Here is a 114861-nt window from a genome sequence, read left to right on the forward strand (position 1 = left end):
CACTTCTTTTGCCTTTGGACTTCCCTCAAGTTCTAGTTCTGAGGACTGACTGTCACAGTTCATGGCACCAGACTGCTGTTCACAGCCTATGAAGATGCTTCTGCTAGCACTGATGACAGCAGACTGTACGTCATCATGGTCACAACACCAGAAGGCATCCTTTTTTTGGGTAGTTCACAGGGATCAGATTACAGATGTTTTAGCCAAGCCTGGCCAGAGTCCCTTGGATAGTTACACTTGTGTGCAGTCCATTAAGTTAGTCTCTATACTTACGGAAATGCTAGGTGTGATGGCACAAGCCATGAGTTCAAGGCCAGCCTGAGCTATAGAAAGAGAGTCTCAGATCAAAACAAATCCCTTGGATGTTTGAGCACTGTTGGCAGAGACAGGACTGGGCTTGAAGAGGTTCAGCTGGCAGAGTGTGTATGTAAAATGGATGAGATTCTCAGTGCCCAGAAACCCAGAAAGATGACAGAATGGCACCATGATGATGTATGCGCCTGGGAGGATCACAAATTCACGATGATTTTATCTACCTACTTATTTATTTGGCTTTTTGAGACAGGGTTTCTCTGAGTAACAGCCCTGGCTGTCCTGGAACTTGCTTTGTAGACCAGGCTGGCCTCAAATTCACAGAGATATGCTTGTCTCTGCCTCTTGAGTGCTGGGATTCAAGGTATGCCTGGCTTAATCTTTTGTTACAAACCAGTTCCACAGATTGTGAGAGAGAGGTTAGGGGAGGGGAGGGGAGGGGAGGTTAGGGGAGGGGAGAGATAGTGAGATTGTACATAAAAAGGTCATTTTGAGAACACAGTGAAGAAGCCTCTGCAACATAAAGGCAGGCTTCCAGAGAACCCAACGCTGCCAAGCCGTGGACACGCAGCTTCCAGGACTGGAAGAAACCATTCCTTTAAACTCCACAATCACAGTTAAGAAGAGCAGTCTACCATGAGCATGAACAGGGAAGAGCAGAGAATATTTCTGTTTGCACTTACTTGTCTAATGTCCAAGGATTCCTGAACATTGCTTTATCCTTAGAATAATCGCCATTGCTTTAAGCAAAGTTAACTCCCAAAATGCTCAAAGTTAACCCCTAAAATGTAAAGACTTTAGTTTTTGAAAATTTTATTTTTCCTTTATGCATATAGATAATGTGCTTGCATGTCTATCTGTCTACTGGTTGGGTGCCCAGTACTGACACAGGCCAGGGGTTATCAGACACCCTGGAATTGGAGTCACAGATAGTTGTTGAGCATCCTGTAGGTGCTGAGACTTGAATCTGGGGTCGTCTGGAAGAAAAGCCAATGCTCTTAACAACTGAGCTACCTCTCCATCCCCTGAGAGTGCAAACACTTTAAAATCACTTCCGATGGGGACCTAGGGCACATTTAACTCCATTTCTGCCCTGAAGTTTCTCATCCCACATAGAGATCTATCTGTATTATGTACAGTTGGAGTTGTTAGAAAGTCTGGAGCCTCTCTTTACTACTGGTAAAGTATTCTCAACATTCTAGCACTTATTCCCTATAGTGAAATTATTTGCTGTTTAAAATACAAATCCCACAATCACTGACCTTGAGAAATTCGATTCCCAAATAGTAGCTCTGAGTGACAGGACACCTCTCAGGAGGATTCCTGATCTGTAGAAAGAATGCTTCTCTCTACGCTCATCTTTATTTTCTAGGTAACACTAGCTTTCTGGACTGGCAGTCATGGCAGGGAAGGGGGCTGATGGCAGCCCTAACTTTGGTTGTTATTCATGGTACTGAAGTTCAAACCTAGGGCCTGACAGTGAGTTACAACCCCAACCCCGAAACTGGGCTCCTTGGCTTGTGGTTCCAGGAGTTATTTCCTGTTTCCTTCTCCTCCTCCACACATCTTATCCTTCTTTGTTCTTTCCACAGGACATGGGTCACATCCGACAAGAACTCTACGACTTGGTTTTTAGAGACAATGTCTTCTGTGCATGGCGGCACACACCCTCAGTCCCAGCACTTGGGAGACAGAGGGAGGCAGATCTCTAAGAGTTTTAGGTCTTCATACTGAGTTCAGAGGTCCACAGAATAAGTACATACTGCCAAGGCTAGCCCTCCAATTTGTGATTCTACTTCAGTAGTGAGTTCTGGGATTACACTCATGTACTACCGTATCTAGCAGAGAATATTTTTTAATAAAGCATGAAGATGACCCTGGATGATACTAACTGACCCACTGAAAGGTTTCCCAACCAAATAAAACAAATCATGCCAAATCCAAATTACAACACTTTATTGCAGCATCGGCAAAGGTCAGATTTCTGAAGCTGGTGAAGATTGGGCAGCATTTCCATGTGAAATGTTACAACTTTACAAGTTTTGTTTCTTATTGAAATCTACATGCAGAAACTGAAATATGGTAAAAGAAAGATGCAAAATAGAAAAAAGATGTGATCAAGTTGTAGCATACAGATGTGTCCTTTAACTAAATTACTATGCCTACTGGAAAGCAAATGAAAGACACCTATCCTAATAAATTAACAGACTAAGAACCCTCATTTCTATTGGGGAAAGGGGAACAAAACGAAACGAAAACAAAAGCAAAGTAAAAGCTCTACTTGTTTCCATATCTTGTTTAGACACAGAGGCTGTAAACCCATGAAGGTCAACAAAATACTCTGATCCGCTTCTTGTTGTCCTTCGTTGTTCTGTGACATGCTCACTGGCACCGCTTGTTTTCAATGATACTTACAATGGGCTCTACTATATCCCCGTTCTTAGGCTGGTATCAGACCTTCTAAACCATCTGCATTAATGCTTTGCATATGAACAGTCTTCACAGTTTCTTTCACTCTAATAGGCAACTTTACATCACTGACTCTGATGGTTAACACAGGTTTTTCTCCCTCATCCCTTGCTCCTCTTGAAACAAACTCCTTAACAACACCTTTCCTGGTGGCTTATCTGGCATTTGGATCTCTTTCATCATTTTGTTGTCCTGCATGTACGTTTTACTACAAGATTTTACTGCTTGCTCTATACTTTTCTACTGTAGTCCTGGAGCCCCCAAGTGTATCTTCTTCCAACATGGGATGTTCAATTCAGAGACACTGTAACTTAAATCAAGTTTAAAACTCAAGTTCATTTCCCCCATACCATTCCCATCTCAACTGTTTCTTCTCCGGCTCAGTCACCTCATGGACGCTGTTCTTGGTGTAACTGCTCAGTAGTCAAGTGAACCTTCTCATTTCTTGACTGCCATTCTCAAGAGAAGATTAACCCTCACGTGATTTCCATTACAAAAGGCCTTTCTGCCTTGTCTGGAAGCGTCGGCTTGTTCCGGTGTTGGCAGAGGCTGGTGTTTCTGCCTCATGGCCCCAGCCTGTCCCAGGTTTAGATTCGCAACTCTCTAGACCGACATGCTGAGATGTGTCCGCTGCTCTCATTCAATTGCTGGAGGACTCCACTATCCACAACATCAGATACAGGACCTAATGAAATGACACGTGCTGCTGGATCAACGTCTCCTAAAGGGACAAACGGGATGGCATTAGGAACTTTACCGCACAGGCAGGAAAGTGTCAGTCATCAGCAGCCACCATGCAGAGTTAGTGCTTCTTGAAGATTCTATACGCTCTCCAGTGGAAGTATGGCTCCTACACCTTGGCTTCAGCCAATCTTCTCCCCCACACTTTTGATATGGTCAGACACAGCCCAACCTGGCTTTGTACTTACTACGTAGGTAGCTGAGGAGGATAATCATGAACTCCTGGTTCTCCTGTCTTCTGCTCCCATGTCATTGGGCTATAATAGGCATGTGCCCTCTACAGCTAATTTCTAAAATGCTAAGAAATCATGGTTTGTGAGTTATTGACTTGTGTATCACCAAAATGTGTATCACCAATATGGTGAAGTCCAACATGTTTTAGAACATCAGGTTAAAATCTTATTTGGAAACAGCTGTTGGCAGATGTAATCAATTAAGATACACCCATGCTGGGATAGGCTGAGCTCCCAACTTGAGATTGTTCTTACAGAAAAAAGTATGTCCTCAGACATGTACACAGGAAGAACACTATGTGAAGACAAAGACACAGCCTAGGATGATGTATCTAAAAGCTATGGGACGGCCAGCAGACTCCTGGAAGCTGGGATGCCTGAACATGCTCTCCATAGCCCACAAGCAACCAGCCCTGCCTGAGACAAACACAATTCTGCTGTTGAAGCCACTCAGGGCAGGGGAATGAACTGTTACACTACGGTTTAACTAACAGCAGGCTAGAGTAGCAAGAAACTCTTAAGGAATAAAATCCAAAACTAGACAAGTGTATCCTGAGCTATGGCTACAAAATCTCTTCAAGGAGGAGGTGAGGCCCGGATACTGACACAATCATTCTCGGAAAGGAAGAAATCAACGACACAAACGTCTTTCCTGAAGTAAATGCAAGCAGCTGTCTGAAACAGCAGTGCAGTGGATGAGGAGATCAGAGGTCTAGTAAAGTGCCACGTGACCATCTTATAGGCAAACAATTACCCTGAGTGATTCTAAGAACTGAAAAAAGTATTTCTAATACATACTTGAGCTAATGCTATTCTGGGAAATATATAATGATTAACCTTAAAATACTGACGTAGAGAAGTTCCCATGGGTGCTGTGGACAGAGTCTAGACTTACAAGAGCTGAAGGCCCACCAGAGCTACACATAGTAGGGGTCTGTGTCAAAGAAAGCCATGGGCTGGGGGTTCAGCTCCGTCAAGAGCACAGCCCTGGCTGGGTTATTTACCCATCAATGTGGGCAGGGAATATAATAAAGTTGTGAGCCAGTTCTCCTAGCTGCTCGACAAGATGAGATGGGAGAACTAAGCCAGGGACCGCTTAAGTCAAGCTGGACAGTACAGCAAATACCCTATCTCAAAACAAGGGAGGGCAAGATGCATTTCAGTAAATAACCAATACATATCTGCAAAGTTTAGAAAGCACTGCGGTCATCCACATGGAACCGAAGCACCCAGGTGTCAGTATCAGCACTTGCTGAAGATGCCAGTGTCACCTTTTCAAGGCAAACTGAACTGAGAGCAACTCACTCTACACTACTGAAAAGTACAGGAAAAAACCTAGAAAATAGTTTTACTTAAAGCATATTACCTCATTCAAGGTAAACACCTATAATTTTCTAAAGGACTTAAGTTTTAATTTACATTCTTATCAACTCTTGATTAAGCCTATCAAATCCCTAGGCAAAGATATTACAACTACTTCAGTAACCAGCCAGCAAGTAAATTTTACTTTAACTGCCATATCATGTCATGAGTGTTAATAACTGGCTTTAAATAGAATCCATCATCTCAAGAATCAATTTGGAAGCAGTTTCTCATAGGCACAAGCTTCCCTCCCTCACACAGAAAACCCCTTACACAGTCAAGACACCTGATGATACTCCAATGCTATCTTGAAGTGAAAAGCAAAGAAAATAAATAGAACCTAAACTACCAGAAGATTTCATTCTTTCATTTCTTTTTTTCAAATAACTATATTTCTTCACCTAGAATTTAAAATTTAAAACCAGAGACCACTTGCTACTCCAATTGGCTTAACACCTCTTTACACGTTTGTCTTCTCTTTTACAATGTTCATTCACACATTACATTTTTAAAGGGTTTATTAGACTTTACAAAGGGCCTTTAAAAAGACTTATGTGAATTTCTGCCTGCATGTATGTATGTATATATATATATATGTACCATGTACATGACTGATCTCCAGGAGGAAGGTGTCAGAGCCCCTGGAAATGGAGTTAAATACGGTCGTGACTCTCCATGTGGGTGCTAGGAATCAAATGTTAGTCCTCAGAAAGAGCAGTAAGTGCTCGTAACCACTGAGCCATCTTTCCAGCCACATGCCATCTCTGCTCTACCCCTTTTGAGGTGGTTTAGAATTTGCTATAATCAAAGCCAGGCTCGAACTCATGGAAATAAACACCTGCTTCTGTCTAGCTAAGACCTAGGATAAGTGTGTGCCACCATGCTAGGCTCAGAGAGAGGGTCATTCTTAAAGATGATGGATGCTGGCTAGTCTTATGTCACTTGACACAAATTAGAGTTATGAAAGGAGGGAACCTCAATTGAGAAAATGCCTCCATAAGATCCAGCTGTAGAGCAGTTTCCTGATTAGTGGTTGATAGGGGAGGGCCTAACCCACTGTGGGTGATGCCATCCCTGGGCTGACAGTCCTGGGTTCTATAAGAAGGAAAGCTGAGTAAGCCATGAGGAGCAAGCCAGTAAGCAGCACCACTCCATAGCCTCTGCATCAGCTCCTGCTTCCAGGTTCCTGTCCTGACTTTATTGATGAGCCAATATGCACATGTAAGCCAAACCCTGTTCTCTCCAACTTGCTTTTTGGTTATAACCCTAAAATAAGTTGGTATTGCTGTGATAGACCTGACCATGTTTTTGGAGGATCGTGGAAAGACTGGAATTCTGGGCTAGAAAAGCCACTGAGTGTTGAGAGTTTAGTGGGATGCACTGTGGGAGCTTGTAAGATAACAATGTTGTGAGAGTACAAACCATGAGCCTGGCTTGTGACATTTCGGATGGAAGCTTAAAGATTCCATCGGGGCCGTTTGCTCTTTTAAGATCTTGTGGTTCTGGTTAGCTGGGGCTGAACAATCAGCTGTGATTAACGAGATACCAGAACTATTCAAGTGGAGTTTTGCTGGGATACTCAGTGCTGGTCAGCTCGTGCTGAGAGTTTAGTGGTTAAGAGAGCAGCATCACTGAGGTGGAACCTTCTAGAAGTGTTTCCTGAGAGCACAGCGAAGCGTTGCTCCAGAGGCAGCCATGGTTGTACACAGTTGTAGTTTTGGTCTCTGATGATGATAAAAGGGGACGGATATTATCAGGAACAGTACTGCATATACTTTAAGCTATTTTTAAGAAATCAAATAGGCAGGAAACTAATGCTTCCCATTGCCTCTTCCGCTACTTTGCATTTTTAGTAGCAATGTAACAGGCTTCAATAAAATTCAGCTCTATCATTGAATCTAGTCGTAAGTCCTCAATTGGCTCACAGAAGCATCACCAACAGAAACGTGTTAGAAGCAGCAAGTCTTCGAAGGCTGCTTACCTCCCACCAGTCTTAAAGATTAGATCTGCATTAGGTGCTCCCTTTGGATGCTGGTAACGAGGCCGCCGCTCACGATTAGTGTTTGCTGGAGCTGGGCGCTGGGCAAGAGACTGCAACATTTCTGTGATTAGGAGCAAAGAGGAAAATGCTGTTAGCTCTTGGGAGCATAAACCTCCACAAACCTACAAACACCAGGGAGATAGAGCTCATTAGTCCTTATATGTAGGTAGCTGACTCTTTCAGAGAAGAACAGTATAGTATATAGGTTAATGAAAATCAAGTACTAAAACCATGGAAAAGCAAAGGAAGTAACAACTGGAATAGCTACATTTAAAACACTCTATGACAGCCTAGGGACGCTGTTCCTCCCCAGGCACTGTCCCCTGGTTTTCTCCAACAGCAATTCTCACTGGGACTTGGGCCTTGCCTAGTATTGGCCTTGGTAGGCCAGCAAGCCCCAGGGATCTGCCTCTCAACACTGGGGTTACACACTGAGTGCTGGGAAATCCAACTCAAGTCCTTTACAATCTGAACCCAATTTCCCATATTATTATTTTTATTCAAGTTAATAAGATTTATTTTTATATCTGGTTGCTATGGTGCATTTAGGAGGCAGAAACAGGTGGATCCCTAAGTTGAAAGCCAGTCTGGTCTACAGAGCAAGTTCCAACATAGCGCTACACAGAGAAACCCTGTCTTGAAAAAAAAAGGAAAAAAATGATTAATTTTAATTCTGTACATGCATGGATCATGTGCATGTGCGTGCAGACAAAGCCAGAGGAGTTGGTTACAGGCAACTTGTGAGCCACCTGAAGAAGTTGAAGGAAATTAAACTCAGGTCCTCTGGAAGAGCAATATGTGCTCTCAACTGCTGAGCCATCTCTCCAGCCCCTCTATACATTGTTACTAAGTGATCTTGCTTTCTTTTATTAAGATCGAGTCCTACTGTACCCCAAGCTGTCCTCAGCCTGCAGAGTGAGGACATGTAGGGCAATGGCTTATGCTACCATTGCTAGCCTGTAATTCTCTCATACCTTGATAATCTTCTTGCTCTTGTCGTTCATTGATGTCTAAGGTGAGCTTTTTCATCCTCATCCTCTCCTCTTGTTCTGCTTGTTGCTGGTTCCAATGATTTGCAGCAAGTTGGGATGACATGGGCACATTGAGAATCTTAAACTGGAGGAAAAACAACACTGGAATCAAAAGTAGCCTGATAAAATAGCAAGGATGATTAAATAAATGAGTTTACAAAACAATACTATATATCCTTCACTGTAAATCAGATTTGTCAAACCTATATTATTCAAAGAAGAAACAAGGCCTATCTACTGGTGGATGGGAACGGGAAGGCTACTTAGCTACTTAGATGTGAACACAGGGAGATGGGACACGAGGAGGGAGGGTGACATAACTGATGCAGAGATCCGGTCCTTTCTCAGAATGTCCGTGTTCAGAACGATGTTTCTAGCTTAGGAATGCACATGGCAAACAAAGCTAGATAAAAATCTGTAAAATACAGCCCATAGCCCATGGCTCCCTGCGAACTTTTAGGTAACCTCTGATAATCAGCTAAGCAAATTGTACAAATTGTTTAAAGTGTTTCTTCTTTTTTTTTTTTTTGGTTTTTCAAGACAGGGTTTCTCTGTGTAGCCAGCCTTAGCTGTCCTGGAACTCACTTTGTAGATCAGGCTGACCTCGAACTCAGAAATCTGCCTGCCTCTGCCTTTTGAGTGCTGGGATTAAAGGTGTGCCACCATGCCCGGCGAAAACAAAGTGTTTCACAACCTAAACTCTGTGGCACAACAGTGTGCATACTTTACCTTGCGTCATGTAAAGCCTTTGTGCATAGTATATGCTTTAAAATATTAGAATTAAATGACCTTTCCAGACTTTCTTCTTTGTGCCAAGAGAAGCCGTTGGTATGGGTAAAGAGTGTGAACGAAGAGCAGAGAGAATAAAGGAGACCTAAAATATGATGACTAAGATTTTTAAAAAGCCTAACTCAAAGAAACAAGCAAGCCTAGGGGAAAATGTTAAAACTGGGATTTGAGAATCCTGGTTACGGTAGCAAATTACCAACTCCAGGTAGCCAAAAAGCAGTTTTGGCAAAGATCTGGGCACAATCCCCAATTCAAGTCTTCCAGCTCTCACTTTCCTCCTTAGAGACTGAGTGAACACAGAGAGCACAGCCCGGGTCTATAGACAGTAAGGGGTGGGACTTGTTGTAAAGCCTTGTGTGTGTGTGTGTGTGTGTGCGCACGTGTGCATGGACACGCACACACAGGCATGCCTATACAGAGAAGGGTGGGGAGTGATGCAGGATTTTACTTTACCATGTTAACTTTAATGTTAGTCATAACTATAGTCTTTGCTAGCCCTATACTTCTACTAGTACTGAGGCTATTTTACACACTAGCTAGCAAATAAAGGTATAAAGCAGGACTTCTATGATCACTTATTTAAACAGGAAATTATGGACAGGAACTGAGTTACTCAACTAGAAATTAAAAAACAAACAAAAACCATACAGAGGGGAGTTGTATGAAGTCATGTAATGCGAACTCAGAAAGGGAAGGGCGGGCAAGCCCAGGGCAAGGTCCTGCTGTGGCCCTCAGCCTTGGGTTAGGGTGCGGGTGCTGCTGATTATCTTAATCTCGCCTTGTTTTCTTACTGAAAAGGAAAGAGGGGTTTCTGGTCTTAACTTAGTGGGGGCTGTCTTTATCAAGGGGCAGGCCCTCAGCCCTCACACCCTGCCTAGTAGCTGGACGCCAAGAATAGAGCGTCCAGCCACACTCTTGGAGGTCAAGAGTCAGGGCTGCTCTTTCTTACTGTGTAGGGAGTTAAATGACTCATCTTACTTATTCCAAGGGTTGAACACTGGGACCCACTCCCGTTCCTTGCTAAGATGCAGAGGGTGGTGGCTACTGCAGAGTTTTAGGTTCTGGTACTCGTATTTAACATGTAGGTGGCAACCCACTTTGAGCCACAGGTTCAAGAAGGGGCTAGTTCTAGAGTCAGGTCTCAGCAAGCGTATAAAGTATAAAAGGAGTCAAAATCTTTATGTGGCTCCCATCTGCTGGCACTGGTGACTAAGGATGGTGCTGCAGAGCTGTTCTTTGTCCTCTAGACAGAGAGGCAGACATCCAAGACCAATGTGGTGTTCACCAGGAGCTAGCCCTGCTGATCTTTCAGGGGTTCCTGCTTACTGTTCTTTATCCTCTTCAGAGGGTCTGTCAGCCCTCATCTCCAGTGTGTGTGTGTGTGTTGAACACACACTGTCCCTGCACCCACTGAGCCATCTCTCTATGCTGGTCTCAGTACCGTGGCTACAGATTCCTCAGGCACAGACAGTACTCACTAACTTCCTGATTGTGTCTGCAGGCACAACCTCCCTTCCTGCTTGTCCCTATGCTCGTTGTCTCCTTTCACTTGCTTTATGTCTCTCATATTCCCAAACTGACACTGTGAATTCCTTTACTAAACCAGAATGACAGCTCAAAGAGAAAAGAATTTGTTTAACTTATGCTCTACACGAAAGGTCCAGCATGAACACAAATAAGCCAAATGGTCATGTGAATAACATGTAAACCACCTAATTAGACCTGACTACCTTATTTCCTAAAAGCTGGTATTTCTTTCATTCTAATATATATCATTAAAACAAAAATGTTAATTATAACATGAATTAATCAATTTAGAAATAAGCCTGATATCAGAAATGATAAAGCATAAAAACAGAACTGATCCATGAGCATGCAGAAGATGTTTCTAACAGCTGGCCTTTATCCTTGTATACCAAGTCTTATTATCTCACAGGAGATAAGACAGGCAGGTATTCCATCATTTCTGCCACCTATATATAGTCCTAGGACATAGACACATACATATGCATATAGTGCATAGCTGCTGCTCAGTAAACATCTGCTAAATGAACACATGAGTTCCTAACGTAATGGCTTAGTAGCCAAGGAAATGATTTTTGAGGGATCATATGTTAACACACAGCAAAGAAAGGAAGAGCACAGTCAGAGAAGGTGTGGGGCCTGGTAACAGACTTCAACAGAAGGACTGACCCTTGGCACTCAGTGTTTCTTGGTATATGTTAGTCCACATCCTCCTCTCCCTTATCCTACCCCCATACTGAGCTTCCTTATATAGTTTCTACTTAAAGTCAAGGTATTTATATGTTCTTACAAGTATATACACACTTAGAACTTTCCATTAACACACATCCAGTCTAAAAGTCAGTCAATTCATCTATCAATCAATCATCATGAATAATATCTCTACTACTGAATACTCTAAATGTTTACCATGTCCTTTTGTAGGAAAATGGTAACTTGGAATTTACTAAACAAAGTAAATTCTAACACCCAATAGCCAACAATTATCTGTAACTACACAAGGAACATATCTTACCTGCTGTTTATTGCCTTTTCTTGTTAGCATGACAAATGGCATCGTGTCTGCAGACTCTGTCTCTCCTTCCCCCCCACCAAGTGGGGGCCCTTTCCTCAGCTGGCTTTTGAGATGCAAAGGGATAGCCACATCAAGCTGGTGCACTTTAACAGACTCACCACTTCGCTGCTTCAAGACAGAAATTTAAAAAGTATATAAATATTCTGAAACACACAGAGAAATAATAAAAAACCTGCAAACAATTCATTCAACATAGTATTTCTTAAAACAAAATCTTAAGATCCAGAGACTGGCAAACTCAAAACAAAGAAATGTCTCTTCTCACTGCCTAAAAAGCCTTTGAGTCTGACTATAAGGAACGCTGTGATTTGGCTTCTGTTTACTGCACCAGCCTCCATGGCACACAACACTGTGGGCCCCACAGGCTGAGTTCTTCAAAAGCATCCTGTCCTTTCCCCTCTCTCTCATGGCACATAGCTGCCTTTGTATTACCAGAGACTCTCTGGGTCTGTGAAGTCTGACTCTTCCATGGCTTATCCCCCTCTACCCAGCACTCATAAGCAGCACTGTACAAACAACAGGTGCTCATCAAACACCCAAGAACTAAAGAAATCTTAGTATCAACTGATTTTAGCATTTATAATACATTTTCCAAAAAATTAATTGCATGAATCTTGACTGATGACTTACTTTGCATTGTTTCGAGGTAGATTAAAAGATTTAAGATTAAAAGGAGTTAGTCCTGAGGTTTGGGAGATGGCTTAGTAGGTAAAGTGCAGGCTACACCTGCATGGGGACCTGAGTCTGGAAGGTTAGCACCCATATAAAAGGCCAGGTATAGTAAATAGTATTTGTAGTCCTAGCCCCAGGAGGCAGACACAGGAAGATTCCAGGCAGGGGCTCGCTAACAAGGCTGTGTAAGCAAATCTCCAGGTTCAGAAAAATGCTGTGTAGATAGATGAAGACATACAATGTCAATTTTGGTGTGTACACAAGCACACACATGCACACAGAGGTGGTGGTGGGATTGATTTATTTAGTGTACCTGGAGAAAGCTCATGAACTTTTTTGAGTTTGCAACCACTGTTAATAATGGGTTGTTTTTCCAGTTTCCCTTACGCTAACATATACATATATAATCAAATAACTATTTCCAAGCAAACTGTCCTATACTAAACATATATCGTTAATTTGCAGTGCCAGAGATTGAGTCCAGAGCTTTGGACTTGTCCAGGTAACATCCTACCACAGACCTGAGTCCCCAATCCTATTATTATCATCATTATTTTTACTTTTTTGAGACAGGATTAAACTCACTAAGTTGCCTATGGTAGCCTTGAATTCATGTAGGCCGTAACTTTGTGATCCACCTGCTTCAGTTTTCTGAGTATGGCACATAGTTTTCTTTCCAGTTCTATTCTTGGGGGCATCTTTCTATTTAAACATATACACATGGGGTGGGCAGCAGATATAAATGCATGCATATCTCCTTATTTGAGTCTTCATTGATAGATAACTAACATTTATCATTGATAGACAACCCAAAGCTTACTTTACACTTATTTTGTATGGTTTTCCCCCCAGGGAAGTAAGAGGGATGTGGGACATCTGCTCCAGTGTGTGCACAGGTCAGAGGACACCTTGCAACAGCTGGTTTACTCCTTCAACCATGTGGGTCCTGGGAAGGAATTCAGTTCATCAGGCTTGGCAGCAGTGCTTTTCCTGCTATGCCACCTCACCAGCCCTACAAGTGTACTTGAGAGACTACTGATTCATGAGGATATTCATCTACTAGTGGAGTCATAATCTGATGGCATCACTGAGAAGTAATACAAAATTAGGAAATGAAACCTTGCTAAGGCTTTAGTATGACATCCTTTATAGATTCACATTAAAAGGAGTCCACAGGCTGGGTATGGGTGCATGCCTTTAATCCCAACACTAAAGAGGCAAGCAAAGACAGGCAGATCCTTGTGAGTTCAAAGCCAGTTTGGTCTATAAAAGCAAGTTCCAGGCACTATTGGATTACACAGTGATACTCTTTCTTAAAAAAAAAAAAAAAAATCCCAACAAAACAAAACAAGTTCAGTCCCCGGCTGTAGTGCTACTTTGGGAAGTGTTTGAAATTTTAGGAGGCAGGAACTTGTTGGAAGAGAAAGTGCATTCTGGAGAAAGACTTCCTGGCCCCTTCTTGTCTCTCTCCTTCCCAGCGTCTATGAGATATGCAGTCTTTATCATACACTCCTGTCATCATGCTTCGAGCATAAAGCAATAATGGACTGAAGTTGGGGGCCAAAGGACATCTTTCTTCCCCAGAAGAGTGTCACAGTGACAGAAGGTCTAACTGTATAAATCTGGCTGCAGGAGCAGGTTACTGGGAGCACGCTTGTTCTCAGGAATGTGTCCTGTCCCTGGCCCCCTTCTGTCTTCATGGGGAGATGGCCTCCTACACTACACACTTCACTGATGCTTCTGTACTGCTATGTAACAGACAGAAACCAAACATAAAATAAGGACTTCTTCCATGAAACACTTTCTGTCAGGCATCTGTCACAGCGATAAAAGATCAAATTCTCAATCTAGGTAAGTACCTAGTGAAGCCAGTTCATTCCACCCACTGAAAAGCTCTCACGTGTTTCCCGTTACTGTGCTAGACAGATCACCACCATTTGTACCTGCCGATTAGCAAGATAGCCGTCTCCCCAGGTTTCAGTCCTACCCCTATCAGAACTAATTTCATCTAGGACTTGCTCTTCCAAGGGTTCCCATTACAGTTCTGTTCTTGTCACCATTTGCTTGTAGATTATGTTCACTGATGCTAAGCCTCTATTTAGTTTTCACAGGCAGGCTATTTTCTGTCTTAAGACCTTTGAAATTTTCTTCACTTTTCCCTAATTAAAATTTTTATGTGTGTAGATATTTGCTTGCATGTATGTATCTCTCTGCATCATTGTGTGTCTGGATCCTGCAGAGCCATCAGACCCCTTGAATCTGGTGTTACAGATGGTTAATGACCACCACGTGGGTGGTGAGAATTGAACCCATGTCCAGTGCTCTGAAAGCATCCAGTGCTCTTGACTGGCCAGCCCATTTCTAAATTTAAACAGCTCCATCTGACCAGCTCTATTTAAAACTGTGCTATTAGAAATGTCTTTTCCACCATCCCATCTAATGACGACTCTTCCCTTTCTAGAGACCCAAACATTCCATCTTCACCAATGATCACGACTTAGAGCACATACCTGGTAGTCTTTAAATACCTGTCCTCTCTGAGAAGAAGAACGCCTGTCTCTCTTATCTACTACCTATGCCTTGCCTTGTGTACTGTTAGTCACTCACATTCAGCTTCTCAGTAGCTATCAAATGGTCACTGACTCCATACGCTGCTTTATGAAAACTGTTTTATTCTCTTCTAGAAAATTACAATTGCTAATTATACTTTATCTGACATGCCTCTAAAGTGACCTGAGACTGACTTAATAAATTAAGGGCTTTTAGGCTAGTTATGGGAGCATACACATGTCATTTAAACACATGGGAGGTTGAGGCAGGAAGATTGTAAATTTGAGGCCAGTCTGGGCTAATTATCAAGGCCAGCCCCAGCTATCTAATGGGATCTTGACTCAAAAATAAAACAAAATATCAAGCAGAGAGACACTGAATGCTTCTGTGACAATCTGCCCTCCCCCAAAAAGAACCAGTCCAGACAAGGAAGCTATTAAACAGTCCTTAAAAACTGTGATAAAGACGCTGAACTGCTCCTCCAGTTGAAGGGATTGGGGGTGGGGGAAGTTCAGTTTTCTTTATGGGACAGGCAGGCCACTGGGAGTTTGACCATGCTCCAAAAAGCATAAGGGCAACACAAATGGGCCTTGGTAGTTTATTTATTTATTTTTTGTGGGGAGGTGGGTACACAAGGGTGGGAAGGGGGACCTGGAATGAATGAATGTGTTCAGGGTAAATTGTATAAAATTACCAAATAATAAAAATATTATGTTGGACAAAAACAAAAAACTGACCAGCCAATCAAATAAACACACACACACACACACACATATTACAATATCTGGATATATAAAGACATACTTAATATCTGAAAGAAGCAGGAAATTGGTCTAATATGTGTATAATAATATTCTAAACAATAATAACAATAGGAAAGATGGTTAATACTTTGGGGAGGGATGAAGGAGGAGGTATGTTGTGTCCTTCAATAACCTTGTCAATAGTAAAATCTAGTATTTCTTCTCTAAAGAACCAGTCTGCGAGCACAAAATGACTTAATATCTTAAACAAGCCCCAAACAAGCTATCACCTTGCTCTATGGCCTACCTAGCTATCCCCTAGTTCTCTTCCCTTTCCAGTGAACACTGATCAATAATTAGCTATACTGAACATTTTCACTCCTTCCCTTAAACATAATTTACCTCAATGGTTGCTCCTCAACAACTCTATGTTCGGACAAAAGCATGCTAAGTTAACAAAGGGGTTATCAGTAATTTAATAAGCAGAAGTAAATAACCCAAAGGAGTTTCTCTCCTATTACAGAAAAATGTAATCATTCCAAATGACTGTGATGTTTTAATAAATGCCAAATGAATGACTAGGGATGCAGTTCAGTGCCCAGCTAGCCCATCTTGGGTTTGATCTCCAGTAGCACAGACCAAAACCAAACGTTACACAGAGTTTTGATAAAATCTTGTTTGTTCCCTGTCTCGAAAAAACCAAAAAAAAAAAAAAATCTTGTTTGTTAGCTGGATGTAGTGGCATATGTATTTAATCCCACCCCCAGTTTATTAATGCTGTGAACATAAAGATTTATTTTATTGTTAGTTATGTCTCTGCATGTGTTATGTGGGTTACATGCATACAAGTGCCCATATAAGCCAGGGTTTCAGATCCCCAGTCCTGGAATCACAAGTGCCTGTTAGCCATCTAACACTGGGGGTTGAAAACAAGTTGAGTAAGGGCAGTGCATGCTCTTAAAAATGATCGCTCCCATCTTACCATAACTACATTTATTCTCATTCTCGCTCAAGAACTGCTAATCAGGATTTGGAATACAGGACATGTTGGCAGTCATAATCTGTGTACATTAGGGAGATATGCTACAGGGGTGGCTGCTTAGAAAGAGATCCTTGTATTAATCAGAATCTTGTGTACTACAATGTTTTGTGTTCAAAAGAGTGATATTTTACCTGAAGGTTTTCTAGCATCATTTTGTCCAGAGCTTGAATGAAGTCCTCATCTTCTACACAAGGAACATGCTTCAGTCCACCTCCCTTAATCATCACCTCCTTATCAAACAAAGGAAAAAGTCATAACCCATTTCACTGTAATGTTTCATAAGTCAGAGCCTTTCTGTATGATGATGTGGGCAGCATAACCAAAGGTAAAGGTTAAAATAACTTGCCACCCAGGGGGAAACAAAAGTAAGTTCCCAAGAAAGCTATTTTTTATAACCACAAGCAACAAATTCAATGATTAAAATCAAATACTCAAAACCACTACAGAATTTGAAAATAAAACAAATATGGTTATACATACAGCATTTTCTTCATCAGTCTCGTTCTCCTTGTTGGAATCTGTGAGGTAATCTGTATTCTCCTCTTCCTCCTCCTCTCCCTCATCATCATCATCAGAACCCTCCTGAAATGAACATCAACAGACAATTCAAGCCCTCCGGTAGGGAACCTAACAGGCCTTACAAAGGTGTGTAGGTGTGTCATTTACTTACTCCTAGCCTCCTTTCATGGAATCTGTTTGAAATGAATGATAGGACAAGTCAGAGGGCCAACATTTCCTACACGCCAGGAGCTAAATACCAGTCACAGGTCAGACAGCACATAAAGCATTAACGTAAATTACACGAGGAAGCAGTTTCCTGAACCTTTAGTATTTCTCACTGTAGTTTTTTTTACTATTCATCTAATCCTACAAAGTTCACATTTAATCCCACCAGTTAAAAACCATGATAGAGCACTATGCAGGGATGTTCTCTTGTCCTTTATTATTGTTCCCACTTTTTACATTAAAAACAAAATAGAAATCCAATTTGCAGCTCAAAAATATTTCGGGGTCTATGGACCCACTGTTTCTAAAGAGTCATGTTACTTTTCTGTGAGACATGACGTTCATTCTTATTTTAGCTTCCATGAATGAGTGTACACCCGTACTGTTCTCTCTGTGCCCGGCTTATTCCACCTAACACAATGCCCTCCAGTTCCAACAGACAAGTGATACGACAACATGTGGGCATATCCATGTATGCCCAGCATTACATAGTGTAGACATACCACATTTTGATCTAAACCGTAGAAATCATCCATGTCTGAGAAGACAGAAGTGGTCACACTAATTCGATCACTACACAGAGCATCTAGGGATCACAAACCACACACTCCATAAATATGGTAAAGTGTCAATAAAAGTTTTAAGTCCACTTTGCTAAACTCAGCTGCTTAGCTGCTTTCCACTGTACCAAGGTAAGTGAAAAATACTCCCTAAAACAAATGACTTAAATTTGTACTATTGCTGGCTGTGTGTATGTGGAAAATAATTCCAAGTTCCCATAGCATACTCCTATACAAATATCTGTAAGGTTTTAGAGTTCTACATAGAAAGATTTCACAAGGAATACAATGGCCATCAAGTAATACTGTTTCCTGCCAAGCCTGCAGACCTGGGCTGGAATACACAGAGTGGACTGAGAGAAGCAACTCCCACAAGCAGTGCTGTGACCATCACATAAGTGCTGTGGTACACATGTATGCCCAGACCTACACACTCACCTCTAGTAAATAGTAAGAGCTAAAAACGATTAAAGCCTAAACTTTATTTTTTAAATGCAGTAATTATTTAAGGCAGTTTTCTACTTTAAAATTGAATTCACAAATGATGTTCTTAGCTATGCATGGTATATATGCTTCTAATAAACCCCAGTGCCTAAGGCAGGATGGTCAGGAGTTTGAGATTGTACTGGCAAGTTTCTGTTGAGCCAAGCTAGAGTGACTCAACTGAGTCACTGCCCCCTTCAGACTGACCTATGGGCATGTGGTCCTAGGTATGTAAGAAAGTAAATGGTCAAGCCAGGAAGCAGTGTTCCTTCACCATCTCGGCTTTCGTTTCTGCACCTAAGTTCCTCAGTTATGGCCTGCAACCTGTATCATCAACTACACCCTCCTCCTTCCCAATCTGCTTTTGATTATGGTGTTTATCACAGAAACAAAAATCAAAGTAGGACAAAGGTTATCTTCAGGAACATAGTAAATTCAAGAGCAGCCTAGGATACATGAGACCCTGTCTCAAAAACAAGCAAGCAGGCAAGCAAACACACAAAACAAGAAGCTAATCTTAAATCCCCCTGAAGAAAATGAATCGTGTGTGTATACATATTCTGGGGAGCAGGGGGCAGGATCTCTCACTGTCTCCGTCAGACTGGGTGGCCAGGGATCCTCAGGGATCCTCTCAACCTCTTCACAGATAGTATTACAGCCTTCTCTACGTGGGCGGTAGAGATAAAATTCAGGTGTTCGAATGCACTTTGCCAATAAGCCTTTTTCCCAGCACCTCCTCCCCATGAGTCAATTAATACACAAAGATGTTTTCTATTAAAACTAGATTAAACTAAGCTAAACGAATTAACAAAACCCCCTCCTTTTATTGCTCAGTTAATAAAGCTGTATGTCAGGAGTGGTTCAATGTAAGTGCTAAACAACACTCACAGTTAGGGTATGACTAAACAGGTCTACATATGCTTGGTATAAATGCATTACTCCCTTGAGTATTTTTTATATATGAATAGTTGAATACACAGATGAAGACAGCCAACTGAACAGAATGCATTCATTTTCACAAATAAAATATTGAACAGGAATACATTTGTCTTGATCTTCCTATATACTAATATAATAAGGTAAAATTAATTCATCACAAAACCCAAGCTGGCTAAGGCAAGCAGGAGAGGCAATGTAACACAACAAACCAAACACAAAAATGCCCACATCATATTTGGCTCTGGTACTACTCTCAGAGTGTGGGCAAATTATTTAACCTATTTGTAACTTAAGTTTCTAACTACCATCAACTGTGTTCATAGGAAACATATCGATAGAGTACCTATCAAAGTGAATAGAATCATAAATGTTCAGTAAGTATTATTGCTATTGAAACAATGAGTCTTATACTTTCTTTTGATAAATTACATGTTGCAAAAATTATGTTGTAATAGACTACTTAATCTTCAACAGTTATCTGAGTTTCACACTGATACTCAGAGAGAACATACCCTGGTTGGGAATTGCTAAGACATAGAAGTACCAAGATGGGGCTGGAGAGATGGCTCAGGGGTTAGGAGCACTTGCTGTTCTTGCAGAGATCCTAGAACCCACATGGTGGTCACAATGGTCTGCGTAGGTCCAGCTGCACAGGCCCCAGTGTCCTCCTCTTATGGCACTGCACACACATGGTGTGCATTCATATATAAGTAAAACACTCATACACATAAAAAAAAAATCTTTAAAAAACCAAAACAACAACAACAACAACCACAACCAAACGGAAAGAACAGTGGCTCTGTGGGGACAAGCATTAAAGAGCTGAGCCCAAGGCTATATTGTGTGCTTAATAGATTCTCTACCACTGAGCTAAACTGTTTGGTGCCCTACTGTTCCTAATGAGTTGAGTTCTTGCCTTTTCTTTCTCCACTGGAGTAAATAGTAGAATACTCCTTCCCATGTTTATTACTCCCTAACTCATCTTTCTTTTTCTTAAATAATTTCTGTTTCTGGATAGCTATGGGGAGCAGTGACCTTGGAGGTGAAGAGAAGCTAAGCACCCCTATCTTATTCTTGTCAAGGCCAACCCAGGTTCCCAGATAGCCACCCAACTCCTAACTCAATGTTCTGTCTGCTTTTCTCCCTAGTAGAGCTATGTCCTGTACAGTGTTTCCTTCTTTGCCTTGAAACACAAGTATAAAATAAGCCCTCCCAAATACAAAGTTCAATACTGAAAACAAAGAAATGCATTTAAAAAGAAAAATATACCTCAAACTCTTTACAAGAAAGTTATTTCATATTTACTGAGCATGTTAGATTCATTAGACTTTGTTCATCTAACAGCATGAACTTTGTTCATCTTAGTACCACAGAGAAAATTGTTAGTCTCAAAATTTAAAAGAAATCACTGCCTCATTTCCTTTTGTTATATAAAGTACTTAGCAAGCCCATTAAATTTATATTTCAGAATTTTTCTACAGCAATTTCATTTTGAAAATGAATCAACATAAAAGGCACCTATTATGCTGAAACCAGTTATGGAAGCATACTGCAGCTCTCCATTGTTACTTGTTTTATCTACTCTAAGAGAGCTGTAAGGCCCCAAGGAAAAGGTAGCAGCACACACCATTTAAAAGCACATTCCTGCTGCCTATAAATACACAGCCAGTTACGGAGGCCACAGAGTATGGACTCCTCTGCTCTTCCCAACCATCCATTTCTAACTAAATGACGTGGGTAAATCACATGAGATATCTGTTAGCAGCTAGAAAATCTTCAGGCTTAAAGAAAACATGGTCTTACAGATTTTCATTTTTACATGTAGAAAATCTTAATTACCTTAAATTGCTAGGTCCTTTCTTTTAATTCTATCTTATGACTCTATGAATAATTAATATTCTTTTAAACACCAAACTACACATTTTCTAAATGTCTAGGTTCCATATACTCAAACCATAACTTTAAAACTTAAGTTCCCCAAATACTTATTAATTATAAGCGTTTTTCAGTGTTTAGTGAATATCACACTTCTAAGCTATTTCACATCCTAATTGCTTTAAGCACTCAACACAACGTCATCTACACTAAACCATAGTGATTTATAATCTGGATATATACAAGAGCCAGGGAATAACTAATTTCTGCATTAAATTTTGTTCTCATTATTATTCTACCTTACATTTACCCTACTTATGACAAAATTGTCTTATTTTTAATTATTATAGATATAGATTTTATTTACTGATTGATTTTACTTTATGTATGACCATTTGTCTATATGTATGTGCACTATGTGTGTGCCTAGTGCCTAGGGACAGAGAGGGCACTGTATCCCTGGAACTGGCAGTTGTAATAATGTGGGTGCTGGCATAATCACTGAGCCATTTCTCCAGCTCCTATTTTTTATTTATTTATGTATGAGTGGTCTATCTTCCTGTGGGTCTGCCATGACAGAAGAGGGCATCACATACTCATTACAGATGATTGTGAGCCACCATGTGTTTGCTGGGAATTGAATTCGGGATCTCTGGAAGAGCAATCAATGCTCTTAACCACTGAGTCATCTCTCCAGCCGCCCGCTCCTACTTTATATTAAATTACACGTGTATACCTCTGTATACAGGTATATACATGTGACCACAGAGACCAGAAGGACACAGAGCTGGAATTATAGGTGAGTGTGAAGTGGCTGCTGAGAACTGAATTCCAGTCCTCTGCAGGAGCAGCATGTGTTCCTAACTACTAGACCCGAACCCACCATTGTGTATTTGAGACAGGGTCTCTCACTTGCCTGGGCCTCACCAAGTAGGTGGGGCTGGCTGGGCAATGATCCCCAGGGATCCAGTTGTCTCCTTTCTCTGGATCCATTAACTTCAAGTAATTAACATTTTGTCTGGTCTTTTGTTGTTTTAAGATAGGGTCTCTCTACATTGGCCTAGCTGTCCTGGGACTATTTAGACCAGGCTGGCCTTGAATTCACAGAGCTCTATCTGCCTCTGCCTCCCAAGTACAGGTATTAAAGGCATGTGCCACCATGCCTGGTTTGTTTATTTGTTTCTATTTAAATTTTGTGGGTTGAATGGAGGTCCTCCTGCTTGCACGCAAACATATCACAAAGTAAGCTAGCTCCCCGGGTCCCAAAAAAAATTTTCAGTGGACACTAAATGGCAGGGAAGCAATTTCATATAGTTTGGCCTAAGAGTATAACACCAAAAGGGCAAACCAATTATTATGTTCACAATGAGTCTCAAATTTCAGAACTACTATAGTTCGTAAAAATAAAGCAAAGTGTATGAATATTTACTTAGTAAAATTGTTTTTAAGATTGTAAAGCCCAAAGATTACCCATAACATTAATAATACAATAAGATTAATATAAATAGACGATCAAAATGGTATTTTTCTCAAACTGCCAATAAATAAAAATGCTATAATCAATCTAGTTCTGGTATCTATAAACAACCTTAGTTAAGGGGCGTTACAATAGAAATATGTTATTAGTCACATTCTTAGTAATAAAAAGAGAAGATTTTTTTTTAAAGCATCTGCCACCACTGCCTGGCCCTATATATTATTTCTTTTTTTTTTTTTTTTTTTTTTTTTTTGGTTTTTCGAGACAGGGTTTCTCTGTGTAGCCCTGGCTGTCCTGGAACTCCCTCTGTAGACCAGGCTGGCCTCGAACTCAGAAATCCGCCTGCCTCTGCCTCCCGAGTGCTGGGATTAAAGGCGTGCGCCACCACGCCCGGCTTTATTATTTCTAACATCTTCAGTTAACACCCTGGTCTTTTTTTTTTTTTTTTTTAAGATTTACTTATTTATTATATGTAAGTACAGTGTAGCTGTCTTCAGACACTCCAGAAGAGGGCATCAGATTTCGTTATGGATGGTTGTGAGCCACCATGTGTTTGCTGGGATTTGAACTTGGGACTCTTAACCACTCTTAACCACTGAGCCATCTCGCCAGCCCAGAGAAGATCTTTATTAATTAAAAAATCTTCACTCAGGCTAGAGAGAAGGCTCAGCATGGAAAAACACTACCAAACCTAATGATTTAAGTACAATTCCCAGGACCTGAAGAGAAAACTTACTCCTGAAAACTGATTCCTGAGCTCAGGGTGTGTGTGTGTGTACAGAAATAAATAAATGTAATAGGTTTTAAAAACATTTACTCGCCGGGTGGTGGTGATGCACGCCTTTAATCCCAGCACTTTGGAGGCAGAGGCAGGCAGATTTCTGAGTTCGAGGCCAGCCTGGTCTACAGAGTGAGTTCCAGGACAGCCAGGGCTACACAGAGAAACCCTGTCTCAAAAAACCAAAATAAATAAATGAATGAATGAATCAATCAAATTTACTCAGTCGCAGTCCTCCTCACACAGTGGACATGACAGTACTTACTTCTTCTTCTGGCTCGTTCACTTCACTTTCATTTCCAGACTGTTCCTCTGTTTCAGCTCCTCCTTCTTCTTCTTCTTCATCCTCTTCAAGATTTTCCCCTTCTGTCATAGACTCTTTGGACTCTTTGTCATTTACTAGGCCTTGAAAAGAGGACAAAAATGGAAATAAATAGCATTTATCTTTTACACTATGGTTTTTATATTACTTCACTTAAAAAGCGTGAAGTGACTTAACAGCCATTCCTGAGAGCAATAAATGATCATAATTGTGAGAAACACAGGAAAAATACAATTTCCTATCCACAAGACTATAAAAGAAAAATAAGATATATGCAAACATATGCCTTTTTCCTTTTTCTTCCATCTCCAAATACTAAAAAGATTATCTTGTTTAAACTCTATCTCAGATGAAGAAAGACAAAGACAGTCACATGTAAAGGTCAGCCTCAGAGCTCATGGCAGAGCTGTGCCATGCTTTACAAAATAAATATATAAAATCATATCACTTTGTAGAGAAATCACATTTGGCTGTCAATCTGAACGCACACCTTTGTTCTGCAGTTTACATTTTTCTTCAGTAGCAGCGTGTTCTTCCATGGGGAACTTGCTGCCCGAATCTTTCCCTTCCCACGTCATCTACATCTTACTGTGCAGCTCTTCTTCCCACGTCATCTACATCTTACTGTACAGCTCTTCTTCCCACGTCATCTACATCTTACTGTACAGCTCTTCTTCCCTCGTCATCTACATCTTACTGTACAGCTCTTCCTCCCACGTCATCTACATCTTACTGTACAGCTCTTCCTCCCACGTCATCTACATCTTACTGTACAGCTCTTCTTCACATTGGATTAATTTCAATTTACTTGCTCTAATTTGAAGAAACACATAACATAGTCTGACCTATTTCCCAACTCTTTCCTACAAATTACAGAGAGCTTGTCTTTAGATGTGGCTCATCCAATGTCCTCAGTGAGAGTGTCACTGAACATGTCTCTTCAAGTGTCACCTGACCTTCCTTCCTATCTGGTCCCTCCTTACAGCTGATGCCATCTTACTTCTTCTCTAATAAGTTCATAAATGTTGCAAGATCACTAAGGACAAAGAACTTAGGGTATATATTTCAAATTTAACAAAGGCTATAATTGACAAGTATACAGCAGGTTCAGTAAGTCAGTACTAGTTATTCACAGAATTTTCGTAAAATACAGGAAGAACTATTGATAATACGTATTAATCTTCTCATTTCATGAATGCTGAGTGTCAGAGCTTGAGGAACCAGACAAACCTCTAACAACAGAAATGTACTCTAGCGCTCTAAGCTGAGGCAGTGCTGAAATGACAGAAGTACTGAGCACTTAAAGTACTATTTTCACAGTTTGAGGGAAGAAAAAGCAGATGGAGGATGCTCAGAACTAGCTGTTCTAAAAGTGAAATTCATTAATCTAAGGATTTACTTATTGTTTAGTGGCTTTCATATATAAAAGGAGCCAATTTTATTTATGTCTATGTTTAGTTGGATTTTAAAATATTTGCTGGCTGGCATGTGTGTCTAAGTATGCTGAATGCGTATCATGCCATGGCGTGAGTGTGGAAGACCAATCTGCAGGAGTCAGTCCTTTACTACCGTGTGAGCTCCAAAACTCAAAGTCGGGCTTGGTGACAAGCATCCTTACCTGCTGAACTTTCTTGGAGACCTCTAACTGGATTTAAAAACAAAATATTTGACTAATAATTATCAAAGGCAAACAATACAAAGCCAGGAGTTTGCAACCTAAATGTTAGCATAACAACCCAATGATAAGTTATGTGATATGAAATATTATGACATCATTATACTCTCTACTTTCGATATGCATCACTGAGAACACTATGTAAGCAACTGTTCTGATAGCCATGCTTCCAAAGCATCATGAAAATAATCGGATTGCTAGCGTATTTCCATCTGGACCACAACAAAGCTTCAAACTCAGCTTGTACGCACTGCCTTTGCAATTTGCTTTACTCTGTAAGAATGATCTAACTATGAATGATACCTAGGAAACTGTCAATGTAAACAATGTACATGAGACATATAAAGGACATATGGGTAACAAAATATAAATATAGACAAAGCACAGAGTATTAACATGTTAGAAGTGCATATAGGAACAAAATAAAACCCATTTCTCCTTCAATGTAAACTGCTAGAGGACTCAGGCTCCTCTCATCAGAAGCGGCCAGAGCCTGTTTCCAGGGAGTCAGGAGAGCTGAACACATCTTCCACATACTTGGAAGTCATAAGAGCATGAGATTGTTTGTCCTTCTTAGACATTAGCTGCCCATTTAATTTGAACTTTGTTTGTCATGTGTAAATAACACCTCCATCATTCTGGCAAAAAAACCATACTCAATAACCTATCCTATGTTTTTGTTTTTTCGAGACAGGGTTTCTCAGTAGCCCTGGCTGTCCTGGAACTCACTCTGTAGTTCAGGCTGGCCTCGAACTCAGAAATCCCCCTGCCTCTGCCTCCCAAGTGCTGGGATTAAAGGCGTGCGCCACCACGCCCGGTTAACCTATCCTTATGGATAGCATTCTAATAGTTTGCCTGTGTACTTCATACAGAAGTAGTAATGACCTGGCAAGGAAATCATTTTTCTTTTAATCTCAATTTGTACAAAATGTGTATATTTTATGGGGATTTGTTTATTTTGTAGGTTTGTTGTTTTGTTTTTCTGAGACAAAGTCTCCCTGAATAATCACACTGGCCTTTGACTCTTTGCCTCTGCCTTCCAAGTGCTGAGATTACAGGTGTCTGCACTAGACCACATATGGGAAAATTTCAAACAATCAGATTTGTTATTTTTGGGTACATGCTTCTGCAAACTTAAAATTTGGAAACACAAGTACTAGATCATTTTTAGGCCTTTTAAAAATAAATATTCAACCCATTTGGTTCACCGGTATTCTTTATTTTTAAGAGTCTTTATTCATTATATGCTAAATTGCCTAGTATTTAATTAGAACTACTTTTGGACCTTTAATAGTTTTTGGCTTTGTTTATAATTTAAGAAATATACTCTTCTGCTTTAGGATATATTTACTCTGATTTCTGTTCTTCACAGTATTAGCTGGAACCTCCAAACAAAAACGGAGTCATTTTGGCTTTAAAAAAAGTCTTAACCCGTATATTCTGTATATTCTGTCTACCAAAAGGTATGAAAATCACTTTAAAAAGCAATAAAATGGTGTAAACCTGAAAAAAATTCTTAAGAGTCAAACAACAGATTTAAGTATGGTATATTCAAACAAAGGAATACAATCTGTTAAAACAAACAAACAAAAACTCCAAAGATTTTTAAAAAGTCCAGTTACAAAACTGCAAAAACATGAAAAGTTTAAAAAAAACCTATCATAAATCATATTAACAAACCAGTCTTTCTAACTGCATACAGGTGGTTTTCTTTATATTTCTCAGAATTACTGCCATAAACATCACCTATGTTAACACTGTAAATGGTTTAAGACATTAAAAATTAATTTTAGTACTTCCCACTAGCTTCACCTTGCATTGGATGCTATAAAATTAAAATGAAAAGTTCCCAGGTGCTCGCCGACAATGGCAAACAAAGCATGGTGCTGTGGTTCACCAACAGGAGGGTACTTAGAACACACACTATGCACACAGCCTCTTCCTGTTATTTAACTTCTAAAACCAGGAGGATGGAGACTGATTTTAAGTGCTACCATCTTTATAGTTTCAAGCCATAACGGTGACTCATTTTTCTTTCTTCATGTTCCTCATAAATAGTTCATTGTCTTTTAACCCTTTAATTTACAACAAGACCAAGCAATCTTGTTTCTTCTTCCTTATGCCCCTATATGCAGTTGTACCATTTATGAAAATTTCTGGGCCCTAGGGAACACCTTAACAACTTCAGAAGATACAAAGAACAAGATAATGCTTTGTGTGAAATGCTTTATTTAATTAGAAATCTAAAAAGAAAAAGAAACTGGGTAACCTGGGTCAAGGCTGAAAAGCCCTATTTCACCCTCGGTCTTTGTGAAGTGAGCAGGAGAACACATCCCTACGTGCACACTGAGTGTAGAGATTTGAACAATCAGGCAAACTCAGATTTACCCTGGAGGTGGCAAGCACATCATCAATATTCTGGACACCTGCGGTAGGGAGGGGACTGTCACTTATACCTTCACTTCAGACTGGTTCTTCCAGACAAGCAACGTAACAAAGCAATACTCTAAGGACAACTGACAGTAAGGATGCATATGAACACACCAAGTGCTAATGAGAAATGAAATAACTTTATCAACTCTGACAAGATAATGATTATGAAAATACTACAATAAAACAGACTGACTAGGTTGGTATGACTAGACTTTGTATTTGTTACCTGTTGACCAAACTAGTAAACTACTGTATTCCACAGGGGGCGACGTTCAAAGGTTAGGTCTTCTAGAAGCGCCTCAGAAAGCTAAGGAACATTGTACATATAGTCCCCTAGCAGCACATTTTCTCTAGACCCAGAAAAAGAGCCAACTCCACTAATGAATGAGATCTTAAAATTGGTAGTTGTTCCAAATTTCTAACAGGTACTCCCTTCTATACTTCAAAGTCTGTGTGTTCTCAGGAATAGTAACCAGCTGAAAACATGAGACATTTTCATCCAAACGTTTGCTCAGAAACCAGAGTCTAAAAGTAAGAGAGAGCAGTTGACAAGACTGCATTTTTCCTTCACTATCACTTGCTTTAAGTCCGGCTTGATCGTTTATTTCAATTAGAGATCACTTGGTGAACCCAACCAGGTCACATCTAACACTACTATGCAGTACTCAACATCAAAGATACAAAGTATGCAAACTGAAAACTCTGACTGGAAACGTTATGAAACAGATTCTACAGATAAGCTGACCAAATCCCCTCCATTTTCTCTCTGTAATAAATTGCTTACCTAGTTTTATTAAGAATTCTCGTTCCAAGTCTTGTACCTGCCTGATGGATTCTTCCAGAGAATTACAGAGTTTGATCTTTGGTCTTAGCAGCTCTAGTGTGTCACTGATCATGTAATCTATATCAATAGGAAATGGATGGTCTTTTGTCCAAACCTCCAAACTTTTCTTCCACCAAACATAACGCTGATAACAAATAAAAAAATAAATTTAGCTATAAGAAATTAATAGCAAAAATTTAAAATAGTATGTTGTACTGTGGTATTGCCTAGTTATAATAACTAAGTTAAAAGGTTGAACAAGAAACCTTTAATTTTTATTAATGGACAACAGCAATGATTCTAATTCAATTATTTTCTCCTATTTACATAATTTTTGAACCAGTTCTTGAGTTTAGTCTAAAGATTTTTTTATTCTGCTGTCATAGGTTAAAAAAAAGACATGAAAAAAGTATAAACAAAATGTCAAACACACTTTAGGGTTACCACAAACAGAGTTGACACATTTAACTTTATAAAAGTAGATTTGATGCCTTAGTTTTGATAAATTGTCATTATTTTCCTATGTTACCTGCTTCATTTCTTTTTTTTTTTTAAAGTTCTATTAAAGTATTTAAGGATGAACCCAATCCCTTCTTTTGGAGACAAGATATTTCTGTGTAGCCCTGGTTATCCTGGAACTCACAGAGATCTGTCTGCCTCTTCCTCCTGAGTGCTGAGACTAAAAGCATGCACCACCATGCCTGACGAGGATAAAACTTTTTGAAAAAAATATGTGCCACATATTTCTGTCAAATTAATTTGGAAAACACCTTTGTTGACTTCTGGTCCTAAGTATTTCGGAGAGACTCTTTTTCTCTGAGGCTGGAATAGCAGGCATCAAATGAAAAATTCTACTTTAGATATTAATATTGTTTGGAGCAAAACTCAGGTATTTAATATAGACATCTCCAGTTTAAGCAAGTCTTACATATAACAGGGACTTTGACCTTCAAACCTGCAAACTCCTTTCTTCATTTCTTGTTCATAAACTTGTAAGATAAGGCAGTATGTATAGAAGTATAAAAAAGTTAAAATGAAATTCCCCAACATTATATAGTCCTACTTCAATCCCAGCTACTATGCGAATGCATTTCTGATGCCTCAAGCTATATAATAACCAGACCATCCCTTTCTCAAGAGGTAACTGTAGTGACTGTGGCTGGGTAAAATCAGGCACTATTGATGTTTTACTTGGCAGCATCTTAAGCACTTGATGACAAGCTGCCCTTTCTAATCAGTACTTACTATGTTGTATTTTACAGGAAATAATGATTGAGGAACATGTAAGCAACCTAGAAACCTTACAGAAATTGTATGATTATCCCTGTATTTGTACTGAAGTTAATTTACCTCATACTTATTCTAAATCATAAATTATGGAATAAATAAAAATATGAAAAGCACAACCAAAGAGTTAACAAATAAATACATTTGCTTTCTATGTTAGAAATGTTTATGTAAACTATTATTTCTCTAAGGTAGGTAAGTAAACAGATGAATAGCTAGATAAATCAGATCTTTTAGAAACAAGCATTTTTGGATATAAACTAAAACAGGCACGAGAGAAGAATGTTATCAAATCATAAGTAGCTGTTTGTGGCAGGCAGGTTATGATCCCAGCACTTGGGAAGAAGGGACAGGAGGTCACGAATTCAAGGCCAGCCTGGGCTACATGGTGACAGACAAAACAAACCAACTAAACCAACCAAACAAAAAAATCCCCACAGGTTTTTACTTTAAAAAAAGAATTACTGTATCAAATACAAAAATCTATAAATTATTGTGCCAAATTAACAATCTATATACTCTTCAAAGTTAGCAACCTATCATTATCAATGATAAGCTGCAAAAAATTAGTGTTTGTTTATGTATGAATCTGTCACACAATTTAAGGTCTCTACAGTAAGTACAACTTAATTCTGTTTATAAACAATATATAATTTCTCTGCTAAATTTTCTGTTACATATGCATTCAGTGATATGAAATTGTATATTGTGCTTTCATACCTGAAAATATACAAGGAAGCAGTCAAGTTTTCGTTTACTGGAACCTCTGTCAAAGTACTGGCCACAGGTATCCAAAATAGTACATACTAGTCTAATTCTAAAGAGATGCTCAGGAGGGTCCAGGGAACTTGGAGACCCATCAGGGTTGACACCAAATGAAGTAAAAGAATAAAGAGTTCTGAAAATAACAGCTGATTCGACCATTCTGTAATTATAAAGTTCTCCTAAGAACTTGGCACTACTGATACGCCTCTGGTTAAATTTCGGTTGATTAACCTGAAAAACAAAACAAAAAACACCGCACAGGTTTTCAGTGAAGAGCAGCAATAAAACTGGAAGGGTTAATTCTAACGTAAGAGTGCCAACCAGTCAGAGGACACTTGTCAGAGAAACGATGATAGTTTCTTTACCCCTTTCTAAGAATTGGCTATTTCTAATTAGCCTGTCAGCTTCTAAGAAATGCTTATCTTTAAAATGCCTTAATAAAAAGAACATGTTAGATATTAAGTTAAATATTAAGCTATCATTAAGTGAGCTTTTTCTAAATAGTTACAATGTAAGTCTTCCTACCAGCCCACCTAAGCCATTTTCTTTGTAACCTATCAATCAAAAACCATTACATAGCTCGTTATATAACATTAAGAGGAAAGTACTTAAAGAACATTCCTATAATTATCAAATATTTATAATATAAATATAATATAATAAGCTCATAGCTTCCTATAAGTTGAGTCTCAATAATAAATTAAAAATAATAATAATTTAGTATAATCTAACAAAATAAACTTAAAACAACTTCTGAAAAAGAATAAAAAAAGTACTAATGATTGAAGTTGCAGCAGGAAATTTAATATACAAGTTTACTCATAAGTAACTCCCAAGAGACTGCAAGTGATTTAGGGCTGGAGAGATGGCTCAGCGGTTAAAAGCATCTACTGCTCTTCAGAAGGTCCTGAGTTCAAATCCCAGCAATCACATGGTGGCTCACAACCATCCGTAACAAGATCTGATGCCCTCTTCTGGTGTGTCTGAAGACAGCTACAGTGTACTTACATATAATAAATAAATAAATCTTGAAAAAAAAAAAACTTAAAACACCTCTGTCATACATATATGTGTATGTATGTATGTATGTATGTATGCACACATGTATGTAGATACACACATCCAACCTTCCTTCTGGACCTAGGAATGCATATTCATGCAAAAAAAATGCAAGTGATTTAATATAAGAAAGGAACAGGGTTTTTTGTTGTTGTTGTTGTTGTTGCTTTTTAACACAGTTTCTCTACAACCTTGCCTGTTCTAGAACTCCCTCTGTAGACCAGAATGGTCTCAAATTTACAGAGATCTGTTTGCCTCTGCCTCCTTACTGCTGGGATTAAAGGTGTGTACCACTACTGCCCAGCTCAATCGTAGGATTTAAAGACTTTTACGTTCTCCACAAGATCTAACTGGGCTTAACTATAAAGGAGATCTGTTACCTCCATTCCCAATCGAATATCTTCGAGTACTCCATCCACAACGTGGATCCCAACATCCTCCTGGTAGAGTACCAGCCCTGCTAGGAGGTTGGCTACACAGTGAATACTGTTGTATTTCACGTTCCAGATGTTTATCATACAACAAATGACATAGTCTTTTACTTCTTGGTCCTGCCAGGGCAACTTTCGCATCTGTCTCAAAACCTACATGAAGAAAGTGTTGTTTAAATTATTAAGCACATAAAATAATCCAGGAACTCTAGTCCTTATTGTGCAGACACAGAGATTTTAAATCTGAAATACTTTAGTAGGCTCAGTTTTCTTACTTTTCAAAGAGGTAAAATGAGATTTATTATTATTTCTACTCTCTAAACCTTTCCATAATGTCTACAATATTTCCCCAAAATGTCCTACAGTATTTGGGTCATAAAGTCAAATGAAAGCTGATGGATGAGATGATTCAGTAGGTAATTACAAGGCACATACACACAAAGAATATACAGAGTGTAATAAAAAATAAACGAACAGTACAGAGTCAAAGACTAAGCTCGATGAAAGAAAAAAAAGCCATGGTTTACCAAAATTAGTATATATCATTTGACATAAATAATCTTACTTAAAATCTATTTCTAGCAAATGTACCCACATTCAGACCAATGAAACAAAAAAGATGGCGAGAAACAACCTGCACAATCAGAGACACTGAACCTTTGACAAAAACAATCAGTGGAGAACAGAACCAAGCAAGACAGCCTCGTCAGCAAGTCGTACTGGGAAACTGGCTATCCACAAGGGAAGAAGGAAACTAGATCTATTCCTCGCCCTACTGAAAAATCAATTCAAATGCATCAGATCTTAATGAAAGACCTGAAACTCTGAAAGTGCCAAAGGACAACAGAAGAAACATGTCAAGCCCAGGAAAGACCTCTTCAAAGGACTTAAGAAATAATTCCAAAAATTAACAAAGGAGTTAATAAGAAATTAAAAAGCTTCTGCACAGAGAAAAAAAAAATCACCAGAGTGAAAAGATACAGAGAATAGGAATGAATTATTGCTATTTAGCTAAATACTGGCAATATCTTCTAATCAATAAACTAGAAAAATATAAATGGTAATAAATACGTAAAATAGAGTCCAAAATCCTAAGCCACAGAAGAAAGACAAGAGTCCATGTCATCATAATCATAATTGCTATCAACAAGAAAACAAATGCCAACCAATTCTGATAACAATGTGGGAAGAGTCAGTGGTGGTGGCACACCCCTTTAATCACAACACTCAGGAGGCAGACACAGGTGGATCTGTGGGTTCAAGGTCAGCTTGGCCTACAGGACAGTTTCAGGACAGTCAGGGCTATATACAGAGAGACCCTGTCTCCAAAAAAAGGAGGGCGGAGGGAGAGAAAGAACAGAAAGAGAGGAAAAGGAGGAGAAAGAAGAGAAACCGGCATCACAACTGGTAAGAATATTAACTAGTATAGCTACTATGAAAGTCAGTATGGATGTCCTTCAAGAAAGCTAATAATAGAACTGCCATACTATATGACAAACCATACCAGTTTGGGTATTCTAACTCACTGTACCATAGATACCGGAACATCCATGTTTACTGGTACATTTTTAAAAATAGTTCAGTTATGAGAATCAATAAAGATGCTCATCAACAGAGGATGAATAAAGAAAACATGGTGCACAATGGAATATTACTCAGCTATAAAGAAAAAATGAAATTATGAGACTTGTAGGGAAAAAGATAGAGCTACAGATCATTATGCTAAGCAAGGTAAGTCATGCTCAGATATGTATTACAAGTTCTCTCTCATGTGGGCTCTACATTTAAGTGTGTGTGTGTGTGTGTGTGTGTGCGTGCACGCGCATGTGTGTAAGTACAGAGAAAACTTGAGGACAAAGAGATACAATGAAGGGGAAAGGTGGACTAAAGAGGTAAAGGAATGTGTGCTATGAGCGCAGAGGGAGGGCAAGTAGAGGGCAGAGGGCAACAAGAGAAGGATATCAAAGGGTAGGGGTTGGGAAGGTGTAATGACACATTATGTACGAGAAAGCCATAGCAACATCCACTGTGAGATTGTCCTTTCATGTGTCCCCGCTTTCTAGAATCATCCTCCAAGCACCACGCCTGCTCTCCTTACCGCTCTGGAAACACCACTGCTCTACCACCACAGTCGCTTTCAGTGCTTTCCAAACTTTACCCCACTCTAAAGCTGCTTTAATCAACCCTGAAGACAGCGTCCCTTTTCACAGGTGCACTGTCATTCTTGTCACCTTCTACCACAGACAGAAAGGAGTTCTGATGGTTCTTAGCCTTTTCTGAAAAATCACCCTGTTGTTATCCTTTCCAGAAAAATAGAAATAGATATCCAAAATGATAAATTTCAGAGGAATCATGAACCTGTTCCCTGCCTAGCTTGCACAAGGTCCAGGTTCTCCCCAACTCCCCCACAAACACCAAAAACAAAAACACAAAAAAGAATAACAATAAAAAAGATTAAAATAAGTTTCAAAAACATATAACATTAAAATTAGAAGTGAAACATTATAATAATAAAAAGTTATAAAAATACAAAATACGTATCTCTAAGATTCCTTAGCATACATCCCATGAATGTCTTCTTAGGATGACTTGAGCAATATCATTCCTAATGAACGTAGATCTACCCGTACCTGTCCTGGAATGCATGAGGGCAGCACCATCACAAACCTCAAGGTGACTATTACTAGGTGATGTGATTCAGATTTTACCTTTTCCGTAGTGACCTTAGAGAGATCCTTGTACAAAAGTTTTCGGACATACTCCTGAAGAGGAGGACGTTTCTTTCTCACTGTCTTTTCAGCAGGCGGTGGGTTGCAGTAATAATATGCATTTTCTACCATTGTAACATACCGTGCATCAAGATGCATTGCTTGTTTCTTTCTCATCATTTGCTCCTAAAAGAAAATGTCTAGATTAACCAAAACATTTCAAAATGCATGCAGGAAAAACACTTACCTGCTCTGAAAAGCAACAGCATAGAAGCTGAGCAACGCTAAGTTCTAAGACCTTGGGAGCTACTAGTTTCCTTGTCTGAAGAGACATTCCTGATTAAATGGTGTAATACTGGATGGTATCAACTCTAAGAAGGAATTATTATCAGTTACACACAGAACAGCTCAAGTCCGAATTGGATCTTCATTTAATTCTTATTCCTTAATTCCACTTACACATTTGAGCCTTGTGCTCCTTAGGGATAATAGAGGTTGGAATAGTTATAAATCAAGTCACATTTGTAGCAGGCCTTTTTGAATATTTTATGGGGTACATTCTAAAACTTGTAGTAGCACAATGGTTTACATCCCGAGAAGTTGAATGGTCACCCGCTGCCCAGGCTTTCCTTTGTCTCGAATCTCACCACTGAAACAGAAGTTAAGCTAGAGAACTCTAGAATGAGTGCACTTTGGCTTCACTTGATGGGCATCACATGAATAATTTCTGCTAAGAAATCACACAAATCCATGCGTCTTCATTTCAAACCTCACCAGTAAGTTACTCAGCCTCAAAACTAGACTATAAAATAAGACAGATAAATGTCACAACCAAGACATGTATTGCTTGATTGCATAATCTACTTAACTAAGTACCTTAGTGTCTCACTGCAGTGAAGAGACACCATGACCAAGGCAACTTTTGTAAGGGACAATATAAATGGAACTGGCTTACATGTTCAGAGGTTCAAGTCCTCTATCATAAAGGTGGGAGCATGGCAGTGTCTAGGCTTGTTCTGAAGGCAATTAAGAGAAGACTGACGACCAGGCAGAGAGGAGGAGGGTCTTAAAGCCTCACTCACACAGTGACACACTTCCTCCAACAAAGCCATACCACCTAACAGTGCCTCTCTCTGGCCAAGTATGTTCAAACCACCAATCAGTACCCCTTGGTCCCCATAGGCTTATTCAAACACATGTGTCTACAGGAGCCACACCCAGCCATTGTGGAAAGAAAAATGCAGTTAGTCCAAATTCAAAAGTCCCCATGAGTCTAAAGCAGTCTCAACAATGTTAAGATTCAAAGTTCAAAGTCTCTTCTAGATTCATCCAGTCACTTAACTGTAATCCCCTATAAAATCAAAATCAAAGAACAGATCATGTATCTCCAATACCACAGGACATATAAAACATCATAGTGAGGAAATATTGGACCAAAGCAAGACCAAAACCTGGCAAACGCCAAACTGAATCCCTGTGTCTGCTGTAAAAGTTTTATCTTCAAATCTCCAAATCCTTTCATCTTTGTTGACAGCAACAACATTCTTTCTCTTGGGCTGGTTGTTAGCCGCTTTGCTCTGCAGGTATCCCACAGCCCTGACATTTCTAACATCTTAGGCTTTCAGTGCAACTTCAAGTTTACAGCTTCATGTTCACTGTCTGTGATCCACACATGATCTTCTGGGATCCTTCAAAGGGCTTGGGTCACTTCTCTAGCTCTGCCCTTGGTAGCACTCTAGGCTCTGGTTGACTCCACTGCTATTGCTGTTCTTGGTGAACATCCTGTGATACTGGAATCTCCAATTTGCTCGAGTCTTCCACTACAACTAAGCTTCAGCCATAGCCTCTCACAGGCTCTTCATGGTGCCAAGCCTCAACTCCTTTGCATTACCCTTTCAGTCCTGGGCCATCAACTGCAACTGAGGCTGCACCTTCACCAATGGCCTTCGATAGCCTCTCACAGTGCCAAACCTCAGCTGTTCTCCATCACTCCTTCATGCCTTCAAAACCAGTACCACCTGGGTGACCCTTACACATTACCAAGTCCAGCTGCAGCCTGAGGTACAAACTTGGCTATCTCTGGAACATGGATTCTCTGTGCTCTCAGAAAACAACTCCCAGAAGATTTTACCTCAGTGATGCTCGTCTGTTCTTAATCACCACTCTTTCTTAGCTCCAGCTAACCAGCATCAACTGTCCCAGCAGTCCCTTCTATTCTCTAAAGCCAGAGCCACATGGCCGAAGCTGCCTGAGCTCTGCTGCTTGCTGGAGCTGGAACATGACCTTGAATTTAGAGAGCTGCATGGCTGTCTCTTGAATGCTGGGATTAAAGACATGTACCACCACACCTGAACTTGCTCTGTTCCAGGCTGGCCTTGAACTCAGAGACTTGCGTGCCCCTTTTTCCTGGGATTAAAAGAATGTACTACCATGCTGGGACCTTAGCTTTTCATGGCCACTATTCCTCAAGGTCTGGATCAAAAGCCTGGGTCTTCCATTTCTGGATTGTAGTTCATTCCAGAATAAAAATTCATATGAAAACAATAGCCAGGTAATAACATCTATTATGACATAACCATTTTCTTATTCAACTGCAAAAGAATAAACAGTTAAGTTTAGCTGGGTGGGATCCTGCCCCCAACTCACCACTCCCTTAATCTGTGTCTCTCCTTGAACACAGGATTCAGCTCCATTTTACTCCCTGGTGCCCTTTTATTACTAGAATCATACATTTTGTATGATTATTCCTTTCTAAGTTTGTTCCCTTTCATCAAAACACTCTAAATGAGAGTGGATTTTAGTAACCACACAACAGAATTTATATGAAGCTGTTTTGAGATTTCCTTTGCTAATGCAATTAATCTAAATCTCTTCATTTTAGCCTCAGGCAGACTCTTCAGACAAAACCAAAAAGTAGCCACATTTGTCACATTATCACAAGAATGGGTATTAGGACACATATAACCCTTCTCCTCTGAAACGGCTAGAGCAGGCTTCCACAGTTCAAATCACCCTCAGCAACAATGTCTTCCATATTCCTAGTAGGCTGGTCCACTAAGCCCCACTTAAAGAATTCTACTGCTTTCCAAATCCAAAGTCCTCAAATCCATTCTTCCAAACAAAAGCATGGTCAGGCCAATCACAGCAATACCCAACTCCTGGCACCAACTTCTGCCTTAGGATTTCACTGCTGTAGAGAGACACTATGACTACAACTTTGGTAAGGGACAGCATTTAATTGGGGCTGGCTTACAAGTTAAGAGGTTCAGTCAATTATCATTAAGGTGGGAGCATGGCAGTGTCTAGGCAGGCATGACGCTGGAGGGATGGAGAGTTCTACATCTAGTTCCAAAGGCAGCTAGGAGGGTCTCAAAGCCCACCTCTATAACAACACACTTTCTCCAACAAGGCCACACCTCCTAATAGTGTCACTCCCCGAGCCAAGTATATTCAAACCACCACACGACATATTGGAGAAGGGGTTTTTGTAATAACAACACTGACACAATGATAGTTAGTGCCTAGAGGTTCCTAAAGCAGATCTGTCTCTCTAACTCATCAACTCCTTCTGTACATGCTCTCTCCTTACACCAAAGTCTGCAAGCAGGTACTTAGATAGCATCAATAATATAACAATGCTTAATAAACTTGATGGCATCCCAAAATCATAATCAGCTAAATATCTCTTCTAAATTAAAATTTTAATATTGTATTTTATGATTCTTCTGTAATCTTTAAAATCTATTTATTTTAAGATTATGTGTCTATGGGTTTGCACATAGGCACATATGTGTATGGCTATGGAGGTCGGAAGATGATGTCAGATCTCCTGCAGCTGGAGTTACATGAAGTTGTGAATCACCTAAAATATGTACCACTACACCATCTTTCCACTTTATAACTTTTCATTATGAAACTTAATTTTATAAGTTTTTAGATTATACTTTACACATTAAAAAATGGTAGGGACATAGCAAAAAGAAAGATGGTCCCTACCTAATAGTACTGAGTAACTATTCATTTGAATAATTTGTTTTTAGGGGGTCATTTCATTCTCTTTTAATAAAAAAAATGTACGTGCATGCACATGTACATGCAAAACGTGCATATGTGTGCATGTCACAGTACATGTGTGTGGGCCAGCGAACAAATTTATGGAGTTGGTTCTCTCTTTCCACCTTTGTGTGACTTCTGGGAATCAAGCTCAGGTCGTCAGGCTTGCAAAAGTGAACTATATTGCCAGCTCATTAGTTCTTCTTTGAATTAACTGGCAACAAGGTGAAAACCCCCTATGGCTCTCCAGTATGGCAGTTCATTTGTGCAGGATGTTCTAGGTTAGGCAGAGGAAGACAGCCAACACTGATTAAAACTTTTAATCCTTGAAGGAAATCAAGACCCTCATCTTTTTACCAGGGTCTGCAGGTCCTTACCAAAAGCACACTGGTCCTCAGGTGTGATTCTGGAGATCTGAAGAGAAATCTTCCGCAGGTCTCCAGTAGAGTACATGCCATTTCAATATGATGATGAGAAAAGTCTGATAGAAGCATCTGAAATAATAAGAATAATGAAAAACTACACAGACACATCATTTCTAAGAGAGAAAGAAAACAATATATGCATCTGTGGGTAACAACTTGTAAGATGAAACACAAAGTTGATTTTAAAAGTTTTACTGCTAAACGCCTTGCTCTCCATCAAATTTTTGCTTAAAAAATATATTTATAGTTTTTGCTTTCAGAAAAGGAAACTGATATCAAAGCCTTTTCTGTATTAATTAGATATAATGTATTTATTTTAACTATGTATGTGTGTGCATATATGTGAATGGCTTACTTTAAATGTAAATGGATTCAACTCATCAATACAAGAAAATATATATATAGACTAGCTTATTATGGTCCCTACCTAATAGCAACAACATCTAACTACTTGTCTGTGAAAAAACAAAAAACATCACACTAGCAAAGATACAGACTAAACTAAAGGACGGAAACAAATATATTAAAAGCAGGTTGGCCCAGCTATTCTTGCATGTCGCTGTAACTCCCTCTCTGTTGCTATGGTAAAGCCGTCTGACCACATCTGGGGGGGCAGAGAGTCGCTTTCCCTTTTCAGAGTACAGTCCACTCCTGAGGGAAGTCAGCGAAGGAGCTCAAGCAGGAGCTTGAGGCACAAGCCACGGAAGAAGGAAGGACACTGCTCGCTTGCTAGCTTGCTCATGGGCGCAACTTTAACTAGCTGGGTGTTTTTTTTGTTTTCTGTTTTTTTTGTTTTTTTTTTCGAGACAGGGTTTCTCTGTGTAGCCCTGGCTGTCCTGGAACTCACTCTGTAGATCAGGCTGGCCTCGAACTCAGAAATCCTCCTGCCTCTGCCTCCCAAGTGCTGGGATTAAAGGCTTGCGCCACCACTGCCCGGCTTAACTAGCTTTCTTACACAGTCCAGGACTGCTTGCCCAGGGTACAGTGTTGTCCAGTGGGCTAGGTCGTGCTGTATCAATTACCAGTCAAGACAAGCCCTTACAGACACGCCCACAGACCAACGTGATCTGGGCGATCCCTTGAGACTTTCTTCTCATGTGACTCTAGATTACTTCTAGATTTCAAACCAAAAGTCAAAAGGAGATAAAGTAGGCAAGTACATAATAACAAAGTAAACAATTCACAAAAAAAGACAGAACAGGTAGTGAGATAGGGAAGCAGATAGCTCAGCATATAAAGAACTTGCAATAAGATGCAGAGTTCAGTTCCCTGGCACCAATGTAAACGCTGAGAGGGCATGGTGCCTACCCGTATTCCAGTACTCAAGAGACTGAGAAAATCAATTCCCCAGGAAACCTGGTTAGCTAGACTAGCCAAATCAGTGAGTGCTAGTTTCAAGTGAGAGACCCTGTTTCAACTTACAAAGTAGAGATAAACAGAGGAAGACACCTGGTATCAACCTTGACCCTACACCACATACACACATGGACACACACGGACACGGACACACACAAATATACATGTAACAACAACAAAAACCAGAGCTAAAGAGATGGCTTAGCAGTTAAGAGCACTAGCTGTTCTTGCAGAGGACCGACCTGAGTTTGACTCCCAATATCCATATAGTGGCTCAAAGAAGATCTAATACCCTATTCTGACCTCTACAGGGACCAGGCACACACGTGGTTGAGACATATATACAGGCAAAGCATTCATGCAATAAAAATAAATAAATAAAGGCATGAAATAAAACAAAAAAGATTCAACAATAGTGGATAAATATATACTGAATGTTGGGAGTTCCCAATTTCATAACACAACACTAATGGGTAAAAAAGATGACATAGTTCCTAATACAATAATGGGTGATTTCAAACTCCGATCCTATCTTTAGGTAAGTCAGGCAAATATCAAAAAGGATATTTAAGAGTTAAGTTAGAAGTCAGGAAAAAAAAAGCCAACAAGTTAAACCATTTCTAAAACGGATGGCAATCTAAAGCCATAAAGTGTTCAAGAATATAAGTAATTTTTGTATCTTATCAGAACATAATGACATCAATTACACATACACTTTTTTTCCTTTTTTCTTTTTGGTTTTCTCGAGACAGGGTTTCTCTGTGTAGCCCTGGCTGTCCTGGAACTCACTCTGTAGACCAGGCTGGCCTCGAACTCAGAAATCCGCCTGCCTCTGCCTCGCTAGTGCTGGGATTAAAGGCGTGCGCCACCATGCCCGGCTTACACTTTTTTTTTTAATTTTAATTTTTTTGACACAGGGCTTCTCTATGTAGTCCCAACTGTTCTGGAGCTGGCAATGTAGAACAAGCTGCCTTGAATTCACAAAGATCCTCCTGTCTCTGTCTCTGCCTTCCAGGTACTGGGATGAATAACATGAACAGTCATGCCAGTCTTAAATGGTCAGCGGGTTACTGAAGAAACCAGGGAGGAAATGTCAATTCCTAAAATCAATTGAAAATGGAAGTCAAACTTATCAGAACTTTGGGGATACAGCTATGGCAGTTCTTAGAGGAAAGTTTACCAGTATGAGTGCTTACAAATAAAAAGTCAGAGATCTCAGAGCTAGAGATGACACAGTACCCCAAGCGTTCCTGATCCTACTGGGAAGTTGAGTTCAGTTCCCAGAACCCACACTGGGTGGCTCACAACAAGCTGTAACTTCACTTTCAAGGATTCTCATGCCCTCTTCTAATCTCTGCAGGCACCTACACACAGGTATCAAGCACATATGGAGCACACGTGTATGTATACACACACACACACACACACACTAACCATTTTTAAAAAGTCAGAGATTTCAAATAAATAATCTAATGATGCACTTCAAAGCATAGGAAAAATACAAACAAGACAAACCCCAAAAGTATAAATAGCAAGAAATAAAGATCAGGGAAGAAGTTAATGAAATGGATGCTAAAAGAACATTATGTAGACTCAATAAAACAGAGTTAGCTTTTTAAAAATTAAGATTGGTCAACAAATCAGAAGACATCTAAAGAAAAGAATGAGAAGGAAGACCCAAATTAATAATATTAAAACGGAAACAGGAAGGGCTAGAGTAACGGCTCGGGTTAAGAGTACTTGTTGGTCTTTCAGAGGATCTAGGTTGGGTTCCTAGCACCTACATGACACCCATCATCACAGCCATCTATAACTCCAGCCTCAGAAGATTTGACACTGACCCCTGTGGGCACCAGGTGATACACATACATACAGGCAAAGCTTTCGTATATGGAAAGTAAAATAAATAATTAAAATTAAAAAATAAATGAAAAGAGACTCTAGTAAAATCCAATATATCATTAAGGGATACTTTGAAATTCATACTCCAAAAGAACCCAGAAAATATACAAGAAACAAATTCCTAGATATGTATCACATGCCAGAATAAAAATCTAGGACACAAACAACTTAAACAGACCCTTAGCCAAGCAAGACAACAAAAAAGCCCAGGGGACAGGATGGTTTCATTGCTAAATTTTACCAAGTGTTTAAAGAAGAGCCAATATCAATGCTCATGGAACTACTTCATAAACAGAAGGTCACCACCACAACTCATTCTATAAAGCCAGTCTCATCTTGACACTAAAACTGGAAAAAGACATAACAAAAACCTGCATAGACCAATTTTCTTGATGAATATAGATATAAAAATTCTCAGTAAAACTGCAAATCAAACCAACAAGTTGGCTCTGTGTCTGGTAAATGCACTTGCTGAGAAGGAAAACCCACTCACAATAGCTTACAACAACAACAACAACACAACCTGGGGGCAGGAGGTAATCCCGTGAAGTGAACAACTTTTACAATTAAAATCTGAACCATCCAAGAAAGAACTGAAGACTACACTGGGAGACAGAAGAGCTCGAGTGCTCACGGAGGGGGCTTAACCATCACTGCGAAAGCTCTTGTGTTACGAGGAGCTGCATGATGGCTCAGCTGTTAAGAACACTTGGTTGTCATGTGGGCCTCCTAAGAGTGGGAGGAGCAGGGGCTGTCCCTGAAACTGATGCCGTCCTTTGGATCCTGTCTTAGTCAGGGTTTCTCTTCCTGCACAAACATCATGACCAAGAAGCAAGTTGGGAAGGAAAGGGTTTATTCAGCTTACACTTCCACATTGCTGTTCATCACCAAAGGAAGTCAGGACTGGAACTCGAGCAGGTCAGGAAGCAGGAGCTGATGCAGAGGCCATGGAGGGATGCTACTTACTGGCTTGCTCCCCCTGGCTTGCTCAGCCTGCTCTCTTATAGAACCAAGACTACCAGCCCAGAGATGGTCCCACCCACAATGGACTCTCCTCCCCTTGATCACTAATTGAGAAAATGCCTTCCAGCTGGCTCTCATGGAGGCATCTCCCCCACTGAAGCTCCCTTCCCTGTGATAGCTCCAGCTGTGTCAAGTTGACAGAAAACTCCAGATCCCTTTCCCCTAACTGGGCTGTCATGTCTAGCCTCAACAGGAGATGTGCTTAGTCCTATTGCAACTTGTTACGCCAAGGCAGGTTGACATCCCTGGGTAGCCTCCCTTTTTCAAAGGAGAAAGGGAGGAGGGGTGGATGCAGGGAGGGGTAGAAGGGAGAGTCTGGGAGAAGAGAGAGGAGAAGCTATGATCTGAATGTAAAGTGAGTAAGTAAAGAATACTGTTGCTCTTCCAGAAGACCCAGGTTCAGGTTCTAACACCCACACAGTGGTTCACAACTATTAGTAACTCCAGTTCCAGGGGATTTGATACCCTCTTCTGACCCCTAAGGAATCAGGTACACAAGCAGTACACAGACATACATGCATGCAAAATATTCATATATAAAATGAAAAAAGTAAAACTGATTATATAATTGAAAGCAACTTAAGAATAAAATGCAATTCCCAACAAAATCCCAATGATGTTCTTCATGGAATTATAAAAAATAATCTAAAAATCACATAGAAGCACAAAACACCTTAAATAAAGCAATTATAAGCAGAAAGAACACTAGGCACCACAATCTCTGACCTCAAACTATGCCACAGAAACACAGTAAGAAACACCATGGTACAACATAAAAAGAAACACATAGACCAATGGATTAGAACAGAGTACCTAAAAGTAACACCTCCTACCCCACATACACTCACCTAATCTTTGATTACAGAGTCAAGAACATAAGTGAGAAAAAGAAATACTCTTCATATGGTGCCAGAACAACTGCACAGACAATATAAATCATGAAACATGGGGTCTGTGGAAAAAGCTCAGGGGTCAAATACTTTACCTCTAGAACCTTCATTTCCTTCCTTACAGCTTGCTAGCTAGCCAATCTAGCCAAATGAATGAGTTCCAGGTTCACTGAAAAGATTATCACCAAAAAATGAGGCATGAGTCTGATAGAGGGAGACACCTAACATGAACCCTGGCCTTACACCACACACACACACACACACACACACACACACACATGATCCATCTTTCATCCTACACAAAATCAATTTAAAATAAATCAAAGACCTTAGTGTTAGAAGAAACATGGGCAAACACTTCAACATATAGGCACAGTAAATAACTGAAAGGAACTCACATTGCTTAGAAACCAGTCCTGAGAACTGACAACTGGGATCATACGATAGTAAAAGGCCTGAACAAAGGAAGCCAGCAGCAGAATGTACAGACAGCACACAGCATGAGACAGAACCTGACAAGGGAGCAGTATCTACCATCCGTAAAGAACCTCCAAAATTAAAAACGAAACAACCAGGCCGCAGCGACTGCTCTAAGCCAGTGGTTAAGGGCACTGGCTGTTCTTTCAGAGGACCCAGGTTCAGTTCCCAGCACTAACATTGTAGCTACCAACCATCTATAACTCTGGTTCCAAAGAACCAATGCCCCTTTTTGGCCTCTGATGGGACTACACACATGCAAACACAGACAAAGAAAACAAAAGACAACAAATGATGATTAGGAACTATGTAGAGAAGAACTTTTAGTTAGAGCTGATAAAAATACAAACTTGTGCAGCCACTACGGAAGTAAGTATGGAAATGATTCAAGACACGAAAAACAACAACTGCCAAATAACCAACTATACTACTTCTAAGCATATGGCCAAAGGGTATGCTACAGAGATACTTGAACATCCATGTTCATTGTTGAATTATTCACAACAGGCAAGATGTGGGAACACTATAGTAATGATACACAGCAAAACTTTATTTAGTTTTAAGAAAAATAAAATAATATTTATAGAAAAATGGAAAATTATGTTAAGTGAGAAAAGACAGACATGTTTTATATGATATGAAATCTACAATTAAATGAGTGTCTGTGTGTGTGTGCGTGCTCACACATGCAGTAAGAGGGCAATGAGGGAGAAGAATGAGGTCTAAAGAGGGTAAGAAGAGAGCACGTGGAAGCTGAGGGTAATTATCTGGAGAGAAGAAGGCGACTCTGGAAATAGGGAGGGTGGAGAAGACAGTGGGGAGGGTGAGAAGGAGCTAGTATAATAATTTGTGTGTATGAAAATGCCGCAATAGGGCTGCAGAGATGGCTCAGTGGTAAGAACACTGAGTGTTCTTCCAGAGGTCCTGAGTTCAACTCCCTGCAAATACATGGTGGCTCACAACCATCTATAATGAGATCTGATGCCCTCTTGTGGTATGTCTGAAGACAGCTACAGTGTACTCACACACATAAAAATTAATACATCTTTAAAAAAAAAAGAGCAAAAAGTCAGCCTTCAAATCTGAAGTATTTGTTGAAAATGGTAGAAAACATATATGCAAATACAAAAACCCAAAATGGTATGAAAGCTGGGCTTAGTGGCACATGCTCTGTTATCTTAGTACCTAAAGCAAGAATATAGTAGGCTTGAGAGAGACTTAAAAAAATGTTATGACAAAAATCTCTGCACATTAATCTATGTGTATAATGATGACCTTCTTAAAGCAAACGTTAGAAGCAGAATTCTATGCCAGGAACCATGTATATTTCCTCATAGATCTGTATAATTTAAAATGACACAGCAATTAGCTAATTAAAAACACCTGATGATTGATTTCCCCCACATGTATTGGTGGTGTTTTGCCTGCATGCATGCTGTGTGAGGGTGTCAGATTCCCTGGAACTGGAGTCGCAGACAGTTGTGAACTGCCATGTAGGTGCTGGAGATTGAACCTGGGTCCTCTGGAAGACCCAACTGAACTGTTGAGCCATCTTTGCAGCCTCCACATTAGTATATTTCAACAGTCTGTGACATGCTGCCTGAGGTTTGCCTGAGAGAGCCATCTGCTGCTGCTAGCGCTCTTCCAAGACGTCCTAGGGAAGCCTAGCAGGCTTAAGGCTTTCAACATTTACAGAGACTCTTAGTGTTTCAAGTATAAATGCAATTTCAATGGGGGAAAAAAGATTTTAGAAAAAGAATAATTATTTAAAACGCATGTTTTTATCAATTCTGCTCTAACTTTACCACGTAAAATTAATGTTGCTATTTGGTTTCTAACTTAGCTTCATTGTGGACAGAGAACACAATGCGCAGGATTTCAGTTACCAACCCACGAATGTCTCCAGAGATGATTTTGGTGTCAAACATAATGTTAATTATAGAAAGGTTTGGTAAACTGTTCATCAAACTCTAATAGTCCATCCTGCTGTTGCCTGTTCATTACTGTGATTATTTCCTCATGTCTTTTTAAGCTTGTCGGATACAGAATGCTTTCTTGTTAAGCCGGCCGGCCTGCCTTTCAGAAGGAGAGCGATTCCGCCAACATGCTTTCTGCCTCAGATTCTGAAACGGTTTGATGAAACCAGTTTTTGTAAATAGTATTTATACAAATGTATTTTCTCTGTCTTTTTATTTTAGCCTATTCTGTCTGTATCTCTAAGGACACAAAATTAATTAACCAAGTATTGTGCTTATATATGGCTTTTACTTGATATATTTTGTCCCTTTATTTAATTACTGATATTCCTGCAATTTATATCTACCATCCTAGCATTTTTTTTCTATTTTGGTAATGTATTTAATAATATTCCTTTTTACAAATTAACTTTGATTTAAATTAATCAAATATTAATCATTTCTGCAACTTATAAACAGAACTTAAAAGTTTCTCTATTAGGAACAATGTAGCAATTACCTTTAAACAATGCAGTGTATCATTTTTGGTGAACATCTTAAACTTGGTTAGCTCTCCAATAAAGCGGACAGTTTTGTTCTTTGTTTCAATGTTGATCTGGTCCTTTTTTCGAACCTATAAATTAAAAGACATTGCTTAGATAATTAACACATTGAAAACCTGTAATCAGAACTACTTTAATGTTTTAATTCACTTCAAATATTTCAAATAAATTGGGTAAGATTTCTTGACTTCAAACTACTTTGAGGAAAACTTTACCCATGCTGTCCACACTAGTTCTAGGAAGTGCTCTGCAAAGCTGCTCCGTGACCAAGTCATTTGGGGAATCAAAACATTTTTGTCAGGCTTGAATAAACTCTCAAAGTAACCTAATTTAAATCAAGATTTCTCAAATTTATTTAGTAATCTCCGCCTTTTTGACATAGTATTAACTACTATCAGTTAACAGAACATCGGATTAGTATTTTAAGAACACACTTTAGGAAATGCTGCTTTAAAAGATATAAATGCTAAAAGCTTATTTAAGTGAAAAATACTTTCAGGTATTGTTCTATATTATCAACTATATCACATATTTAGTAGAATTCACTACAATGAAACATGCAATATATTAATTGTTTTTAGTATCAGAAATAATCATGTGTCAAAGCTCAAATCTTTTGCAAGTTTAAGTTCTACTTAAAGATATATTTATATATATGTATATAAATACATTTAAATATGGTGTATATATTTAAGAAAAATCAAATATAGTAAAATTCCATTAAAAGCATAACAGTATGCTACAGACAGACTGAGGTAAGTGTAGTTATAGTTAACTGTAGGGTTATAGTTTCAGAAGAAATGCATATTACAGTCGAGAAGTCTATTATGTAAACAATGATCATGAGATGGTAACATCTCCAATTAATTCAGTGTTCTTCCCAGAACATTACCCACTTATTTTGCCCATATTATAACATTCAGAAAAAGAAATGACAGCTGTGACTCTTCTAGTGTAGTAGGGAGAAGGAGAAGAGAAGGGGAAGGGGGGCGGGGGGAGGGGCAAGATCCCAGCAGTGTCAACTGACTTGGCTATGGTGAATACCAAGATTCATATTTCCCAACTATGGAAATTTACTTCCATAATATGATGGCATCCCAAGTTAAACAAAAGAAGTCTAATCTCATGAGAAGACATATATGTACTTCATGATCATTATTTTACTGAACCAGACAGCTAAGCACTCAATGGAATCTGTTGACTTTCAGGCTTCTGTTTTATGCAGCAAACAGAGCAGGTATTTAGACTTTTCAGAATTTTAGTGATGTTTGTTTGTTTGATGATTAAGGAAGGGTTTTACAATGCAGCCTTGGCTGACCTGAAGCTTCCTTATAAACCAAGTAGCTTTAAACTTGTATCAATCCTTCTGTCTCTGCCTCACTGCATGGGAGGATTCCAGGTGTGTGACAGCACCCCAGACTCTTTAGTGATGACTTTAAAATAAAACATGCTTAGTAAGACCCCGGAGCAAATTAGGGGGTCATTATTACTAAATCTAAGTATCAACAAAAGTATACTAAGCAAAATCACAAACATAATAGAAAACTTTACTCATTATTTCCAGATAAACAATCTCTTTGTGATTGGAGACAAAGAGAACTTACAGCCAGAGCAGAACAAGTACATGGTCCATCTTTGTGCTCCCACCAGGCCCTACTAGCTGCTTTGAAATGTGTTTACCTGCTATAGTTAACTTACTGTACTGTGGGACATCAAGAGTTATTCTTTTCACCCAACTGCACTCCACATACCTTATAGATATTCTCTTTGCATTTCTCCCCACCTTCACCCTTCCCAGTCTGGTAATCACTTTTTAAAAAAAGATTTATTTTTATTTTATTTGCATGTACAAGTGCCTGCAAGCATATATGTGTGTCTGGTGCTTGTGAAGGCCAGAAAAGCACGGGGAATCCCTTGGAACTGGAGTTATAGATGGTTTTAAGACACCATGTGGGTGTTGGCAACCAAACTTTGGACCTTTGCAAGAGCCAGTACTCAACCACAGAGCCATCTCTCCAGCCCTAGTAATCACTATTTAACTCTCCATTTTTTTTTCTTTTTTTTTTTTTTTTTTTTTGGTTTTTCGAGACAGGGTTTCTCTGTGTAGCCCTGGCTGTCCTGGAACTCACTTTGTAGACCAGGCTGGCCTCGAACTCAGAAATCCGCCTGCCTCTGCCTCCCGAGTGCTGGGACTAAAGGCGTGCGCCACCACGCCCGGCTTAACTCTCCATTTTTATGAGATCTGTTTTTTCTACTTTTTCTTCCCTTCAAAACTCTGAGACTTCTAAACTGCAGACCTTTTATCTCCATTCCTGACGTTCCTAAGAGAGGCTGAGAACATTTAAAAGACTGTAGCTGGGGGAGAGGAGTCCACTTAGTTATACTAACTCCTCCCTCACGCGGTAGTTTTCACTATCGTTTCTTCAAAACTTGGAATCAAAGACATATCAAACAACTTAGGCAAAACTGCACTTGATCTTAGCCAACTGCTGAGAAGCGATATCTCTGCAAAACTAAATACACATCAACAAAATGCATTTTTTTAGTGATTACTATTGTTAAGATTTTACTTACATTACCAATTATTCTTAACAAAAACGCTGCTTCCAATCCAATATTTAAAGCTAGACAAAACTAAATTAATTACTTAGTGTGTATCACTACATGATCTCTTCATAAATAAAGAGATCCACACATAAATCTTTAAAATGATTTTTTTGTTGTTGTTGTTTGGTTTGGTTTTTCGAGCCAGGGTGATTTTTCTCTGTGTAGCCCTGGCTGTCCTGGAACTCACTCTGTAGACCAGGCTGGCCTCGAACTCAGAAATCTGCCTGCCTCTGCCTCCTGAGTGCTGGGATTAAGGGTGTGTGCCACCACGCCCAGCTCAACATTTTTCTACAAACCTATTTTATGTTAACCTTGTAATCTGTTCTGAGTCTATAAAGAATATGCTTTAATGTACGTATATATGTATTCCCTCATTTGGTAGAATAATGGTCTCAGAAGGTGTCCCATCCACCTCCTGGGGCAGGGAATGAGGGTGAAGACAAATCTGAAGCCTTTAGGCACATACTTTGCATAAAGTGCTATAATTGCAAATGTAGCTTAAAAATCACAGACACACAATAAAACACAGACATACTGAATAAACATATTTGTATTCCATTTATTTTGACCAATTGTTTTAGTTTGGCTTTGAATGTTTCTAGAAGCTTATGTGCTGAACATTGTGAACAACTTTGGGGAGCAGGCGCTAGGCAGGAGAGGTGGATCACTGGGTGTTTATATCTGGTCCCTGGTTTCGACTACCCATCCATTATGACATTAAAAAAAAAGCCTCTACATCTTCCAGCCAACATGATGCTCTCTCCAAACATGGAGGCAAGCAATCATTGATTGAACTCTCCAAAACAACAAACAAAATATATCCTTCATCTCTTAAGTTGTTTATGTGAGGTATTTTGGTCAATTATGAATAAAGAAACACCAATAAAGAATTTTAATTTAAAAAGTGTGGAAAGACCGTTTTTTAGAATCTCAGTAAAGATTATTTACTTAAAAGCTGCCCTCTCTATTAAGGAAGCAGACTCCGAGGTCCTTTGGAGGACAAAGAATAATACTAGAAACAAAATATTCCTCATAGTTGCACTATCTAGAGACAAAATTTTATGAAATTATTTTTGGTGACTTATCACTTTGGCACCATGATCATCAGACCCCCTTAAAAGAAAAAAAAAATATTGTTGGGCTTTGGGATAATTATTTTGTCCTAGTACAGTTCATGATGTAAACAAAGCTTCGTAAAAAATTTCTCAGAGGTGTTCAATGTATGAATGTCTCTAACGATCTAGAAACATATTGCCAAAGTGTTTATCTAAATTCTTACCTGATTGAAGTATATAAGAATGTTGATTTCTCACTTCTATTAGCTTTATTGATCTGTCAAATTAGCAAATCCATTGTTTAACTAGAATTTCTTTGACTACATATAGTTTTATCAGCTTTACTTCTCAGCTGAGATTCTTAAGGGGGTAAATATGATCATATTGTGGCAATATATTGGACCTAGATAGAAGACAGAGACAGGGAAACCTGGTTAAAGAGCTATTGTCATACGAGCTGTGGACTATGAAAGACAGTGGCAGCAGGCATGGTGGAAGTGGCTAGAACCGAGTGCTTCAGAATGCTGTGACAGGAGGAGCTGGGAACTTTACAGAGTGAATGGACTGTGACAGCTGAACAGAAATATACTGAATTATGAGAAAAATACAGAAGTACATTCAATGAAGTAAAAGATAAGGATGTTTTTAGAAGAAAATGTTGAGTGTTCGGTAGAGACAATTGGTTTCTAAAAGGACGAGAAAAGTATTTTGCGCTGGAGAGGCTCTAGCACGGCACATACATTTGGTGATTAACACTCTGGAAAAACAGGCATCAGTTGAAGCCATATAATGTGTTCCCACTCGAGACTCAGGACTGAGTGAGGAGTGGTAGTACACACCTGGGATCCTAGCACGTGGAAGTAGAATACAGAAGTCAATTCACAGCCAGCCTCTACTACAAGTATGAGTTTGAAGCTGGTCTCAACTACATGAATCCTGTCTTGAACAAACAAAAAGGTAGGGCAAAGACTAAGGGTACAAACCCAACTTAAAAAAAGATTAAAGATAATGAACTGGTAGTATACAGGGAAGAAGTATTCTAATAATATTTAGGTTAGGTACTGTGCCATACCTGGTTTATCTCACGTAATTATAAAGACACATACTGCTTCAAAGAGCAAAATTATTCTCCTTGAATAGATGTTCCAGCACCTGAGTAACTAAGTCCAAGTCACAATGTCAACATGGTGGAGCCAGCATGATGTCCTCTAAAAAAATCAGCAGGATCCAGTAGTTTAGAATCTACAAGAGCACCAACTAATGAGTAATCACGACAACTTAGTGGTCTCTATCAAGGGGGTTGCTGTGAAGATTTTAGAAAAAAATTATATCCTAAAAAATTCAAATAAAAAGGAAAAACAAAAAAATAGGATATGGTAACACACGTTACCCCACAATCCCAGTGCAAGGTCTTCCCTCTAAATTCAAGGTCATCTTCGCTACACAGTGAACTGGAGGCTAGCCTGGGACACATGAATCCCTGTCTCAAAACAAGGAAATGAAAGATGAGTGTTGTAGGGTGTACTGTGTTAAGCAGATGTTAATATGTGGGTTTTAGAGCTGTTACTTTTTCATTTGGTATAGTTGTACATTAAGCTCAGTTAAAGCCTAACAGAACTAATTTAGGATAGAAGGTTTGCAGAATAAGGTAGGAGAGATCCTGAGAGAGATGGAAAATAATCAATTACCTCACTAACTATTCTGAGAACAGTGGCTTCCAAAGATTGCAGCAGTCTAAACTATGCCAATCCTTTCAACTTCCACTTCAATTTGCATGGTAAGAGAGATATACATTCATAGAATGCTCTTAAGTTTTAAGTCTTTCACCAAATGTACTAATCATACTTAGTCCAACAATTTGTGTCTTGCTTAATTTGGAGTTTGGTTGGTAAAGCAATGCAGACAATTGGTATAGTGCTCACTGCTGTAAAAGCTCCTCATTGGTACACGGAGTCAATTACACAGCCAAGAATAGGACTTCTGCTGTATCTAGTCCTGAAGTAGCAGCATTTAGCAAAGTGTGTTCTTTCCCGGGTAGATACTCATACTCCTTTAGGACAGTCACAGAGCACAATTACCCTCACAAGGTTTTCTGAAGTTTTACATTAAAACAAAACTGTTAAGTTTTAATGAGCTCAGTGTTTCCCAAGTTCTCTAAACACAGAAAGCTTACCTGACTCACTACTGCTTATGAAAAACTAAAATACTTCAGCAAAAATAGCCCAGGAAAATCTCAATCAACAAAGATAGTAACAAACACTTATTACAAGAATTAGAGACCATTCTATCCCTCATGTGGTTTTCTTGCTCTGAATTCAAAGCACTCACACTACAATAAGTCTACAATCATACAAGTATACAATCATAATTTATTATTTTCCGCTTGCTTTTTTATTTGTGTCTTATTTTTGAGCTATATTGTGAGGTTATCTGCTGACTTGTCCAGTTGAGTACACCAGTGGTCACTGAACACAGTAAACAATAGCTTTACTGGCGTTCCAAACAACTTACTCTAAAGTTTTGTAAACAGAACTTCAAGTTGTTCCATAGGCTATCAATGTCCATGACCAGTCTCTAGCAGCGCCATTACCACCTACCACCAAGTATTTGAAGGTCTGCAACCTTACTTCCATAAGGTAACTGGGCAAGTACGCCAGGAGAACTACTAACATAGTCCAGCTGTAAAACTGGAAAGGAAGGGAAGTTACCTGATAAAGAGCTGCTATTTACAGCATGCTCTTTAAAGAACTTAACACTACCCAAGATAAAAACTGTTAAGGCAATTATCAATAAATCACAGGCAACAGGAGATTCATTGGTGCCTTCGAATTTAAGAAAGCTGTTACACTTTCGACTCTTGGAACTCGACATCTCAAGGGGCACTTATGGGCCAGCATACCCAACTGTCTTCCAGGCTAACTCTCTTTCTCCTGGGGTCAGCAAGAAGGCCTGTGTCTTAACCTTGGAGACTGGTCTTTAATTCACGACAAGAAAAGGTACAATACCTACTGTGGGAGGACAAGACCGTAACAACAGCTCCCCTCCCAGCCGGAGCAGCACTAGCAACTCTTTAAGCTTTGTTAAGCATACCTACACTTGAAAAAGTTTAAATTTCATAAATTCTCAACTGTTGAGTCACTATCAATGCTTATCAATAACATTATGCTCAAAGATTCCTCACTCGACTTATTAGAACATATAATTATTACAAAATAAATGCTTAAATACATACATGAAATCTGAAATCCCCCCTCAGCATGGAACAAAGATCCTCTGCTACATCAGACATGCAGGGATGCAAGGTAGCAACCAATCTTGCATAAAATGGTAGCAAATCCAACCTGCAAAAGTTATATGTAATATGTGTAAAAAGAAAGACACACCAGAAATAATTCATTTTAAAACTTAAACTTTCTCAGATTTACTCGCATAGTAAATAATTTCTTTAAAAAAATCAATCACCATTCAGATATGCCAAATTTATTGCCATTATGAAGTTCGTAAAAATTCAGTAAGTCTTGTAAAAGTATTAATAACCTAGCATTTTCTAGTCTGTATTTCAACTAAGTGTGTAATTTTGATATATGACATACCATGTGAAGAAAATGCATTCTGCCATGACTTACATTTCTCCTTACATAACTGCTCAGTAACAGAACACTTACAAACCTAAAGCCAACCTCAATACTGCAAACCAGAATCCTTTCAAACTGCTGCCTGTATATACCCAGGGGTAAGGCATTTGTAAATCTCAGTTTCTGAAGTAAGAAAGTAACCAAGAACTAAAAGTATTCATGAGATATTAACATAATGCCAAAAAGTCTGAGCAGACTTTGTTCATCACAAACCCATCCAGACCCTCCTTCCCCATGTCACTGTAGTCAGTGGCAATGTGTTCCACTCAGGCTGCTGCCCCCTCCAGTGACAGAGCACTCTTTCCCATCAGTGTGGATGCAGCTCCAGAATCCTGCTTACTTAATCCAATACTCCAGGCAGCCACTGCTGATGGGAATCAACACAAACTACAACTTATTTCCATTCCCATCACAGCTCATATCATACACACCTCGAGTATTCACCCATTCCACACACTGGCTGGGGAGGAGGAGCAGTAAGAGGAAACAGAAGCAGCTACACAGGCAACAGCAGGACCAACAGTGCAGAGATGGGAAGTAAACACTACAAATGCCACCAATACAAGCCGTGATGTAGCTGGACGCACTTAGAACACAGACAAATAACCCTACAGTTTATAACTATCACCACAAATAGCCCTGTACTACTGACTAGGGTAGAAAGGCAAATGGGTCATATCACTAAAGGAATTCCTGTCATCACAGGCTGTAAATCAGATTTGGAATTAGAATTACTGACCCTTAGATAAAGGCTGGAGATATGAGGTTATGGGAAGGAAAAGTAAATTTAGGGCTAAAATCTTAAAAACTTTTTTCTTTAACCCCCTATAATTTCTTTCAAAATATTTAAGTTTTAACATTTTGTTTTTAAACAAAACCTTTTCATGCATGATAAGAGTGTCCCCTAACCTCAGAATGTCTACTATTACAAAAAGGGAAGAGGACTGTCTGTTCTTAAGGTAGAAAAATAAGTTATAAAAAAAAAATCACTATATTCTAAACAAAACTTGAAGGCCAGAGAGATGGCTCAGTGAGTTAAAGTAGCTGCTTTCAAGCCAGGGAACCCAGATTCAAACCATGTGACCCACACAGTAGAAAGGACCAGTTCCCCTAAACTGTTCTCTGACATTCGTACACACACTGTGGCACACTTAAATACGTGTAATTTAAATAAAAAAACCTTAATAATTAAAAGAAAGTAACATGGTAGGGCTAGTCCTAATCCTAATATACATACACATATATTATTCAACTTGTTAATAATGACAACCTCTCTATGAGATGGCTACTATAGTCACCATGTCTGAAATAATAAGACAGATTCAAGATTGTGGTAGCTATCTTCTCATATTTAAATAAATTTTAAAAATCATATTTTTTAAAATATTTGAAAGTGTTTTGAACATAAACATTTACCATCAAACTTTAGATATATTTAAAATAATTTAAAGGTTTATCTGTTGGAAGTTAAGCATACAAAATAGACATGATAAGAGTCATATCATTCCATGATAAAATTACAATACTAAGGTTTTCCTTAAGATTTCCTGGGTGTTGCTGGAGGATTGGATAAATGGCTTTGTGGTTAAGAGTGCTTACTGTTCTTGCAGAGAACCCACATTTGGTCCCCAACACCACACACACACCTGTAACTCCAGGTCCAAAGGACTTAATTCCCATCTGACTTCCAATGGCTCATATACACAAGCAGTACACACATACATACACACACACACACACACACACACACACACTCACACACACATTTTGTATGTCAGATACTTAACTTTCAACAGAGAAACCATTAAAATATACTCAAGCATCTTTCTCTATCTATCTATCTGAAACAAATACATACTTTTATTAAAACAAAACACAACACAACACCACACCGTGGAACAAATGAACTCTTTATTTTCTTATATTAACCAGATAGATTTATACTAACCTGCATATTATAAATTCTCTCGAAAATACTAGGTTCTTTCTTTTCCATACTTAAAATCTAGGTCCTTTGTTTTCCACCCACACTCATTTTAACAGCACATGGTCTTTCCAATTAATAATCAATTGTTAAGCCGGGTGTGGTGGCGCACACCTTTAATCCCAGCACTCGGGAGGCAGAGGCAGGTGGATTTCTGAGTCGAGGCCAGCTTGGTCTACAAAGTGAGTTCCAGGACAGCCAGGGCTATACAGAGAAACTCTGTCTCAAAAAAAAAAACCCCAAAATAATAATAATAATAATAATAATAATAATAATAATAATAATAAATTGTTAGGGGTGCTAGAGAGGTGATTCAGTGCTTAAGAGCACTGGTTGCTCTTCCAGAGGACCGGGGTTTGGCTCACAATCATTTGGTTCTAGGGAACCCAACACTTACTTCTGACCTTTGAAGGCACCAGACACACATGGTAGAAACACATTCATGGTAGGCAAAAAATTACTCATACACATAGATAAATCTAAAAAAAAATCAATGAGCTAATTCAAATATGTGAATGTAAACTCATCATCCATCCTGCTGACTCAAGCACTGAGGCTGCAGAACAACAAGAAGGCAGGCCTGGTTAAGGCTCTGTAAATAGTGCTTCTGAGATGATGTCGGGGCTAATCCGACTCTTCTGTCCCCTCCCTGCACACTGGCATTCATCTATCTCATTTGAAACCTCGGCATTTCTCCTTCCTTTGGAGGAGAATAGAATACACTTGCCCCAACACTCACACTATATTCCTTCATTGTACCCAAGTCACTTCAGTGAAACCCATTGAATATCCCAGTGAATTTGCAAATCCACCTTTCTCTCTGCCCCCCCCCACCTCTTTTGTCCTGTAATAGGTTTTTTTTTTTTTTAAATGGAATTTAACAGTCAAGTGTGGTGGCACATGTCCATAATCCTAAGAGACAAAAGCACAAAGACTGCCCATGAATCTGAAGCCAGGCTGGTCTACATAGTAAGCTCCAGGCCAGGCAAGACCATATAGTGAGAGTCTGTCTCAAAAACAAAAACAAACAAAAACAAAACAAGGGGCTGGATGATGGCAGCATGGTTAGGAGCACTGGCTGCTCTTCCAGGGGACCTGAGTTCAATTCTCAGCACCCACATGGTGGCTTACAACCATCTGTAACTCCAGTTCCAGGGGATCTGACACCCTCCTCTGGCTTTCACAGTATATAGATATACATGCAGGCAAAGCTCCCATACACACAAATTAAAGCAAAACAAAAAGAACCTTTAAAATCATATATAATTTACTTATTGAAGTTATTTTTTATCTTGACATCTCTCTCCCAGGGAAATGTTAAGTATGGAGATAGTTTGCCTACATTCTAAGGTAGTTCTTGGAACAAAGTTAGTATTCTGTATTCATATGTGTTATATAAACAAATCTCATTCAAGTATGCTGTTAACATGTATTCTAAGATGCATATTATCCCACCATATTAAAGAAGTACCATCCCCCTCCTTTAAAAAAATAAAAAGATTCAATCTCAGGGCCTCATCCGTATATACTAATGGCTTTTTGACTCACTGAACCATCTTTCTAGCCCTCCAGTAGATGTTAAATATTTCAAACATATCAAACTATGAGATTTTATATATATATTATACATACACAAATATATATGCATACATATATGCACATAGGTAAAAAGAAACATTAAAGCCTTAAAATATATATACATATACAAATATATACATATATGTGTATATATGTATGTAATAGATATGTGTATATATATGTATGTGTGTGTATATATCTATATATATATGTGTGTGTGTGCATATATATATATATATATATATATATAGAGAGAGAGAGAGAGAGAGAGGCTTTAATGTTTCTTTTTCTACATATCTGCCTGGATTTTTCTAAGACTCGGTCTTGAATTTATCTCATATTAAAAGTAGATCTTCCTATCTCAAAAGATCTATATTAAAGGTGGATCATTCCACTTCAAAGATGCAGATTAAAGTGGGTCTTCCCACTTGAAGTGATTTAATTAAGAAAAAAATTTTGGCAGGGCAGTGGTGGCGCACGCCTTTGATCCCAGCACTTGGGGGGCGGAGGCAGTGGATTTCTGAGTTCAAGGCCAGCCTGGTCTACAAAGTGGGTGCCAGGATAGCCAGGGCTACACAGAGAAACCCTGTCTCGAACACCCCCCAGGTCCCCCCCCAAAAAAAAGAAAAAAGAAAAAAATTTCAGTCTTGTTAATTCCAGGTGCAGTCAAGCTGACAAGCAATAATAGCCATCCCAGTGTATGTATGTGTTCTTCTTTCTCCAACTGACTGAACCTACTTGGAGGGTTTTCCTGATCCAAACAAAAGTGATGGCATTACTCCCATCTTAAAGTAAGCAGTAACCCATAAGTAGGTGCTTTCGGCTGTATTGGGGATCTTTAAAACAGCTTAAGGACTCAAGAACAGTTTGTCTTTCACACTGTTTCAGGTAATTAGTAATCTTAATTTTTGTTTCATGTAGCAGTGAACTGCTCCATTTCCTCAAAGTACTATAAAATGCATAGCTCATAATGAATTTTACCCTCCCTTCATTGCTTCATAAAATAAAACTCCTTTCATTGTGAATAAGACGGTAAGTAAAATAGCTCTAAACTCACTGCCAAGTCCTGGCTCTCTGGATTGTACATGATATTGGTAAAATGGCATGTGTTGTTTAAGCTTACTGAAAGCAGACTCATATCCCAGACTCAAGCAGGTTTACTTCAAGTATCCTCTAAGACTCTGTTCTAGGCAGGCTGCCCCTCTTGGCTCTATAATGGGGAAAAGAAATAGAGCATGCAGGCATAGGCACTTGTGCCCTGAGAACAACTAGAACAAGGATTATTTCCAATTGATGTTACTGTTATTTATTCCATTATTAAAAATGCCTGCAGTGTGCCAGGAGGAGTGGTGGGACAGGCCTTTAATCGAAGCACTTAGGAGCCAGTTAGCTAGATCTTGGACACTTTGGAGGCAGCAGATCTCAGTATACACAGCAAGATTCCAGTCTCAAAACAAAACAAAACAAAACAAAACTGTAGTGGAAACAAGCAGCATAAATTGAGCAATGGGAAATTTATCCAGGAAGAGAAATTTAATCTGAAACTCCCGCTGACTGTCAGTTTCCCTGGTCCATTTTGTGGATACTTCTAAGTGTCCAGTTTGATGACATTATCTGTTACTATTTGTTCTTTAATTTAGAAACCTTACCTGAGGGGATACTCTGCTCTGCCTTGAGACTTGTGATCAGGAACTGACTGCCTTCTCTGGGCTTCTCTAGTAATTCTGCTGGATGTCAGTAAGCCCAGTATGATGATGCTGTCTTAGCTCTTCTCAGTGAGGCTACTCCAGTTGTCTCGGCCTACTCTGACGACGTTTGTTATTTATCTGCTGTTTCTATAAGTCTACTACTTGCTAGTTATTGTTATTTTGTTTTGTTTTGTTTTTTCCAGACAGGGTTTCTCTGCGTAGCCCTGGCTGTCCTGGAACTCACTTGTAGAGCAGGCTGGCCTTGAACTCAGAAATCAACCTGCCTCTGCCTCCCAAGGGCTGGGATTAAAGGCGTGTGCCACCATGCCAGGCCTTATTTTTTGTTTAATAAGCTCATTCATTTAAAACAGAAAGCACAGCTATCATAAATCACTCTTGGGACAATACAGTTTAGGATACTTTGTCTTTTCACCTAGGAATATACATACAAGCCTAAGTGAGCTAAACTGCAAAATGTAGATAGCATCAACCATTTGAAAGTTACTAAAGTAGAAAACGAAGTATTTTAGTCAATTTACAGAGCACATTTTCCCTTTTCCCCCTTTCTCCCTCCTTCCTCTCTCTCCTCTCCATCCCTCCTTCTTCCATACCAGGGATTTGAATCTAGGACCTCATTTATACTAGGCAAATAACCCGGCTCTGGTCTTGCTTCTTGGGACAATGTCTTACTAAGTTGCTAAGATTGTCCAAACTCTCCCCAGGCCAGGGAGACCCTGAACTTGAGAGTTTTTTGATTCACTAATCTCTGAAACAGCTGGGATTATATAGCCCTAGTGGCACTAGGCCTGGCAAAGAGTAAACGTCTGCATCACAATACAGAGAAAAAAAAAAATCTACTCAGTTTTCTGAAAAATAAATGAGAAATAATTTAAGATCCTTCTTCTCACAGCTGAATTCTAAATATTCTGATAGTGATAATTACTTATTAACCAACAGTAAATAGTGAGCAATGTAAAGACAATTCTCCTAAAACAATAAAACCTCAGCTATCCTTCTAAGAATCACAGACTTATAGACACCACTTGCAGTTAATGATCAGTATTCAGTCACTAAGCTCAAGAAATACAAAGACCAAGAACTCACATGTACTTGCTCCCGAGGAGAAAGTCTTCCTGTATTTTAATCCACTAGTGAGTTAGCCTTCTAAAACACTGGCTAGTTTTGTGTCAACTTGACACAGCTGGAGATATCACAGAGAAAGGAGCTGTAGTTGAGGAAATGCCTCCATGAGATCCAAATGTAAGGCATTTTCTCAATTAGTGATCAAGGGGGAAAGGCCCCTTGTGGGTGGTGCCATCTCTGGGCTGGTAGTCTTGGGTTTTATAAGAGAGCAAGCTGAGCAAGCCAGGGGAAGCAAGTCAGTAAAGAACATCCCTCCATGGCCTCTGCATCAGCTCCTGCTTCCCGAGCTGCTTGAGTTCCAGTCCTGACTTCCTTTGGTGATGAACAGCAGCATGGAAGTGTAAGCTGAATAAACCCTTTCCTCCCCCAAGTGCTTCTTGGTCATGATGTTTGTGAAGGAATAGAAACCCTGACTAAAACACCCCCCTCTTCCCCTTTTTCTCCCTCAAAGGCAGAATCCTTCTGTATAGCTGGCCATAAATTTGCTAACTCTATAGGTGGAGCTATATTAAACTCAAAAACCTTCTGTTTCAGCCTACCTCATTTTTTTATCTAAAAAAACTGAAAAAAAATTTACTGTTGAACGCTATTAATTTTAATCTCTTCTCAAAGCTGCTTTGGAAAACACTGAATATGAAAGAATACTATTATAGCTCCATTTAAAAAGTGGAGGAACTCTGAGTTCCAGAGCATTTTCTTAGCATGTGTAAGACCCCAGATTTGATTCTCGGCACTGCAAAACAACAGCAGCAATTTTACCACAGAAAAAAATTACAATAGGGGCAACAAGGCCTAGTGGGAAATGGCATTTGTCACCAAGTCTGACAACTCAAGTGTGATCCCTGGAAGCCAGGGTGAAAGGAGGAACAACTCTCACACGCTGTCCTATACCTTTCCATGGCCTACCTGAGCTACACATAAAATACATAAATATGATTCCAAAATGACAAAATATAATAAAAGACTGGGGTCATTTTCTCTGGAAACCACAATCAAGTCCCTTTCTATAGTGCTGACATTCTAAATAAAACAGCGCCACCACGTGGTATAATTTACTAATAGAGGTAGAGGAGCAAGCAAAACAAAAACAGAAACAAGTCTGATTCTTTCCATTTTAAGTTTAGTGATGATAGAAACCCAATTTGAAAGTCTCATAAAAAATATCAAAAACCAGCTGGGCCTTTAATCCTAACACACATAGGCAGAGGTAGGTGGACCTCTGTGAGTTCAAGACCTGGTCTACATAGTGAGTTCCAGGACAGGCAAGGTTACAGAAAGCCCTGTGTGGAAGAAAGCCAGTGTGATGCATGTAAAGAGAGTTGTACTGACACCACCTAACAAGATCCTGCACCTTTACCTCTCAGCACCTGGCCAACTTCATGTGGCTTCAAAGGCACTAAAAGAACACACGACAGCAGTATTTAAAATAAGCAAAGAGATCTTTAAAGCCCCTTCTTCCCTGCGTCTCACTGTAAACTCAAAGCCTAGCTTAGGTAAGTGACCCTGGGGATGATGAAACGCTGCAGAACTTGATCTGGATGGCAGACACATGCATATTTAAAGATTAAATATTTCATGTAAAAATTTCTATTTTCTCTCTGAATGTGGTGTGGCTATTACAAATACAACACCACCACTTCCTATTTGCAAATTTGCAAGTCTTTACAGAAAGCACTCAAGTGCAGGCCCCTGCTAGGAAATGGGTGAATCTTGAAAACATTATGCTACAGGTAAGAAGTCAGGTATAAGGGGGGTCAGGTGTTTCTACTTAAAAAGAATTCTCCAGTACAGTCATTTTTTGTTTGTTTGTTTTGATATGTCAGCCATATCCTTACATTTTTAGTAACTTATTTTTATTTCATGAGCATTGATGTTTTGCCTGTTCTGTTTCATACTGCAGTTACAGATAGTTGTGAGCTGCCATGTGGGTGCTGGGAATTTAATCTGGGTTCTCCAGAAGAGCAGACAATGTTCTTAACTGCTGAGCCATCTCTCCATCCCCAAAAGTTCTTATTTAAAAGGAAAAAGAAGGATAAAGCTCATTAAGAGTTCAGCATTTTCCTCAACAAAATACACTGGAAATCAATTAAGCTCACTACCAAGATGTACATATACTCTATGCACTTCTATACTCATAGTCAGTAAATAACTAGTAAACGACCTACTCGTTACTACTGTTGCTAGCATACCTTCAGCCTGGTTATGTTAGATGAAAGGAATCCCAGCCACTCTGTAAGGCTCCATCCTTAGGGAGGATGATGAATAAAGTGTCATAGAAAGGAGGAGCCTTTTAGGACAGGAGGCTGAAGCAGAGATATGCATGGATGGCTAAGGAAGCCAGGATTCTAAAGAGATAATAAAAACAACATTCTTGCTTTTTCTCTTAAGCAAGTTCAAGCCTATATTATATGATCCAAACAGCTCAAAAAGTAACTTTTTACCCCTAATACTTCTTTCTCAGCCCAGACTAGTCTAACCATCCATACTAAACCTCTCCCTCCCTTTCTCTGTTTCTCTGTTTTTCTGTCTCTGTCTCTCTCACACACACACCTTTTAAAGAGTACCAGGTATCTCTCTTATTCAAGAAATAATAAAAGTTTCCAAATGAATGGCAATGAGGAAACTGAGCCATTAATGACAAGAAGAAGATGCACTGCCAGGAACCAAACCATCTTCTTCAGAGGCAAGCCAAATTGTACAAGTATCAAAGAAAAAATGATAAAGTCACCACATGTTAAAACTACAAAATATCTAGATCCACACTCAAAGGCCAAAACACATATAAAGTAACAGAATAAAATAACCTCAAAGATAGAAATGAATTTTTATTTTTTTTTTTATTTTTTTTTTTTTTGGTTTTTCAAGACAGGGTTTCTCTGTGTAGCCCTGGCTGTCCTGGCACTCACTTTGTAGACCAGGCTGGCCTCGAACTCAGAAATCCGCCTGCCTCTGCCTCCCGAGTGCTGGGATTAAAGGCGTGCGCCACCACGCCCGGCAGAAATGAATTTTTAAAAAGGCCAAAATTTATAATAGTGAGACAATATAATTAATGACAGATCTAAAAGCTAGGGAGAGCTTTGGTAGGAAAAAGACCAAAATTAATAAACCACTAACTAATATAATCAAGAAGACAAAAAGGAAGTACAAATATAGCTTTGTCAATCACAGGAAAAGGCTGGGAAGCCTGAAATGGTTAAATATGGTATATTCGTAAAGAGAAACACTGCGGTCTTCTAAGAATGAACAAGGGAAAGCTTTCATACTGAGAAGAAAGACATACATAAGAGGTTGGAAGAACCTATATTTGTTTTTCTTGTATATGCAAAAGAAACCTGAGGATACATGTAAGAATCAAGACAGTGGTTTTCCACTAGCAGACATGGAAACTGGGTGAATGGACAAGGGATACTTTTTTACTAAAAGACCCCTGGCACTTTGTTTTGAGAATGTAACTTATTTTTTAAATAGCATATAAAACCAATTCAAATATTTTAAAACAAAGCATTTTGTTTTGGTTTGGTTTTCATTCTGAGACAGGATCTTGCTCTCTGACCCAAGGTAGTCTTAAGATAACTGTGTATCTGAGGTTAGCCTCAAACTTGGAGCAAGCCTTCTGTCTCAGCCTCTCAAGTTCTAGGCTTAAAGGCTTATATGCTACAAACCTCAGCAATGTACAGTTAGTTCAAAACCACTTCTTAGTATGAGAAATGTACAAAATTCAAAGCTCTTGTCCTGTCTCCTAAAAAGCTGATTGTTTTTCCAGTCTGATGACAATACTGTAGGCAGCAAGTCAACAACTGGAACCTAATGAACCCCATTTCTTCCATGAAGACATGCCAGAAGGACCCTAAAGAGCACTACATTTACACAGGGAAATAAGAACACTGTTCTGCTTACAGCTACTGTACTAAGGCTTACAAGGTAAGTCACCATTCCCAATATAAAAAAAAAAAAAAATCTCATATGGTAGAAAAAACTCCACTCCCAGGGGTGAAGAAAACAGAGTATTTAGCAGGTCACTCTATAGAATCACTCTATACACACCAGGTCTTTACAAGAGGAATTAGAACTAAGATTGAATCTGAAAACAAACGCAAACTGCATAAAAAATGGCATTAAACATGTCACATAATTGTATCAACTTCTGATGCCAGGCATTGTGTTAAGTGCTAGAGATAAAGTAGCAAATAGGGCCTCCTTCTGCAGCTGACAGTATACAACAACACACTATCCTTCATATATAGGCAGGATTCCAAGATAGGGATTGTGCTATGCTATGGCTTGAGGCCACGTTCTTTCCAGTCTCTGTACACAGACTGCTGTCTCCCTAGACTTGCCTCCTGCTCATCCTTGTATAGAATCCTTGGCATTCCTACGACACAACTCTTGTTTCATAGAACCTTCTCTAGTTAGTTGCCCTAGACTAAATCTTCAAATTCTACTTGTTCTCTACTTCAAAGGCTTTTTTCTTCTCAGCTAAGCTCAGTTCTTAACCAAGGTGCTGAAGTGCTCTGGCTCTAGTTGTGACACTGAATACATGTTACTGTAACTAAGAGCTCAGTTGTTTTTTTTTGTGTGTGTGTGTTTTTTTGTTTGGGGGGGGGGTTTGGTTTGGTTTTTTGAGACAGGGTTCCTCTGTATAGCCCTGGCTGTCCTGGAATTCTCTTCGTAGACCAGGCTGGCCTCGAACTCAGAAATCTGCCTGCCCTTGACTTCCAAGTGCTGGGATTAAAGACGTGCGCCACCACGCCCTGCTTTTTTTCTTCTTGATAATGAAACTAAGAATTATTCATTCATCTTCCCTATACATTTTAAGCTCTATACAAATACAAAAATGAAACCAATGTGTTCACTATTATATTGTATTTTTTGTAATAGTTACAACATATAGCTGACCACTAATTAATTATTTAATGATTAGATTTTAGAATATACTTTTTCAATGTTTAAGTAACCAACTTAAACTATTATATTAAACATTTAAGGTAATATTAGACAATGAAGTCCAGTTCTCAGAGTTTTAAAATGTGACACAATTTTTTTTAAAAGGTTTTGAGACAGGAGTTTAGTATCTCAGGCCTAGACAGTCTAAGCATCTGTGGATGATCCTCCAGGCTTTTTCTCTCTCAAGTGCTGGGATTAATTACAAGCTTATACCACCATGCCAGTTGTCTTTCTTTCCTATTTTCTTCTTTCCTCTAAACCAGTGGTTCTCAGTCTTCCTAAGGCTGTGGCCCTTTAATACAGTTCCTCATGTTGTGATGTTCCCCAACCATAAAATCATTTTCATTGTAACTTTGTAAGTGTAGTTTTGCTACTGTTGTGAATCATATTGTAAATATCTATTTTTGGATAGTCTTAGGCAACCCCTGTGAAAAGGTTATTAGACCCTTAAAGGAGTTTCGACCCACAGGCTAAGAATGCTACTCTAAACTCATAAGTGCCCCCTGTTTTCCAGTCCGCGTTTCTAACAGAACTGAACCATTGTAACTTTCTACCCAGGGTTTTACAGATAAATTTAGTTCTAAAAGAACAGACAATAGAACCTGGGAGTCAGCTCACTTGGTGCACAAACATGAACTTGAGCTTTACCCTCTGCACTCAGGTAAACAAATGGGTGCTTAAGGATCTTTTTCTTTCTCAGATTTGGGTGGAGGCATCAGAATACAGAAAAAGAAGTTGGTCTTTTATAGGTAAACCACATTACAGCGTGGTTTCTTTTGTTAAATAACATTTTTATTTTGTACACTAACTTGTTATATTATAAAAATAAGTCTAAATAATTATTGATACATGCCTTCAAACAAAAACACATGAAGAAAGCATAAAAGCAAGCATTTCTTCCTATAAGGTAAAAATCACCTGAAAATTAGTTCAAGTGCGTTGGCACGAGAACTTTAATGGAAAAGGTATTTGTCCCCAAGTTCAATCCCCAGGACCTATATAGTAGAAGGAGAAAACCAACTCTCTGGTTGTCTTCTGATTGCTACATGGGCACTGTACCAAGCATGTGAATGTGGACACGTACACCCAAAAACAAAATAGGTCAGGAATATGAAATTATATATGTATGTAGACTTTTAAAGCAATCCAAGACATTGGGGGAAAATAGTTGCACTTTCTTCAATTCAAGGTGTATATATTATCTCTGTTTTCATTTGTATGAAAGCAGAACCTCAAGTAAAGCCTTAATATTTGAGATTTTTCTCTTACTTGTACATAAGATAATGGTACAAAGTCAGTAGCACCTTAGATTTGATAAAAGTGTATGACTTCAAATGTTATGGCCGTAGACAACATAAAGTCATCTTTCTAAATTATATTATCTCACTGTATTAGTACTCCTTCTCTCTCCACCTATTAAAATTGAAATAAAAATGTTCATATTTACACTGCTGAGGAAGATTTTAAAGAGTGGCTAGAGAGATGGCTCAGAGGTTTACAGCAATGGTTAAGGACATGGGTTCGATTCCTTGCACCCATCTAAGGCAGCTCAGCACTGTGTCTAACTCCAGTTCCAAGAGATCCAACTGCCTCTCTGGCCCAGATGGGCAGCAGAGGCACATATAATACAGCATATACATGCCATCAAAACACCCATAACCCATAATAAAGATAAAAGTTTAAGTAAAGATTTGGTTTCACTGAAAAAATTTTAGCAGTACTAAAGTAGCTCTACTCTAGGTATCAGTGGACTAGAAAATCTTCAATAAAATCCTTATCTTTGGAAGCAAGATCCAATCTTAACCATGCTGTAAACTATCATTTCAGGTTTATTTATTTAATTCTATTCAACATGCATGAGTATTTTGAGTACATGTATGTATATGTACCACATGTATACCTAGTGCCCACCAATGTCATGGCACAATAGAGCATTAGATTAAGTCCACTGAAACTGGAGTTACAGACATTATAAGCTACCATACATGTAAATGCTGGGATTCAAACATGGGTCCTCCTCTGAAGAACAAGTCCTTATAACCAGAATTATCGCAAGTCCCAACAAACTTGGTAATTTTTACTGAGCAGGAATGAGCAGGCACAGTGGCCATGCCCATAATTTTACTGTTGAGAAGTTTAAAGCAGGAAAAACCCAACTTTGAGGCAGACTGGGTCATACAGAGTTCCAAGGCCAGCCTCAATATTTAAGATCTTGTTTCATAAAAGAATAATCCAATTACAAAAATGGACTTCCTTCAGATCTAGGTAAAAGTCTGAATAGTTCTAAAAGGCACAGGTAGAGATTTTTAATTACAATAACAGCATCCAAATTCTCTGTGTTACGTAACTGAGTACCTTGCGTTACTAACAACACCATCATTAATGTAGCTTTCAATTTTAATGAGTGAAATGTCTATGCAGGATATCTCTTCTCTAACATTATAGCTCAAACAATATGAAAATTTTCATTTACACTTAAGAGTTACATATACTAACTTACCATCATATCTATACAAAATATAAACTTTTCCAAAAAACTTTACAAAATTTATTTTATTTTCCTCTCAGAGGGGAAAAATATAAACCAATTAACCAATTGCTTCTAGCCATTAATAAGTTTATTATTTCAGGGTTTTCTATTGTTTTATTTTTCTATTTGTTTGTTCTTTGAGCCAGGCTCTCTCTTCATAGCCCTGGCTGTCCTTGAACTGAACTCCACACTTTTGCCTCCTAGCAGTCTGACTCAGCCTCAGGGTGCCAAGATTAAAGATGGGTCTTACCACACCTAGCCACTTTCTTTCTTTTTTCTATTTTTTTCCTTTGTTTTGTTTCATTTTATTTTTACATTTTGAGAAAGGACCTCACTGTATAGGCCTGATTGGTCTGGAGCTCGTTCTACAGACCAGGCTAGTCTTCAGCTCACAGAGACTGAGAGCAGTGCCAATGCCTCGGCCTGAGTGCGCTCAGATTACGGCATATATATACCACTGATCCCAGCCTGTTTGGCTTTCTGAGGTAAGAGTCTCCCTGCACAGACAGCCTAGGATGTCTTCTAATGCTTATTCCACCTGCTTCACCCTCCTCTGAGTGTTGGAATTACAGCACGGAGCACCACACAGCAAGCGGTTTTTATTATTAAATATTTTATCTTAAAATAGCTTGTAAATACTAGAAGAAATACTTCCATCAGGACAAAACAAGACAAAAATTAATAAGGTCCTAGAAAATATGCTAATGATAATGCCTGTTGAGCTAATAAAACTAAGTCAAGAGATCATTTTAAAGAAACAACTCAGTAAAAATGTTAATCTTACATTACTACAAACAGATTACTATTCCAAATACTGACCTCTGCCTAGGGACGATGAAGAGCGCCCGCACCAACTTCTTCCTGTTTGCCTTTGTGTTCATGTTCATGCAAAAATCCATGGCTGCCTAAAGAGAAAAAAAATTGTTTTCTTAAAAAAGAAAAAAATCCTCAACTTAGCTACTAAAAGTAACTAATGTTTTAACTCTTCTTAAATACCCCCTAACAATTTTAAGACACAATAAGTACATCCCAAACTATAACATTAAGCCTACAAGTCTTTTCTCTAGATAAGTCAAAATATACATTTCCTACTTTTTAAAAAATGCAACTCTGTGTTGAGAGCAGAACTTAAAGGTAGCTTTCACACCCACCATGAGTATTTGGCAAGTAACTTTAAATCCAATCTACATCTGAAACAAATAAAGAAGTGCCAGGGTAAGGAGTCTGGGCTACAACCCAGCAGTGGAATGCTTGCTTAGTATGTTTGAGGCCCTGGGTCACGTCAGGGATACTTAGCCTAAGTAAAGAAAGCTACTAGTTCTAGTAAGGACAACCAAAACACAGTATTTAGGAACTAAAATATAACTAGTGTTTCATCAAAGTCTTAGATCTAATAAAAACATAAAAAGAAAAACAAGAAAAGGTTTACAGTCTAGAAAGTTCCTAGAAAACAGAAACATTAGTTAGCTGCTACAATTATCCCTGTATATCCACAAGGAGATTGGTTCCAGAAATCTCCCAGAATATGTAATTTACAGGTGCTCAAATTGTTTATATAAAATAGCAGTTTTTGCATATAACTTAGGTACATCTTCCCATATACTTTAAGTCATCTCTAGATTCCTGACAGTACCACAATAATTTATAATTGATGCATGCTTTATAAATAGGCCTAAGTAATGATAACCTAAACAAAAAGTGTATATACGGTTAGGACAGATGCAGTTTCTTCCCAAACTGTTTACTACTCTTAAGCTCTCACCTCGCTCATTCTTACCTCTAGCTCCCCCCCCCCCCGCCCCCACGTGGCCATGGCTGGCCCCTCTCTTTCTTTTACCTTCTCTGCCTTCCTACAGTAAAGCTCTAAAACCATATATGTATTTACTATACATGGTTGGTGGAATCCACAGAGGTGGAACCAGCAAATATGGAGGGATGCCTGTACTCACCTTACATTATCTAAATGAATTTAAGAAAAATAGACAAGGCAATAATTTTTTTGTGTGTACCTCTGTCCTGGAACTCACCCTGCAGACGAGACGTGGCATCAAATGCTGCCTGCCTCTGCCTCCTGAATGCATGGTGATTAAAGGTCTACATAAGACTGTTCTTACCATAATTACCAAAGGCCAATTGGACACACACAGAAAGCTGTGTTAAAGTGTTCTACACGGGGGCTGGCAAGATGAGCCACAGGAATAAGAAAGAATAAGACACTTTCTACTGAGCTTGACAACCTGAGCTAAATGCACATTAAGAGAATCAACTCCCTTAAAGTTATCCTCTGAACTACCTCGAACAGTGCTCTAGTGCACCCCTCCACACAATTAATAAATGTAATAAAATTTTTTTTAATATTGCACATCAGAAGCAAAATACAGAATGTCAATATAGTACACACAGGGTTTATGTAAAATGAATAAAAATACTTGCATAGAAAAACTACCAGAATTAATATATTTGAGAGTATTTTTTAAAAAACAAGAATCTGGGCTGGTGAGATGGCTCAGCAGTTAAGAGCGCCGACTGCTCTTCCTAAGGTCCTGAGTTCAAATCCCAGCACCCCATGGTGGCTCATAACCATCTGTAATGAGATCTGATGCCTTCTTCTTGAGTGTCTGAAGACAGCTACAGTGTAGTTACATATCATAAATAAATAAATATTTAGAAGAACAAAAATAAACAAACAAGACTCCGGGCATGGTGGCACACACCTATGTACTCAAGACCCAGAGCAGAGTGGTAAATCTCAGGCCAGCCAGTGTCTGCCATATAAGGATAAGGTTGGTCATATGTGTTTGTTGCATGACAACGCACTAAGCAGCTTTTTAAGAAATTGTTTCAAATGCTCGAGTAAATAAAATAAAGCTCAATAATCACTGTTTTACTTTGAACAAAGACAAATTTTTTGATCATCAAATTCATGGGGGAAAATGAATGGCATTACTTATAGAAGTCACTTAAGAGAATACTTTGGGGTAAATTTTATTTATATACATATATTTGTACACATATAGTTATAAACTATGAGAAAAACTAGAGCATCAAAAGTGAATTGCTTTTGAGTGACTATAAACAAAAGTCAGTCCCCTTCTGTGAAGGAGACAATGTATGAACCAGACACTCACAGTGCGTTTTACTGGACAGCAAGTAAGCCACATCTAGTGATTGTGCCTATTTTCCCATCAGCAGATTGCAGGACAATAACACAATAACTAGAGAACACAAATGTGTCTAATTACTTAAGAAAGATTAGAGAAGCTACAGAGACGGCTCAGCAATTACGAGCATTGGCTGTTCTGTCAGAGTACCTGGGTTCAATTTGCATAAGGAGACTTACGAGTATCTGTGAGTGAGTTCTGGGCATCTGACACCCTCTTCGGGCCTCTGTGGGCACCAGGCATGCACATGGTGCACAGATAGGCATATGGGCAAAATGCCGTACACATAAAATAAAAGTAAATATATATATATATATATATATATATATATATATATTTTAAAGTAAATATTTTTAAAGGAAGAAAAAAATTAAAGCAAAAGATTAGAATGGTTGGCAGAACCAAGCAAAGTTATATTTTTCTCATTATTATATGTAGTGGTTAGTGAATCTGAGGGCAAAGGCACCTGGCACGAAGCCTCACCTACCAACGCCCAGAATCCTCACTATAGAAGGAAAGCAAGCCTTCGCCCTAAACAAGATGTGTGACAAAGGGGCTTACACACGCACAGTAACAAGATGTGCGACAAAGGGGCTTACACACGCACAGTAACAAGATGTGCGACAAAGGGGCTTACACACGCACAGTAACAAGATGTGCGACAAAGGGGCTTACACACGCACAGTAACAAGATGTACGACAAAGGGGCTTACACACGCACAGTAAGTAACTGTTTAAAACAAAACAAGTAAGTTTGAGGCCAGCCAAGTCACAAAGTGAGTTGCACACAGCCAGGACTATATAGAAACCCTGTTTTGGAAGAGAAAAAGAAAAGAAGCCTGGGTAGGAGTGATGGGTGGGGGAGGGAGGGAGGGAGAAGAAAGGGGAGGAGAGGGAAAGGGGAGGGGAGGGAAGAGAACCCCAGGTACCCAAGTTCCATTCCCAGGGCCCATTTTGTACCATTAACAACTGCCTATATGCAGGGACTTCATGCAGGGACTCTGACTCCCTCTTCTCGTTTCCATGGGCACCAACACAGGTCACATATATTCACACATACATATAGCATTTCTGATTGAGATAAGAACTAATTTATGTCAGTGAGGTGACTCAGTGGTAGAGTACTTGCCTAGCATGTACAAGGCTCTGGGTTCAAAACCCAACACCAGGAAAAAAATTCTTCTCAGTGATCACAATTCTCTTTTCCTTTTGAGCCAGCATTTTACTAGATTGTAATACACATACCACTGTGAGCATCTTTACACTCCCAGGTCTACCTCCATCTCGAGTGGCGGAACTGCACCATCACGGGTAGAAGCTACCACATCAGTCAGCACTGCATGGCCATTTACATGACTTAGCAATGTACACAGGTAACCAACAACAGTTTACAGCCGTGCATAACTTATAAATATACACATGATAGTCTTACGTTACACCATTTAACATCATAGAAATCTTCCATCAACTAATACCATGAATAAAATTTCTTCAAAAAAGAACTAGAGAACTATCAAGCTTTAGAAACTCTAATTTGATCTCTGGCAATAAATATTTTTAGTTGTTTTTCTTGAAGTAACAAACATAACTTGTCAACTTCCGAAAGCTTTCTGCTAATTAAGTGGATATGCTAACAGAATGGCAGTCTACGATGAAAACAACTTGTTGAGCCTGCACCTGTATCAAAGCAGCCATTTCCTTGAGACAATTCTGAGACACAGGTGCCTTACATGAATCCCCCGTCAGATTAAAAGGACATATACACGCGGACCGCTTATCTCAGATGTCACCTTGACATAGCTGGGAAGAAGCTTCAAATGGGGCACTGCCTCCATCAAACAGCCTAAGGGCACAACTGGGAGGCATCTTCTTGATCCCTATACCCCATCATCCTTAGGCAGGTGGGCATGAGCCACGAGCAAGACAATAATGGCTTCTGCTTCAAGTTCCTGCAGCACTGCAGTACCTGCCCTAACTTCCCTCAAGAATGACTAATAGCTTTCAGGATGAAAAGGAATTATTTTCTTCCCAAATAACTTCTTGGTCAATGTTTATCGCAGCAACAGAGAAGCAAACTAGAATAATACATGTCCACATACAATGGGCTGCAAATTCCAGACAAGCTTCAGTCTACACAGCAAGTTCCATGTTAGCCTGGGCTAAATAAATACCAAAGCCCTATATCTTACAAAGCAAACTAAAAATCTAATGATAAAAAAAGAAAAACATATATGGATGTGTAAGTTGAAATACAGTAAAATCACTTGTGCAGAATTAGCAAGGATATTACATGAAAGTTAACATTTTTAAAATTCTAATTCGTAGGTGTAAAGAATAAAATGGTGGGGCTGGAGAGATGGCTCAGAGGTTAAGAGCACTGACTGCACTTCCGAAGGTCCTGAGTTCAATTCCCAGCAACCACATGGTGGCTTACAATCATTTATAATGAGATCTGAATCCCTCTTCTGGAGTGTCTGAAGAAAGTTACAGTGTACTCACATATAATTAATTAATTAATTAATTAAATGGTGCTAATGCTTTCATTCATGTACAATGATAACATCTTTACAAACACCAAAACAGTAAAAAGGCAGGGTACTCTGAATATTCTGAAGAGAGTGGCTGCCTTAGGTGCCACTGGGAATCTACACAGCATCCATCTAAAATAAACTCTCATCTAACAGCACATGAAGGCCACTGTATGAAGGGGAAAGGTGTCAGGCCAACAGGAATCTGGAGCTATACTTCTAAACAAAGAATGTACAACTAGCTCTAATTTTATCTGTATTTACTCTGGATTCTCACAAAAGACTCCTGAAAAAATGGTTCAATGGTTTGCAACAGCCTGAAAAAAACACTGATAGTTGACACTGTAAGACTTGTCAAGGTCTATGTGCTGTTGTAAAATTATATAAGGATAAGAATACCTTGTCAAAGAGCTATAGGCAGCTGAGGGATGCCGAGATCAGAAGCAATCCTCCTCCTGGAAGAAGCCCCCTAACTTCCTGTATGCATACACATACATTTAATAGGAGCAACTAAAGAGAAGGCAAGGAACTTGAGAGTATAAGAGATGACAACATAAGAGGAGTTGGAGAGAGGGAGGGAAACTATGTAATTTTAATTTTAAAAAATCAAATTTAATTAAACAAAAAATCAACTAAAAAAAAAGAGAAAAAAAAAAATACCTTGTCGATTAGGTCTCGGTTGACACAGTTGGGAAGCTGCTGGAGGAAAGCATCTACTATGAGTTTGAGATGAGATCCAGTGCTGGCTTCTTCATCTTCTTGTTCTAATATGAAATCAGTTTTTAGATAGGTTAAACAAAAAAATAAACGAAGGCTGTAAGAACAAGCATCCAACTACTAGTGAGCTGCGAAATGAACCACCTAGAGGATATATGTGTGGTATATGTACATATATGTGTGCAGATTTGTACACCTGTGCAAAGGCCAGAGCAGGTGGAGGCGAGACAGTGTCCAGTTTCTTCCTGAACCTGGAACTCATGTCTTTTGGCTAGGCTGACACCATCTGGTGCCAATGATCCTCCTATCTCTGACGAAGACAATGTTCACCTTGATATAAGTCCTGGGATCAAAACTCTGGTCCTTACAGCTATGTGGTAGTGCTCTTTACCACTGATACACATCTCCAGGCAAGAAAACATATTTTGTAAGGTAGTTCTAAAAGCGTGGGATATTGGGGACATGTCTAATATCATAATACCAAATCATTATAATACTTTAGATACTAGCTATAAATAAACTTTTACCCTTAAACATCCATACACAATAAATAAAAGAAAATCTACTCATTAAAATGCATATAAAAAAATCTAGTCTTTCTATCTGCCTGACATTCATGTTCTGCAATTAACAGCACTACCAATTCTTTCCTTTAAAGAACTAAGCCTCTCCATTCTGCCTAATTTTGAGGGTAGTCACTATCAAAGCACAGCATACTATCATCTGTTGGACCAACTGTATAAGCAGGGCATAGAACTAAAATCCTTCTATGATATTTATACACAGGCAGTTCCTTTAATATCATTAGCTGGTATGAGTTAGGTCTAGAGAATTCACTAGCCACATCTACCCCTTTCCTTACTGATAAAGAGAAAAATTTCTATATAAAAAAATGAAGTAAACAGAGGAAATTAGGATACTAATAGAAAGTATCCTTCTAATTAAACATCCTAACAAGGAATGGAAAGATGGCTCAGCAGTCAGCACTCACAGGAACTTCAGTTTCCCGAAGGCACATTAAACAGCCCACTACTACCTGGAACTCCAGCTCGAGGGAACCCAACACCCTCTCCTGTCCCTGTAGGCACCTGCATATATGCATAGCGTGCATTCACACGGATACATACATGTACAAAGAAATAAAAAAGTCTTTAAAAGAAAAAAAAATGCTAACAAACTCAAAAGTTGCTGGAGATGTAAGATCATTGGTATAGCACTTGCCTGGCCTTGGATTTGATTCCCTCATACTGCAAAAATAAGATTTTAAAAATAAACTAAGCTGGGCGGTGGTGGCGCACGTCTTTAGTCCCAGCACTTGGGAGGCAGACGCAGGTGGATTTCTGAGTTCAAGGCCAGCCTGGTCTACAAAGTGAGTTCCAGGACAGTCAGGGCTATACAGAGAAACCCTGCCTCTAAAAACCAAAATAAATAAATAAATAAACTAAAAAGAAAATATTTAGAAAACAATAAATGTATTTCTTATTACTAAATAGAAAATAAATCAATTTAAAAGACAGATAATATTAACACTGACACAATTTAATTCTCATCATTTCTAATTCAACAATTTTAGAGTAGCTGTCAAACACATTTATGGCAAGTGTCATAACAATGATAATAAAAGATCTAAAATATTCAAGGCTGGAGAGACAACTCAGTGTAGGTTAAGTACTTGTGATCCAAGTATGAGGGCTTGAGTTTAACTCCTCAGAAAGTTATGTAGGCCAGGCACTGTAGCACACATCTATCATGTCACACTGTTCCTGTGGGAGGAGACAGGGGCATCTCCACAATCACAGGCCAGGCAGCCTGGCCTAGGAGGCAAAGAACAAAATAGAGGCCCTGTCACAAAGAAGGTGAACAGCAGGCACTGATGGTCCCAGTTGTCACCTGAGTTCCATATACATGCCAACACACACACACACACACACACGAATTAAAATATTCAGGACAAAAAATATTCAGAACAATGTAAGCAACTTGTTGGGAAAACATTTTTAAAATATTTAAACATATTTATAATTAAAATATTTGTAATACACATGAGTGAAGGTATTATATCATGTTTTTGTTTTAATCCCAGGTGTAAGGCTATGGGGCTGCTTTGACTGCCCACAGTAGCTGACTATGACTTGCCTCAAAGGCATGGTTTTGTCAGCTGCAGATAGTTTCTGTGACATTTGAAATTCTTAGAACTTTTCAGAGGGGATAACTTTTAGAGCCCCAAAGGCAAATTTGTAGCTGTTGGTCGTTTAGGGGGGTTGGTTGCTGTTTTTTAGTAGTCATGCTCAAAAAAGAAATCAATTAGATTTAGGGGTCTCTCAGTCTCCCCACCCCCCAATCTAGTGAGAGTGAAACTAAGGGAGGGAGGGAAAGGTAACAAACTTTAGCTACAATTAGTAAAGCTAAAAGTCACACAGTATTAAGTAACATCCTATTCTAAGTCAAAATCTACATTGTGACTAAATAAAGACAATAGAAAAATAAATATTTAAAAATCCAAATTAGTATTGGAGAGATGGCTCAGTAGTTAAGAATACTTGTTACCAGGGTTTGGCTCCCACCATCCACATGGCTTAGAACCATCCCTAACTCCAATTCCAGGGAATCTGACACCCTCTTCTGAATTCCATGGGCACTAGGAATACAAGTGGTTCACACATACAAGTGAAACACTCATACACATAAAATAAAATAAAAACATTAAGAAAACAACAGAGAATATAAAAGATCTGTATTTTAAGGCAAGAGTTCTGCGTAAAAAGATAACAAATGAAACCTGGTGACACAGTCCTTTACCTTGTTCATCAAGACAAATGAAACCTGGTGACACAGTCCTTTACCTTGTTCATCAAGACAAATGAAACCTGGTGACACAGTCCTTTACCTTGCTCATCAAGAAGTTTCTTTGTAAGATCTTCAGCTTCATCTGCACCTTCTAACTCCAGTGTATCATCATTAATTTCTAAATTCTCCAACTCAAGTTCCAAATCATCAGGACTTGATGCCTCCTTATTATCCTTTGGTTCTTTTGCCTCTGTTTAAAAACAATAAGAAAAGCATAATGGCAGAATATTTGTCTAGCATGCAGGGGACCTTGGGTTCAATGTAGCAAAAATAATCAAAATATATAAAAACAAACAAAAAATATTTTTTTTAATTCAAGGTTAGTTCAAAATCCTGCTCCAGGGCTGAGGAGGTGGCTCAGCGGCTCAGAACACTGACTGGCCTTCCAGAGGCCCTAAGCTTGATCTTCAGCATCCACACTGAGTTCTCGACTATTTGTAACACAGTCCCAGGGGACCTGACATCGCTTCTGGCTTCTAAGAGAATTAGGTGTGCAGACATGCATTCAGGCAAAACACCGACGGATTTTTTTAAAAAAGCAACACTTTTTAAATCCTCCTACAAAAAAACATTTAAAAATTCACAAAATCTATATAACTTCTCTAATTTTTTAAATCCTGATACAAAAAGTAAAATTAGAGAAAGATTGGTAAGTCTATATACCTTGGATTAAAAACCTAGGTATATATCTGGCAAATCTGAATATAAAACAAATTGAGGTTTTTGAGACCCCAACTTCTACAGTTCTACATATCATTTTTCAATGGAGAGAGGAAAGAAGGGAAAAATGAAGGAAAGAACAAAGGGAGGAATGGAGGCAGGCGTGTGAGGATTGGTTCTAATGCTTTCTCTTAATCTGGCTCCCAGAATCACACGGGAATCTGTGCATTCAGATACTACAGGAAGCCTGTCCCCCTTTATTTCTGAGTGGGAAATAAAGTTGCCTATGTCCAATGATGGGGCAGGGTGAAAGAGGCGAGACTTCTGGACTGCATGGGCAAGAAGCCGAGGGAGAAGTGGAGAATCACTATGGCTTGGAAGCAGAGGAATTAGACATAGGAGCTGCAAGAAAGAAAGCAACCAGCCATGTAAGAATTTGGGAAAGTTGCCCTAGGGGCCACTCCCCTGATTTGGTCTGGGGTAGCAGAGAAATGATGATTTAACAAGTTGACTCAGAAAATTTGGGGCAGGGGAGATGCATGCTAAGCGTGGGGAGAATCAGAAATGCCCAGCTGTTGAACTAATCAGGGCCTACCAAAATTAGCTGACGAGCGTGCGTGAGTGTCTCATTCGTGAATCCAGAGGGCTCTTGGGTGGGTGGGGTGGGTGCAGTGTGGGCACAACCTGCCAGACGCCAAAGCAGTTTAACTAATTCACCGCTACACAGGCTAGCCTACATATTATCAGTCTATGCTAAAGATAGGAAATAAAGTTCGTTAGAGTGGTCTCACATAAGAAAGTGCTAAGTTCATGCTCATTTTCTCTCTCTCTCAACCATGTTTTATGTGTATGAGCATGTTGCCTGAATGTCGGTCTGTGCACCACTTATGCGCCTAGTACTTGCAGAGACCAGAAGAGGGTGTCAGATCCCATGGAACTGGAGTTCCAGACAGTTATGTGCTGGGAATCAAACCTAGGTTCTGGAAAAACAGCGAGTGCTCTTAACCACTGAGGTATGTCTCTAGTCCCCTTTCTTTTATTTTTAAGTCAGTATGATCTTTCCTAGGTTATGCAGACAGTAACACTGAAATGTGGTTTGATATAAAAACCAATTTAGTAGCAATATAGTAAAGAGATAAGACTAAATACAAAAGAGACCAATCAGGAAATTGGTTGGAGAAAAAAATGAACTTAACCAAAAATCCAAACCAAACCAAACCACAGAACCAAACCTTCAACAAAACTGGCAAAAAATGTTTATATGTGTAGAAGTAGAATGATAGGTAAATGTGAGTTCATCATGCTAGCTTCTCTTTTCTCCTTGAGATTTAAAAAAATCTAGTGTGTGTGTGTGTGTGTGTGTGTGTGTGTGTGTGTGTGTGAGAGAGAGAGAGAGAGAGAGAGAGAGAGAGAGAGAGAATGAATGAGAAGGAGAATGTATGTTTGTGCCTCATGCCTGTAATGCCAGAACTCAAGACTGATGCAGGAAGAGTAATACAGGTTCAAGACCAGTCTGAGATACATATGCTGTAGGCCATCCTGGGCTACAGAAAGAAACCCTGTCTCAAAAACAAATAAATAAAATTTAAGAACTCAAGGTCAAAATGTATACTTATGTACCCCCACACACAAAATAAAAATGTTTAATGTATACTTAAACCACCTAAAATCTTAGCAGTTTCATGTCTTCTAGCCTTTAGTTATGACACTCAATGCCATCCCACAGCGGTAAGAAAGAAAGCTCTAAGGACAGCTCTTGCTTTGTCTGAAAGCAGTATGCTCCCTCATTCTCACTCAGCAATCATTTGCTGAGGTCCGACTGTTAGCTACATACTGTTCTAAACACCAGAGATACAGCTTGACTAATATAAACAAAAAGCCACTTCCCAAATGTGTCTTTACTCCTCAATGTTTACTAATACCACGTTATCAAACACAGGTTAGCAAGATAGCTCAGCAGGAAAAGGAAAAGGCCTTGCTACCAAACCAACCCAGTTGATCCCTGGAGCCAAAGCAGTAAGAAGAGAACTGACTCCCGAAAGTAGTCCCTGACTTCCACATGTGGCTAGAGCACGTGTGCATACAAACAAGAAAAAACTAAAAAAGGACCTTCTTATTTTACAAAAAGCACTTACTGCACAGGGTTACTGCTCAGTGGTGAGGTGTTTGCCTAGCATGCCTCAGCCCCTGGTTAAAAAACAATGAAAATTTTACTCATTAGCTACTACGCATTCACAACTATGCTAAGCTACTGAATGCTGAGAAAAAAAGAAAAGCCTTAAAATGTCTCCTCTATTTAAGAAATGTGTAATTTGGGCTGGTGAGATGGCTCAGTGGGTAAGAGCACCCGACTGCTCTTCCAAAGGTCCAGAGTTCAAATCCCAGCAACCACATGGTGGCTAACAACCATCCCTAACGAGATCTGGTGCCCTCTTCTGGAGTGTCTGAAGACAGCTACAGTGTACTTACATATAATAAATAAATCTTCAAAAAAAAAAAAAAAGAAATGTGTAATTTATAAGAAGTTAACCTAATATTCATAAAGAAGTCAAGTTGGTACGGTGGGGAACATATTAGTAATGTTTGAGAGGAACAGGCAAGACTAGCTTACATCATACTAACATCTAAGATAGAGAAGTAAAGGTATGAGTACACATGATGACAACTAGGTAGTGTTCTAGAGACAACAATACCAATTTTAAACTGAATTCCAAACTCAGGTGTAGTGGCTATTCCTGGTTGTCAACTTGACTATGTTTGGAGTGAACTACAATCCAGAATTGGAAGGCTCACCAGTGACCCTTATCTGGAGGCTTGGAGATAGAAGTTTCTGATCTGGATCTTGGTATGGAGATCTTGAGGCATAGTGGCTATGGATTCCAGAAGATTAAATCTCCCAGTTCAAGGTCATCCGGGATTAAAGGTGTGGTGGAACACACCTTTAATCTGGGCTGCACCTTCTGCTGGAGACAATGTAAGGACATTGGAAGAAGGGAGTCTCGATCTTGCTTCTTTGCCTGCTTGCTGTGTGAGACTGAGTAACTGCTAGATCCTTGGACTTCCATTCACAGCTACTACTGAACCATTGTTGGGAATTGGGCTGCAGACTGTAAGTCATTAATAAATTCCTTTACTTTATAGACAATATCCATAAGTTCTATGACTCTAGAGAACCCTGACTAAGACATCAGTGAAAGCCTTTAAATCTTTCACTGGATGCGCATTGTATTTAAGAGGTAGAGAGAGAGAAAGATCTCTGAGTTCCAGGTCAGCTGGGGTCACATAGAAATCCTGTCTCAGAGGAAAATAAAATAAGATTGTTATTGGGCAGCACAGTGCTCCCTTTAACCCCAGTACTCCAGAGGCAGAAGCAAGCAGTTTTCTTCAAGTTTAAGGTCAACCTGATATACATAGAGTTCAAAGACAGCCAAGAACACAAAGTGAGACCCTGTCCAAAACAAACAAACAAACAAACAAATCCAATAACAAAACAAAAATGACAACAAAAAAAGAAAAGAATATCAATAAATAAGGAGGCTAGAGAGACTGCTAAGCAGTTAAGAGCACCTGCTGTCCTTAGAGGCCACAGGTTCAGTTCCCAGAACCCACATGGCAGCTCAGAGCTGCACATAACTCCACTTTCAGGGGATCCAACTTTTCTTGGTTTCTTTAGGACCTGAACACACATGGTCCATTTAAATACATGTATGCAACACTCACACGTAAAATAAATCTTTAAAAAAAGTGTTAGTAAAGAGAAAAATTATTCTGCCACTCCCTGGGCCTAGCATAATACAAATCATCACAGAGATATCTTATGAAGATAGGACTTGCCCCCCAAGAAACATGACACCCCTAGTCAGCAGGAAGTAATCTAACAAGGTCTACATCCCCTTTCCCCTCTAACCTTCAGTCTCACCTACCAACTATAGGGATGTTGGAAGGGATCAGGGTAAAATATGAGTTGGAAGAGAGGTAGATAATATAACGCAATAAAGTAGCCCAAAAAAGTCCACCAACAGCTGGGTGGGCAGGAGGACATATAGAAGAATAAATTCTAATCCCCAGCACCCATGTAGAAAGCACAGATTTGGCCACTGAAACCCATAACCCCATCACTACAGTAGTGTGTAGAAGACCCAGAATGATGACAGGGATCAGAGGAAGGCATGCAAAATGCCAGCTTAGCTCCAGACTCAGTAAGAGACTCTCTAGAGAATACCATGGAAAAGTAAGGAAGACAGGAAAAGTCCTCCTCTGACTTCCATATGTGGGTTGGGCCTGTACACCTACATAAAGTGTGCACACCGACCAACACAGCAACCACTGCCCTTCAACACTCTGATCCTATCATTTATTCATTTAAGCTAATGCTCATAACGCTAGTTGTTTTAAACACATACCATTTTGAAGCTCATTCCTACCACACAAAGGTCAGCTGTTACCTTGAGAACTGATCTTTGCAACGTGTGTAAGGTGGCTGAGCTGGTAAAGCATTCGCCCTGCAAGCTTGACAACCATGTTTGATCCCTGGAACCCAAATAAAGGTAGAAAAAGAGAGCTGACTCTCAAGTTGTCCTCCGACTTGCATGTACTACCCGCTGGCACACAGTAGATAGATAGATAGGTAGATAGATAGATGCATACATATATAAATAATATTATTGTAAAAAATAATTTACCTTTGGAATCATCTTTGTTAGAATCTTTGTTCTGACTTTTTTCATTGTCTTTGAACAAGATGGCTGGAACAAATGCTTTCAAATCGATGAGGTTTTCATAAAAATTCCGAGCGTCTTCATCTTCCCAAATGCCACCTTCTAAGTCATATTCTCCAGGTTTGCCGGGTGTAAATATGTCAATTCCGGGCCCATGCTCTACAGTACATCGTGAGCAGAGAGCACATGAGAAACAGGAGGTAAAACTTTTCATTCATTTTCAAGCTTGTAGCCAATACATCTCCATGTTTCCAGTGACTAGATTCTCTTCAATCAACAAGAACTTAGGACTGCATGTGACCGTCTCTCTTTATTCTGATTTGTTTTGCTTTGAGGCAAAGTTTCTCTCTGTAGCCCTGACTTTCCTGGAACTCATTCTGTAGACCAGGCTGGTCTTGAACTTAAGAGATGGACCTGCCTGTATTCTGAGTGCTGTATTAAAGGTTAATGGTTAAGAGTCACCATGCTTGACCTTTTTTTTTTCTTTTAAGATTTATTTTATTCTTATTTATGTGTGTGGGGGGGCCTGTATGAGTTTATTGGATCTGGAGTTACAGATGCCTAATGGGTAACTAGTCACCAAACCTGGGTCCTTTGGAAGAGCAGGAGGCAGAGTCAGGCAGATTTCTGAGTTCGGGGACAGCCTGGTCTACAGAGTGAGTTCCAGGACAGCCAGGGCTACACAGAGAGACCCTGTCTTAAAGAAAGAAAAAAAAAAGAGTAGGAATTTTATTAATTTGTTAGTTTATTTTTATATTCTGAGCAGATTACTCTATGGTAACATGTAAGGGAAGAGAGAGGAGGGGAACTGAGAATAAATACACAGTTCTCCATTCTCTAAGAGATGGCACTGGGAGGGAGACTAGGACTAGAGCTTATTGACAGAGTACTGCCCTCCAAAGTCCTAGGCCTTGAGTTCTCTCCTCAGTACCTCTAAACCCCAGGAGAAAAGAAAGGTCTGCTAGGGTCTAATCCTCAGAACACATGGACAGGTGGAATGAGAAAACCCACTCCACAGAGGTGTGCTCTCATCTCCACATGTGCACCATGACACTGATAAGCTCTTCACACATGCACACAGGAAATAAATACACAGGTAATTAATCACGTGGATTAAAATTAACCCTGCAGAGGATAATTATTCACTAAATGTTATTTTTAAAAAAAGACCAGCAGAACAACAAAACACTGGCTCCTTATATGTCAGAATGTGACAAAGAAACAGAGACAGAGAGAGAAACCAAGACAGAGAGGAAAAGAGAGACAACATGGAGGGAGAGGAGGAAAAGGAAGGGAGGGAGGGAGGGAGGGAGGGAGGGAGGGAGGGAGGAAGGAAGGAAGGAAGGAAGGAAGGAAGGAAGGAAGGGAGAAAAACAACAGAGGAAGGCATCTGACATCAACCTCTGGCCTCACAACACACACACACACACACACACACACACACACAACAAACAAGTAGAAACTGAGGAAGTCACTGGACATTTACCTGTGAACTCCATACACATGAACACTCATATTCCATGCACATTCCTTATGTACATGTACACAGATACACCACAAAAACACACTCTAGGGCTGGTGAGATGGCTCAGTGGGTAAGAGCACCCGACTGCTCTTCCGAAGGTCCGGAGTTCAAATCCCAGCAACCACATGGTGGCTCACAGCCATCCGTAACGAGATCTGGCGCCCTCTTCTGGAGTGTCTGAAGACAGCTGCAGTGGGCAAATGTGCTGCCAAGTTTGATTACCTGAGTTCAATCTCCAGAACCGCAACAGTTAAAGCAGAGAACTGAGTCCTCAGGGTTGCACGGAAGCGTGAGTGTGGCCTTACCTTCTGGTGTGGGTTTGTCCTGAGGAAGATCGGGCATATTTTCATCCAAAAGGTCCGCTAAGGACTGAGAGTTCGCCAGCAGCTTCTGGTACGACATGGCAAACTCCTCATATTGCTTGTGCCTGTCCTCACTTAGCTCGCCTTTGGAGTGCAGAATGCGCCTGTAAAGAACGAAGACTACGCTGATGAGCTGTCACAGTGAACACGGCCACATGGAACAAAGAGTCAGACAGTCTTATCTTACACAGAAATGTAACATAATGGTCTTTACTAATGTTTCTAATCTCACATTCTCAGGATCTACCCTAAAATTAAAATACATACAACAAAAACCCAACTAAGTTCACTCAAAGATGATAAAATATATATTCAGAATCACCATAATATTTAACTTTCTTAAATAACTAAAGATCATCTAGTACTTTGTTACAAGAATAGAACCCTTTGGCATACAGCTGATCAGAAGTATTTACTCCAAATCACTAGCTGATTTTCAGAAGCAACAGTTGTGAGAAGAACCAGTTATCCTAAACCTCAACAATGACGGTAAGAAAATATATTTAAAAATTTACTGTAGAATAATTAAGTTATTTTGTTAAAACTATGCTTTCCTAAGACACACTATTAGCCAAAAATACTCACAGCCACAAAAGTCGGTTTCTAACTATAACAGGCTTTAAGAGGTTCAAAGCCAGAATTATCATCCATGAACGTCTATGATTTAAATCAAGAATACCTTTTAAGCCGGGAGTGGTGGCGTACGTCTTTAGTCCCAGCACTTGGGAGGCAGGGGCAGGAGGATTTCTGAGTTTGAGGCCAGCCTGGTCTACAAAGTGGGTTCCAGGACAGCCAGGGCTATACAGAGAAACCCTGTCTCGAAAAACAACAAACAAACAAGCAAAAAAGAATACCTTTTTAAAAAAATCCATTTCTCTAATATAATCAGTTTTCAATTTACAGTATTAGTTATTTATTGACCAGATAAACTGAAATGATCAGCCCACTTACTCAAAAGCTTTCATGGGGAAGCCCAAGGATCTAATTCTTCCTACTCCACAAAAAAGTACTGTAAGTTGCTCTTGATTACTAATATTAAACTACTGGAAAATAACCAAAATGTATAAAGTCAACATTCCCACTCTACTGGTACAGACAGTTAAGACTTACACAAAAGAATGCAATTTGTTTGACACTAAATATTTATCTGGTAGTATAACTGTTATTTATAAACAATGTTATACACATAAAAGATGTTTTGTAGGATGGTTGAAATTGGGTCTCCTGTAGCCCAGGCTGTTCTCAAGCTAACTCTGTTGCCAACGCTAGCCTTCGACTCCGCTAGCCTTCGACTCCATAATCCTCCTGTCTCCATCCCAACTTTCAACAAGTTTTCAAAAAACAACTAAGAATTTTAAGTTAAAAACATTTCCAAAAGTAATATTTAGGGGACTGGAGAGATGGCTCCGTGGTTAAGAGCACTGACTGCTCTTCCAGAGGTTCTGAGTTCAATTCTCAACAACCACATGGTGGCTCACAACCATCTGTAATGGGATCGGATGCCCTCTTCTGGTGTGTCTGAAGACAGCTACAGTGTACTTATATAAATAAAATAAAGCTTTAAAAAAAGAAAAAGCAATATTTAGACGTTTCCTGCTTGACACTCTTGTTTTCTGAGGTGCTGTCTTCTTATAGAGAGAACCTGTGTGAGCAGGGGTGTAACTGTGGGAGAGCACAGGCCCTGGGTTCTAATCGTAGAAACACCAAAGAAGAAAGGAAGGGAGGGGAGGGTGGAGGGAAGGAGAGAAAATGATTTAATCATCAAGTATGCTTAACATTTTTTTAAATTTTCACTCATTTTACAACTTAAAAGTAAATTAGCAATTTCTGGTAACAGTATAACCATATTTACCTAGGCTAAAATTATTTCTCTATGAAGACCAAAACTATTTATTGTCTTAAGTTTTCCCTGTTATTTACTTCAAAGTAATGTGATAAGCAAAAATAAGTTTTAATGCACATGCAGACCTAACACCGATATGCATAAAATATATAAACAAACAAAAGTTTCTTTCAGCAAGTTTATAGATTTTAAAACTTGAAACAATATGTATATTCATGAAAGAAACTAACGTTACTATGAACTTATCAGGATATTTAATCAGTCCTAAGAAAATCCAGAAAAACCAAAAAGTGATTCAAAGAAATACTGCCCCCTAAATGATTGTAGTTTTAAACTATTCAGTGGGTTATCAAAATGGACCAGCCATCAAGCCCGACAACCCAACTTCTATCTCTGGGACGCCAATGTTGAAGACAAGTAGATGCACACTGTTATACATACACACCTAAACACACATGCATATAATACATACATAAATGTAAATTTTACATTTTAAATAATAAGAATAATATGCAAATTATTGTCAAAGGTGGAAAGAACTAAAGAGTTTATTCTAAAGACAATTCTGAGCTGAGGCAGTGGTTTGCAGGCCTTTAATCCTACTCAGGAGGCAAGGACAAGCAGATCTCTTGAGTTCGAGGCTAGTCTGGTCTACAGAGTGAGTTATAACACAGAATAACCCTGTCTTGAAAAGCAAAAACATAACAAAACAACAAAAGGAGGGGGGCTGGAGAAACGGCTCAGAGGTTAAGAGCACTGTCTGCTCTTCCAGAGGTCCTGAGTTCAATTCCTAGCAACCATATGGTGGCTCACAGCTATCTACAATGAGATCTAGTGCCCTCTTCTGGCCTGCAGGCATTCATACAGGCAGAATGCTGTATGCATAATAGATAAATAAAACTTAAAAAAAAAAAAAAAAAGAAAGAAAAGAGGGATGGTGAGATGGCTCAGTGGGTAAGACACTGACTGTTCTACTAAAGGTCCTGAGTTCAAATCCCAGCAACCACATGGTGGCTCACAACCATCTGTAATGAGATCTGACAACCTCTTCTGGTGCGTATGAAGACAGCTACAGTGTACTTAATTAAAAGAGAAAAAAGACAATTCTGTTAGCAGAGATACTAATAATAATTTCAGTATAGTTAATGAATATTACCATGCACCACTGGGGTCAGCAAGATGGCTCAAAGGGCAAAGTGCTTGCCACAAAGCCTGATGAGCTAAGTTCGGTACCTAGGAATCACACAGTGAAAGACGAGAATCAACTTCCAAAAGTTGTCTTCTGACCACACACATACACTTTTAAGAAAAAAAATGTAACATGATCACAGTGTTTAACAACAAAACCAAACCAAGCCAAACCAGGGTAGGAGAGCCTAGAACACAATTTAGAAATGTATTTGTCTTACAAGTCCTAACTTCTTGGTCATCTGAGGAGCATATATTCAGTCCACTGAAATCTACAACACTAAGAACTTCTGGCACATAAGCCTTAAGTATCTATTGTACCCTGACTTTAAACAGAACTACTTCAGGATCGACTTCATGTTCAAGAACTTGCATAGGACTAGATTCAAATCAATGAGTAAATTTAATTCAAAGCACCTAGGTTCTAGTTCTGCTCCAGTTCCTCTGAGACCAAATTAAAACTTTAAAACTGGAGCTAACCAAGTAAGTACATATGTGGTGAGGGCACACACAAGCAAAAAAAAAACATCCATATGTATAAAATAAAACAAAGACTGAAACTGGAGAGATGGCTTGATAGTTAAGGGCACTTGTGGCTCTTCTGGAGCTCAGTTAGATTTCAGCACCCACGTGGTGGCTAACGAGTGTCTGTAATTACTATGCAAGAGGCTCTAACATCTCTGTGGGCACCATGAATGCATGTGGTCAACAGACAAACATGGAGGCAAAATACACATAAAATAAAAATAAATATATCTTTAAAAAATAAGCTTTAAATCTTCAGAGACACCCCTTAACCCTCCCTCAAATCTTATTCCTGCTTTTTGTTTTGTTTTTTAAGAAATGGGGTCTCAGAGGTAGATCACTCGTCTAAGCCTTGTGAGGTGCTAGGTTTAACTCCTAGTCTAGAAGGAAGGAAAGGAGGGAGAGGGAGAGAAGGAAGGAAGGAGAGGTCAGTGGGTCTTGTAGTGCAGACTGGCCTTCAACTCAATGTACTACCCAGATGGTATGAAATTAGCAATCCTCCTGCCTCTGGATCCTGAATATTATGGATTGCAGGCATCTACCACCAACCCCAAGACCACGATCAAATTCTTTATCAACACTAATTTATCTAGTTGCTAAATAAATATGTACTTAGGTTAAATATTTAGTAAAATCCAGTAAAATATTTCCTCTTAGGAAAATAGAAACAGATTTTGGGTTGTTTTCTAACTACATCATACACGGAGAATTTAACTTAGTAAATAGGACAGGATACCAAGAGTGATATCTAATTTGATCACGTATTTAACACATGCTTACTGAACAGCTCACAGAATCTACAGCACCCTCTAAAACTATTATGATTTTAGCAACAGAATCAGGCATCAAAAGTACTGAGTGGAATGGAGTTCTGACTCTAGCTTTGTCAAGGCCCTGGGTTCAGCCTCCACTAAAGATTAAATTAAAAACAAAACAAGACAAAAATGGAAACTTCACCTTTTTTTTCCTACACATTGCCGGGACCAGAACTCAGGGCTTCATGTCTGGCAGGCAAGCATTGTACCTGTAGCTCTACTCCTCACCAAAATGTCTTAAACTGCATGAGAAGGTTAGCACTGACAATGTAAGCAAAGCTATGCTAATGATCTTCATATAGTATTTCAATCCTTTTAGAAGCACATCTCTTTGCAAAGCTGAGCTGAAAGCATTCTTATGAAACCACTGTTAATCAGAGGTCAGTGAACTTTTTCTGGAAAGAACCAGAAAATGAATATTCTAAGTTTTCTAGACCACAGGATCTCACTGAAAGTGCTCAATGTCAGTGTGGTAAACAGTGTCGGCCAGGCAGTGTGGAAATGAGCTGACTATGCTAAGATAAAACAAGAACAGTGAGATATCAACATAATTTCACATTTCACAAAGCATTCATTGCCTTTTACATTTTTTACACTAGGCACTAAACCCTGGTCAATGACCTGCTCTGGCATTAGTCAAATCAATTAATCATCACCATTAAATGTTTATGAACTACCTTGGTCCCTCTCCAGGACTGCACAATGCTAAGGTAGTAGTGCCCTCTCACAGATGCAAAAACCCAATCCCAAGTCTTTTATTTTTTTTTTTTTTCGAGACAGGGTTTCTCTGTGTAGCCCTGGCTGTCCTGGAAATCACTTTGTAGACCAGGCTAGCCTCGAACTCAGAAATCCGACTGCCTCTGCCTCCCAAGTGCTGGGATTAAAGGTGTGTACCACCACGCCCGGCCCAAGTCTTATTATGACAAAAATATGTATAAAAGAGATTTCTTGCCTCTCACACCAATAATTCCAACACTCTGGAGGCAGAGGAGAACAGACCACCGTAAGTTCAGGGACAGCCAGGCTACATAAGTGAGACTCCATTTCAAAAAAAAAAAAAAAAAAATCAAAAAAAGGAAAAAGTAAAACTTGTTTTATTCTCCAGATGGTGGTGGCGCACACCTGTAGTCCCAGGCAGAGGCAGGAGGATTTCTGAGTTTGAGGCCAGCCTGGTCTACAAAGTGAGTTCCAGAGACAGCCAGGGCTACACAGAGAAACCCTGTCTCAAACAAACAAAAGCAAAACCAATGAGACATCACCATCTAGAAACACCCTAAATGTCCTCCAACTACCAGGGCGGGGACTCGCAGAGCCTCCAGAGAGCTGTGACTGAAGGCATGGGCGCCACACTCACTGAAGGGTTTTTTATGTTACTATTCTAACCCTGACAGAAAACATCGAGCAGTTCACTCTTGAATCAAGCATTCACCTTAATGCCTCATATTAAAAGGCATACTTTTTCCTTCCCAGTTTTTCACTTCTATGATTTGATTTTTGTTATTCTCTTTTATTTTATACAGATTACTTATTTGCTCTATATTGCCTTACAAATAAATTTTTACAGCAAGCAGAGCAGAGGTAGGAATATCAGAGTTCAAGGCTGGCTGTTGGTGTTAAACAATAATGACTCACTCAGAGATTTTCAGAAAGATCAAACAGGCAATACATTAAGTATTTTAAACATTTTTAAAAGCACTGAAGTAGTGCCTGGCGCCATTAAAAAGCGCGTGTACACATCTGATTCACAACAGAGCCCACATTTATATCAAAATTAGAACACTACTATTCTCTCCACTGGAAGGCTAGGAACACTGACCCAAGAATACAGAGTAAATGACAAGTCTAGTTTGAACCCGATTACCGGGCTTCTGGAGTCTGCATTATTAAAAAGTAGACTATGGCTGACTCTAAAATTAAAATTAATCTGTTTTGTACATTCTATTAGAATTAAACTCTCTTAAATGTACATACTAAAAGCAAACCACCAAAATCAAGGTGCTATTTTAAATTCTCTTTTTAACCAAAAATATAACCCGAACTCCTCTGGCTTGCATTAGAATTGGTAAGGACTGGCCGCAGTAAGAGGGACTGAGAGAATCACAGCCCTGAGAAAAGGAACTTGATTTTGTCATTGGCTCTTCACATTACCTGGGCAAGTCCTCAAATTCCTTCATCAGTCACCTTCAAAATACAGGTATTTCCTTTAGGGATATTGTGAAGACATCAGTAAAATTATGCATGTAATTCATTATATTGATAGAAAATGCTATTTTCATGGAAAAAAAAAAGTACAAAAACCACTGTAAAAAAGTAAAAAGCTTCAATGCCAGATATTTTGATCTATGAAACTGTGGTCAGGATGTAAATTAATTCATTTTTTAAAATCTCAGCAAATATACAAACATCCTTTTAAATTTTGACCTTGCACGATCACAGAAAATAAGACACATAAAATCTTGAAGATATGGTCATAACTAAATCCAAGAAAAAAAATATACTGTTTTACCTCCCATTTGCTCATGTCTTGTCAAACTATCACAAAAATAAGCCATAAAGTTATATTAAATTTTCTTACAATCTCACTTAAATTTGGTTATAATTATCTCTGGAAAAGACACTGGTGAGTACAACGTAACTGCATTTATTCAAATATTTATGTCGGGCGGCGGTGGTGCACGCCTTTAATTCCAGCACTTGGGAGGCAGAGGCAGGCGGATTTCTGAGTTGGGAGGCCAGCTTAGTCTACAAAGTGAGTTCCAGGACAGCCAGGGCTACACAGAGAAACCCTGTCTCTAAAGACAAAAAAAAAAAAAAAAAAAAAATGTATTCATTTCTATGTTAAATTCATTTGAGTTGGTAAATTAAGAGGAAGTAACAAAACAAGGTTCTTGTAACACTGTTAGAGATTGCTTAAGGAGAAAATGCAGTGAGGCAATCTCTTTTTTTTTTTTTTTTTTTTTTTAAGGTTTCATGATAGGGTTTCTCCTTGTATCCCTGGCTGACCTGGAATTAGCTCTGTAGGCTACCCTGGAACTCAGAGACATATGGGTCTTTGCCTCCTAAATTCTGAGAGTAAAGGCATTGACCACCAAAGCCAAGATACATCTATAACCTTGAATATACGGTCATGAGGCAATATCTTAATAATGTGTAAATATTACCAAATGATCAAAGTGGGTAAAGCCTACTTGAAGGAAATTAAGGTAAAAGCAATTTAAAATTAAGTAAATTTTAAATCAGCATATTTAAGTTTCAACATTAGTCAAACGAATAGTACTTCTTGGATTTTATTAGCAGTAGAGAAAAGAGAATGTTTGAATTCTATTTACAACGTTTACTAGACTTTAAAACTGAATCGCTATTGCCAACGAGTCGAGCAACCAGGAAAGGACTACTTTAAAGATATTAAAACCAAAACTTGCTACTCTTTCCATCAATTACCAGTGTGGACGCTTTAGAGAAGGGGTTCTCAGCCTCCCTAATGCTGCAACTTTTAAATACAGCTCTTCATGTTGTGGTGACCCCAATCATAAAATTATCTTCATTGCTATTTCATAACTATAATTTTGCTGCTGTTATGAACTGTAATGTTAAGTATCTGTGTTTCCTGAAAGCAACCCCACACATACTTCTTTAGGGGCTTGGGTTAGAAGTGTTAGCCCAGCAAGCACAAGCCCCGGCTTCTGTCACAGCACCAAGAAACAAAATCATTTGAGTATTGAGAACTTATTACTTTACTGAAAGAAAATCTTCTGTTAACTATAACATTTTTATGAATCAATCTTATTAAATGTCAAAAGAACTAGTAAGAGCTCTATTAACAAAAACGAATACAACAGAACAGTTATCAAGCATATAAAGCTATTAACTCCAATCATCAAATATTAAAATCCACACATGCTGTTAACTCCCCACAGCTGGTTAAGATCACATAAGCAAAATGTATAATAAGCATGATTCTTTTAAAGTAAAAAAAAATTTATAATTCCAATTTGTCAAAGTTCATCTTACCTAAAGTGTTGCTGGTCAAAACTATAAATTCTTCGGGGGCTTAGAAGCAGTACTGAAGCATAATATTATAGGCCCCAGTATGAAAAAAGACTAGTTAGATAACTCATTATCACTCTCACATTCATTCATTCATTCCAGTGCCTTCAAGGAAACACCAGAATTTATTTTATTATTATTTTATTTTGTTTTTGAGACAGGGTCTCTGTGTAGCCCAGGCTGTCTTAGAACTCACTCTGTAGACCAGGCTGGCTTTGAACTCCTTTGAAGAGATTTGCCTGCCTCTGCCTCTGCCTCCAGAGCTGGATTAAAGGCGTGCGCCATGGAACCCAGCCAAGAAAGCACCAGAAATTTTGAGTCAGTCTATGTCTAAAACTTAGCTGGACAGAGCTGGGCCTGGTAGCACAGACCTGATTTCAATACTTGGGAGGCTGAAATAACGAGGACCGTGAGCAGGAGGCCAATGTGGGTCACACATAAGACTCAGAAGGACAACAACATTGACTGAATCCAGTTTAAAGTACAGAGTTGCAAGCATATAGAGTAAGACTCCCAAGCTCTAAGAACAGTGCTTTCTAACAGATTAAACAGCAAAATCACCAAGAGCATTTACCATTCCTAGACTGAAAATAGTGCACTTGATTTTCCTGAGACGCTGAATAAATGCATAAAAAATTGTAATTGCATGTGAGTCTCACGTCCCTTATTACTCAGTTTTCTAGGCTACCACCCCTAAGAGAAATCTTAGTAGAGAAACTACTGCCCGTGATTGACATCTGATGGAAAACAACGGCTGGGTCGTGTCTTCAAAGAAGACACTTTTAAAAATTGATTGCTTCAGAAGTAAATCATAATAAGGTATTTTCAGAAGGACACTAACCAAAAGAGATTTTTGAGTTAATCCATTTCTCAAGTTTATTATTTTTCCTCAGCTGGGTTATCTGCATCTTCACTATCAAAGCTGATTAGCAACTCAAGTATCTTGAGCTCAAAGTAAGCCAGATATCAAATACTTTCTATTAAGATTTTCTTCACATGCCTACATTATTGCATCAGTAAGCAGACAAAATATGCTGCCAACAAATGACTTTCATGTTGTTAACATCAATCTATACTGGAAGTAAACTCTAGAAACTGTAGATTAACAGTTCTGTTATTGCTGGGTGGTGATGGCACACATCTTTAACCCCAGCATTTAGGAGGCAGAGGCAGAACAGCCTGGTCTACAGAGAGTTCCAGGACAACCAGGGCTACACAGTAAAATTGTCTTGAAATCACCACCACCACCACCACCACCACCCTGGCAAAAAACAAAAACAAAAAAAAACCCAACCCAGTTCTGTTATCAAAGCAGCTAAATTTTCGAAGAAAGGCCACAGTAATAAATGAACAGAAGATATGCCTATCAAAACCGTATAGGGGCAGGGCATGGTGGCGCATGCCTTTAATTCCAGCACTCGGGAGGCAGAGGCAGGTGGATTTCTGAGTTCAAGGCCAGCCTAGTCTACAGAGTGAGTTCCAGGACAGCCAGGGCTACACAGAGAAACACTGTCTCAAAAAACCAAAAAAAAAAAAAAAAAAAAATGGAGCTTCAGTGTAAAAAAATCCTAATAAAAAGATAGAAAGACAAATGACAAGAAGAACAAATCAGAACCAAATGTCCTAAGGATAGTGAGTGTCTGGAAAGGACTGAAAAAGTGCTGAATTGGGCTGGTGAGATGGCTCAGTGGGTAAGAGCACCCGACTGCTCTTCCGAAGGTCCAGAGTTCAAATCCCAGCAACCACATGGTGGCTCACAACCATCCGTAACGAGATCTGGCGCCCTCTTCTGGAGTGTCTGAAAACAGCTGCAGTGTACTTACATATAATAAATAAATAAATCTTTAAAAAAAAAAAAAAAGAAAGAAAGAGTGCTGAATTGAACACAGCTATCCTGAAACGGGACACATCTGGCAGATGCAAATAGGAAAGAGAAGTGACAGGGATCAGACAGACATGTCTCACAGCGGTATTAAATCACTGTAGCTTCTCTCTATTATGATACTATAAGGCTAGAAGTAAATACGTAAACTCTACAAAGTAGATGGTAAAACCCATCAGGTGTTTACAAAGTCAGTTGTGATGCATGTGGCAGACTGTAAAGGGACAGCAGGATGAAACTGACAAGGCATTATGCAAATCACAATTAAAAAGATTTAAATACATGAAAATTAGTATTCAGAACCATAGACAAGAGTGGCAATTCTGTTTCTAGTTTACTTTTTTCTTTGAGCTGGGATTTCATTACGTTGCCCAGAAAGTATAATTCTCACCTACGTGACCTTTGGTCACCAGGACTGAGCATCAATAGGACCCTAACAATATGCTGCTACAGTGACACAGTCACTGCTTTTTCTGGTTAAATCAATCACCATCCAGGGTAAGTGCTCACCCCAGTCCTCCCCTACTGCATGCTCATGAGGACAGAAAAAGGTATGCCTCCTCATTAACTGCCGATCAAGAAAAGTTCTAGGGCTGGTGAGATGGCTCAGTGGGTAAGAGCACCTGACTGCTCTTCCAAAGGTCCGGAGTTCAAATCCCAGCAACCACATGGTGGCTCACAACCATCCGTAACGAGATCTGACTCCCTCTTCTGGAATGTCTGAAGACAGCTACAGTGTACTTACATATAATCAATAAATAAATCTTTAAAAAAAAAAAAGAAAAGTTCTAGATTCCTAAGCCTACAATTTAACTAGGGGTACAGCACTCAGCTAAACAGAACTGCTATTACTCCCTTCTGTATGTACAGCCCAGACCTCCAACACATCAACAGCCTCATTAAAGTTGGCCCAATGCCCACAAACTGTCTAGCTGATTGTTGTCTCCTCAGAGCAGGAACTACAGTATCTTCTGACAACTGAGTCTGGTTTCTAACAGGGTCTTTTCACCAATGACCAGAGGACAAAACATGACACTTTAAAACTGCAAACAGGAGCCCTCAGGAGGAGCACTCCTGTGGATGCACTTTAAAACTTACCCAAAGGGAAAAAACAAACCAAAACAGGTATCCAAGGACACTTTTCACAGCTAACTTTCTGCTACTTCTCAGAATTCTGATCTGAAACACCACAGCTAATGCATGACTCATTTTCTTTACAGGAGCAAGTAACAGCAGTGACATTAACAACTTAAAATACAAAACAAGGAAAGCAAACCTGTTAGGAGGCGTGCTGAAACACAGAAAAATAGTAGCAGGTCAGGTAAAGTGACAGAAACAGAAAATCTACTCCTCAACATTAATAAGTTTTTTTTTACACCACAGGAAGAAAATATTATTAACAAAGCAAAACTTAGCACCTTCTTACTGGGGTTCTTTAAAATCAGAAATAAAGTCTATTGTAGAGTCACATCTAAACATGAGTACTTAAGACTATTACACTGCTGAAATTTTCCTGGAACGCTAAGAAATCACCTGTAAGGAGCCCTTTTCCATAAGTTCTCTCAGTGGCAGGAGACTTTAACCACTCTAAGTGCGAGCTCCACAATACACTCTCAATGCTGAGAAACCTTGGGAAATCACCTGTTTTGCCTCTCAGTGTTCTGCAGCTCCCTGTGGTCCCTTTTCAGGTGCTTGGTCAAAGACGTAAAGTACTCTTTCAGAAGGTGCTGGAAAGGCTGCTGCCTCTCTGCACTAACGATCTCACTGGGAGGGAAGCTCAAACTAAACTTCTCTGCAGCACTCTTGACTCTCCTCGGTACGAGTCCAGCAATGTCATCTCCACAATGGCGACAGAAGCTGATCACCACGGAGACATGAGTGTGGGACTCTCGGTCAGCATTGATAATACTTTTTAGCTGTTCATAGATCAAGGAAAGGCCTTCCTTGTCAGTGAAAATCCCCACTATTGTCAACTCTGCAATGAAACGCAAGTCAGTTCTTAGCTTGGTAATGTTAGGCGTCTTCTCCTCTTTCCTTGCTTCAAAATGTTTTTTCCACACCTGAAGAAGTGAGGGTGCAAAGTCAGCGTACCGCTGGTGAAAGAGAGAGCAGAGGTGCACGGCACAGTTCACATCAGAGATCTTTAATTTTGCTTCCACAATGGAAGCTACGGCTTCTGCAATGTATTTGCTTAAATTCAGGCCATTAAAATCATGAGACAAGGAGTCTCTCTGTTGTTCCGTAATTGTTTTGAGTTTCTTGACAAAAGCGGTATTTTTCTTTAAGCTTGAATCTAGGCGGCTAAAGAAGTTTTCCTCTGGTCGGTTGTCTGGAGCATTTTGGTTTTTGCTACGCAGTTCCTTTCGTAATTGATGGCGTTCCCAAGCCTCCTGATGAAGCTGAAGAGATTCTTCTTTCTCTCTATGTAAAAGACAAAACACAGATAAACATACACATTTTGAAAGTCAACGAGAAACTACAAGGTAAGTATAAGAATCCAAGAGGAACAAAAGGAGCAAAAAGAGCCTCCACTGCTTTTGTTGCCTTGGGGTCCTGCACAACCTGAGCCTTGTGCATGCTAAGTGGGCACTGGGCCTCTGATTTGCACTCGGCACCTCTTTCATTACTTTCAAAGGCTTTGTATTAATGATTCAATATACTGACAACACAGTAAATTATAGCACCTACTGGGGTAGAATGATTTCCAATAATTTAAACTGTTAATCATTCTGTCCATTTGTGAGTTCAACTGACCTAAGACTCAATGTTCAATATGTAAAATATAAAATGATATATGCCTGAGAATATGTAAAATGTTAAACAAAAGCATTGGGTAAACAGAAAAACATTTACACATGAAACATTTCAGTTAAACCACCATTACAAAATGTACTGAATTGTCAAGAATTGTTTCTCCATACTCCTCATTTATCAAACAACTAGTAAAGGCCAGCATGGGTTAAATGAAAAACCTCCTCCCCTCCCCCCAACACACACCAAAGAAGATCTGGGACTGAAGAGATGGCTCAAACTTAGGAACACTGGCTGTTCTTCCAAAGAACCCAGGTTCACTTCTGAGTACCCACATGGCAGCTCACAACAATCTTGGACCCCAGGTTCAGAAGATCTGGTGCCTTCTTCAGGCCTCTAAAGGCATTGCATGTGGAGCCCAGACATGGATGTTGGCAAATACTGATCTTCATATATAAAATAAAAATCCATGAGCATGAGTAATAAGAAACACTCACGACTTAGGAAGTCCGGGAAGGAATCTAGGAGAACGACCAGTTTAAAATCCTTTAGTGAGTACAATAAACTCAATTCAACCTAAAAGAACAGCTAAAAGCTGGCAGAACTTTTTTTCACCTAGACATTTAGAAAAAAGTAATGACTTGGGGCAGGGGTGGAGACAACAGAGAATTTGATTTTAAAATATGAGAACATATGTTTTGTTTTGGCTTGGTGTTTTGTTTTTTGTTTGTTTGTTTGTTTGATTGTTTTTGGTTTTCCAGACAGGGTTTCTCTGTATAGCCCTGGCTATCCTCGAACTCAGAAATCTGCCTGCCTCTGCCTACCAAGTGCTGGGATTAAAGGTGTGCGCCACCACACCCGGCTGAACATATGTTACATATGTTTTAAAATATAAATTTGTGGGCTGGTGAGATGGCTCACTGGGTAAGAGCACCCAACTGCTCTTCCAAAAGTCCGAAGTTCAAATCCCACCAACCACATGGTGGCTCACAACCATCCCTAACAAGATCTGACTCCCTCTTCTGGAGTGTCTGAAGACAGCTACAGTGTACTTACATGTAATAAATAAATAAATCTTTAAAAAAAATAATAAAAGAAAATAAAATATAAATTTGCAAAAAAGTAATTTTCTTCTTTTCAGCAAAAATCACTTCTTAAATACCTCACTCAACTCTAGGCCCCTTGCCCATCCTATGCTGAGAGCTACAATGTATTAATACAGGAGCTGCATCCAGGTATACAAACCTTTCAGTCATACACAAACTACAGGACTTGTAATGAAAAGAACAAAAGCATAACTCATTATACATTCAAATTAAGCAAATCAATTTTACCCTGTACTGAAATGTTTTAAAGTATAAAGACCTTATGAGCAAATAAAATATAAAATCCCTATATGCTTTAAAATATTCTAGGAAAGGACTTGGGGAATTGCCTTTCAATCTCTAAGGCTTTGGGTTCAAGCCCAATGGCCAACTCCACTAGTATACATACACACACACACACACATACATACACACACACATACGCACACACATACACACACATACATACACACACAAGCACACACACATATAATTTTTTTAGAAAACTAGGTAATTATTGAATAGGGCAGATAAGGGATGTGTGGTAAGACTATAGTTTATTATTCCATTTTATCTTCATAAATATTTGAAATTTTTCGAGTCAAAGGTTAGGCAGTGGGGCTGGAGAGATGACTCAGCAGTTAAAAGTACTGGCTGCCCTTCCAGAGGACCTGGGATCAGTTTTCAGCACCTCTTGGTGGCTCACAACCACCCATAACTGGTTCCAGAGATTCCAACACCATCTTCTGGCCTCAGTAGACATGTGTACAGACATACATGCAGGCAGAACACCTATATACACAAAATAATAAAAAAATCTCCAAAAACAACAACAGGAAAATTAGTTGTTTTCAGTTATTTTAAAAGCACTTTGAAGCCAGGTGTGTACAATGTATGCCTTTAACCCAAGCACTTGGGAGACAGAGGCAGACAAGTCTCTACAAGTTAGAGGCCAGTCTGGTATACACAGTGAATTCCGGGACAGTCGGAGCTACATACATAGTGAGAGCCTGTCTCAGGAAAAACAACAACAAACAACTTTGAAGGGGCAGAGGAAGTGCTGTGAAAGCAAGTATGTTTATGAGTTAAAATTTTGGTGGAAGGATCAACACATACTACACAAGCCTAACAGCTGGGCTAAGCCCTAAAGCCCACAGGAGAAGGAAAACAACAACTCCTGAGCATTGTCCTCTGGCCTCCATGCAAGTAGGCACCAAAGTGCACATGCACACATGCAATTTAAAAAAAGTTTCTAAAATTTGGAAGAAAAAATAAGCAAGAGATTCTGAAGAATCATGGTTGTGAATATTCTAAAATTGGGGACTAGTACTGCCTTCCATACCTCTCTTCCTTATTTAAAAGGGAGAGACTAGGACTGGAGAAATGTCTCAATGGTTAAGACAATTTGCCACTCTTCCAGAGGACTCCTGTTGGTTACTAGGACCCACTTCAGATGACTCACAACTACCTATAACCTATAACTACCTATAACCACAGCTCCAGGGACTCTGATGCTCTCTTCAGGCCTCCTGGGTCACCTGCATAGACACACACACACACACACACACACACACACACACTGTTTTTGTATCTTAATGGAGAGATGGAGTTTTGTAAAGTGTAGTTGCTCAGTCAATTTTAGTTGAAGGGCACCAGCCTAGCATGCAGAAGGTTCTACCCTTCTCTCCACTGAGGGGCGAGAGGGAAAAAGGTTCGACAAACAAAAACCCAGGTCACCCTAGACTCATAAACCACTAAAGACTGCAATACTTAAGAACCTCACGCATGGTCAGGGGAACCCAGGAGACAAGCTGACATCCGGCCAGACCCCACACTGCCCATCATGTGAAAGAGCCCCTTCCCCACTGCACCCTTAGGTGCCCACTCTCACGCCTTCACCCAGCCCAGGTCTCTTACTTCAGCTGAGCAGCCGCTTCCTCCTGCTGCCGCTTGGCCTGCTCCTCCTGCTTCTTCCTCTCTTCCTCTTCCTGTTTCTTCTTTTCTTCCTCTTCCTTCTTCTTTAACTCTTCCTCTGCCTTCACCTTCTCTTCCTCTTTTTTCTTGCGTTCCTTGTCTTCCTTTTTTCTCTTATCTTCTTCCAGTCTCTTCTTTTTGTCTTCTGGGACCTTACTGACCTCCTTCTTGGCAGTGACCTTGAGGTCGTCCCTTGGTTTCTCCTTGCTGCTCACTGGGCGCCTCTCACTGCAGTCTTTTTCCTTGTTGTTTAATAAAGATTCTTTTTCTTCCATACTTGCTGACTTTTTACGCTCAGCTGGCATTATGTGACCCAGGACAACCTGTAAGAATAAAAGAATGTCAGTACTGTGGGCAGAGTGGCTTTTATTTAACAACATGGCATTATTTTTAAAATAAAACATATTAATGAAGCTTGGCAACCATGAAGTTTTAAAATGCTATGAAGTAGCATGGTGCTGCCTTAGAAGCTGGGGATGTACTGGTGGGAAAGTGCCTGCCGAGCTCCCACAGCACTCAACGCCCAGGGCCATTACAAAAGTCGGTCACATCCTATGTTTTATTATTAGTTCTTCTATATCTAAGGTTGTTGTGTGTTATTTTGTTTTTATTCTTTAATTAAGGAAACTTTTAAGCATAAAAGTGGGCTGGGCACCGTGGTGCATGCTTTTATCCTGGCACTTAGGAGACAGAGGCAAGTGGACCTCTATGAGTTCCAGAACAGCCAGGGCTCTAGAACCCTGTCTCACAAAATAAACAAAACAAGCCGGGCGTGGTGGCGCACGCCTTTAATCCCAGCACTCGGGAGGCAGAGGCAGGCGGATTTCTGAGTTCGAGGCCAGCCTGGTCTACAAAGTGAGTTCCAGGACAGCCAAGGCTACACAGAGAAACCCTGTCTCGAAAAACCAAAAAAAAAAAAAAAAAAAAAAAAAAAAAAAAAACAAAATAAACAAAACAAAAAAAGGGGTAGTAGAGCATTTAGAACTTCTAGACACATATCATCAGTTCCAACCATGATTAACTTCAAAACAATTCATCACTGTGACTGGAAACATCATGAGTTTGAACCCATGCTTTTTACAAGTGTTAAGAACAATGCTCATCAGTAGGCCAAGGTAGGAACTGCCATGAGTTAAGGTCAGGCCGTGTTATATAGTTTTAGCTTTAGCTATACAGTTAAATCCTAACTTAAAAAGGGGGGGTGGGGTGGGGAGTGGGGCAGGCAAGGTGGCTCAGTAGGTAAAGGTGCTTGCACCAATTCTGACCACCCCAGGAACCCACATGGTGGATGGAATGAGAGAACCAATTCCTACAATTTGTCATCTGACCTCCAAATGCTCTAAAGAAGTAAATTTTTAAAAAAGGTTTTTAAAGGAATAAGAAACTGGGGGCTGGTGAGATGGCTCAGTGGGTAAGAGCACCTAACTGCTCTTCCAAAGGTCCGGAGTTCAAATCCCAGCAACCACATGGTGGCTCTCAACCATCCCTAACAAGATCTGACTCCCTCTTCTGGAGTGTCTGAAGACAGCTACAGTGTACTTATGTATAATAAATAAATAAATCTTAAAAAAAAAAAAAAAAAAGGAATAAGAAACTGGCCAGGTGTGATGGGGCACACCTTTAATCCCAGCACTCGGGAGGCAGGTGGATTTCAGAAGCCAGCCTGGTCTACAAAGTGAGTTCCAGGACAGCCAGGACTACACGGAAAAAACCTGTCTCAGAAAACCAAAAAAAAAGGATAAGAAACTGAACTTTCAGGATGTAGCTCAGTGGACAAGTGCTTAGCATGTCTTAGGCCCTGATTTCTATTCTCAGCATTGTGAATAAAGCAAATAGGTTTGACTATTTTGCTGTGACCATAATACTCTGAGAGAATGCTATCTAACATGAGGGAAGCCCAATTACCAGCAACTCCAAAAATGAGGAAAGAGACAGAGAGCCTGGTTTACTATTTTATGCAATATTCATGAAATGTATTTACACAAGAGAATAGTTACAAAGCAAAAACTCTTGCTTCCTACTAATTAATGAACAGAAAATAGAAGAGAAAATTTTACCCCATTACTATAATCTTATCCCTTTTTTTTTGTTTTTGTTTTTGTTTTTTCGAGACAGGATTCCTCTGTAGCCCTGGCTGTCCTGGAACTCACTTTGTAGTCCAGGCTGACCTCGAACTCAGAAATCCACCTGCCTCTGCCTCCCGAGTGCTGGGATTAAAGGCGTGCACCACCACCACCCGGCTCTTAACAAACTTTTAAAATAAAAAAATGTACTCTCTCAAATTAGAGCAGGCCTTCAATCTCATTAGTACAAGACAATATTTATAAACATAATGATTAATAAGACCTGTATATCCTGTTCTGTATCAGTCAGTAGGGTAGCCAGAAGGCCAGGAGTTTCTAAGCCTCAGCACTATTATCATTTTGAGTAAGTCTGGTGTTTTGGGGTTTTTTTTTTTGATTGTTTAGCAGTGCTAGAAATGAAACTCAAGCTTTTTGCCCACATGTTAAGCACTCTACCAGCCTACAAGATAATTCATTCTTTGTGGAATCAAAAGGTTGTCCTATATACCTGAAGCAGCTAAGCACGTCTGTGCTTCCTGTGTAGTAAATGACAACAAATTACTCCAGACAGTAATAAATGCTTCTGAGGAACAGAAGCACCACTGACTGAGAAACTGCTGCATTAAGCCACTTAACCATGAATGCAGCTTAAATAAAACTTGTAACCCAGCTTACTCAGGACCACCGTATTTCAAGTGTTCAACTTCCCACGACCAGTGGCTTCCAAGCAAGGCAGTGCAGATACCAAACATTTCCACCATCACAGAAAGTGCTATTTGGACAGCGTTAAACAAACACATCCTTAACTGGAAACTACAGATACTGAAAGAAAAAACCTATATATCTCACTAAAATGTAGGACTTCTCGGAAAATATATTTCTCTACCCTAGAGCTAGTTATCTCACACAATTTTTTGGGCACTACTTTTACGTTTTAACTTCTAAATTATCTGCAAGTTACATACAAGAAAATTCACAATATTATTTACAAAGTATAAAAGTAGTTAAACTTCTTGGTGTCTTAGTAAAAGTTAAGGATATACAAGTATTCTTAAATATTTTCAAGTATGGCATTTAAATTATAGCAAGAAATCCCAGGTTAATAGCTAAAGCCTTTGCAATAATAAATAAAGTATAAATAAATAAGGAATTTATTACTTTAGAGTTAAATATTATCAGAAAGACAGCCTAGACCAGGAGAATTCTGAAGGTACACAGCCAGCCTAGTTGTCAGTCTTTACCTTCCTTCAGCCTCCCTTCTTTTCTCATTTACTTTCTTTTTCTCCAGTATATGTCTACCTTTAATGTGAAAACACCACACTCTAAAACAAACCTTCAAACAGTATACTACCAGTATCTAGTCACAGGAGCCATATAAACATTTTATGCACATTATCTCATTTAATACTAAAATTTTTATGAGGAGGGTATTATTTTCCCTACTTATAAATGAGTAAACTGAGACTTAACCAAGTAACGTGACCAAGGTCTCCACAGCTGGTGAGAGAACTGGAATGCGAATTCAGTCTGAACCGAAGAACCCTGAGAGTCCCAAACTATGAGATGGAAGACTTGATCACAGACACCTAACTATGACAAATCATAGAATTAGGAATCTCAGCGGGAGGCTCTGATAATGGCTAAGCACTGGCGCCATAATGTTAGCTTACTGGCACACTCTGGCTGGACGTACGGAGACAACGTAATGTTTAAGGTAACAACACAATTGTATTTAAGTGTATTAATCATTATACGCAACAAAAATTTATGGAATTTGAATTTTGTGATTTGAAGTAACAAGATATTTCAAGATTATAAGAACATACAATTCTCAGACAACAAAAATGACATCAGAATTTATAACTAAAGTGTTCCTTACAAAATTAAAATTCTTCTATAGAATCAACTCTCTTTATCTGACAAATCCATGAAAGATCATCATTTATGAGCTCATCAGGGTCCCAAGCTTTCATGACTCACCAATATTCACTTTTTAGTTTATGTAAATAACTACCACACTAAAAACAGTAACGGTCAGTGACAAATTAAGACAAATCCTGTTTCTGAAGATGGTAAAACAGATTCCCAAAAAGATCTGCAAGTCTTGGTATCAGAACCAAATTTCAGCTAACAAACTTATAACTAAAGACCAGGCAGCAATACCACTTGAGCAAACAGAACAGGTATTCAAGTCAGCCTTAAGTCTGCATCCCAGCTTTGTACCTTACTACCTATGGAAATCAGGCAACTTAACTTCTCTGTCTAGTTATCTGCCAATAAAATGGAGCTGTTGCTGCCCATCTTAAAGAGTTACCTATTGCATAGTAGCCACCATAAAGAAAGACACTAAATGCTGGGTGGTGATGGCGCACACCTTTAATCCCAGCACTTGGGAGGCAGAGGCAGGCGGATTTCTGAGTTTGAGGCCAGCCTGGTCTACAGAGTGAGTTCCAGGACTACACAGAGAAACCCTGTCTCGAAAAACCAAAAAAGAAAGACAGAAAGACAGACAGACACAAAATGACAGCTCTCTTTCAGGCCTGACACTGTAAAGGCCATTACAAGATGAGTGTTTTTTAGGATTAAACAGAATATGGGGCTCTACCCTCCAAGCTTCAGGGTTACGCTGAGTGTTCGGCAATACAAGCTGCCAAACACTACCCAAATGCTTCGGTACCTACCCAGGGCTCATTTCCACTATGTTCACACTCACAGGACTGTGTAAACCAAGTACACTAGAAAACAAACACAAAGCTGGGTGGTGATGGCGCACGCCTTTAATCCCAGCACTTGGGAGGCAGAGGCAGGTGGATTTCTGAGTTTGAGGCCAGCCTGGTCTACAGAGTGAGTTCCAGGACTACACAGAGAAACCCTGTCTCGAAAAACCAAAACCAAAACCAAAACCAAAACCAAAACCAAAAATAAAAAGAAAACAAACAAACACAAATCCAATGATAACACACTTGAATCCTGTCAATTTAAATTTAATAAATTAAATCTAATAAAAGCACTAGATTCTTATTAATAACAGCTAAATAATTCACCTAGAGTGTCTCCAAATTTCCCATGTAATATTATATTAAAGAAGTGAATATAAAAATTAGTGGTCTTGAAATTGAAATAGAATCAACTTTTACAAACTACTCTGCTAAGTACTCAGACAGCCCTTAAAAGGAAAGTATGATTGAAAAGCACCTTTCTAGCTCCCAAAATACCGCTCCGGGCACTTGGTCTGTATTATTTTAGTTGCCTTTCTAAATACATTCTAAACTTCCAAAGGAATGTAAAAACTGGTTTACTAGTAAGACAGACTCTAATGCAGTGTCCTGGAGAGAGGACAGAGAATGGAGCTGTCCCCTAGTACAGCTCTAAGTTTGCTAAGTACCATATGGTCTATGTATGAAATCACAATCAGACTGCTCTGAAAACACTACAGAGTAAGAGAATGCTGGTTTACCTTTCAAGTCTGTGTTTTGAACTCAAAATGTTCTAAAGGTAGAACAGCACAGAGATATCTTCCGGTTTCTGAGTTTATTCTTTTACAAAGTCCTTATATATATGTATGAGACTTATTCAAATTTTTTCAGAAATTTCACCACAGCTCAAAAGTGGCTTTCCTGACGATCTGTACGACTTTTATGAACCCCTAAAAACTATGACAAATGAGAAGGGTCAGTAACAGTCTTATTTTCATCTAATGTGTCAATCGGTACATTTAAGGTTTTCTAAGAGCAAGGCTATTCGCTTCCATGCGTACCCCAAAACCTGTAAGCAGCCTCTGCTAGGCTCCTCTTTAGTTCAACAGTACCTGCTTGTAAGGGAAGTAATGAAAGCCTTGAGTTAGAGTCGAACAGTCAACCAGCCTACCTAATGAAAAGGAAGTAAACCCTAACAGCCCCGTTGCCCCCCATCCGCAGGTCCGCTCCAAGCCTCTTCCCCAGCACACGCATTACCCACAAATCTCCCACAAACCCCCGCTGGGGTTCAGGGTCCCACCATTGACACACTTCCCGTCCACAACTCCGATTCCGTGGGGACATCTAAGCCCCAAGCCTAACTTCTCATCCCACACTCCCTCAGACCGCAGCCTCTCGAGCTCGGCTGCCTACTCCACATCTTCCCCGCTCCCTCGTCCACGCTTCCCTCCGGACCGCTGAGCTCGCCCCAAGCCTCTCCTCGCACTCTTCCACGCCCCCGAACACCTTCCCCCTCCACGGCAGGCTCCTCCGCCTCCAGCCCCGAGGCTGGGCCCAGGCATGCGGGGCAGACACCTCTTCCATCGCCCCTCACGCCGGCCTCGGCCGAGCCGAGACATCCCCCCCACATTGACCGGAGCCTCCCGGAGAGGGGTCTGAGGAGGACGACGTCCGATCCGCTCTCCCTCCACTGCTCGCCGCCCCCGGAGAGCTGGAGTGCGGAGTCGCCTCTCGGGTCCCTCGGGGAGCAGGAGTCCGGGCCGGTAGCCCTCCGCGCCAGCTCGTCCCTATCGTCGGAGTGGAGGGGAAGGAGGATCCCCGGAACTCACCTAGTGCCTGTTGTCAACATTAGCCCCGGGTTTCCCAGCACCAACTCCAGCGCTCGGGCTCCCCTCCCCTCCCCCCGCCGCTCTCGCAGCCGAGGGCCCGCCTTCCCTCCGCTCCCCTCCTCCCTCCGCCCGTCGGCCCGCCCGCCCGCCACTCACCAACGCGGCCCGGCTGCTAGGGGGGCGGGGCGGAGCGCAGAGGGAAAAGACGAAGGCTGCCCGCACGACTGCCTAGTCCAAATGGACCTTCGTCTCTGGTCCCTCGCTATGTGTTCAGTCCCTCCTCTGGGTTAAGAAGTGATCAATCTATACCTAATCTCGAGGATGTGCTTCTCCTCCAGTCATTTGTTGAAATTCTCCTATCTGTAAATTTTTGTGTACAGGCAATTAATAGGACAACCGCTTCCAGCACCTCCAATCAGGGCCCCAGCAGAGGGGAGGAGTGTTCCAAGGACCGGAGGCGGGAAGTGGATTGGTCGTCAGGAAAGGGAAAGCGCCTGAATTGGAGATGCGCAGGCGCAAGCGATTCACGGCTGGGGGCGGGGGAGTGGGGGAGCGAGAATGAGACGGGGCGGAACTCTAAGGAGGCATAGAAGAGTGGTGGGATAGTAGAATTACCGGGCGCTGTTGAGGTCAAGGTTGGTAACTTAGTTCTCTGAAGGTTGCCTGATGCGAACGTGAGGAACTGGTCCAAGGAGGCAAACTTTGATTGGACTAATACCAAAAGGTTGAAGGTTTAAAAAATTGAAAAGCTAAAGAACATGGCTGTTGAGGAAGGTAGAGGTTGCTTCGGACCAGACGGTGGGGGAATTTCCAGAACCGGTTTAAGGTGTTGGACATGAAAAACAGTTAGAATAGAGAGCAATCAAGACTTTTCCCATTTGGAAAATATAGAAAGCCCTCTATTGTAAGTATTATAACTTTCACAGCGGAATGAAATCGCCCCGTTTTTAAAGGGATGGGGTTACGAACTTGAGCCAAATTGACTGTGAAGTGCATTATCAGCTGCTCAACCTGTTTTCCCAAGTGGATATAATGTGCGTCTGACCTCCGATTCCTGTTCAGATTGTGGTCTGCTTAGATGTACATATGGTTCCGCTCTGGCTGGCCCGTAGCCAAAGGAACAAAGGTGCAAAACAAGTCTGGATTCATCAGTGTTCAAGCCCGTACAACGATCTGCTACCAACCTTAGTGCTTGAGATGTCTTTGCCCCCTTTTTATTCAGCCTTTGCCCATTTGCTTTCTCCCTGCCCACTTCATTATTAGCAAGTAAATTCTCTTTCAAATTGTGCACTTCCTGTGTTAATTTTTTTCTTGTTCAAAACAACCAATAGGTCAATCACTTAAAGGGTACCAAAGGAGGGAGAGGTGAATGCTGCCACTCTATGCCATTGTTAAGTAACTATGAGAACCTTTTTCTTTTCTGTTTTGTTTTGTTTTTTGTTTTTCGAGACAGGGTTTCTCTGTATAGCCTGGCTATCCTGGCACTCACTTTGTAGACCAGGTTGGCCTCGAACTCAGAAATCCGCCTGCCTCTGCCTCCCGAGTGCTGGGATTAAAGACGTGCGCCACCACGCCCGGCTTTTTTTATTTTTTAATATTTATTTATTATTATATCTAAGTACACTGTAGCTGTCTTCAGATGCACCAGAAGAGGGTGTCAGATCGCATTACAGATGGTTGTGAGCCACCATGTGGTTGCTGGGATTTGAACTCAGGACCTCTGGAAGAGCAGTCAGTGCTCTTAACCAGTGAGCCACCTCTGCAGCCCGAGAAGCTTTTTCTATAACACACAACTGAGGACCACTTCCAAGTCGCAGGTTTCCTTTTCTTATTTTCTCTGTCTTACCTTGCTTCAGATCTGGTGGTGTGGTGGTTCACATCTGTAATTCAGCACAAGAGGATTGCTACAAATTAGAGGCCATCCTAGCACACAGCAAAATCCTATCTCAAAACAAAAAAGTATTTATTTCCTGGACCTAGGATATAGTTTACAGCATTGCCTTATCTTGCATGAAGCCCTGGGCTCTAACTCAGGACCCCACTTAAAAACTGAGAAAAACTGGGGGCCAGAGAGACGTCCCAAGAGTTAGAATTACCTGCTGCTGTTGCAGATAGCTGGGTTCAGTTCCCAGCACCCACATGGTAGCTCACAACCAACCAACTATATAACTCTAGACCCAGGCTCTCTGGTACCCTCTACTGGTGTCTGCAGTGCACATGTATACATACACATACACATATAGTTTTCTTTTAACTTTTAAAAAAAGAAGAAAAAAGAGATCTATCCCTGTATTGATGAACAAGTTCTCATCCTAAACAAGTCAACCCCTGTCTTATTGCCAGGTGTTCTTAGGAACTCCTGTCATCACAGGGAACAAACAAGAGTAGGCGCTAAGGATCAGCTCAATGGTAGAGCATTTGCTGAGCATGCAAACAACCCTGGGTTTACTCCCCAGCACTAACTCATAATATGTTTAGTACACTAAACACTAAGCCTGTGTTATCCAGTAATACAATGAAGTGAACAGATGAGACATGGGAAGGAACTCTGCCCAAAAGATGAAAATTTAATCATTGACTTAAACATTACAGGTGCTGCTCCATTTATAACAGTCTTGCATCTTCTTTACACTTGTTTTAAATTCAACCCAAACTGAAACTATTTCAGCCACGTAACCTACTAAACATCCTAGCTCTGCAGTACAGTGTGCTTAGAGTATTAGTTATTATCTCTCATGAGCACTTAATGTAGCTAACTAGGGCCATGCAGGCAAAAGTTGGCTATCACAAGGCAAAAAAAAAAAAAAAAAAAAAAAACCAAAATTTCAAACTGTGAGTTTTTACTGAATGTAAGTTTACTTTTGTACTATCATAAAGTCAAAAATCCTAAGTTAAACTGTAGTTACATAAGGAACCATTCTTACAACCATAAGAATAGGTACAATTGCCAAGGAAAATATCAAGAAGCAGATGGCTCAGGACTAGTCCCAGAGAACCTTCTAAGCATGAAAAGTTAGGTCTGTAAATGGGGTCTAAAGGAGGAAAGGGAAAGCCTGCAAGAGTGTTGGTGTCATGAAAGGCAAAGGAAGAGATGTTTCAGGGAGGGGCAGGGAGAGAATGAAGAATACAATGATGAGAGGTGCTCATCATTGGGTGAGTTTTCAGGCACCATTTTGGCCTTGCACATGGCAGGTTACTATTTTAAAAGATAAGTCTCTCTTAGAGGAGTTGAAGATTAATTTGGAGCTGGAGAAAAAACAAGACATATTTGGGAAATTTTATGGTGAGGAGCAGCAGAAAAAAAGCAGCCAAGAGGTCCTTCAAGCCCAGGGCATCCCTGAGATGGGCTCAGATGCAGAGGCTTCCCACTCTCCTCCACTTCATCTTAGTGTCGGTGTTTCTGTGTATACTTGTATGCCAGAAGAGAGTCTCATGTAGCCCTGGTTGGCCTCAAACTTACTATGTACCCAAAGATCATCCTGAACTACCGATCTTTCCCTGGAACAACAGGCATGGACTGTCACATCTGCTAGAAAGCTGGAATCTTTGATCACTTAATACAGTGAGTAGATTTTATAGCTCTATTCCTAGACGGTTGTGACCAAGCCCACTCAGCCATTCAAAGCGTCCTCCAGCGCAGGAGCACGGGGATTAAAAAGAAAGACAATAAGACAACGCTGCTGCATGACCCCAGTCAATCCTGAGACTGAAGGCAAATTTAATTTTCCCAATCAGCTTTTTATACCATTTTAATTACATGCAAGTATTAAGGGCGAGCAGTACAATAAGGAACTAAAAGGACAATAATCAAGGAACAAGCAAGACAATAAACACAAAGCCCCATGGTCACTTTGGTGATCGCTGTTTCTAAGGATGCTCAAGATATCTAAGCCAACTTCTTTGTTCTACCCTAAAACTATATATTTTTTTTAAGATTTATTTATTGTATATGAGTACACTGTCACTGTTTCAGACACACCAGAAGAAGGCATTGGATCCAATTACAGATGGTTGTGAGCCACCATGTGGTTGCTGGGAATTGAACTCAGGACCTCTGGAAGAGCAGCCAGTGCTCTTAACCGCTGAGCCATCTCACCAGCCCCCTAAAACTAGATTCTTACCTGAGCTTACTTCCTTGTCAAGGCCAATGTCAGATTCCTGCCTGAAGTCCATTTCCTGGCCAATGTCAGACTCCTGGCAAGTGGCACCCCAAAAAGGCTCTCCACACAGTTGGCTGCAGTGAGCCATTCTAGCCTATGAGAAAGGGTGTTGTGCCTCCTTGGGGCTCAGAGCACAGTACCTGCTGCCTTGGCCAAGATCTAACAGAGGTAACCTTAACAAACCCTGGCTGTAGTCTGTCTTAGGGTATCCTGTAGAACTATAGAGAGTTCACTCTTTAATGAGCATGACAGGGGCTGGAAAGATGGCTCAGGGGTTGAGAACACTCACTGGCTGCTCTTATGGAGGGGACCTTGGTTTGATTCCCAGCATCTGAAAAGGTCAGCTCAGGAACTTTGAAAAGGTCATGAAACACTTGCCCCTCCGAAAGGGAGAGGCTATTTAACATTTCTCAGACAACAGGGCAGAACTGACCTGAGGGTGGGGACTCATTCCACCGGACAGACTGCTGCCCACCTTCAGACAAGGAAAATCCTTATCACCCCCTAAAGACCAATCAGTTTAAAAGGTGCACTGTTCTGCCAATCATATTGTGCCTAGTTGCTGATGCTCTATTCTGCCTCTGGAAACCATATAAAAACTTGCCAACCGGGTGATGGGGGTCGCCGTTTCTCCTTCGGGTCTGGGATGACCCCTGTGCACTGGAACAATAAATTCCTCTTTCTTCTTGCATCAATGCTGGCTCCACGTGGTTCACTCGGGGGACCCTGGTAAGCTAAGGCTCCCCAGAGTCTTTCACATCCACACGGTAGCTGAGTTCCAGAGGATCCAATGTGGCCTCATGTGTATTGCATGCAGGCAATACACACCCATACACATACAATAAAGATGAGTAAGCACAGATCATCAGAAATTTGACCCCCTGGTGGCCTATAACTGTTTCTGCTTCACTGGTTGTGGAGAAACTCCCAACCATGAAATGCCTCTGTGAAGACAGTTTCTCTACTGTAGCCCTAGCTGTCCTGGAACTCAGTTTATAGACCAAGCTAGTTTTGAACTCAGAGATCAGCCTGCCTCTGCCTTCCAAGTGCTGGGATTAACGGTGTGAGCCACTGGGCTAGGCTTCACTAGATTAGTAGACTCTGCTTCTGCTCTTTTTCAGTCTTTGTGAATTCCTCCACAGCCTGCTCATTACCACCTTGCCAAGACCCTCTCCTCAGGCAGCTTCTGAGAGCCAAACACTCTCCTCGCAGTCTTGAAAAGAATCTTGCTTTACAAAGTGCATTATAAATGAGATTTTTACAGCAATCGTCATCTTGGCTGGCCAGGGTGCATGAACCTCTGATCTTCCATATGGGGAGCAGAGAATAAAGTGGCTCAAAAGAGAGGCCAAGTCACTGTAACGTTAGGATTTGGGTGCTTTATTTTAGAATTAAGTTAGAATTTTAAACTGTATTATTTATAATTTGATTCTAGCAACATGTTAATACCACTGCTTCTAAGTATTTTAAAATGCCAGTGCAAAATGGTTGTGTTCATTACACGGTGATATTGTTGCGTTGAGAAATATCCTGGGAGGAAAAGCTCTCTCCAAGAGAATATTTCATGTTTTCATTTTCTGTGTCAGTTGCTGGAGATAAAGACAGAGTTATCGGGGCTGGTGAGATGGCTCAGTGGGTAAGAGCACCCGACTGCTCCTCCAAAGGTCCAGAGTTCAAATCCCAGCAACCACATGGTGGCTCACAACCATCTGCAACGAGACCTGGCGCCCTCTTCTGGAGTGTCTGAAGACAGCTACAGTGTACTTACATATAATAAATAAATAAATCTTTAAAAAAAAAAAAAGACAGAGTTATCATTTCTAGCATGTGTTTCTTCTGGAAAGTACCACACTGCAGACACAATAATCTATTTTCTCATGGAGGCTGGAGAAAGAGCCAATCCATTGTTTCCTGTTTAATGAAAGACTCACCTAAATATAGATGTTACCTTGTATTAATGTTTTCACATGAAAGGGTCGATATCAATAATAATAAGCTAATAACAATCACTAGCACCCTTTGGGTATTTACTATGGAGCAATTACTGTACATCTGTTCTCTATTTTAAAACAGCTCTATAACAATAACAGTTAACATTTAGAATTTACTGTCTACAAACAGGTATTTTTCCATACCCCACTCCACCCTCTGTATTCTTAGGGATCAAATCCCAGGCTTCATGCATGGCAGGCAAGTCCTCTTCCACTGAGCTACACCTTCACTACTGAACTATATTTTTTTGTGCATTAATTAAGTTTTTTTTTGTTAGATACTGTTAGTACATCCATTCTGCTGATGTGTAACATAAAGTGTAAAGAAATTAGAAATCTACCCAAGGTCCTGGCTGGAAAATGGCAGACCCAAGATGAAGAAGCAGGTAAAATTTAGGGGTTAAAGAACTGGTTCAGGCCGGGCAGTGGTGGCACACACCTTTAATCCCAGCACTTGGGAGGCAGAGGCAGGGCAGATTTCTGAGTTCGAGGCCAGCCTGGTCTACGAAGTGAGTTCCAGGACAGCTAGGGCTATACAGAGAAACCCTGTCTCGAAAAAACAAGAAAGAAAGAAAGAAAGAAAGAAAGAAAGAAAGGAAGGAAGGAAGGAAGGAAGGAAGAAAGGAAGAAAGAAAGAAAGTCCATGCCAGGTACAGTCTCTCTTTCGACCTCATGCTTGTGGCTTAGGAAATAAGCTCTCAGCTACCACTCTAGCATCTTGCCAGCCTGCCTGCTGCCATGCGAGTCACTGGTTAACCTTG

The 114861-nt window shown here is 39.8% G+C and overlaps 1 protein-coding gene across 3 annotated transcripts; it reads right to left on the bottom strand.

Moving 5' to 3' along the window:
- Positions 1-2251: 2251 nt before the first annotated feature.
- Positions 2252-108073, bottom strand: Upf2 (UPF2 regulator of nonsense mediated mRNA decay). Of its 3 annotated transcripts, none has more exons than XM_021185922.3 (22): positions 107950-108073; positions 101305-101684; positions 97193-97972; positions 85195-85355; positions 83329-83523; positions 78027-78176; positions 75083-75186; positions 69553-69638; positions 54464-54572; positions 47527-47640; positions 39356-39472; positions 34926-35111; positions 32167-32370; positions 30683-30958; positions 28637-28820; positions 23688-23827; positions 17065-17166; positions 16716-16814; positions 11518-11682; positions 8133-8274; positions 7099-7219; positions 2252-3502 (listed from the first exon to the last, which is right to left on the bottom strand). In XM_021185922.3, the coding sequence occupies exons 2-22, from the start codon at positions 101664-101666 to the stop codon at positions 3493-3495; spliced, it is 3807 nt and encodes a 1268-aa protein (XP_021041581.1). In that variant the 5' UTR covers positions 101667-101684; positions 107950-108073; the 3' UTR covers positions 2252-3492. The 3 variants fall into 3 exon arrangements, with proteins under 3 accessions (XP_021041581.1, XP_021041563.1, XP_021041573.1); XM_021185904.3 differs by having other exon boundaries at positions 11518-11685; XM_021185914.3 differs by lacking the exon at positions 107950-108073 and adding an exon at positions 106882-107318 and having other exon boundaries at positions 11518-11685.
- Positions 108074-114861: the final 6788 nt, after the last annotated feature.

The sequence above is a fragment of the Mus caroli genome, unplaced genomic scaffold (genome assembly GCF_978045245.1).
Source record: "Mus caroli unplaced genomic scaffold, Mus_caroli_1 scaffold_2, whole genome shotgun sequence".
NCBI classification, from domain to species: domain Eukaryota; kingdom Metazoa; phylum Chordata; class Mammalia; order Rodentia; family Muridae; genus Mus; species Mus caroli.

What these genes read in the sequence shown, in the direction of transcription:
- Upf2 (XM_021185904.3), bottom strand. Translation starts at nt 101,666, where the DNA reads ATGCCAGCTGAGCGTAAAAAGTCAGCAAGTATGGAAGAAAAAGAATCT. An exon ending in CTAAGGTCACTACGGAAAAG is followed by an intron (nt 32,371 to 34,925) that starts GTAAAATCTGAA and finishes TTCTTCATGTAG; the next exon opens with GTTTTGAGACAGATGCGAAA. An exon ending in AGAATTCTTAATAAAACTAG is followed by an intron (nt 23,828 to 28,636) that starts GTAAGCAATTTA and finishes CCTCTTTTCAAG; the next exon opens with GCCTAGTAAATGACAAAGAG.